The sequence below is a fragment of the Carassius auratus genome, chromosome 18, assembly GCF_003368295.1.
Source record: "Carassius auratus strain Wakin chromosome 18, ASM336829v1, whole genome shotgun sequence".
Classification (NCBI taxonomy): domain Eukaryota; kingdom Metazoa; phylum Chordata; class Actinopteri; order Cypriniformes; family Cyprinidae; genus Carassius; species Carassius auratus.
Genome location: NC_039260.1, coordinates 3,431,819 through 3,575,339, shown reverse-complemented (window position 1 = coordinate 3,575,339; position 143,521 = coordinate 3,431,819). Strand labels below are relative to the sequence as shown.

Sequence of the window (143,521 nt, the reverse complement as noted above, 5' to 3'; positions counted from 1 at the left end):
ATTTCACTCTCACCAGTCAAACTTTATGCTAAAATAAACCCTGGGGCCAATTTCAGATCTGTATAGACATCGGACATAGGAACAATGCCTTTGCACCTTAGAATTAATTTACTATTATAACTAGTTATGCAATATCAAAAAACACTTACAAAATTATTTGGAAATACACAACAGTGTATTAATTTATGCAGTTAATTAAAAACACTGAATTTAAGCATATGTTTTCATTGCATTCATTGCATTATTATTATCAAGTAAGCAAAAACTTAAAATAATGGTCCTAAAAATAGGCTTTATTTTCTTTATTCAAGATATAATTTCTTTTAGGTTGAAATATCTAGTTGTTTCTTAATGCATAAGCATGTAGTTTATTTTAAGGTATACTCAATCCTGCATAATAATAGGAACTCTATTTGGATTCACAAGGGTATTGCTTGAGTATAAGCTTTTTTTTGTGGAAAAAAGCTGCATGAGTCAACCAATCTACTCCTATTCAGAAATACTAAGCTCTCCCTGCTTCAACTTGGGAAAATCCATGATGCAGGGGGAACCGATCATCCCTTGTGACAACCTCAGTTGCATCTGTCGCAAATATATCGCTGGGGCCACCACTGCAGCATTGCAGGAAAGCAAAGAAATGCTTTTTGGCATCTGTTAACAAGTATTAAAATATGCTGCATTGCTTAAAAATAAAAAATAGCTCCCCCTTCAAAAAAGATAGACTTTTCTTGGTGTGGGAGGGTTTGGGCTTTTTCTAAACTGGGTCTCCAATTCTTAAGTTCCAAGGTCACCTTGGGAATCTCTTGACTGTGTTTATTCTGTTAGTATTAAACTCAAAACTGAGCTCATCCCTGATTATTCATGGCTCAACACATGAGACAATGATACATTCATGTGTTTGCCAGAAAAATGATATAGAGATATGCATGGTCGAATGTTCAGAATATACTATGCTACTCAGACTCATTTTGTAATATGCATTTTTGGCTTATTTTAAGCACCATTTTCATTATCTGATTAGACTGATTGAATTAAGGACTTTTACAAAAAATGGATTTTGGCATTACAATGGATTTAAATAAATGCAAAACAACCCCTTTTATTTTCCAAAAATGGTAACTGTGTCAACAACACATGTGAAATTACACACACAACTGTTCAAATGTTTTGGGTCAGTAATTTAGTTATTATTTAAAAAAAAAAATTATTTTATTCAGCAACAATGCATTACATTTATCAAAAGTGACAGTATGACGTATAGTGTAATAATGCAAAGTCTATTTGAAATAAATGACATTCTTTTAAATCAAAGAATCCTGAAAAAAAATTATCATGTTTTTCACAACAACAACAACAACAAAACTTTCTTGAGCAGCAAATCAGTATATTAGTATGATTTCTGAAGGATCATGTGACATCAGTGAATAAATGATATTAAAAAGTATATAAAAAATAGAAAACATTTATTGAAAATTGTAATCATATTTATTTTTACTGTATTTTTGATTAAATAAATGCAGACTTGGTAAGCATAAGAGAGTTTCAAAAAGATTTAAACAATTTTGAATGGTAGTGTATAGATATAAGCAGATCATATGACAATTTACAGTTTAAAATGCTGCATAATGCATTGTTTCTTACATATTTAAGAACTAAAAATAGTAGGCAGTACAGTACTTAGTTGGCTAACATTTTAGCAATCGGAACATAACTATGCACACATCAACACAAACCTCTTTGTCATGTTCAATCTCCAAGCCTTCCTCCTGAAGTCCTCTTTCAAATTCCTCCCTTATTTTATCCTGCAGTTTGTTGGCGGGTTCCATTGCAAGCCCCGCCTCCAGGACTGCCTCCAAAATATCGCCCTTCGTACTCCTGCGTGAAGGGGTGGGGCTTTGAGATGGCACGTTGCCGTTAGAGACAACAGAGTGGCGGTGTTGGGACTGACGTCTCTTGCAGTGATAAACAAGAACGTAGTCCACTCTTCTGCGGCCGTCTGCAAAACACAGCCCTCCTCCTGGACCAGGACCCGGCTCCTCCTGAAAACACACACAAGCATTTTTCAGCTCAGTAACATCTAGACACATCTGCATGGCTGCACAGCGAAAGCTGTAATTACAGATTCCTGGAGCTCTCTCAAAGCTGCATAGCGTGTAGTTGGCACTTTCAGCAAAAAAATTTGGATCTGGGTCATCCACTGATTGGCTGGTGGTTCAAAGCTTTTAGATGTTTCCTGTCACACTCATGTTTGATTTGAATTCTGCTTTTGAGCAAGGTGCATAACTAGGACGGTCCCTGTGGTTTGCAAATTAATGCATAAAACTGTTATCTGACATTGCGTTTTTCATAATATTCTCTTCACACTACAAAATGATCCCGAAAAATTGTATAATTAGAAAATAGTTAGAAGATAATATATTTTACCCCAAATAAGAGCAAATGAAAATGCATATTTAGCAAAAAGACATTTACAGACTTGCACCCCATTTCCCATAAGCAAAAAAAAAAAAAAAAATTAACTATATTTGTTACGGTAAAGCAAAGAACAACAAGTTTATTATATGCATAAATATTTAATTTATGCAAATAAGATTTTTACAAATATTTTCTATTCTAAAAAAAAAAAATATATAACTAAAAGGTATTTTAAAAGTCTTTTTTCTTATATATGAGTTTTGAAGAAAAAATTAAATAATAAAAAAAAGTTTTAGGGGGAATATTTACCAGTGTCTGTCCTTGGGAGAATTTTTACTGTATGTTAAAGAACTTTATAATAAATATTTAACTGATGCCATTTAGTAGATCTGTTTATTAATTTTTTAAATGCCTTAATGCAAATTCTGATATCTTATTTCTTTAATTTGATTTAAAAAAAAAAAAAATGTGAAGGTTGCAACAAAGCTGTTGGGACCTTGGAAAGTTTTTTCCTCCACTGGAAAATGGATTCTCAGACTGTAACTGTCAAGTAGTGGTATAAATTTTTCAATGGTCGATGCCAATATAGAGATTTTTTTTCCACTGACTCCAACCCAAAATCTTTGTGTAACCAGCTTACAATTGCAAAATCACTGCATTTTCTTATGTCACCTTACTTGACCCCTGTGGGGTCTCTGAAGCTTTTCCAGTGGGTCCATTGAGAAGATGCACATAATTAATTATTCTATACATTATTTAATCTAATAACGTCAATTAATAATTTAACATAACATTCTGTAAAAATAATACCTGACTTTGATAATAAACAACATTTCATCTTTAAGCCTGCATTATACAACAGAAGTCACACACCGTATCCTCAGCAATGTCGTTGGCATCATGCCCGCCACTGGCCATGCCCTGCTGGCCCAGTTCAGAGATATCTCGGGCAAGACAGCGTAGTTTCTCGCTCTGTATTGAAGAGGACTCACTCTTCACAGCGGAAACACGCATGCGCTCAGGGGCCCCGTTCCAATTTTCTGTTAGATAGAGATATTGACAGGTTAATTTTGATGTCTAATACTATCTTACTGAAAGTCTTCTTTTATGGCATTTTTCTCTTATGTCAGTTTCTTTGTGTCTGCTTTGACAATATTGCATGCAAAACAATAATGCAAATTAATTGCTTGAAACTGAAATATAACTGTGAGAGAGAGAGAGAGAGAGAGAGAGAGAGAGAGAGAGAGAACGCATCCATTTAAAAGTAGAGACTTAAAAACCTTTCAGAACCAAGGACAGCGACATAATTGAAGGCTGTGTGTCAATGCAATGCTCAAAACCTGTAAAACTGACCCTGATCACACAAACAGCGGCACTTACACCTCAAGGCTTTCTAAAAATGTTCACACCTGACTAACGCGTCACTTAAATATGCCTCATGCCTTCAGGTAAACAAACACAGGGATTCATGACTCTTAGAGAAAGCTATAAGCGCATTTACACCACCTGACCAAAGCATGCCTCACACCACAGTCTATTTGTGCATTTATTTCCCAGTGCTTTCATATCAAATAATTGTATCGACAATGTCAAAAGAGAAAAAAGATTATAAAGTGTGTTTGATTGTCATGAGAAAACAACACATGTCGTCAGATTGCGCTTGAAATAGATCCAGCTTATTGCCCCAGCTAATTATACAAACCCCCTCCGACACACTGAGCCCTCTCATTGTTTTCCAAAGCAAAGGATGAATTCTAACACAATTAGTTACAACGTTAGCGAGTGTTAAAGAGTGGCAGCCCATCTGAAGGGGCAAATAATGGCGTGCGCCTCATTGCAATTAACGTCAACGACCAGTTTGGTGCCACTCAAATATTCAGTTTTAACCACATCAGACTAATGATATAAATGCATGAGTACATAAATGAGTACATGCATTTGCAACAGTTGAATATAAAACGATAACCAAACAAGCCAATTTATTTAAGTGCCAGTTGCACAGACATACAGCAAATGCATTTTCCCGTTGGCTCGCACTCAAACAACAGCATCAACAAACAACATCCACCAGAGTGCTAGGACTGGTACTCACCCGTGGCAGAGGGCGACCTGTTCAGTGCCATGTTCATGTTCCCGGTGATATGGTGGACAATCCGCTCGCGGCCCCGCGCAGCTTAACGCGCTCGTGCTGCTGCTGTTAATTCCGTGGAGCGCTCGAGACGCTCAAACTTCCAGCGCGCGTGCACCGAGAGAACAGTAGTGACACAACCTCACCCCCTCCCCCTCACACACACACACACACACACACACAGACACACAAGGTATCTCATACTATTCAAATACTGCATATTTGGGCATGCTACATATTTTAGTACTGCTTTTTGCATACTATATACTGAAGAACACGTGGTTGTCTTCATGCACCCTAATTGAATATGCATATACAAATATTATTTGAATGCTGTAGGGCAGGGATGTCAAACTCATTTTCACTGAGGGCCACTTCAACCTTACAGTCTCAAAGAGCCTTCATTACATTGCCTTTGTTAAAAACTTTTATTTAAAAACGATTTTTTGTTTCTGTTTGGCCTGCGATTTATACGCAAAAATGTACTTTGGCGTGCATATGATACGCAATCAATGCTTATAGTAGAAAAAAATAATGGTAGTACTCAACCCCACTCCCCCACCCATAAATAAATAAAATACGAACTAAACTACTAAAAAAAGTACTTTTTAATTTTCATAATTCACAATGAATGTATATTGTGTTACAATAAATACATACTTTAATAATTGTTTCCAATTCAGTTCACATATATTTGTATAGCACTTTTTATTGTACACTGTTGCAAAGCATCTTCACAGAAAATTAACATTACATTTAGCAGTGTACAGCACTTAAAAAAATTATATATATATTATATAAATTATTAAATTATAAAGATTATATAAAATTATATATATATATGGGGCCTTGAGTTTGACACGTGCTGTAGAGAAATACTGAATATAGCACATGAGTCGTATGGACTACTTTCATGGCGCGTATGATGCTTTATTGTCTCTTTTAGAGCTTGGCAGCCCCGGTCACCTTTTACATTCATTCTATTGGAAAGAGAGCCTTGAAAATGAATGCAGTCACATTGTGTTTTTGGAAGAAATTCCTATGGTGTTGAAAGACATGAGGGGGAGTAGATGATGACATAAAGTTAATTTTGGTGAACTATTGCTACATGCATTATATAATGAAACAATATTTAATAATTTCATTAAATGTAGCTAAATGTAATTATACATTTTTATAGTGAGTTCATTGTTTATTAAGATAAAGAGTTATGATATATTAAAGGCTGTTGACATTTAAACTGGGTCAGTCCCTATTTATCTTATTCTTTTTATGTCCAAACTAATTTGTAGCCTATTGTCTGCTTGGATAAAACTGGGGTGCTTTGTTTAAGAGCACAAAGACATTTCCTTTGAGTCATATCTTCACAGAACTGAACCTGCAGTTATGTGTTAGCAGCTCAGAGACCTAACCGTTAAACAATCACTACTTCAGCACACTCAGTTTTGTGTATTTTACATTGCTTAATCAGTCAGTTCATTTAAGAGAGAACAACAAATGGTCACAAGTGAAAAAAAATAAAGCAATCATTTAGCCAGCAATCTGATCACTAATAGTGTATTAAATCCCATCAGAGAATGCAAGGACTAGTCATGCACTTTCATAATTACCTTCAAAACACATCATAATAATGCAGTGGCTCACTGGGTTTAATGAACAGACTTTCCAGATGATTGTACAGTTATTATTAAGGTCATGGCAGCTGGAATTGAGATTAATCCTTTTCTGCACACGACAAATGATTCGTGTCATCATTTAGTTACAAACCCAAAGCGTTTTAATCAAATGTTATTTAAACCCTATGGGAAGTGATAATGTCATAGAACCACAGATGTGTGGAAGTATGCAGAAATGTCATAAATGAAGTGTTTGTTCTTGATATTACTTAATATTTCATGAGGCCGACAAGTATTTAATGTGTGACTCATGTGTGAATTGTACCCTTCAACACCCTTCACAACTAATTGACTAATCAGCATTCTCCGTGCACACGAACGCTCACACAAATGAGTTCAAGTGTCCAGAACACCACTGAGTGGCACAAGTTGAGTACTTGCTTTATTGTAGCTCAGTCTAAAAAACACCCATAAGCTACAATCACACATAATAGTTGTGCATAATCAAGAATATATATGTATAGACAGGTTGTTTGGTGGCAAAATGGCAAAGCAGTAATCATAAATGACTGTTTATGGTGTGTTTTATGCTTTATACCAGGGATCCTCTTTCCTGCAGAGTTTAGCTCTAACCCTAATCAAACACACCTGAGCATACAGTGTCTTCAGGATCATTCGAAAATCACAGGTGGATGAGTTTGGTCAAGGCAGGGCATTGGCCCTCCCTTACAAGATTTGAGGAACCCTGCTTTATATGTTGAAATAAAAACAGAAATGTATGATAAAGTGCTCAATTACCAGTGGTTAAATACTCCACTGAGCAACATACTGGCTGTAGATGCATATATAAAAGTGTATTGTATCAGTTTTTCACTTGTATGTTATTTTATCAGTTGTCTGCTTCAGTTGGTCGGACAAGCGTGTGACATGCAGTCGCAGCCGGTGATGGCGAGGACTTGGTGGTGTGTTTGTGTGCCGTTAGCGCAGCGCAGGGGAACATTCATGGGCACCGTGCCTGTAGCTGAGCAACACACACACTCACTCTCGACCTTGTGCTTGTCCAGTGAGTACATAGACTTGCTGCCACAGTGAGAGAAAAAGACAGATTCATAATATGTACATAGCTTCATGGTATTGCTGCAATAAAACACAAAAATGCATTGACTTACTTTGCAGAAAGTGACTTCTATCTTCTCTTCTGACTGGCAGTCATCCACTCTAATGTAATTCAGCAAACCCACAGTCCTTCTGCATTCTGGCTCAGTACCTAAACAGACATATGCACACATCATGTTCAGATCAGTGAACATGATTCTCAGATCAACAACAACATCTAAATATAACTAAATAATAAAAGAAACATTATTGTTATAATAGTCCACTGTAAAATAAAAAAAAACAGTATTTAAGAAAAAATTTATAGATTTTATTTTATATTACAACTAGAATTACAATACTAACATTTATGTCTTAATTTCTTCATTTTCAAATGTTCAAACCATCACATTTTATTTTGACGTAAAACAGTGGGGAGCCTCTGATTTGCTTCTTTTATGTTGATGAGCATTTCATCGCAAATCTAGGAAGTTAAAGTGGGTGCAGAAATGAAGTTTGTGTGTTACAGCATTTACAGTGAACCGAGCAGCTCTGAGATCATGAAAAACACTGGATCATGAGCTGCCCACCTGTTAATGAACACAGTGACATGCTTCACTCTTTAACACGTGCATATATTTATTTAATGAAGTGGCGGACTTGTGATTTGATAATCTCACTAATCCATACCACAATTTCGGTTTTATTACGATTTATTGTGCAGCCATGGGAGGGAGTTTATAAACTGAGCAGGATATATGAATGATGGTTTTGGTGGTTGTTCTTACACATCTCACAGCAAGTGTCTCCAATCTGGCTTATTTTACCCTGTGGATAAAAAATACATTGTTTCACATTCATTATTGTGCGGCAAAATAAATGTTCTTTATTACAAATAGAAAGTAAAGTCTGTGTGTGTGTGTGTGTGTGTGTGTACCCCATGTTCCAGACAGCGTTTGCGGTCAAACAAGCATCTCCAGCACCAGTTCTTCATCTTTATTCACACTGCATGTGTGTTTAGTGCAGCCATCTGTATGCATTGCATTTGCCTGAATAGACACATACTGTATGTACAGATTTATGACACTATCTGTCTGAAAATCAGTAGAACATATAGAGCATTTATAGGGGTCTCAAACTACTGGCTCACAATGAAAGGTAGTTTCATATGACTCCTCAAGAATAATTGATTTTTACATTTAGATTGCAGATCACTTCACTTTCTGATTTTGAGTTTTCTTCTGTAGTATTCTTCATTGATTGATTAGCAGTGGCCAATATAGACTCTACTGTTCTTACGTTTGGGGTTGATAAGATTTAAGATTTTTGAAAGCAATCTCTTTTGTCACAAAGGCTACCTTTGTTTGATCAAACATGCAGTAAAAACAGTTATATTATGAAATATTATTACAATTTAAATTTCTTTTTGAATATATTTCAAAATATATTTTACCTGTGATGCAAAGCTGAATTTTCAGCTTCATTACTCCCAATGTCACATTAAACTTCAGTAATCATACTAATAAACTAATTTGTTTTTTTTTATTTAATTATTTTTTTAAATTAAAAATAGAAAGTTCCATATAACAGTGATTATTTGAAATATAAATATTTTTACAGTCACTATTGATCAATAAAATGGGTGGTCCATGCTCATTAAAAGTTATTTTAAATGGTAGTGTATATACTTCATGGGTGCATTTGCAATTTTTGAAACGGTTCTTCTAAGCAAAGCTGCATGCTAAACATATGGCTTTTTTATTTTCTTGTCCATTAACTGTGTTTACTGGCAGGTAGAGGTAGTTAGTGGTGAGCGAGGGGGGATTCAAACCTGTGTCTTCCACAATGACTATTCTGGCTATTTTGACATTGACTCATGACTGTGTCTGCACATATTTATTACTTTCAGAGTGACCAGCTGTCCATCAGATCGTCAGATGCTACATGCAGTTACTACACAACGTCCACGGCAAGCATTAGGTATCGGCTCCAGTGCGTACAGGTGCTGGTCATATAATTAGAAAATCATCAAAAAGTTGATTTATTTCACTAATTCCATTCAAAAAGTGAAACTCTTATTCATTCATTACACACAGATTGATATATTTAAAGTGTTTATTTCTTTTAATTTTGATGATTTTAACTGACAACTAAGGAAAATTAGAATATAACTTAAGACCAATACCAATACAAAGAAAGGATTTTTAGAAATCTTGGCCAACTGAAAAGTATGAACATGTAAAGCACTCAATACTTAGTTTGGGCTCCTTTTGCCTGAATTACTGCAGTAATGCGGCGTGACATGGAGTCGATCAGTCTGTGGCACTGCTCAGGTGTTATGAGAGCCCAGGTTGCTCTGATAGTGGCCTTCAGCTGTTCTGCATTCTTGGGTCTGACATATCACATCTTCCTCTTCACAATACCTCATAGATTTTGTATGGGGTTAAGGTTAGACGAGTTTGCTGGCCAATTAATAACAGGGATACCATGGTCCTTAAACCATGTACTGGAAGCTTTGGCACTGTGTGCAGGTGCCAAGTCCTGTTGGAAAATGAAATCTGCATCTGCATAAAGTTGTTCAATAGCAGGAAGCATGAAGTGCTCTAAAACTTCCTGGTATATGGCTGCGTTTTTGAATGGGTTTTGTTTCACAATCCTCTCCAGGGTGCTGTTATCCTATTGCTTGTATACTTTTTTCCACCTCATCTTTCCCTTCCCACACCTCTCTATTAATGTGCTTGGACACAGAGCTCTGTGAACGGCCATCCTCTTTTGCAATGACCTTTTGTGTCTTGCCCTCCATGAGCAAGGTGTCAATGGCACCAGGTGTCTTCAATATTGAACCTTTTCAAAATATTCTAATTTTCTGAGATACTGAATTTGGTTTTTTCTTTAGTTGTCAGTTATAATCATCAAAATTAAAAGAAATACACATTTGAATTATATCAGTGTGTGTGTAATGAATGAATATAATATACAAGTTTCACCTTTTTAATGGAATTAGTGAGATAAATCAACTTTTTGATGATATTCTAATTATATAACCACAACTGTATCGCTACAAAACAAAGCACACATGTGACTTTACTCATACATATAGAGCTGACAGTCCTTTAAGAAACTGTTTCCATAGAAATGAAGATTATGTCATCATTTATTTCTCCTCATGTCATATTTAATGACTGTCTTTCTCTTCTTATTTTCTTATTCAAAAGGCGTTTGAGGAGCGTTTGGCTTTAAGGACATCAAAACCTGACACATGTAAGTGCAGCATATCCAACACAAAAATGTGAATGAAATTGAAGAGCTGCTTTTTTAAAAGTAATGCTCCTTTTATCGCATTTTCATTGCATGCAAAAACAGCTTGGACGTTTTCAGACATGGGCAAGACATCTGCATTTGTGCTCTGTGGATGACAGAAAGTCACATGGGTTTTAAACGACATGAGGGTAAGTAAATGATGAGAGAATCGTAATTTTTTTGGGTGAACTACCCCTTTAATAATCCTCAGAGTGAGGGTTTTACTTCTGAGAAGGGGGAGCAGCTCATCTTCCTGCAAGAGAGCCGATAACTCCTCTTATCTCTCACACACTCACAGAGTGTGCACACATCCAGCATCACTCGCTCTCCAGCCTACACACACACACACACAGAAAGACCCCTAAAGTCAATCTGTTATGCACCAAGACATCTGCACACGGCACATCAGTATTCTGTATGTTAACTGTACGTCTTTACCGCAATAACAGTTTGATTCAGCATGCAGACATCCACTGGAACTGAAGAAAAAAAGCATTAATGTCTAAGGAAAGATGACAGAGAGCAGCGCTGTACGAGCAATGTGTGTACAGGCTCCAAAATTAACACTTTAGACACCGAATAGGATTTGACGAGTATTATTAAAAATCATCAGCTTCAGTCCGAATTCTTTTTTTTATTATTATTAATGGACATTTTTAACAAGACTTCAAGGAAAATTGTATAATTTTTTAAAATAAAATATCAAACTGCAATAGCTTATATAACAGCTCTATTTTTATATCACTGTATTGTTATTAACGTTGACGTGTTATGTTTTTGTTTTTAAATTTGTACTATAAGTTTGCCTTTGCTGCTTTATGAATTAAATGAATAAATAAATATTACGAGCCATATTAAATGATTCTTATGAATTGTTTAAATAAAACTTAATTTAAATTCAAAAAAGTAAATTCTGGCTTTGGTTTATCGGTATTAAACAATTATACATATTTGTATTGTATATCTAATTGTTGGCATCTAAATTAAGATTTAGATGATCATGCAACTCTCACCTAAAGGAATAACGATTATGCAAAGATTTTACTCTTCAGATGAGTTGTGAATGTGAATTCCTAATATTTAGCTTTTTTGCCACAAATATGCAAAGAACATTGCATTGTCATATTTGAATAAATATAAAAAATTTAAGCCTTTATCAATGTGGAATCATAGATAAATGTCCCGGGCTTACTATGCATGATTCATCACTGCCTGTTATTGTAAGTGAAAAAAATATGCGCCTTTCATCATATTGTAATAGCTTTTCTTCAGTTTTAAATTGTTTCCTGTTGTTTATATGACTAAGGGGAGGGAAATTAGATTTTATTTTTACATTTTCTGAACAAAGTACTGTTGTTAGTAGCTGGCTGGGTATTTGGTTGCTACGATGTTCTTGGTGGTTAATTACTGACACAATCAAAAGAGTTTATCATATTTTGGTCACTATATGGGAATCAATTTATAAAATAACCTCCTTTTTTTGTGAATCTATAAAGAAATAATAGCTCCCCATCCAACATCATCCTGCATAATTTGAGGTATAATAAGAGACATTATATATGGAGACGGTCCACTAGTATAGAAAATAATGGGAGAAATTATAACACTTTCTATGTTGCATTGTAATGAAAAGAGCCAGTCTGAAAGCAGACTGAAAAATATAGTATTTTTGTGTGATTACAAAGCAGCATGATATGATTGTTCCCAGATTTTGTTCCTGATTGGAAATATGTTAAGCATAACATTTTTGTTCTTTTCCATTCTGGTTGTTTAGAGCTAAACATGCATGATTGGAAATAAACAATATCTTGTTTGTTAATGTCAAATCAAAATGACTTCTCTCTGGTGATGCATGTTGGATTTCTCCAATCATTCAGTCCACTTAAACTGTCTCGTTCGTACATATTTATCCCATTTTTGTGCAACATCCACATCTCAAAATCCATTGAACAACCGATGGATAGAACCAAGTCTCTTGTTTTCGAATCCATTTCACTTGGATGTATGACACAATATGAAAGAAAAGATCTGTCTTTACTTCCATTTCATTGCAAATTTGAATGAACCCACATTAAATGTTTTTTTTTGTCCATACGTAAGTGCAGACAAATGTAATACCTGAATCCAAGGAATTCAAATCCCTTATGAAAGTATGCATAATAATATGCATGCTTTATAAAAAATCAGTCATAATATCATAGCCTGAAACTGATGAAATCAGATTAATATTCATAAAGTATGTCACAATACAGAAGTTAAATGCATTGTAAAATCAACTACATATCATCTTTTAAAGTGACTTATGATCTTAAAAAAATATTCAGAGTTCATAAAAATGAATCAAATTTAAAACAGTTCACAAATTAATACACACCCCTGCATCTTGAATTTAAAAGAAAAATGCTGATATGCCAAAAAGGCCTTATATGATCTAATTTAAGGATGCAGAGTTAAAAAATATTAATAAAAACATTTGGAAACACTTCACTTACAGCGTTTATGTATAATGCATTATAAAAGGGTTATTGAATTATAACTATTCATAATGTGCATTTTTAAGGCATTATATTTTGTCATAAATAATAATAATAAAAACATTTTAAAAGCATAGTGTAACAATAAATTGGTAAGTGTTATAATGTATCAACTGTGGTTAGAATTATTCATATTGTACAATGCATTATAATGTGCATTACAAGGCATAATTAATGCATTAAAACGACTTTTTAAATGCTTTATACATAAAGGCTTTTAATAAAGTGTTTTAATTATAGTTTTTTTTTTTACTGAAATAAGAATGAATGTTTTAATATATATGTATACAGTATATGTATCATGATTGATGTACATATCAAAATAACAAAAGCAGTTAATAGTCAAAAATAAGAAAATATACAAATAGGCGGTGATGATTTTCAAACAGAAAGGACGCACCACAGGACAGATCTGGTTGCAGAGAGGGTCCACACACTGAACAATATGCAGGCCGGTCTCTCAGTCTACTTGCTCCGTGCAGGTGTAGCTTTAACACTTCTCTTCCCACCTGCTCCCCACCTGGTAGACCACAGCGTCCACCAGACACACCTGCTCATATAAATAGTCGATTACATGCTGATTGCAGAGTACACTCATCAGGACATGAAGCTGCAAGGGCAAGTGAATAACACATGCGCAGCGAGAGAACAAAAGCGTGCCAACCTTATCGGGCGTGTAGGTGACCTCTATGCAGCCGCAATCATTGGCGGTGGTCTCCGTGATGTAACCCGGGGGGCAGGTGCGAGTGATGTTTTGACAGTCACACACACATTCACATGAATCACAGCACTCCGTCAGTGTGACCGACAGCTACTTGTATGCAGGGCAGGATGGTGATGTTGTCACAGGGCACTGATCCTTTTTACAAACTGAGAGAGGGCAGTAAATAGATTGATGTGATTGAAAACCATCTTTGTGAAATTAACAAGTGTGTGTGTGTGTGTGTGTGTGGCGGACAATCTCTTGGGTTTGTGAGGACAACACTGAGCCTGTGATTGCAGTGAGGGGGATCTGACCGCTTACAGTTCAGGTCACACACAGTAGATTAACAACATTATAATTTGGTAGAGCCAACAGGTGTATCATATCTGTAAGTATGGGTGGTAAAAGCATCACGTATCAAAGGCTCAAATATTTTCTTTTCACGTGGATGGAATTGTGGAATCCGGTCATAAAAGTTTAATGTACAGTTGAATTCACATTTAAAGCAGAAAAAGACTGCTATTTCTACACATTCAGAGATGAAGATACAACTGGGGAAAAGACGTGGCGGAGGTGTGTGTATTTATTTTAAAAGATTTGTAATTTAAGTACTGAACTTATTGCAGTTTCGGTACACCCTTTCTATCTTCCTCATGAATTCCCTCAGTTCTTTTTTGTAGTAGTATAGATTCATCCCCGTGCCAAGAATGATACAGTATGGCATTTGAAAATGTTCTGGATAAACTTGATAATATATCCAAATATATTGCATTTTATATTATGTGGTTTTGATCATTGTATCATGGACAAATATTTAAAGGGATACTCCAACCCAAAATGAAAAGTTTGTCATTAATCACTCAACCCTATGTCGTTCCAAACCTGTAAAAGCTTAGTTCGTCTTCGGAACACAATTTAAGATATTTTGGATGAAAACCGGGAGGCACGTGACTGTCAAGTAAGTTCCACTGTCAAAGTCCAGAAAAGTATGAAAGACGTCGTCCATCTGCCATCAGTGTTTCAACCGTAACGTTATGAAGCGATGAGAATACTGTTTGTAAGGCAAGAAAACAAAAATGACGACTTTATTCAGCAATTCCTCGTCAACAGTCTTCTCTGTGTCTCTCCATGTCACTCAAACTGCCTATGCTTTTCTGAATCCAGAATTTGTATAACCATAAAAAAAGAGATGTATGAAATAAGTATTTTCAAAATAACAGCTGTCAAATCGATTAATCACGATAAATATACATACATACATGTATATATTTTTGAAATTTATTTAATATACATTCATATTTAATATCGCAATTAATGAGTAGAATATACATTATGGATACATTAAATGTATAAATGCACATTATTTCTGTATTCTCTGTGTTAGATGTGTACAGCACTCAGATCCCGTCTTCTCCCGAAGAACCTCACATTGTCCACACTCTGGGGCTGTAGCACAGCAACTGTTGCCATGACAACACACACTGAGAAACCACTTCAAGAAATGGGGCTGTTAATTGTGTAGTGCATGAGAGTGATAGTGAGAGACACATTGTGTCTTTACCTTTAGCATTGATGCAAGGCAACACTGTGCAGTTAATGCGCTGCTGATCCAGAGACACACACACCAGAATCATGAGACTGCCAGAGGCTTATTGGTTTTATAAAGTGGTGGCAATAGCAATATCAGAAATATGTGGTGTTTAATAAATGGTAAAATCAATATACTTAGTGGGTTTTCTCATGGTGGTCCAGACACTGGGTGCAGGTCTCTTTGCTTACACACTTATCTCCCATTAACACGAATCTTTCAGGGCAGAAACAGCCCTCTGTGGGGGTGTTCAAGCATGCTGATCCATTGCCCTTCATTAAACCATCACCCATCATGTCACCAGGACAGAACTGCCTCCCTGTCCGCACTGCTCCAAACATCTGCTTCGACACGCATCGTATTCCACTGAGTTTAAGCATGACATGGCTACACACAGAAAATACAATGGGAAATTCAAGTATTCTGTATTCAAGTAGAACACAAATTATTAGTGACATGAATATACTGTAAGAAATAATGTGGGGGGAGAGATTTGATTTCATCCAGAATAAATGTTTGGATATTATGTCATGTGACGGTTAAAGCTGGTTAAAATTGCAGGAAGGAAAATTGGAGAAATGGAGGTGGAGAAAGTTCTTACATTTTCATGATACCTTTAATAATGTACACTGATGAATTGAACACCATGGGATCAATTTTGATCACTAAATACTCACCTTCATGTTGTTTCAAACCGTTTTTTTTCCTCCATGAAACACAAAATTTATTTTTTATTTGAAAGGATTATTTTATATGAAAATGTTTAATTCATTGCTTATTCGTTTTTATATTTTAATTTATTTATATATAAAATAACAATTTTATCGCAAAATTCTGTGGCATATCTTTAGAAGACTACTTTGTATTGTCATTTTCAGAGGTCACTGTGAACCTCTGTTGGATGCCAAGATCTGTGTAAATATGTATCTTCTTGTGGTTGTAATAGCAAGGTTTTGAACAACATGAGGGTGATTAAATAATGCCATCATTTTCATTTTTGGGGCAACTATTCCATAATACCTCTGTATGCTGTATGATGTATGCTTCTTTCTTTCAAGCTTGAGACTTTCATTACAGCACACAGATCTGTAATAACTCCTGTTTGTTCTGCTGATCAAAGTATCACCATCTCACTGAACTGAGACACACAGGGTCCTCGCGGCTTCACTTCATGACTCATTAATCACAGAAGACACCAGTCCTCCAGTCACACACTCCCTGCTGGATGCAGTAACAAGGTCACACACAGCATTAGGCTGGCAGGCCGCGGTCCGGCAGATCTGCACATAGTCCTGCAGGGGGACCAGCGCGTGACAGCGGCTGAACGCCTCAGAGTTCAACACATCGCCCTTCATCACCCCCACGGAACTTGACTGAACCTCCTGATGCTGGACACACTCATCCAGAGCCCGTTCCTTCAGATACACGTCAGGGTCTGTGGTCACACGGCCGTCAGAAAACACCAGACCTGTCTGATCAGCAGAGATTGGCAAGTTATGTACATCACACACATACTGTATACTATGGCTGGTTGGGAAAAATGGTATGGGAGGTTAGGAAAGTGTAAAAAATGGCTCCATTTCGATTCAGGATGACACCCCCACAGGATGCTGAACTGGACTTTAAATTAGAATGACAGAAAAAGTGTATCTGCAATACAAAGAAACGTTTGTTTCGTGTTTAGATAAATTGTTAGATAATTAATTAAAATTTTACATTTGAAGAAATTAACATTTAAATATTAAAATAAATATAAATATCTACTATGTGTATATATTTTCAATACATTATATATAATACAATATACATATATATATATATATTCAATTATTAAATTCAAATATAATTTATTAACTTATTAAGAAAAAAATATTTAACGATTGAATTAAAGTTCTTATATGTGTGTGTGTGTGTGTGTGTGTATAAAAATGAATACATACATGCACAGTCAGTCATCAAATTCAAATATAATTTTATAATTCTGAAGAAACATACATTTTAACTATTGAAATAAATATAAATTTCTATAGGTGACATTAGATGGATTATTTCTAGGCCTATATCACAAAATGTTAATATCATTTCATGGAAATACCCCATATGATTACGAATAAATATACAATTTGTATTAACAAATGTTAAAACATTTATTTCATATGAAAAATTCCATTCATATATATATATATATATCTGTGTGTGTTTGTGTGTGAATATGAAGATTTCATTTATATGGTAATTTCTCTTTCTCTTTGTATATATATATATATATAGTTTCAGAATAATACTTTCCTACAGTCGCAAGCTAAAAGGAAGTGTATTTACCACATAAGCCAGTGGTGTTGGGTTTCATGGCGATGTCCATATTGAGCATTAATTGATTGCTGAGGGGAGTGAAGGTGAGTGTGAATCCATGCTGCTCTGATCTCAGCAGGTGCAGTATTGCACCAATCTGTGTGACAGTCACTCCCTCACTCCTGAATGGGACAGCGGTAATTACACCACCCACAGTCACCTGCAACACAGACAACATGCTGACCCTCTCTGCTAACTTAGTGAACTTTGCAATGGATGCACTTTGCATGTCATCCTGTAGCACCACACTCATCCTGCCCTCCCTCAGCTCCAGACTCTTCATTCAGATCTGATTGTTCATGCTTTGACAGGCAGCTGTATGCAATACTAGCTCCGCCCCGCCTGAGTGAAGCAGCAAATAGGAGTAAGCGGCTCTCAGCTTCAAAGCCGCAACCGAAAATGACACAACATGACTAGTGAAGCTGCCCATACAACTACCTTGTAGGAATAAAAGTATGCATATTAAGGCTAGAAGTTTATGCATTTTCATAATTCTCTAAATTGTTGTCACTTGGCTTCAGTGCATGATTAATTAAGTTTCTTTATGCCAAGATTGAGTAAAAATGACTATTTTCGGCAGTCTGATCACATAATGAGTCAATAAAACAACTGTTTAAAACCACAGGTGCTATTTCTTTACACAGCAAAGGTGTGGTGCGATGTATTGTGTCATATATTGGTGTCTAATGTGAGATTCATAACAGGATTGGTTGTTGTATAGTGAGGGATGTGTGTTTGTACAGGGGCAGGTCCAGGTACAGCTGTAGATGTGATTGTAGTGGAGGGCTGGGAGGCTATTTTTGCAGACGAGAGGCTCCATCTTCTCACAGTTGATGTGGTGGCTCTGCGCCATTACTGTTCCTGATGGGTTGCACAGCACTGAGTGACAACCATCTGGTAATGTCTCCCCAGACTGATGGAAAGAAAAAATAGAATAGATACTTACAAACCAGAACATCAGGAGCCTTCGTTAGTCAGCAGTAGATACTACACGATTAATCCAAATAAAAACAATATAACAATAGCTAAGTGCAAATATAATTTCAGAAAGACTGCAATTTATTCACATGTAGTATACTGTATGTGTTGCGTGTTTCAGAGTGAAGTGCAGCACTGTGTTCTTTTATACACACAACCATAACAACACATGATCAAGTGTTTTCAGTGGCTCAGAAGTGCCTCGGTTCAAAGTAAAACCATCTGGATCTCTCTCCCTGCATCCGCTCTATCGTTGAGTCTTTTGTAACATGAATTTGAAAACACAGCACACGACAACTATCTTCTTAAACTCGTGAAGAAAAGTCCTTATAAACTGACACTGCAGTTTTTTATCCAAATAAAAGCTTGATGGCTTAACATTTGAAAATGAAGAAATTAAGACATCCATAAATATTATTATTGTAATATTAGAGTTTTACTATTAAAAAATTATTATTATTACATTCTTTTTCTTAAATGCTTTTTTTATTTTACAATGAAACATTATAAAAGGATTTTGTTTAATATTTGATCTACGATAATAATAATCATTATAATAAAAATAATAATTTTACAATACGATGCAATTATTATTATTGTTATTACATAATCACAAAATTTGGGGCTAAATTGTGCAGCTCTACAAACCTGGAACATTATAATCTTCAATTTTACAATTTCAGAAAAAGCCCCAAACAGCCCTAAATCATGCAGCTAAAATGATATTTTATGCAAGTAAGTGAACGCAAACACTTCTGTCTACATGAGCTACTGTATGCATTTGTTGATTTCTGAAATGTTGTGTTAAAGGGGGCATTAGTATGAGCTGTTTTCAGTGGTCATTTTTCTCTTTAAGGACATCTGCAGCCAACAGACTGAAGAGACTCTTTAAAAGCAAACTGGTTCAAATGTTGACATTTATAGCTAAATGCCCAACATCAAACAGAGCTTTAATGGGATAAACGTTTAAATGTAACTCTATCGCCCCCTTGAGTTCAGAGGTTAGCTACTGCTATCATCACCCAAAAGTGCATGTGGAGTACAGCATGCATGCTGGTAAAGTCCAAGCATTCATCTTTGCAACATGCACAGAATATGTTACTAGCCGTAAATTAAGTGAGTTGTTAGTGAGCAGCTGTTGCTTTAAAGGTTTTTTTGGCAGATTAAGTTACTGGTCCAGAATCAGTCTGGTCATACTGGTTACCCACTCCAATACGAAACACTGACACTCCTGTCTAGAACAAACATGTGTTGCTTGTAAGTCATAATGTTATGTGAATAAAATCATAGGAGTAGGAGTTGAAATGCATAATACTGTGTAAATAATGTACATATAAAAAATAAAAAAATATTACATGAAAAATGCTGCAGTAGGAGTAGAGCAAAGAGTCAGCAGCTTTATAAATGCAAATGGATGTGGTGCATATTGTTATATCGTAGTGCAGGATTTACTAACAAAGAAATCCTTGGTCTATTGCTGTATCAACATCAACTGTCATTAGTAAGAGGACAATGGAGCTGTTATCTATTAAATTGAATTTATTCATAAGAAGGAACAAGACAGACATTCAGGAAATTGCCTCTTTTGTGCAATCTGAAGTAGCAACCGGTGGCTGACTGCACTTCACTTTGATGTTATGCTCCTCATGAATTTATGTAATCTAATAATGCTAGGACTTCATCTCATAATGCTACTACTTTATTCTTTTAAACTTTGCAATTTTTATTCTCATGAAAAGCCTGTTATTTTATTCAAAACACCATGATTTTATTCTCAAAATAGATAGTAAAATAGTATTTTTTTAATATTTACATTGGTTGCACTTTATTTTACAGTGTACGTACATGTATTTATAGTGTACTTACAGTGTATTTATCTAAGAAAGTTCTGGTAAAACAAGGTAACTACATGGAGTAGGGTTAGGTTTAGGGGTAGGTTCAGGGTTAGTACCTAGTTATTACATAGTTATTGTAATTACTATAATAAGTACATAATATGTACATGAGGAACAGGACTGTAAAATAAAGTGCTAACACATTTTTGTAGTGACATGCTGTTTATTACTCATCTCTGTTTCAGACCCATCTCTAAAATAATTTGTGATTGTGATTTATTATTTTATTAACATTGTTTTTAAATTTTTTTGCTAGATGGCTCTTGTGTTAGTAAGTCGTAGTGGCATCCTGTCGGTCACCACAGAAATGTAATAATTTTGACTTCCCCGTCCCTACCTTTGCAACTTAAAAATAAATTACATTTCATATATACAGTCAAATTATTTAAAATCTGGAATATCTTGCCCCAAAGACTTTGAAAGACTGTTTTTACAGTCTGTGGGAGTTTAAGTTAGAGTGGAAATCAACAATGTACCATATATGATTTTAATAAAGTTACATTTGTATTGAACCCTGAACATCACTTTAAAGTCCACTTAAAAGATTTAATTGATAAAGCTGTAAATAATTTCACAAACAGAAATATTTATCAAAACAGTAAAAATTTGTGAAACAGTAATGAAGCTCTTCTGATATGAATGTACCAGTCCTATTGTGTTTAAAGCTGCGGTATAGGGAACTTTTGACGCTCTAGAGGTTAATAAACAGAACTGCTTGCGTCTTGCGGAAGAACATCGTAGCCGGAACTACTTCTCTCTGTTTATGTCTATGAAGAATCACAAAGGTACTGGGTTACTCCGCCGCGGTACCCACGAAGAAATCTAAAATAGTCCGAATATAAACACTTATTATAGGTGCACCCTAGTGATTCAGGACAAGCCAAAAACACGGTTTGGAAAATGGATTCATGGTGTACTCGCTTATTATATAAATTTTTCTACATTTTGAACACAAACAAAGTTACGGACCACAGCTCTGATTGGTTGATTTCTTACCGGGAGCGGCTGACTTTCTGCAAATGGCAATATGACCACTGGGAGGAGCCAGAGGAGCTTGATTTTTTTCACAGATTATCTGTCTCTTATTCTACTGTCAGGACATAATGGCAGGTTTAACAAATATGTAAAAAATATATATTTTTACAAAAGTTACCTACTGCAGCTTTAAGTGTTTAATAAATTTTATTGTGTTTCCTAGTGTTGACTCTCACACTTACCATTCCAGGTGGACACATACAGCCAGACACACATGACTCACACACTCCATGTCCAGGTGCACTGCTCTGGGTGTGTGTTCACAGTGTGTGTGTGTGTGTTTTCACTGCTGTGTGTGTGCACTTTGGATGGGTTAAATGCAGAGCACGAATTCTGAGTATGTGTCACAATACTTGGCTGTATGTCATGTCATTTTCACTTTCAGATTCTGGCAGGTCTTGGCAGACTCTATCCCAGCATCCCTCATACTCTCACACTCAAACGCTGCAGCGGAGGAGGACAAGAAATAGAGCGCTGCCCTACAGATGAAACACACACTCAAAGAATTCATTATATGTTCTTGTCCGAGCCACTTGACAATATTCTGTCCACTTTTGTGTCTCTGATGTGTTTAAGTGCAATTGTGCTCCATTAGAAGCACAAAGACGTTCGTCAAAGAAGAGGTCATACAGAGTAGATCCAGTGGCTTTATTAGAAGTGCATTGCATGAATCCACTTTTGAATCCACTTACAAAAACATGAAAAAATATGAACACAATAAGACAGGTCAGTTCAGGTGCTTGACCAAACATCAGGCTACCAAACGCTTATGTGCATCTCTATGAAAAATAACTGTGATATTTTTTTCCTGCTAACCAGATGGAGTGATGGTCACCAATCATGTCGCTGGGCTAAAAAGATCTCTCCATTATGGTGGCATGAGCAATGTTCGGGGGGCACACACTCACCCGCGTCACTGAGGAAGAGTCCTCTGGGACAAAAACAACCTTCCTCACAGAAGCCACTGCAATCACCTTCAGGCAGCGACAGAAAGCGTCTGATTACACACACTCCCACATACCTCAGGTCAGTTCTGCACAAACACACACACAAACACACACGTTTGGTCTCCTGTCCTAATGGTATCAAGTAAAGATCTTGTTCCATGAAGATGTTTTGTAAATTTCCTACCATAAATATATCAACACTTAGTTTTTGAGTAGTAATATGCATTGCTAAAAACTTCATTTGGACAACTTCAAAGGAGATTTTCTCAGTATTTCTTTTTTCTGCACCTGCAGATTCCAGATTTCCAAATAGTTGTATCTCAACCAAATATTATCCTATCCTAACAAACCATATATCAATGGAAAGCTTATTTTTGTATAAATCTCAATTTCAAATTAAACTAAAAAATAACTAAAAAATGTTAAAATATATATTTAAATTAATGAAATGTTAATTTAAATAAAATAAAATAAAAATCTTACCACATTGAACATATTTATTTCTTGTTGTAAACTTACTTAATTTGGATATATTTTTTAGAAAACAAGACATAACATCTTCTATTCTCAAGTAAATGTGTCAGTTTCAGAATGACAATACATTTGTAGTGATAAATAAGGTGAAAAACAAAAAAACTTTTTTATGACATGTAAACAGACAGAATGAGATATACCACAGTATCCATGTCCCCTCCAGTTGACTAGCACTCCCTTAACTGGGAACAGGCCTTGTCCCAATAACAATAGGACACATTACCTGATGGTCTGTGTTGCCATCTGGTGTTCAGTGCATATAGAAATCATGACATCATACTTTCAAGCAATCAAATTCCTAAAAGTGCTTTTATTGTCTATAAATATGCATCTTTATTGGACTGTAACTGCCATTAATTAGTGTTTTGAATGCAACATTTTTAAACATTGACATGTGGTGTCCCTGATTTGTAATATTTGTTAATGTACATGTATCTGTATCTGTGTGTGAGTGTGTATTCCTCTCTTTGGGTTTAAAATGCAGGAATCTGGGGGTTGCAATAGAACATGGTCACAGTCTGCGTTCATCTTCCATGCGTTCCCGAATCCTTCGACGCATGTCTTCAGCTGCCCGCCCACTGTTAAGATGTCGTCTCCTTGGTTACTATTATAATTATCACACAGACCACACGTTTTCCCAGCATAGGCTGGGTTTAGCTGCAAACCCACACACACACACACATATGCTCACATATCAGGTTTGCAGCACGGGAGTATTTGATACATGTCCCAGATTCGGCACACACAGACTCTATATTATGTACATGGGAAGTATTTCTGGATTATTTTCATCACGTAAAGCTCCCAGCATTGTCAGACACACAACATCTGATCCAGACTGCTGGAAATTCCAGCTAAAACCAGCTTAAGGTGACAGATTGTTGTACAGGGTTTCTGGATGGTCAAAACTTATCGTTAGCTGAATCAAACTGGTTTAGGTGATTAAAAAGCTTAAAAAATAGGTTTAGGAAGCTTAAAAAATGACAAGAAAACACCATAAAACTGATATCATATTTATTACAAAAGTGGTCCATTACATTTACATTAAATTTACATTTAGCAGCAATTATTATCCAAAGCGAATTACAGTGCATTCAGGTTATACAATTATTATTCTTTTTTTACCTGTATGTGTGTTCCCTGGGAATTGGACCCACAGCAGTTAACGCAATGCTCTGCTACTGAGCTGCAGGAACATATTATCTAATGGTATTCTAATGTAAATATATGGCAATATACTATATTATTATTATTACTATTATATAAAACAATACAAATTTAGGTTTTTCCTCAGACACGGCAATCAAATGACTTCAGAAGATTTGAAATACAGTGCACAAGTAATATGCACTGCACTACTTTTGAACATTTATGGTGCTTTTATTTTTCAAATTACTCAGGAGTTTGACAGCCTCAGTCAATATTCCTTTTTATTCTGTGGTATAGAGGAGTCAGAATTTATTTTTCTATTTCATGGAAAAAATTAAGTCTCACAGGTTTGGAATGATATGAGAGTAAATAAATGATAACCACTTTTATTTTGGTAGTGTATATGTATATATATCTTTTTTTTTTACTATTATAGTATTTATTAACATTTTGAATCATGCTTTCAATTTTAATATTTTCATTTCTTTTGTTTAATTTTAGGATTCATTTTGTTAGTTTTGTACATTTTTAATTTAGCTGTAATTTTTATTTTATTTAAATTTTAGTACAAGTCATTTTTGTTCTTGAATTTTTTTATTTCAGCATATTATTTTCAGAATTACCATTTTTTTAATATATTTTTTACTAGTTTAAGTATCTATTTTTAGTTTTTGATAACAATTTTTATTTATTAGGAAAACTTTTCCATTAACCTGATTAGAGCTGGTTGAGCTTGACCATGTTAAGCTGGTATATCCTGGTATCCTGCTACCCTGCTGAAAAGACTAGCATAACTAATAGTGTTTTATATGCTGGTGAGCTGGTGTAGCAAACCAGGCTGCTTAACTACTTTGACTAGCAATGGCAACACTAACCAGTATAAACCAGCCATGATAATGTCTGATAATGTCATAATAATTATAGTCTAAGCTGGTATTTTCAACAGGGTATAGTGATCATTTATATAAAAAAACCTAAAGAAATGCTATATGAATTGTTATCATGATTTTGAATTCCTAAAATAAAAAATCAAATAGGGAAAATACACTGTAAAAATATATACTGCTGTTCAAAAGTTCTGATGTTTTTTAGAAAAGTCTCTTCTGCTCATCTTCCTATTTAGAATAAAGGGCTTTTTTTAATATTTTTTTTTTTTTTTTTTTTTTTACTTTTATTCATCAAAAAAATCCTGAAAAAAGTAAGTTTCCAACATTGATAATAAATCAGCATATTATAATTATTTCTGAAGGATCATGTGACACTGAAGACCGGAGTATTGATGCTGAAAATTCAGCTTTGCATCGCAGGAATAAATTACATTTTAAAATTATATTAAAATAGAAATTTTATTTAAAATTGCAATAATATTTCATAATATTACTGTTGTTTCTGTATTTTGGATCAAATAAATGTAGACTTGTTGTACAGAAGAGAGTTCTTTAAAAAACATAAAAAATCCTTGATCCCAAACTTTTGAATGGCAGTGTGCAATGTGTGTTCTTTGTAATTATTAATGATATTTACTAGCAATTTCTGAGTGAATTTTTTTACATTTTAGACATTTTTTTCCTTCAGTCTAGAATCTTCTTTTTAGTTTTTTTTTGACATTCCAGTTTCCAAAAAAAAAAAAAAAAATCAGTTTATCATGCACATTGGAATTCACCTTTAGTTAGCAATCCATAAGCATATATTTTGAATAGGATATTTGCCATTTGCTCCTTGTGACGGCATCTCATCAACAGAGAGGTGAAGCTCGAAGAATTCTCCAAGAAACAAAGTCACTCCTTTCCTCTTTCCATGAGAGAAATCACCAAGACACCGTAAACATGTACACAAAAGCAGGCATTTAATCATCTTGACAGTGTACAAACTCTGCCATAGCTTGTTTAATTCATGAAAACCTGTGTTTTTGTGTGTGACTGGCCTTTACCCAGTATGGAGAAGCTTCTGTGTTGGCTGTCTCCCGCCAGCATGTAGCTGCAGTCTCCAGGGAACTCATAAATCACACTGTCAAATGTGTGTATGTGTGACCAGACCCCTCCACTGACACCAAACCTACAGAGAAAAGAGTTAAAGAGAGTCAAGCACTTGCACACTTGTTTATAATCAAAGCAACAACTAATATTTAAAAGTTAGGGGTCGGTAATCAACCAAGTCTGCATTTATTTGATCAAAAATATCATTACAAAATAATAATAATATTGAAAAATATAATTAAAGCTTTAAATAATTGTTTAAGATTTTAATATGTATGTAATTAGTATGTAATTAAATTAATGTAATTTATTATTGTGATGGTAAAGCTGAATTTTCAGTGTTAAATAATCCTTTCAAAATCATTCTAATATGCTGTTTTGCTGCTCAAAAATAACATATATTATGTTGAAAGATTACTATCTTTGTTAAAGCCTTGATATCTTTTTTTTTCAGGATTTAATTGTGAATAAAAATAATTTGGTAACACTTTATTTAAAGCCTATATGCATAATGCGTTAAAAAAATGTTAATTCACCTTATAATGCATTGTACTCATTTCAATTCATTCACTGTCAATTCAGTGTTACACTATGCATTTTAAATTTGGTAATAATTATTTCTGACAAGATATAATGTATTACAGCGCACATTATGAATTATTATAATGCATTGTCCCATATAATAACCCTTTATAATGTATTATTATGCATGCCTAAACATCAAAACATAAACCTTAAACAACCAAACAGATGTCCACGTCTAATACAAGGATTTGAAATAATCACAGAAACAAATGCATATTGTAATGCATATTCAGGACAGCTTGCTGGTAGTGTAACACCTATTACCTTTGACCTCTGACCTCTGCCCAGCTGCAGGCTCCCAGCAACAGGTTCTCTGAAGCACTTTGCTGTGCAAGGTCTTTACTGTCCAGTGTCTCACAATCCTGAAGACATGACTGGAACCCAGTCCTAGAAGAAAATAAACACTTTATAAGAACAAGAGAGGGAGAGATGGTGTGATTCCTGTTTTTAAACTCAGAGAGGACAATAGGAGGAAGTCTGGGCATTGGAGGAACCGAAGGATTAGTCTGGAAGTGAAGACAGATAAGACAAACCAACAGAGGACTTTAGAGCCAAGCTAAACAGCATACACATGCACACAAACTGCAGCATATGCAGTGAGTTCACAGCCTCTGTGATGTAACCTGTCTGTAAAACTGAAAGATTAACTGTTGGAAAAACCTTACTGCAGCTGTGTATTCAGAGCATGTTCACATGAACTCCATTCATTATTAATATGGGTTTTGACATGCTATCATTCTTTGTTGATCCCGAACTTACTGGCAAAACCATGTCCTACATCAAATCCTTGCTTCAGGACCCAAACTGTACAGTACATTTGACATTAAGTGGCGACCCTTCACAGCACTGAAAAGTAACTTAAACTAATGCCCAACAATTATGCTAATATAGTAACATAAAATAGACTGAATAGAAAAATTTACATATGAACATTTACTCACACTTAGGTCATCCAAGATGTAGATGAGTATATTTCTTCATCGGAACATATTTGGAGAAATTTAACATTACATCAGTTGCTCATGGGTGGATCCTCTGCAGTGAATGGGTGCCGTCTGAATGAGAGTCCAAACAGCTGATAAAAGCATCACAATAATCCACAAGTAATCAGTGTGGTTCCAGTCTATACATGAATGCTTTGTAAAGTAAGAAGCTGCATGTATAAATCCATCAAGACATTTAACCTTTAACTGTTGTTTTTGGCTTAAATACCCAAAGTAGTCCATAATAACGCTGTCCATCCCCTGAAGAAAGGATGGCCCAAAAGTCCATCCCCTTTTGTCCTCTTGCATCAAAATCCACCAACAAATTTGTTTAGAACTGTTCTGGACTGTTTGCAAATAGTCCTTAATTTGTGCATACTTCTCACCTGATTCAGAAAATACTTAATATTATTCTTTTTTACAGAAAGGTGTATTATGGATTATTTGGCAGAATACAGTCGAGTTGAGAGATGCTCGGTATATAAAGTTAATAGCCCTATAGGGAGAGAGAGAGAGAGAGAGAGAGAGAGAGAGAGAGATATGTTATTGAGCTTGCACTCTCCTTCACAACCATACTTAATAAGCAGTGTAAATGAGGACATACTGTAGACTTGTCTTGATGTAAAGTTAATTATAAACACTACTAACCCAGCCCTACAGCCCTATATTTATGTATGTATTCTGGCACATTCCAGAACTCCATTCATCAGATATAAAACGTGTGTGGATGTTTATGACTGTTTATTTTGGATTATGAAATCATGTGAGTGGGAACTGTGAGTCAATGAGAGCTGCTTTGGTGCTTCACTTGGTTTTCATATTTTTAGTATGTAAAATTATGATTTTGGTTCAATTAAATATGAAGAAAAGTAGAAGATAAGGAACGTGAGATTAAATAATGCATCATAAGAAATTAAGAAATGGACAAAATCACACAACGATCTATTTGGAGTGTTTCATTAATACTAAATTATATTTCATTTCAATGAGAGATAAGTATTCAGTCAATCTTCATTTATGGTACAAAAAGCGGGCAGGTGCCATTAACACCCGCATATCTAAAGATGATAAAGTTCACTTATGCAACATTTAAAAATGCATGACAAGAAACCACTGGGCTCTGGTCTGACTGAGGTGACGTCATTCCACCATGACGTCATTATGATATATCATATATGCCCAGAGAATAAAGACTGAGTGCCGAATGGATCTTTCCATAAAATAAATGGTTAAAAAATGAGTCCTCGAAATTCCCTAACAAGCGTATCTAAATAAAGCAGCGATTTTTATTAATCCTCCAAAAAATAGCAACAATTCGACTTTTGGCACGTTTAATTTTGTCTCACCGAGCAAATGATTGCTGAGTTGGTCTTTGGCAGGAGGAATGAGTTTGTGTCTGTCGGGAGTTTTTCATGTGCGCGCGCTACACACTCACTCACACGCGCGCGTAAAGTCAGACACAGCCGCACGCGCAAGCCGCCAGCGAGACACCGGGACACAGACGGATCTTTCACTTTCATTGAGTATTGTGTGAGGACAGACTGCTGCGATGGCGGCGTTGACCGGAGGAGAGATGTGCGTCAAGTATCTGATGTTCGTCTTCAATTTCATCTTCTGGGTGAGTGAGAAATGATTGATGTGTGGAGAGGTTGGCTCGCTCGCGGGACGTTGTTTTATAATTAACGTTACTCGCGATTTTCCTCAAAAGATACATTGATAAATGCGTGTGTATAGCGTCCCGTTTAAATTCTTAATTAGTTTAGATTGTAATTAATGACGTTGGGACGTCTGTGTGCAGCAATGCAACGGGATTGCAACCATTTGGTTGACCTAATTTGAAGGTTTTTAGCTCGCATTTCAGGACCCTGGTCGTGTAGTTAAAATACTGTGTGTGTGTGTGTGTGTGATGGGACAAGCACTGAATTTTGATAGTGTTTCCTCTGACTCCCCTCTGTTCGTGTTTGTGTGTCAGCTGTTCCCTCTCACGGCTGGACAGGCGCGTTCTGCTGATGTCCGTCCGATTCGTGAACAAATCGTTCTTTTGAACCGGTTAAATGAGTCATTCGAACTGATTCGCAAAGTGTTCAGTCTCGAACTCGAATTAGCATAGTACGCTTGTAGACAGTTTATAGTATGTATAAATTGTACGTAGTATGCTAATATGTGTAGTGCGCATCAGTCGGGTTGCAGAAGAAAATGTGTATATAGAAATTGATTTTTAACTGTATACTTATAAAACTTTAAAATACCTACTATGAGCTTTTGAGGTTTATGCATTTTTACATCCGAAGCAAGCATTTTGTTACCACCAGGGAAGGATGACGAATACAAAAAAAAAAAAAACGCTTATTAAAATTTTGGACTTCTAGGATGCTAAGATGCACAGTATGTTGAATAATGTATCCCACAATGCAATGCACCTGACTTTTTATTATATTTTCTGTCATTATGAACATTTAAGGTAATATCAGTCTCTTTCTGAAAACTGCGTCTTCCCTCAATATTTGTTTTAACACTTTCAGACATTTTTACACAAAACTGCATTAAAATTAAAAATAATTATATTTGTGATTAATGCACCTTTAGTGTCACAAAATGGTATTTCAAATCTTTATATGCATACTTATATGCATATTACCACTACTATATAGCATGCAAAAGCAGTTTGCATTATGAATTTTCACTTAACATGTTATATTTCAGTAAGCAACAACAGACAATCAAGCTTGCACAGTATGTTTTGGGCGTAAATCCATTTGGGTCTGCTCTGTTTTTTTGTTTTTTTGTTTTTTTTTGGCAACACAGATTGCACCATACTTACAACGTTCATTCGGATGTTCAGTATCATGCCAGAGGTCAGCTTATGTGTAATCGATAAGAATGGAACATTTTTGTACCCTCATCTCAAAATTAAATTGCACCAGCGGGAAAATGTCTGCAAAGTGTGGCCTTTTACTCATGGTCTAGAGCTCTGCAAACAGATCAATGATTGATCTTTCCATAGTGTTTACACATTATGGGAGAGCCGGCCTACAAATAGCTTATTTTTGTCATCTATCCACATTAAACTCGAAGAAAATATCACCTTAAACAGTGCATTGAAATAAAAGACTAAAAGTGAAATTTTGAACCTGCTCACTGAAATGAACCAATTCACTAAATGAATCTCTTATTCTTCAACGCAGTGAACATGACCCAAAGCCGTATGGTGTGTGTGTGTCCAGCCCGAGGGTTTATGTGAGTACGCGTCCTAGATTGTCTTTAATCTGCAAGTGTATTTATAGAGCATGATAATCTCATGGACAAACTCACTGTAAACTGCATTTGTTGTGGGTTTTGATGGGGAATAATGAAATTATGAAATTGTGTGGTGTGTCCACATGTTGGATCTGGTCTCATTCATTTGCAATCTGTAAATATTAATTAATATCCGCATTACTTAACACCTCCTCTGAGCTCACACACACACACACACACACACACATACACACAGAGAGAGTGTATTAACATTAACATTACTGTCAAATATAAAACACATGTTTGTGACGTGGTAACTACTGGTAATGATGGTATTGAGGAAGAGACTTTTCAAAAAATATAGAATTTTTTTTTGGTGGGGGTTAAATTTGATTAAAAATAAATAAAGTGAAGTGACATTCAGCCAAGTATGGTGACCCATACTCAGAATTTGTGCTCTGCATTTAACCTATCCGAAATGCACACACACAGAGCAGTGAACACACACACACTGTGAACACACACCCGGAGCAGTGGGCAGCCATTTATGCTGCGGCGCCCGGGGAGCAGGTGGGGGTTCGATGCCTTGCTCAAGGGCACCTAAGTCGTGGTATTGAAGGTGGAGAGAGAACTGTACATGCACTTCCCCCACCTACAATTCCTGCCGGCCCGGGACTCGAAAAATTATATGTTATATAATGTTAGTATGTGTTGTACTAAATTTAGATTATGCTAAGTTTAATAAAAATAATTTTGTTCAGAAGATTATTTCCATTACATTTATAGTCACGAAAACTTGATTTTAGTTCTGTATTACTGATTTAGTGTAATATGGTAATGGGAATTCAAAAGAAAATCTGAGTCATTATCATGAAAATGTTGCAGTGAAAATAATGCTTCATTTTTGTAAAGCAAAATATCCATTTGTTTTTGTGATGAAATATGACCCAGCTAGAGCGTTAATGTCACCTGCAGACTTACACAACATGCTGCCTCCCACACACCTGTGAGCTCCTCCCACTGACTCACACAGACTATTGTGCAACACACAGACACTTTTCAGTTTTACTTTCCTTATACAAACAAAGTGAGGAAGCGCGTTTGTGAGCAGACTTTGTAGAAACTGATTTATTTAGCTGAGAGTGCTGGTGAACGCATACGGTTTCCCTGAACGAGTGACTTGGACAACAGCAAAATGGGTGTTGATGGATGTCCAAAATGCATTAAAAATGCCATGTTTATCTTGAACTTTATCTTCTGGGTAGGTGCAATTTCATATTTGTGTGTGATTGTGTGAAAGTATTAGTGTTGTGTTTTTATGTGTGGAATGTGGTGGAAGGGCGAAGTGGGGTTGTTTTAATGGTGTTTGTTTAGCTAAGCATTGGCATGGAGATTTGGAACAGATTTCTCAACCTTGAGTTTTTGAAACAAAAGATCTGGGTCAGAGAGAAAGAATCAAAGAGCAGGACATGAAACCGTTGCGCTCAGCTTAGTGAGCAGGACTTGACAGAACAATAAGTCACATGATATAATGATGAGCTTGTTGTTTTTAAATCATAGGCTGTAAGATGATTGACCGGTGTGATGCATCTGTTTGTTTGTGTTTTTGTGCATAACTTTGAAACAAAATCTCATGGTGTTTTTCTTGAACGCAATAAGATTGCTTGACATTATTAATCTGAAGTCATTTTGGGTCAAACCAACAGATGTTGAATCTGATCAAATGTGCTGAACATACTGTACCGTAATATTTTTAGTGTTAAAAAGGAAGCAAGCAGGATTTTTCCATGTGACAGAGTTTATTTTATCCCAGGATGGAGGAAGTAAAATCAGGCGTGCGTTTTTTTCCAAAACCACAGATAAACATGCATACACACTGACTGTTTTTAGCATCACATGTCTAACAGATTGACCGAACTTGTGCCAGTTTTATTTGGATTCTGTCATGTAATATTGCTTGCTGGTTGCAGAGAAAATGAGTATAAGCCTCCGAGCCTATTGAGTTTTAATAATCATTATTGCATAATTCATGCACCTTTTGTGTTGTGTTGTCTTTGTTTGAAGAAACACTGCTTAACACTGCCAGTGCACACCTGATCGTATAAAAATAAGCATGCATTCTGACTGAAATATTGTTTCAAGTTACCTATAAATCATATATATTTAATTATAATATGTTTCATTTGTACTTGTCTTTTATAGATAATAATGTATAATTTATTTATATTTCTTTTGCAAGCCACCTATCAATTCTATTATGTTTTATAATAATAATGTTTTACTATTTTTGTATTTTTTGTTTCCAGTTCATTAATTATATACATTGTTTGTTTTTGTAATGTGTTTTATATGTAATAATTTTATTTGTTTTTATAATAATAATAATAATAAATTGCCTTACTTTAACTTAAAGAACAGGACATATACTTTTCTAAATAAAATTATATATATATATATAATAAAATAATCCCATTAAATTAAGATACTTAACTGATGTATTTTTATTTTCTTTAATTTTAATGTATTGTAGTTTAGTCTCTAATACACTTATATAATGAATAGCTGCTAATGAAGGGTGTGGGACTGTGTGATCAGGCTTGTCAGGATGTAATTGTTCTGTGGCAGTAATTATCTACATAACATGTATGCCTTATATAACCCATTAATGGTAAAAAAAAAGCATAAGCAAAGCTGGCAGCAAGCAGGTCAAGTGAATGGGAATGTAAACGGATGGCTTTTAGACCTCTTTAAATCAAGCCAGTAACCTCTGCTGAGATCATTATAGCTCTTTCTATTTAATGTTAAATGTTTCCTTCTGATCTCTGTGTATTTTAGTCTGTTTGTAAGTATTTCAGGGTGATTTATTCACAATCTCTTGTTGTTCTACCACAGATTGCAGGGACAGGCGTCTTGGCTGTTGGACTCTGGCTGAGGTTTGATCCCAAGACTAAAAGCTTGTTTGAAGGAGAGAACTCACCTTACGTCTTCTACACAGGTCAGTCATAAAAACATGCTTTTTGTGCCGCCTCATGTGATGATCAGCCAGTTAAAGTGAGGCTTGTGTTGTAGGAGTGTACATCCTCATTGCAGTCGGCGCGCTGATGATGGTTGTTGGATTTTTTGGATGTTGTGGTGCCATCCAGGAGTCCCCTTGCATGCTGGGATTGGTAATCCCCCTCATTATATACTCAATTATCACTACTTTGTAGTATTAAGATGTTATCAGCCGTGGTGTTTGACTGTCGTTGTTGTTTTCCCACAGTTCTTCTTCTTCCTGTTGGTGATCTTTGCGGTCGAGGTGGCTGCTGGAATTTGGGGCTTTTCCAACCAGACAAAAGTGGGCGTCCCAAATTCTCAGTGCACATGCAAACACACCGATGATGCTCCTAATTCAAGCTACTATGATTGTGTCCATAGGTTACTGACGATATAACGACTTTCTACAAGGAAACATACAAAAACTACCAACAAACCAAACAACCAGCTCTGAAGGAAACACTCCGCCTCATCCAGCATGGAGTAAGATCTTGTTTCTCTCTTTCGCTCTGTGAACACCAACTGCTAGTTGTTCCTCTGAAGCGCTCGTCTAACAGCCTGGGAGATTGTAAACATCTTCAGAACAAGTTTGCTTGCTGTTTTTATGTGCTCTATGCATCAGATGCTTTCTCAAACACTAATTATTCCTAGCTCATTGACTCCGATGCCTTGCTAATTTGTGATGACATCTGTTCCTCATCTTCAGCTTAACTGCTGTGGACCACCAGCAAACTCTAAGGATGATCTTGAAGGGACCTGCCCAGGAAAAGGACCGCTTGATTTTCTCATTGCAAAGGTGCTTAAGTGCTGCATTTTGGTAGTTTTTATATTTAATAAGTAGATGCCACTGATTACTGAGCTTTGTAATACATTATCGGACAATATCCATATAGTGACTATGAAGGCTATGATAAAATAACAAATACATGTTAGCATAAAAATACAGATTCAAAAATGCTAAATGTGAGAACTATGGAAATAAATGTAAATATAAATACATTTAAATAGAAATTAAATATTAGAAAAAAATGTATAAATTATGAAACTGATTTCATATTTATGCAGTCCTTATTTAATATTAATACAGTCCTTTATATAGTCCTTAACTTTGACTTAAATGTTATTTGAGAAATGATTTAATGCATGTTATTTTAGTATTTTTCTATATGCTATTAATATTTATTAATATTTCAAATTCTTTCATTTTTATGTTTAGTAATGTGTTTTTGTGTTTTTGACAATTTTTTTATAATTCTTGAATATTCTAATTATTAAAAAAATATACATTTAGCTTTATATATATATATTTTTTTTTTTTTTATTGTATTTTTTTTCTTTTTTTTTCAGTTTTATTTTATGTCAAAATGAAAATGATTTTTCAAAGTTTTTGTTTTCGTTAACAATAACAACCTGAATTTCCCAAGGCACATCGTAACTCCTTAAAATTGTAATTCAGTTTCATATCCATGTTTTTAATAGAATACACAAATACTTTGGTCAAATATCAGTCAATGACTGTGTAGCATTACAGTTGACCGTGATGGACGAGATTCTTGTGGGCAGCAGGTCTGATTACAGCCGGTTTAGCTCCGATGTTTCTAACCTTTCTGTACGCCTCAGTGAAACATGCTGTTGTCAAGCAAGAGGTCATCGTGGCATAGTAACTGTTTACAAAATTGAGAAAAGAGTTAAAAAGTGTTGAAGTGAAATGATGGTGCATTTTCAAAAGGTGTTCTAAAGATCCAGCAGGGTTTAAGTAAACTAATGAACAAAGTCTTTACACAGCCCTGTTATATCAGACATATGAATTATGTCTAAATCTTGTTTAATGTGTTCAGAGCTGCCCTGATGCCATTGAGGAAGTCTTTAGCTCCAAACTTCATATTATTGGAGGCGTTGGAATCGGCATTGGAGTGATCATGGTAAACTTTATTTAATATAAATGTGTACATGTATGTCATTTTTATACAATTATATGCATATATAAAATGTTATATATAAATTATAAACATTTTATTTATATTGGTGTTCGTTCGTATTGTTTTTTGTACTGTAAGTCCGCTTGTTCTGCATTTTGACCTTTTAGTAGATTTTGAACATTTTATAATTGTAAATTCTAAATTTAATATTTCATGAATTTAAAAACTCATTACCATTCAGAAGTTTTGGTTCAGTAGTTTTTTTGTTGTTGTTTTTGTTTTTAGAAATTAATACTTCTATTCAGCAAGGATGCATTAAGTTGCATTAAGTGAAAGTTTTATACAGTATTTTTACAGTATTACTTCCTAAAGAATTTCTATAAGAATAAATAATTTAACCAAATTTTTCTATTTCAAATAAATGCTTATCTTCTGAACTTTCTAAATTATTTCTAAAAATAATTTAACCAAATATTTCTATTTCAAATAAATGCTTATCTTCTGAACTTTCTAAATTATTTCTAAAAATAATTTAACCAAATATTTCTATTTCAAATAAATGCTGATCTTCTGAACTTTCTATTCACGAAAGACTAAAAAAAATGCAATGCTTATACAAAAATATTAAAAAGCGTTTTCAGCATTGATGATAAAAAGAAATGTTTCTTGAGCAAATCAGCGTAATAGAATGATTTCTGAAGGTTTATACGACACTGAAGACTGGAGTAATATTCAGCTTTGCATTACAGGAATAAATCACATTTTAAAATTCATTCAAACAGAAAACTGTTCTTTTAAGAACATTACTGTTTTTCCACATCAAATAAATGCAGCCTTGGTGAGAATTCTTTCAAAAATATAGAACATCTTATCAACTTTAAACTTTCCAATGCTAGATTCTACTAATGGTGCAGAAATTACAAACTGCAGATTTAAATAGTAAAAAGTATATATCTCTTTGCACCTTGATTGAAATGCTTTTTTGAAGACATGAATTGTCACATGCACGTGTATGTGTGCGACTGACGTGTCACTGAAGAACTGTGTTCTCCGTGTGCGCAGATCTTCGGCATGATCTTCAGCATGATGCTGTGCTGTGCCATCCGGAAAACCTGGGAGATTGTGTGAGGGTCCGGTTGCCTGGGAAACTGCCAGTATATTTGTGTTGCATGATGTCTGTCCCAAAGCACTGTCTTGAACATGACCTCATCAGCTAAAAGCCAGTTAGCTCACTGCGTCAGGCACTCGATCTCTTCACGTCTCTGACTGACTGGAATTCACTCTTTTTCTTAGTGCAGCTGTATCACTGCTCACCAGTAATGAGAGAAAAGGCTTGGTTTAGCATTCCAAGCCCATTTGAAAAGGCCTTTATAAGTCTTACTTTTTATATTTTTTTATCGTTCATAATAGATTTTAAGGATTAACCATTTGTTCGCTTTATTGTACTCGCTGTACTGCGTGATATGAATTGTTCTTGAACTTTTCTAATGTTTTGTTTCTGACTTGTAAATGGGGTCGGGTGATTTAGCCACATACGGCTCAAATAAAAGCCAAATTATTCATGCATTTTGTGGTGGAATGTTTTTTGCTGTGTCCAGGATGAAGTGTGTTTGCATGGATTTGTTTTAATAGCCTTCATAAAAGGCCGATAAGAGTTATTGTGAAAGGGCTTAATGTCCAAAACATCATCAGTTTCCCATAATCACAGCGTGGCTCCATTATGTGACCGTTTACAACCTCTCAGTTCCCTTAATCTTGTTGTATCATTTTCTCTTTCCGTTCTTCTTCCTGTTTACTTTACTTGGTCTCATTTAGGACAAGATATGGCAACTGGAACAAAATCTGTACACTGGAAGTATTTGTCCCTTGCCTTAGGTTTTATGTGAGCTCTGTTTCTCAAACACAACACTGACACATTGTGAAAAAATGTTTATCTGCTTTAGAAGTGACAGTATGACTCACTAACAAACCCAAACAGATCCAGCAGCAAAGAGAACAGAGTTTGAAATCATATTAAAGCACACATCCATCAAAGCATTTCCTTTACTGTGATTTTATTAAAATCTCTCTCTCTCAAAAAAAAAAAAAAATGTTTTCGTTGTGAGGGGTTATGCTTCCAAAACATATGGCTTAACCTTCTTCCTGGTGTATATATAATCATAAACCAAGTGGATGTTGTTGTATAAGATGTTATCTAGTGTTGTTGAGTATCAGTTAGACACTATTATAGTTAGTCCTTTAATAGACCTTTTACATTTTTTATAATATTTGTATTTTCTAAATATGTCAGTAATTTTTATTTATTTATTTTAGTCCATCAAGTTCATCTAAATCAAATATTGCTTTGGCAATAAGATTAAATATGTTTATATATGATTTTATTTCTTTAAATTTATCTTTCTTAATGTTTATTGAACTTTTATAATATTAAAATTATAAAGATACAGGAGAATAGAAACAAACATATAACATATATTTCATTTTATTTTAGTAGTTTTTTTATTGCTTTGGTTTTAGTTAGTAAAACCCTTCTATGGGCCTTGAAATACTTAAAAATACAAAATAATAAATAAAAAAAAGCTTTCTTTATAGGGAAATAATTGTCAGTTGGTTTGATACTTTGTTATATTATTACTATTAATTAATACTTAAAATCATTTACATAAATTGTCTATCAGTTTCAATCTCTATCTTAACAAATTACAGCAAAAAAAGAAAATATAATTAATTATTATGATAATAACTTTATTATTGCGATTGTCACATTTGTGATTTTGCTTATTTCCCCCTCAAATATTTTGATACACTTGATATAACATGAACTTTGTTGCCCCCTGGTGGTCATTATGATTAATTATTTTGAACAAGAAGCAACTAAACAAACAAACTTTATAACTCAACAACTAATGTATTTCAGATGTTTATCAATTAGAGACCGAGAAAGAACTCTTGAGTTCCTGATGAGTCTTAATAGAAATACAGACTGGCTGACGTCTGAAGTGAACGAGCTCCATTACACTTCTAAAAGGTTTGATCAGTTTAATGTAGCTGTAGGCTATACTAAAACACAGAGAGAGGAAGTGTGTTACAGTCTGTAAGCATCTCATCGTCCTCTTCAGTACAATACTGAGCAGATGCTGGAGCTGTTTGACTTCACTTTTGTTTGGATGCAAATTAAGACAGTGTGTGCATCAGGACAAATCAGATGGTACAGGTGGGCTTCTATTTTCATCTTATTTCCAAAGATTTTACTCAAGAAATGTTGGTTTCTCTTTACATTAAGGTGTCATTTGTTAACAGTAGTAAATGTATTAACTAACATGAACGAACAATGAACAATACATTTATTACACTATTTATTAATATTCGTTAATGTTTATAAAAATACAGTTGTTCATCGTTTGTTCAGGTTAGTTCACAGTGCATTACTTATGTTAACAAACACAACTTATGATTTTAATAATGCATTAGTAAATGCAGAAATTAACTAAGATGAATAAATGCTGTAGAAGTATTGTTCATACTAACATGTTAGCTAAAGTAGTTAACTAATGTTAACTGATGAATCTTATTGACTGAGTGGTAATGAAATGTCATATGCTTAAAAGTATTTAAATCTCTAAAAAAATATATCAATATATTAAATCTTGTCTCAATATTTTAAATGCATGTTTTTAATTGAGGCTTGTGCATAAAATTCATACAATTCAATACATTACTCTTCAATATACAGTATATGATTGACTTTTTTAAATGATTTAATATGTAATTCACTGGTGTGCATTTTAACATTATTTAATATACAAATATATAAATAGATATCTCAAAGCAATTAAATGCAGGTATATTTTTATATTAACTATTAAATGACTTGACCAATAAAAAAAAGTTATTAAATGCAGAGAAATGTATAAATAAATAAAAGTATGGATACATTACTTAGTACATTTTGCCAATGTTACTTATAATTTATTGAATGATTCATTTTCTTTTATTAACTAATGTATAATATATACATATTAAAATAAATATTTTTATTTAAAAAAATATATGTTTTTGTTAAAATGTATTACATTTTATTGTAATATTGTTTAATACATTTATAGGGGTTACAATTGAGTTTTTTCGATGCATTTCTCTGTACATTATAATACATTTCTTCAGTTCTATGTTTATTATCCTGCATTAGAACAGTCATTAAAGCATGCGTGACTTTCACCACAGCAGCTCCGTGTGCAAACACACCAACTAGAGGATGCAACACTCCTGTCACACATGGAGTAGAAGCAGATAGAAACTATCCATCCTGTTTCTCAAGTGTGGGGGGTTTTGATCAGCTCGTGAGGGATGAGAACCGGGATTCATGGCATCCCTTGAGACCCCACATGACCTGCATTTTTGCACTAACCGTAGGATTGACCGCCGCCTGACCACTGACTACTGCTTTACCTACCAGTGTCTTTCAGGTGGGACCCTGATCACCGGAGCTAGATGATTTCACACCATCACTAATGGTTTCTGCTCTTTTCAAATGCTCTGATCTGTGGCTATATTAAGGCTTTGAATAAGGTCAGCAATGAATAGATTTGTTCTCAGCATCATATCCCAGTGGCAAGAGGTAACCGCTTGATTTTTTATTGCACTTTCCTTTGTTGGACTGTTTTAACTTGCATAGGATTTATATGTAATTTAATTTTTGTGGAAATCCTTCTCTGGCTGACCTGATTTTACAGCTGTGCTCTCCTTTGCAGAGCTGCATGTGCCTTTGAGGAAAAGGGGAAAGCAAAGGACAGTACGCTTGAATTTCTGTAGTGTACATGAGTACAAGCTCAAATCTGGTGCAAATGGCTGAAAACCCTGAAGACCCCCTTGTATTGTTGGAGATCCTGGAGGTGTTAGGTGCATGCCGTGGAAGCGTAACGTATGCAGATATTTGTGTCTATCTGAGTGGACACTTCAGCCTGCAGCCGCTTTTAGATTTACGGAGTCTCTTATACTCCACCGCCTGTAGAGACCCCTGTTTCCCTGCCACCCTTTTCCGAGAGCGACTTCACCCACCCTGCAGCAACCGGCTTTCGGCGGCCGCTGATGTCGTCTCCCTGTTCAACCTGCTCATGCACACCCGGATGGCTCCTACATACACTCAGAACCTTCAGTCTTTGACGCCCTGTCAGGTCTGTGGGAAGGGATTTGTGCGTTACGACTGGCCGGCCGTCTTACCCGTCACAGGAGGAGGCACCGCCTCTGAGGACTGTAAATATGAGAACCTGCCTTGTGAAGCATTCAGTCATAACACAGAGGCTTCACATGCTCAGATCACCTCTGCGTTGGTCGCTCATCCCCACTCACACATGCACAACCGGGACAGCATGCAGAAATCACATTCTGGGGAGATTTCCATTGACGTGGATGATCAGGAGACTGGCAAGCCACCGGCGACCAATCAGGAAACCCGCGTCGCTCATTCAAGCTCCCAGAAGAGGAGTGCCTTTAAAAAGGGGCTCCACAAAATTCCACTCATATCCGTGGAAAGTGACGGCCAATGGACCCAGGGCCAAAGCCCAGATGGACCAAGATCAGATAGTGAGGACTTGATATACGCTTCCCAAAAGAACCCCTATCCAGACGCCACAGCATACTCAAACGACTACTACAACCCAGCATCGCATGCGCAAGACTATTCGTACACTCATTTGAAGGTACCTGAACTGGATGCACACGTGGCCGACACTCAATCCTACGATGATGCCGCAAACCCCTACGACCCTCAGACTCAGTGGCGTCAGGCGAAGCACGAGAGTTTGGACGAGCTCCAGACGTCCACCTACTTCGGCCCTTCGATCTCCAGCCAAAAGCACCAAACCCCTGCTCTTCAAATCAAAAGTCACAGCTTGGACATCGACAGCAGGACGGCGGACGAAAGCCTTGAGCAGGAAACGACGAGGTTGCAGAAACCCAGATCAGAGCGGTCTGTCTTAGAGAAGTCTGGATTACGAAAGCCAGGATCTGTTAAACTTAGCTTCGACGGATCAAGCTTTGACGTTCCAGGTTTTGATCCTCGCATCGTCAATTCGGTGCGGGATACCTTCAAGCGGCTGAGCGGCATGAGTTTAGACGCATGGTACGATTGGTCACCGAGCATTGATGGCATGGTTAGCATAGGCACCCAAACGGAGCCTGCAGATCGGCGCGCTTTACGAAGCCTCATGCTTGCCGATAAACTCTCCATCGACAACCCTGACATTGGCGAGGATGACATCAGCGCCATATTCCGTTTCCTAGACGACATTAGCATGTGTGGCTCCATGGCAGTGCTGCCAGGGGAAGGAGGCGGGGCCCAAGAAGGGGGCGGAGCCGGGCTTCCAGAGAGGCGTGAACGTTTGGGAAAGTTAAGGAGGTTGTTTCACTCCTTGGAGGCACCAGAGGAGGGCGTTAGATGGGGCGTGGGGCGCCTGCTCCAACGAGTCACGGAGCTGGAGCAGCAGCTAGAGCCGATCGCAGAGCTACGTGAGCAGCTGGGCCTCGTGCTCTCCACGCTGAACCGTCTGGAAGAGCGGGAGCAGGTTGCATGCCCACACATACATCAAATGCACATACAGCCACAGCTCACACCAAGGCCTAGCCTGCAGCAACAGCAGGGCTCCCCGAGGACCAATTTAGTGGCAGAGGGCGTCAACGAGGCAGCAGCGAAACGCAGACGGCTGTTTGTGCGCAGGACATCCAGGAGCCACACAGAGAGCAGCGGATCAGAAGCCCCCAGAGAGTGGAGCATCAGCTTCAGCAAGGAGCCACACATACAGTCTGTTAAGGTAACAGGATAATATATATATATATATATATATATATATATATATATATGAATGATTCATGGCATCCATCATTTTGTACACCTAGGAAGGGTTTTGATGCAATAAAATAATAATATTGCATTAATGTAGTATTCAGAATTAGAACATACATGCATTTTTACTAGTAGTCTCATTTGGACCTTATGTATATGTGCAGATAAAATAAACCTTGTCTGGCTTCTCAGTCGGATCATTTAGGTGGAGTACATAAAAGAGAGGGCTCTGTTGTGCAGGAAGTGATGGGCTTTCACCTTATGCCACCTGAGACCCACAATGCACCACGCCGCACATCTGTCCATAGCATTACCCAGCATGTGACTGAACGCCCCAAAGTGACCTGGAGCCAATCAGACTTAACACCGCTGGATCTTCAGGTGACACCTCCAAATGTAATGTTTTCATTTGTGTTATGTTTTCTTTTTAGTGAAAACATTTTCACTTCATGAATCTATATTTTTCTACAGTGTATTCTTGCTGGGGACAAACTGAACTAAACTAGAAAAAATATATATATATTGAATGGCAATATAGTTTTCTAAAGCGCTTAGGTTTTGATGAGGTTTCTATAACATGTTTTATAAATCTGTGTAAAAGGAACAGTTCACCTGATCAAGAGCCTAATAAAAACATTATAAAATCCACAAAAGTAATCCACATGACATTTAGTAATCAAATCATTCAAGACATTATTACATTCAAATAGAGTCCTCTATCCATAATAAAGCTGAATCAGGAGAGAAATATGCACAGATTAAGCACCAATTACAAGAGTAAACCATTCTAAAAATTATATGTTGGTGGATTTTGGCGTAAAAGGACAATATGGTATGTTATTCTTTTTTTGGGGGGGGAGGGGGGGGGGTTGATTAGAAGCAACAGTTGACTTTAAAAGATGTTATCAGATGGACTGGAGTGGTGTGGATTATTACGATGTTTTTATCAGCTGTTTGGACTCTCATTCTGACGGCACCCATTCAATGCAGAGGATCCATTAGTGAACAAGTGATGTAATGCTACATTTCTCCAAATCTGTTCTGATGAAGAAACATACTCTAATCTTGGATTGGCTGAAGGTGTACATTTTCAGCCAATTTTCATGTTTGGGTGAACTATTTCTTTAATCTGGAATAATAATGGTTATTTTTAAAATGTTCATTATTGTTTTTACGTAAACATCATTGGGCTCTTTGGCAACCTAATCATTAAATCAATCTTAACAGAACATGAAAGAAAACAGATGATGAAACTGTGCAAAGTGTATATTAATGCAGATAAACCGGCACTTACAGTACTCAACTATTTTTTATATACATTTTGCAGGCCCCTGAGTCTTCGGAGTTCTGGACGGATGAAATTTACACACCAGCTTCCGACACGCTCCTGCGGCGTTCGCATTCGTACATCCGTTGTAACAGGAACCAAGCGTACCGCATCGCTGCCCTCAGCATCACTGCCACCATCATCCTCATCCTCATCATCGTCATTCCAGTCAGCACCGTGTAATGTACATACAGTCACATGACACGCCTGAGGCTACATTGAATGGTACAGTATGTGTTTATTAGATAAGGTTATCTAGATTTTAATGAACGCATGAATTCTTCATAAACTTAATTCAAGAAGCATGGCAGACTGTCCCAGTGTAAAACCTATGCAAAATAGACTGCATTTCCTGAAACCTGGGTCTTTTTGGAGTTTCCCTACCTTTAGTGTTGTTTGAATTTAAGCAGGTTTTCAGTTAAACGCTTATTCTGCACTTCATGGCTCGCGGACGTTCCGGTATGCCCTCTTTGTTGACGGACATTGGGGAGTTCCCATTAGTCTAATGTAATTCTGCTGAAACCTGAGACGGCAGCCACTTGCTCACACAGCGGCACATGCTTTCCACATTCTTGCATTCCATTTAAATGTTTGGAAAATCCATTATTAGTTGCAAATTTACATGCAACTGCCCTTTAGATCTGCTAAATGTCCCCGTACGTGTTTTCGTTTGATCCATATTCTTTACTACTAACCTGAATTTGTGGTGAACTCGATCACTACCAAAATAGTGCTCCAAAACATAACATCCTGCCTCACAAAAGCTTAAAAGAAAAGGAAAACAAGCCTCCAGAGATCCAGAATGGATGCATGATGGTGGATCAATACCGGCACACATTTTCAATTTGCTGAACAAAAGCACACTAAAGTTTTAATGGGCTGTGATGGGACTGAGTGAGGGAGGGAGGGGAGAGGCCGAGAGGAAGGAGCGTTTGTCCTCTTTTATTGAGCCTGGAGCTCACTGAGTCCTACTTCTGTCTGCTGCAGCTGATTAATGAGTGATTTGCTCAGGTAAAAGGGTTTCCCATTGGAACTGATGGGATTTTATCATGCAGTTTGATCTGAGATCGCTATTGTAATTCATCTTGCGCTACACACTAGAGAGGGAATGATACCTCAATCAATCACTTTTCTAAATGATCAGATTTGGTATCACAGGCCAGTAAGCAATCACCTACAAAAACAAGCAAAGTGCAGACAGCCGCTCAGACCAACTTAGCAAATGCATAATAAGCCTTGACAATGCTTTCAACAGCTGAAAACTGTAATGTGATGACAATTGAATGAGATGTCCTATTTTAAGGAGGCTATGTGGGAAAAGTTTTGACTTTTGACATGATTTTGATTGATATCTTTGTGTTCTTCTTGTAGAAATAGTCTGCATTTCTCTTCAGAATCATTCTTGTTTTTCATTCCATGACTGTATGAACTTATGCATTTCTGGATTGGGATTTTTCCTTTTTCAGGGCACCTTTGTCTTTTCATAAAGCTGGTTTTGGTTATTCAATGGTACTGTGTCTTGTGTGTCATTTTTTCCACCAGTTAAACAAGCAGGAAGTTGCATAGGAAGCAGGTGGATCATGACAGTGGTTGGAGTGAGAGGTTTTCTTTAATAATATCTTAAATGCTTTTGCATACTGCTTGTTGCTTTTCCCAATGCAGTTTTAATATTTCAGAGCTCTCATAAACGTGTATTATCTATTTATGATCCGTCAGTTCCGTTATTGATGTGAAAGCACTTAACTGCACTTACACACATATCTCTCAAGCTCACATGAGGCTTCCTTCTAATGTACTTGATCTAAAATCTCCACTGCCCTTTTCTCTCTGCATACATACAGGATTGCGAAAGTGATTTGGCTTTATATTTGATAATGCTGCAAAATTCATTATAGAGATTGTGAAACTTGAAACAAAATTAAACTTTGAGGAGTGAGGTAATTTAATTAGAAAATGATATATGATATGAATATGAAGAGAATTATTGAATGATGATTGTTGAATGATGAGATCATTTCTCATTTAATTAATGCTAATTTGTGTGTGTTTGACTGATGTCAAGGTGTTTATTTAATCAAGACATTTCTATAATTTCAGCCTATTATGTCTATACATTTCCAGTTGTTTTTATTGAAGATAAGTGCCTCAATGCCATATACCTTGGGAACAACAGTGAACACTGAGATTGTTTTATAAGCCAGTCAACTCTTAGTAACCTTAATAAATTACAATTCGTAAATTAATATGAAGACAAAATTGGTTGATGTATTACTGCAGGACGCCAGTATTGTATTTTTAAATGGAGATTAAATGTTACATTAAAAATGGGAGGTATTACTAAAAATATGTATTTAAAATAATTAATTTGTAGTTAAAATGATTAAAAGTATTATTTTAATTTACTGAATTTAAAATATAATTACAACAAATTAAAGGGTTCAAATCAACTTAATATATAGCCTAATTAAATGTTAATTTAAAATTCATTTAGAGTTTTAAGACTTTTTTTTCAGGAAAATAAAAAGTTAATTTTAAAATGATTGTGAAAAATCTAACTGGCGGCAAAAAGACGAACTTGTTACCTTGGACACGTAACACAAGCAAGCTCGGTAGCACACCAGTGTTGTTACGTATCCATAGTAACACGTCTTGCCTGTAGGCTGCAGTAGTCGCGTTTAGTTTCCTTTTGCGTTATACATTATATTTTTCCCAATTATCTGTCTGCCTGGTTTTACGGCGGCTGTTAAATGGCTCATGTGCGGACCTATAATCCACGCGTTCGTGTGGGCAACTGGAAAGAAGACGTAACTTTAGAAGAGGTTTGTTGTTTTAGCACATCTCATGTTTGTTGCTGTGAAGTCCAGACAGAGAAGCAAGAGAACAAGTGAGTAATGAACACTGTATCTGCAGGAAACTCTCCAGAACTTCATCCTACAAAAAGACAGAGGAGAACTCACTGTTCAGAAAGAAGGAGATCTGAGACAAAACATCCTGAAACCAGTAAGTCCAGAAAGCTTATATATATATATATATATATATATATATATATATGTGTGTGTGTGTGTGTGTGTGTGTGTGTGTAGGTTTTTTTTTGTAATTTTTATTTTATTCACATTAAATTCTGGATATTTTTATGAAAATTAGCATATTTTTGTACATTTGTTTGAAAAAAAAATGAAAAGACAAAGACAATTTCTGCATATTTATACTTTAAACATGATGATCCATCAGGACCTAGGTCACTGAGTTTCTCTGATGCCATCTGGAGGGGGAAATATGACATAAAATAGCAATTTATGTTACAGCCAATAGAGGGGCCTACAGTATCCTATGGAGATTCTTGAATTAGCCAAACAAGTGAAATCTTTAAAAGGGTCATATGCTGCGATTTCAAGTATTCCTTTCTCTTCGGAGTGTCACAAGCTGTTTGTGAATAGATAAGATCTCTAAAGTCTCAAACCGAAAGAGATATTCTTAATAAAAGTTAAGACTCGTCCACGCCTTCCTAAAACGCCCTATTTAAACACACCGCACATGTCTATGTCACTGCGTGGGAAGATTTGTATAAAGCCGCCCAAATGTTCACGCAAAGAAAGAAGTGTAACTTTTATTCTTTCTGTAGTATTGTTGCCGCTCCTGTCATGTTGTGGAGGCGCTGTGTGTTTCGTTGTAAAAGCGAATCTACTTTGTTTGTCCTTCCAAAACAGGACACAACTAGAAATCAGTGGTCACATTTTATTTACGACACTGTTCCAGAACAGTTCAACCCAAATATTCAGAAGTGTACAGAGAACAAGTACTGTTTTATGGGAGAGTAGCCTACAATGCCGTTGTTCTGAGAAATAATGCTGACTCACAGCCTGTAAGTACGTTTTCATATTTAAAGTATATGCTGTTGGTGATTCATACTTTTTCAAAGTTTTGAGCAGTGTAGGGCAGTGATAGTTGTTTGTTGTTACTCAGATCATAAATGCAGACATGGTTTTATGTTTATGGCGCGCGAAGCAACGTACGCATAAAAAGACAGTATAAGTCATTATAATAAGTAATTATGTCCCCAGTGGATGAAACAAATGTCTCGTTTGTAATGGGTTTTATCTCATTGTGCCGCGAGAGGGCATCACAGTATTTTAAGGGGCGTAACATTTCCCTCACACACTTTAGGTATTCGGCCAATCATAATGCATTGGATAGCTGACCAATCAGAGCACACCTCGCTTTTCAGAACGATGTGCTTTGTAAAAAGCGTTTCAGAAAGGCGGGGCATAGAGGAGGAACAATAATGTACAGTATGTGGAAAATAATGTGTACAAACCGCATAAACACAATTCATTACAACAAATACACAAAAGAATGTTCTTTTCTAGCAACATCATATGACCCCTTTAAAACGACACCAACATGAGGCTTCATTAAGCTTTTATCATTATGCTTTCAGATACATAAAAATAATAATTAATTGATACTGAATGTAATCCAGACATATGTTATAAATATAATTTAAAAATACATTTAAAAAATCTCCCAAAAATAAAAATGACAGTCATTTCCCAAGGGAAACATTATACATGCAATTATGTGTTTCAGTGGGAGTGTGTGTGCCTGTGTGTGTGGGTATGTGAGGTTTTGTGCATTGGGGACATTCTGCAGTGTCAGCCTTTCGTTTGTGTATGAATCTTTTCTGGATTGTTTCAGATTTTGTGTAGTAAAAAAATCAAATAAATAAAAATAAAAAATGCTTTTTTTTTCTCTCCATTCTATGACCGGGTCAAAATGACCTGTGAGGGACACTTTTATTACTTCTTATATAACACCCACTTAAACTGCTCAAATTCACTAAATTTGTTTGTAGTGTATTCTCATATCATAAGCCTCATTCCATAATGATTAATGATCGATTTAAAAAATAAGGTTTTGGCATGTGGGATTTGGGAATGCATGTTGATCAACATCCCCCCAATAATCTTTGTTTTATTTACAACTTATGTGGTGCTGTGTTGCTCAAAAATGTTTTTGAGTTTTCTGCATGTGAGACTGATTCAGTTTTTTTGTTTAGGTGAGTCTATCAGTGTCGCAGGATGGCTTTTTGCACTTCGGAGACACGGTCATGCTGGTGAACTCTGGAGGTGGAGAGCACGTGCAGCGTGGCTCCTGTGTCCTGAGCATCATTGCCGACAGCAGTAATATCACATCACAGTCTGACACAAATTCAGTCCCCCACCTTCTCGGGCCCCTCCAAGTAGGCGGAGCCCACAGCATGACCCCTTGTGTTAGAAACGCCTTTATCATTACAAGGTATTGCACATGCACTTTCAAACTCGCTCAATTGCACACACACAGTGGCTGATCTGTTTTATCATCTGTGGTCTGTGATTCAGTGTTGATGGGACCTCAGATGAAGAGGTGCTCAGATACGATCAAAGCTTTGCCCTGAGAACGACCGCAGGCTTTGCTGGAGAGGTAAACCAGCATACGGCATGTATACAGTTTTATGTAATTACTGAGTTCCCATGTCTCAGCATGCAGTCTGTTGGATTCCTCCTAGCTATTCCTCGCCAGTGATCACAGAACATTTCTGAAGTGTGCTAAGAAGTCTCGACTACAGGAGCTGAGCCTAGTAGAGGAGTTTGATTTCCTGTGCTGGTGGAAGGTGATTTACTTTGACCCCCAAGAAAGGCTTGAAAATGAAGGATACCCTGTTCAGGTTCACACTTTCATCTAAATCTTTTTCAGGTGTACTTGTTGTTATTACTTAACTTAATAATGTGGAGTGGGTGATTTGTTTTGGCAGGTTAACAGCAAGGTTTTGATTTCCCACTGTAAGACCAATCAATGTCTGGCTGCTCTAGGCAATCACATCCTATGGTAATATATTTAATATTTTAAGAGTAAGTGAATCATTTAAAGTGAGCTGGGAACAGCTACCTGTAAATATTACAAACACCAGTTAATCAGTTCCTAATGAATAACATATATATACATATATACATAACATATATATATATATATATATATATATATATATATATATATATATATATATATATATATATGGACATTTTGTATTATATATTTTTATTATATATTATATTATTTTTCTATTATTGATGTAATATGTCTATATTTTTATTTATAATTTTAGGTATTCTGTATTTTTATTTTATTTTAAATCTAATTTTAGAACTTTACATATATTAATATATATTTAAAAAATCATATTTTATAATGTTTAATATTTTATATAGCAAAATACCTGCTTGAGCTAAAGAAGAGGTCTGCGTAGTTTATTGTTTAATTCTGTGTAGAATAATTGCTAGTGCTTATTCTTTTTTTTGTGTGTGTGTGTGTGTTTAGGACTCCTTTTGGTAAAGAGTATGAACTCTCTGCTCACACCTTCTTGGATTCTCATAAAGCTGAGCGGGACAATAACCACTGGCTATTTTTCATGGCTCATCCAGCCAATCAGAATCAGAGCCTGATGCCCCCGCAACAAGACTCAGACATAACAGATGAGCAGAGAGAAAACCAAGAGGACATGCAAGTAAAAGAGTGCAGTTAAAAAATGATAAAAGATGATAAAAGGAAATAAAAATCACACCAATAAATTTTTTTTGCAAATACAATATTTTATTTCTTAAAAAAATTCACTGTTATAGATCTGTTGAGTTGTCTTGTACGAAAAGTTAAGATAATTCCATAAAGCTCCCAAAAGGAGGCAGCGTCCCCTCTGTCCTCACTTCTGCCTCCTTCGGTTGACTAAAAGATTCAGAAACCTGCTCAGCTCAGCATTAGTGTTTATACACACATTCACAGTCTGTTTACAATGTTTCAATCTGCATCAAATGCTTTTACAAATTGCTCAATTCAGATGTTGTTGTTTTTTATTTTTATTTCTTTGCTTTGTTTTCTTATTAATTTTATTTTTCTTCTTGTTTCTTGGTTTCTTTCTTTGTCCTTTGCTACGGCCTCCTTTTCCCCCATCGGTCACCTATACAGAGAACAAGAAATCATGTGCATTCTGTCATAACCATACACAGATATCTGAGCTTCTTTCCCATATATACACTACCGTTCAAAAGCTTGGGATCAGCGAGATGAGTGAAATGAATACTTTTGCTCAGCAAGGATGCAGTAAATTGATCACTGATAGGTAAAGACATTTTTTCCACCAGGAATAAATAACATTCATACATTTCTGTATTAAAATAGAATAGTTATTTCAAATTGTAATAATATTTCACAAAATTACGTTTTTATCTTATATTTTTGATCAAACAAATAAATAATTCAGAAACATAAAAAAAGCCTTTTTTTTCAGACCCCAAGCTTTTTAAACGGTAATGTACATCTGCAATAAATATTCATTGTAATTGCATGTTAATTGTGAGTTATAGAGTTGTTCCTCTATAATCATGCTGCCAACATAATTGCAAAGTGATTTCGACGTGTTTGCACAAAAATCAGCATTTCACTGTAAGGCCAGTGAATCACAACTGGGATATTGCTTAATCTGAAGGAATCGAGAGACAGAGCAGAGGAGCTAAGGTTTTTAATAGGACACAGACATGGTACAAACAATCAGCACATAACATATGTAACCAACGACATGATTATTCATACACATCAACACATAAATAAAGAATAAATAAGGGTTTGAAAAATGGGACAGGAGATATAAATAAAGGGAGGTTTAAATTTCTAGTTTACGTTTTTCCACTCGCTCCACTCGCTCCACTGAGAGAGGAGCAGCAGGTCTCTGCAGCGGCCCCTTAGTTTTGTGATGGAACCCCGGACTTTGAACTTTGACCCCTCTTCCCATTCTTTAGTCTTCAGCTGAGAAGATAAAGAAGCAGGAAACAAGAGAATTAATTACAGCAGCTTTCTTAAAAGGGACAGTTCATCCTAAAATAAAAACGATGACTTTCAGCGAGTAATGACTTGAATTTCAGTCTGTTCTCCACACAAACCCAGCGGACTCATTTTTTATTTTTTATTTTACGTCTAGGGTTTTTTCTTTGGAATTTCTTCGGAGCATGTTCCCCATTTAAAGTCAATATTATGATAAACTTCCCCATGGAAGAAATAAATTCATACAGGTTTGGCATGTGGTTTTCATTCCTTTTTTGGTGAACCGTTTGTGTGTGCAAAGAGCATGTCATACCTTCCCGTCGTGTCGTATCTCATACTCGATCTGATGCTTCAGAGGAAAGAAACTGTGGGGCTGCGGCCAGGTGGAGGGAGGCTCCACCTCTAATTCTACGATTTGATTGTCACTCCCCTCATTTTTTATAGTGCAGATTGAAATGTTTGGATTCGCTGGCTTAACTAGGATAAACAGAGAAAACATGTTCAATCAGTGATGATATGCTTTAGACCAGTGGTTTTCAACTCGGGGGGCCGGGGCCCACTAGAGGTCCCTTAGCAAATGACTTATATACAGTCTGATCCAAGTGTAGATTTGAGCTTTGTTTTGGTCAATCAATAGAGCCAAGTGATTACCCAAAAATGAGAATTCGGTCATAATTTACTCACTGACAAGTTGTTCCAAACCTGTATGAGTTTCATTCTTCTGAGAAAAAGGTATTTTCAACAATGTTGGTAGCCAAATAGTTACTGGTAGCCAGTGACTTCCACTGTGTGTTTGTTTTTTTCAGTGGTTCAATGGTTACTGTTTCACAACCTCAACGGCAACCAACATTCTTCCAGATATCATCTTTTGTGGTCAACAGATGAAAGAAACTCATATGGGGTTTAGAACAACTTGAGGATGAGTAAATGACATAATTCCCTTTAACCCATATACTCACTGATGTCTCGTAGGTAGAAACTTTGTTCAGTTTTCATATAGCAGCACGTGGAAGCCGCCTCCCCTATAATCAGCATCCGCTCGGACTCCTCAGAGTATGAATTAGTGGAATGTTGGAGAAAAAATACCCCATCCACGGGCTGTGACACCCAGTCACCATTATCCCTAAATGGATACAATAAGCATGCGTGGTTGAGTCTACGATAAAATATAATGTATCTGGCCTTAATGTAATCTATAGGCGTGTATATATTTCTGATACCTTGTATTGCGAAGTCTGAAAGCAAATTCATCTGTAAAATCATTTATGGTCCAGGCGCATTTGATTTTTTCAGTGCAGGAAAACGTCTCAGCTGTGCAGTTGATATTAAAAGCTGAAAAGGAAGAAAGAAATTCACTGAAAAGCTGAGCCTGGCACTGAACTGACAAAGCTTGAATTCTCTGACCGAAAGTAACTGCCTTCCTCTTTGCGGCCTAGACAGCCAGTGACTCAACAGGTAGCTTTTTCATGAAGTCACTTTTTAAGGAAACTAGTTTCAAATTGTTGATATCATCACATCTGTGCAATAACAAATAAAGGTTCTGAAACACAATATTCTACACACTGACAGAAGTATTTGTAAGGATGCTGCCTTTGATGACAACAACAAAAGATCTTCAAGATAAAAGTTCTTTACTGACATCAGTGGTTCCATGAAGAACCTTTAACATCCATGGAACCTTTCCATTCCACAAAGGGTTCTTTATAATGGAAAAGAGTTAGATTATTAAATATGTTCTTTACTAGACACTTAAAGGATCTGTGAACAACCAAAAATTGTTCCTCTAAGCCATCGCTGTGATGTTTAAGAGTGTGGAAAACATTTTCTCCTTGTTTGATAAGCTTTGTTATGTATGATTAAATGGTTAGTTGTGTTGGCTGTTTGTTACTGTGAGGACACCATTAGTGAGAATCACGCATGTAACGAATGTGAGTTTGCAGTTAAAGAAGTGACTTTTGTAAAATTAGATGAAGGATTTCATTTGCTTATTTGTACACATTTTATTTGGCTATCCCTTCTTAACTCTGTATACACAGCCTCTCATTCAGCTATTAGTAAAATACTGTGGTTTTGTGGTTTAAAACATTGTGGACAGTGTTTTAATGTGTGATGTATTAATGTAATATCGGATGGCTAACTCAGGCCATGGTTAATGAATATCAGGATGCCACATTTTTGTAAGATTAACACCCTTTTTTGGATTTTAGGAGGATGGTCCCATAATACACTCTTAAAAATAAAGATCCTTGTTCTTCATAAAGATATGTGGTTTAGTGAAGGACATTCAAAGATTAGACTTAGATTCCATGAAGAACTTATTAAAACCAATCCCAAATGGTTCTTTCAGGAAATGTTCACTGAAAGGATCTTCGGTGAACTAAACATTTTATGGCATCACTGCAAATAAATGAAAAAAAAACGAGTTAACGAAAAATGGTTCTTTTACAAACTGTTCACCGAATCTTTGGGGAACCAAAAATTGTTTGTCTATGGCATTTCTTTGAACCCCTCCATCCCCCTCACCCCTTTATTTGTAAGAATGTATGGCAAACATTAATCAATTATTATTGCTAACCATGAAAAGCGATTGCTTGATAGGAACGTTATAGATGATGTTCGGCAGATGTTCCCACCTGTAGTTTCTTTAGACTTGTCGAGCAGGAGATAGGTGTAGTCTTCAAGACCCGAATCGCTCCAGCAGGTGTAATTCCCTGTCAGGTCTTCCTGCAGGTCAATCACGGTCAAATTCCGTCCACTGAGGATTTCAAATTCTGATTGCGATATGTTCTCTATGGTATTTGCGTCCTCTCGTCTCCATGTGATTTCGTCTTTATCTGTTCTACAGGTCAGGGTAATGGATGCGTGTCTCTCAGCAATTTCAACTGCATAAAGAGAAACAATTCAGAACGGGTGCCAGAATGTGTCTGTGTGTGTGTGTTTGTGGAAACTAAATGTATGTGAAATGGAAGTAAAACCAGTCAACTACTGTATTTTGTGAACATCTTCAATATAATTTATAAAATAAATAAATAATTATATTATATTATATGTTTAGTAAATACTTTTCTTGGTAAAAACCCAGTAGCTGGGGACTCCCCACTATGATATAAAAACTGTGTGTGTGTGTGTGTACTCATGCTTAAATAATGATGTGGTCAGTAGGCTACACTCACATTTCTCAGGGAAAAAGTTCAGTGCAGACATCTTCATTATGCACAAACAGAAGAGAAGTGTGAACCTTATCAAGCAAACCATCTGGAGAAAGAAACACAAAAATTGCAATGTAAATGATTTATTAGTCACTTTCTCTGAGCAAATGTAAAAAAAAATGATTATAAGCAGCTTAATACATTAATAAAGAAATGTATGTATCGTTGAACATCAATAATGTAGCACTGAACATTAATAATTATTGTAGCGTGAATATAATGTTATACTGAAAATGTATCTATATTAATTGTAAAAAAATACCAGTCATAATATGCAATAATTATTAATTGCCAGTATTAAAAGTAGGGCATTTACAGATGGCCATGGACCAAATATGAAAAAATAAAACATGTTCAGTAGATGTTCAGTATTTGTATTAACATAGCAATTTAAAGGAATGTATAAAGGCAGGATAGGCATTATCTACGTTTTATTTTCATTTGTATCTTTTTTAACTTAGTTAGTTATTGCAGTTCATTTAAATAGTTTAAATTGAGAGATATATATATCATCTGTTCTTAAAATGAAAATTTATTAAAATTAAAGATGGGATTGAAGTTAACGGAGTTGGTTGTGTAGATGTTTTAGATCGTAATGCATGTCTTACCTTCGCTGCTGTTCCGTCAAATTCAGCGCAGAAATATCTGAAGTGTGATTGCGCGCGGCTTGCGTCCTCTCATGGGGTCTGTGTGCGCGCTTTTATACCCCACATTCCCACCACAGGGTAACACGCAAAAGTCTGCAGAATAATTCTCAGAACGAGTTCCCCTAGCGCTCAAAATAAACACGTGTTAAAAGTACGCTGAATTACTAAGAGAGTGGCTCTCGGTCATCACTCTTAGACCAGTTTCACAAGTTAGAATGGCGCGATTTTAACAGTAGTATATTATAGTTTAGAACAGTATAGTATAGTAGGCTCTTTGGATAAATGAACGATTGTTTCTACTAAAGAAAGTAAATAGTAAATAAAGATTATTTGAGAGCAGGTGTCTTAGACGCAGTAGTTAAAGCCCAAACTGGATGTATGTAAATACCATTTCAGTTCTACATCAATATTTCACATTTAATTGAATGTGTTATTTGCTGTATCCGCTGTCATTAACTGTGAAATTTATTAGCAATTTCAGAGCAGTCTGATGATCACATGCCCCTTTAGTATAATATCTATAGGTTAACAAAACAAAGTGAATCATAAAGTCCTTAAAATGAGGGGAAAAATGACATCTATAACCTTATAATATTTACTATGCTGGTAATATTATATATTAAGTATATATTGCAGTGTCAAAATGAATTTTTTTTCATTAAGAAGCAATATTTTTAACTTATTCTGTCACGATAAAGAAAATCTATTTAATAATTATTTTTTTTATCATTATGTTATATGTCAATGTTAATATGTTATGCAAGCTGTCAAATTAAATCCCTTTTTGATCATTCAGTTATCTTTTATCTTCAAAGCATTTACAGTATCTTCAAAACAACTTTATATTTGTTATATATTCAATAACACTTGCCTTTGAGATATTTATTTTAATAAATTGCAGATTTTAAGGAGAACGCAACACTATCAGCTTTATTAGATTATAAACATTGTGTGAGTGGACAGGTTTTAGCCGCTCCTTGTTAATTGGTGTATTTTTTACATTCTTTTTCTAATAAGAAACTGAAAAATAACATGTGTGGGATGCATTTCAGAGCTTGAACTATCTAATTATTGCTGTTTTCGATTAAAACTGGAACAAGAGAGAAGATTTAATCGGTTTAGATGAAGAAACTGTGTTTGCCTTTTTTTTTTTCTTGCAAGAATTTTGTTTTCCTGTCATCGATCGAAATCAGTCAAGCAGGACATGACCAGACTTTTAACCGCAAGTGCAAATATAAAGACTATTAGTGAGAGAAATAGGGAAGTGAGAGTCACAAACATTAAAGAAAGCTGTAAAGTTCAGCAAGTTTCTGTAAGCACCAGATACAGTGCTAACACTTTTGTCTTATAGATAACAGTTAGTTTGCGCTTTGCCTGCAATTCTGTTAAAATGCACATAATTCGGAACAGTCTCTTTTTTGCTCAGTCTGTCTGAATTGTACATATATAAAAATTGGGTCAGAATTTCCTCTAAAATAAATGTGTGACAGAAACCAAATTTGATGTAGATGTAGTTAAAGGAGATAAGACACCTGATAAATATCTGTGGTCGAGGCAGTGTAAATGTGTAGTACAGCAGTTCCTCTGTTCATGCTTTGCTTTGCAAATGAATTGAACACTGCACTTTTGTGTTGCACGCAGGGGGAAACTGTGTCTGATGTAGGCGGCTGGCAGTTTTGGGTATTTCAGGAGACAAAATGTGGATGTTTTATTGCATTGTGTGCATGTTTGTGAACCTGTGCATGTTAAACTGATTCCTTCTAGGCATGTGTAAAAGTTTTCTTTTTTAAAAGGGAAAAGGGCTGACATCATTCTGGCAGCCCCCTTATCTCAGAGACGCAACACCTAGATATCAGTCATTAGGTGTTATCAAAATTCACTCGCCAAGCCGTGAATTTTCCTCAAGAGCACGTAATGATGGAGATTAAGAATTTCTTTGCCATTACACCCTTTCTTCTGACTCACACATTTCACTTATTCATAAAATTAGAAAGTCACATTGAAACTCAATTTGGGGCAATTCTGTCCAGGCAAGTGTTATCAGTCCAAAGGTGCAAAGTTGCTTTTTTGATCTTATGAGGAACTCGGCTGTGATTCTCCCCTTTGTATATGTGCCCACGTCCTGAAAGCACCAAAGGGCACGTAGGTACTTCTTCTATGAAAAATGCTATTTGACTAATTAATGCTAAACTTGATGTTTCTGTTTCACTTAGAATAGGACAATGCCGAGTAGGACATATTCTGAAAAGTCAAATACCCTGCTAATTTCTAGAAAGCCAGAATTGGCCTGTCCCTTGTCTAAATATCATGAACATGAAAGTACCGAATAAGGCCAGTCACTTCTCGTTGTGCTCTTTCATTTGGGTCAAAAATAAGCATGCTGTACATTCCTGTTCACACATTTACCTCTGTAACCTCTCGACACTTCCTCTGACGAAATTGGGGTTATAGTTTAAAAGTTAAAATCATCTTTTTTTGACAAACTCTGTTTATGTATGTGAAATCATAATAAATTCTATCTATCTATCTATCTATCTATCTATCTATCTATCTATCTATCTATCTATCTATCTATCTATATATATATATATATATCTTTCTATCTGTCTATCTATCTATCTATCTATCTATCTATCTATCTATCTATATATATATATCTTTCTATCTGTCTATCTATCTATCTATCTATCTATCTATCTATCTATCTATCTATCTATCTATCTATCTATCTATCTATCTATATATATATATATCTTTCTATCTGTCTATCTATCTATCTATCTATCTATCTATCTATCTATCTATCTATCTATCTATATATATATATATATATATATATATATATATATATATATATATATCTTTATGTCTATCTATCTATCTATCTATCTATCTATCTATCTATCTATCTATCTATCTATCTATCTATCTATATATATCTTTCTATCTGTCTATCTATCTATCTATCTATCTATCTATCTATCTATCTATCTATCTATCTATCTATCTATCTATCTATCTATCTATCTATCTATCTATCTATCTATCTATAATTCTTTTTTTCATTCTGTGTATCTATTGTTTTATCTGGTGTTCTTTATACATGTAATTTTATCTATAGTTCTTTCTTTCTGTCTATATATATTTTTTTAACTTTAAAATTACATAATATAGCAACTGTTTCCTAACTTTTTTTTAAATTGCATAGACCTAGACAATAAAATGTTTGGGCTGATACCCGAAAATGTTTTTACTGTAATTTTTACTGAAATTGACATGTATATATTTATTATAAGGATTATAAAAACGAACTTATAAATATACAACTTTTTATGTTTTGTACAGCATTTTATTGGCAAAATATGCATTTAATATGCATCTCAATAAAGTGGAAAAGTTCATTTATCTCAGTTATTCAACTCAAATTGTGAAACTTGTGTATTAAATAAATTCAGTGCACACGGACTGAAATAGTTTAAGTCTTTGGTTCTTTAAATTATGATGATTTTGGCTCACATTTAACAAAAACCCACCAATTCACTCTTGAATTAAATCTCAACAAATGAGAATACTTCATAAGACCAATAAAAAACAAATTAGTGAATTGTTGGCCTTCTGGAAAGTATGTTCATTTACTGTACTGTACATGTACTCAATACTTGGTAAGGGCTCCTTTTGCTTTAATTACTGCCTCAATTCAGCGTGGCATGGAGGTGATCAGTTTGTGGCACTGCTGAGGTGGTCTGGAAGTCCAGGATTCTTTGACAGTGGCCTTCAGCTCATCTGCATTGTCTGGTCTCTTGTTTCTCATTTTCCTCTTGACAATAGCTCATAGATTATCTCTGGGGTTCAGGTCTGGTGAGTTTTCTGGCCAGTCAAACACACCAACACCATGGTCATTTAACCAACTTTTGGTGCTTTTGGCAGTGTGGGCAGGTGCCAAATCCTGCTGGAAAATGAAATCAGCATTTACAAAAAGCTGGTCAGCCTCAGGAGTGGCTTAACAAGAGGAATACGGTAACTGTGGCCAAGTTTGCTGACACTTCTGTGTGTGGTGGCTCTTGATGTTTTGACCCCAGCCTCAGTCCATTACTTGTGAAGTTCTCTCAAATTCTTTAACTGATTTTGCTTGACGATCCTCATAAGGCTGTGGTTCTCTCAGTTGGTTGTGCATCTTTTTCTTCCAAACTTTTTCCTTCCACTCAACTTTCTGTTAAAGGGGTCGTATTATGGTCTTTTACAATGTCTTGGTTTTGTTTTGAGGGTGTACTAGAACAGGCTCTCATTCTAGGTTGTTCGAAAAACCCATTATTTTTCACATATTTTACATTATTACAACACCCCTCTCCCCAGTTTGGCATGAATGACTCAAATAGTTCCTGTATCAAATAAAAGTCCACCCACAGAAATACGAAATGTGTTGTGATTGGTTAGCTTGGCTAGTTGTTTGCTGCCATTGACAGCGCTCGGCGCGTGGTCAGGAGATGTCATGTCCAGTACCATAGTCGACTGCTGCGAGCTTGAGTTGTAAATATTGTATCAAAATCAAATCAATTTGAGTGCGATTTGAACCAGGATGATTGTAAACACTCTATGTTCGTCTGCTTGGGAAAGCTAGCGTGTCTCCAGCATAGTGATAACACTCATTGCAATCTCTAGTGCTGCTCAACCAGGTTTTGTCCCATTCGTCAATATTTGTGATATCACAAATCCCGGAAAATATGCGTTGTAGTTCAAACGAGTTGGTTGTTGTAGTTTTTAAAAAAGTTATTTCTGTTAAATAAAATATTTCCTTTTGAATTAAACTTTGAACTTTATAACTTTGCAGATCATTTTAATCCTCAAACAGCAACATTACAGACTTACTAAAATTGAAAAAAAGAAAAATGATTGGATACAGCACTCTGTGAACAGCCAGCTTCTTTGGCAATAAATGTTTGTGGCTTACCCTCTTTGTGAAGGATGTCATTGATTGTCTTCTGGATGACTGTCAGATCAGCAGTCTTCTCCATGATTGTGTAGCCTAGTGAACCAAACTGAAAGACCATTTTGAAGGCTCAGGAAACCTTTGCAGGCGTTTTGAGTTGATTGACTGATTGGCATGTGACTATATTTTAATTTGTTGTGATCGTTAATTGATGAGATTTTGTTAAATGTGAGCAAAAATCATCACAATTAAAAGAACCAAAGCTACTTCAGTCTGTGCACTGAATTTATTTAATACACAAGTTTCACAATTTGAGTTGAATTACTGAAATGAATGAACTTTTCCATGACATTCTAATTTATTGAGATGCACCTGTACATAAGGTGAAGTTTCCATGCTCCATATTACACTTTTTTACAATAATCTTAATAAAAGAACATTCATGTCTCTTTTTTTAACTAGACACATAACTCACAACCAATGATCAAAATGCATTTTTCAAAACACTTTTTCCAGATGCTTTGATACAACACACAGGGTTCCCACACTTCTTGAAAGTACTTGAATTTCAGACATATGGATTCAAGGCCTGGAAAGTACTTGAAAACTAACATAGGTCCTTGAAAGTGCTTGAATTACATTTGAAATCAGTTTTGTTTGTGCTGCTATTTTCTAAATTGTCCAATATGTGCTTCTGTCAAAAACAGAACTAAACACGGGAGGTTATCTGTTTGATCTCTGACGTCGTGCGCAGCACCGCAAAGTTGATTCTGTGCTTGCTTGATCTAATATTTTGTTTTGTTTTTTTAAATGTTGTCAATTTAAGTAGCAAATCAGAATAGCAAAAAAAAAATCAATGCATATATTTTGAGACAAAGGTCTTATTTATGATTTTCTGTTTTGTTTATGATAATTAAAGCAACGGTTTTTAAATAACGAAAGAATATGTAAATGTATGGTATTTAGGGTGAAAAGCGACCCTGCTGTAGTGACTAAAGGCGCCATGATTAACATGATAATTAATAGACCGCTGACTTTTCCATTTGTTGACATGACATGGTTAGATTCAGTTGCTAAATGCCATATTATGTTGGGTGTCCTTGGAGATAATCACCATGTTTAGAATGAAACCATCATATTTAAAAACATGATATTAACCCTTGTGCATTGTTCAAATTCACTACCCTTTTGTTATGTTCGGGATGAAAACATCCACTCAATTGAACTGTAAAAATGTAATATTTTATATATATATATATATATATATATATATATATATTATATATATATTTTTTTTTTGCATAAATCTATTAATCAACCTCAGTCTTGATCAAAACTACCCATTTTTATTTATTTTTTTAAATCCAAGATTTTAACTCTTTAATTGCCAAGTTCTTAAATGATGTCACTGATTTTTTTTTTGGGGGGGGGGATTATTTTCACTATAAAATTAATCGTGGCTGGATTTTTACAAAAAAAACTTTTTATAACAGTCTTGCGCATGTCAAAGATTGGCTTTGATGCATTAATAGTTTTTGTGCAGCATTAGATTTTACATTTTTCTCCCTCATTTGTTGTTGGTGGCTGTTTTTGCCCCATTGACTTCCATTATAATGACATTTTTTGATTGCAAAGCCATGACACCATATAATCATGCATTCTTGACTGTTTGTGGTTTTCCCTTTTGGGAAGAGGTAACATTTGTTATTTTTACAGTTGATCACTAGGTGGGACCATTAACCCTTTAGATAGGCCTGTGCAAAAAAGGCTTAGTTTCTTGCTGGTATATGGAGTTATATGGAGTATAACACCATATTATATTGTGTCTGTATGTGTGTGTGTGTGTGTGTGAGAGAGAGAGAGAGAGAGAGAGAGAGAGAGAGAGAGAGAGAGAAAGACCTTTGCGCACTTACCTTGATGTATTTGAGAAAATCAAAATCTACACCTCAGCTCTCAGAACTACATGGAGTAAACAAAAGTGTATTTACCTGCTGCCTTCTGATGGTGGTGATAAGTATAGACTAAACAAAGTACGTGGATTTAAACACTTGCATGCCATCCTGCTGGTCATTTAATGGTGAGAAGAGCAGCAAGCAACATGAGAAAGGGCTTGACTTGTACTGAAGTTTTAGAAATGACTATGCAGTTTGACCCCTCCAGCAAGCTGCAGCTTATTTGAAGTTGGTGTTTTACAGGATTTTAAGATTTTAAACTGGCTTTACTATCAAAAAAAGAAGAGCATTTCACACATAGGCCATCGGTACTGTTTACCATCAAAAGGCAGCAGGTGCATAAACACACTTCTTTTTTTATTGTTTGCTCCATGTAGTTCTGAGAGCGTGAGGTGCATATTTGGATTTTTTTCAAATACATCAAGGTAAGTGCACAAAGGTCTTTCTCTCTCTCTCTCTCTCTCTCTCTCTGTCTCTGGTCCCACTTTATATTAGGTGGCCTTAACTACTATGTACTTACATAAAAAAATAAGTACAATGTACTTATTGTGTTCATATTGTATTGTAAAACACTTTTGCTGCTATTGAGGTTGGATAGGGGTAAGGTTAGGGAGAGGGTTGGAGGTATGGGTAAGTTTAAGGGTGGGTTAAGGTGTAAAGTATGGGTCAACGGTGTAATTATAAATGTAATTACAGAAATTAGATACAGATGTAATTACATGTAGTTTTTTTTTAAATATATAAGTACACTGTAAAAACATGTATGTACACAATAATTACATTGTACTAAATTATTAATTAAAATGTAAGTACATCGTAGTTAAGGCCACTTAATATAAAGTGGGTCCCTGTCTCTCTCACTCTCTCACACACACACACACACACGTGCACACACCCACGTGCACACACACACACACACACACACACACTATAATTTGCTATTATACTCCATATAACTCCATATGCAAGCCAGAAACTGAGCCTTTTTTTTCACAGGCCTATCTAAAGGGTTAATGGTCCCACCTAGTGATAAACTGTAAAAAAAATAACAAATGTTACCTCTTCCCAACAGGGAAAACCACCAAAAATCAGAATCTCACACACACACAAACACTATAATTTACTGTTATACTCCATATAACTCCATATACAAGCCAGAAACTAAGCCTTTTTTTCACAGGCCTATCTAAAGGGTTAATGGTCCCACCTAGTGATCAACTGTAAAAAAAAAAAAAAAAAAAAATGCTACCTCTTCCCAACAGGGAAAACCACCAACAATCGAGAATGCATGATTAAATGGTGTCATGGCTCTGCAATCAAAAAATGTCATTATAATGGAAGTCAATGGGGCAAAAACAGCCACCAACAACAAATGAGGGAGAAAAATTTTCAATCTAATGCTACACAAAAACTAACACTGCATCAAAGCCAATCTTGTTACTAATCTTTGACATGCCCAAGACTGTGATAAAAGGTAAAATAATATCCAGTCTTTTTTTTTTTTTTAAATCAGTGACATCATTTATGATCTTGGTAACTAAAGAGTTCAAATCTTGGATTTTTTTATTTTTTTTTTTTTTTTTACATTTTGTAGTTTTAATCAGGACTGAGGTTGATTAATAGATTTATGCAAAAGAAAACGTCCCCAACAACGCATAAGGGTTAATAATGTTTACGCGCCGCACGCTTCACATGGATGATTATGTATCTATAGCGTGTGGTCGCATAAAAGTTAGTGAAGGGAGATGTAAAAGACTGGACATTGCGTTGGTTTCATATGGATTACTATTTTACTTAATATTTGTTGTCGATAAGACTTGCTAAGTTTAAAAGTAGACAAGCGAAGATTTCTATAGAAATATCTCTCATATCTCTTTGTGGAGTATTTGTTGAGTTTCAGTTCATTTTCAAGACGCATTTCTAAATGAAGATCACGCAGACCAAGGCTGCAGACAGCGCGCTCTGTTTGTTTTCTTTATTTTATAAATGCACAAAGTTTTCTCATTATGTGTGCATACAAATAAAAGTAGATCCTTTACAGATCCGATTGCTGTATTGCTCTTACCTGTATGATCAAAACTGAAAGTGCAATTTAAGTTATTTTCGGCGATATGCCACAAAACGCCTATATGCATAGACTAAACAAAAAAACTTTTTTTTATTTGTCAAAATGCAGAAAAATAGGTGAAATGGTAAGCACAGTAAGGACTTTCATGATGTTATGTGCTGGGAGTGTGAATTTCAAAGGTGCTTGATTTAATAAAACGGTGCTTTAAAAAGTCCTTGAAAGTCCTTGAATCTGGTGTTCATGAAAGTGTGGGAACCCTGAACACACATAAACGTAAGATCTATTGTTCATTGAACTAAAATCACCAGTTCAAAATGACAACATAATATAAAAGTATTACAATTTCAAAATGCAACTCACACATTACATCTGAATTGAGTGTCTACTCATTCATTACAACTATCAATTTATACAACTGCTCAAAATGCAACATAACGATTACTCTTGAAGCATAGTTTTTATGGAAAATAATGAACAATATAAAATTTTTAGATTATAAAAAATGAAGCAGCTGAGGACTGAGTATTTTCAGGTATGATCAGTTTCAAGATGCCTGTTTGTTGGGAGAAAAAATATCTCAATCCCAAAATGTGTTTTTCCTACAATTAATGTCTTTTTAGGGGGCGATAGAGCTGGAAGCTGACGAAAACCATTCATATTTTTGGATGAGGCAGGCTTTAACCTGGCCATGACATGGAGCCCAGTGGTTGAGGGGGGCCTGAGTACCCCCCACTGATTGTGATTTCGTGGAGCCTCATACCAAAATCAGTGCAATGGGGCCAGAATTCCTAGCGACGGCACTGAGAGCAATCATGGTTGCAGGCCCATCCACAGTTTATCACCGTATCTACCCCCATACTTCCCTTTCCTTACCTGTTACCCGACTGAAATTTTTTTAAAGAAGGTTTACAACAGACACCATCACAAACATGTCACTCTTCTCCAGGCCATAGATGATATGTGCAAAGACATCACAGGAGGAGACAATGTCAGGCCTGTATTTGCCATGCCAGACGTTTTATCCAAGATGTTTATCTTATCAAAAAATGCATTACGATGTGAATGAGAACTTGTGGCCAAATCCACAGGACAGGGTTGATAAAAACATAGGAGTGCAGTGAAGAACACTTCAGTTGATATTTTACTGTATGCCAATGTAGCATTTTATTTTCTTATCTTTTTTTATTATTTTTTTTTTTTTTTACCCTGTTGTGAGTTCATTATTTCATCAATCATTTTCAAATTTTGTTTAATGATTCCAGTGTCTGTACTTTTCTCTTTAGTCTATTACAAAGATGCATGAATGTGGAAAACCATAATGAAAGCTGCATCATGTGTTTATATTTAATGATTGTACTGAAAGCTACACAGTGAAACTATGGGTATCTGTGTGTGGGTGATCTAAAGTAATGTTACTATGATATTTCATAATAAATTATTTTTTTTAAAACCAATGCTTCTGCAAATGCAAGGCTTGTTTAAAGATATGAACGCAAAATGCACACTTTTGAACACTGGACAGCCTGTGTTACAAATAATGTTTTGAGTTTTGTGTCTAGAGTTTTGGAGAATTGCATCAAGGTTCTGAAATTGGTGTCAAAATGATTGTAAAAAATAAAAAAACATAAAAAAAAAACACCTGGTATCTTCAGGAACTACACCCTGATTGAAAAATGTCATCAGGTTGAAAGTGGAGAAAACATTTTTTCTCTCTGTAATCTTTTATTTGGGTCACAAATACACATGCTGTACATTCCTGTTCACGCATTAACCTCAGTAACCTCTCGGCACTTTCTCTCACAACATTGGGGTTATAGTTCAAAAATAAATAAATACATAAATTACAAAATCAAGTAAGGATATTATTACCCGAAGATGTCTTTTCAGAGAATATTATTTTGACCACCCTTTTTATCAAACTGAATGTCAAAATGAACTCAATACAAGATTTACGGTGGGAGACACTTCAATGAGAAAAATTATACTTACTCTACATATCAAAAACATAATTTAAACAGAAAAGTACAGTAGTAAATGGAAATGTAGGCTAATTCTGTAAAACGATAGGCTATATATTTCCCCCTTTTAAATCAATGTGTAAATATTTGGGATGATATTGCCAAAAAATAGGTTTTACTGTAAGATGTATGATTTTGACATAATGGAAAAACTATTTCATGTTTTATACAACTTTTTTATTATTATTATTTTTTTTTATGTGCCTAAATTTAAAGTAAAGTTCCCAGGCTCGAGCTAAAGATACTTTATTAAGGAAGTCCTGTTTGAAAAATGTCTTCAATAAGAAAGCGAAGAAAACGTATCTGATCATTTGCTGTTGCGTGCACAATATGTATTTGTTACGGAGCCCCGCACGTGACATTCAGGAAAAAATATTAGCCTAGGCTAAATCGTGTGCTCGATTTACTAATTCGTTCCCTCACTGTACTAAACCGTGCACATTATTACTATTGCGTTCACTCGATTGATACATTTTGCGCACGATGTAAGTCGCTTTGGATATAAGCGTCTGCTAAATGCATACATTTAATTTAATTTAATCGTGTGCACGTTTTAGTACATTACGGGAACGAATTAGTAAATCGTGCACACAATTTATTTATTTGTTCTTGCATGTCATGATCGGAGCTCCGTACTGTTTTCACAAAAGAACAGTTAGTTTCTCCTCTGTGTTCATGTGATGTGTGCAGCAAACAAAGTTGCCTCGAAACCGGAAATGTGACGTCACGCAATGGCGGCCTCCATGTGGCTGTAGAATCAACGTGATTCTGTTCATGTTTTCTTGTCTGTAACGTAAATAAAAATCCCAAAATCTGTTTAAAAATTGGCGGAAACCACAATAAGGTAAGATGCACCCTATATTTAAAATATTCTGTAAAGAAACCTACAAGAGTTGAACTCCTGTCCTAATAGCGATGGAGGTATGAGAGTTATTAGGTGAGGAAACATATATGTTTCGTCCTGCATGCAGTTTTAACAAGCTGCATGTTTTAAGTAAATATTCCCATAGCTTTGGGAATTTTATTAACGTTATATAAAATATATCGGAAACTTTTAGAAATGTGTCATTTGTTAATGATATTGTGTTAGCCAGATGTATAAAAATGTAAACATTAAAAATGTATCAATTCAAAACATTTAGTATCACGTTGAAATATACCGTTCTCATGTATTCAAATTCTAAAGTCTGTGAACCTGTGCTTTGTGTTTGTTTTCTATAATGTTCCGTTGTCTTATATTGGATGTGTTGTATGCATTATGACTGTGTGAATGCTGGAGTCTCCTGAAGTGTTGTTATATCACAGATCCTCAGAGTGAACCTGCTTTAGCTGAGAACCATCTTCATATCTCACATGGCTTCATTTAAACCCACCAAAGTTCAGTTCCTTCCTAAACTAGGAGAGAAAGTAACAGAGGAAACACTCTACTGGAAGAATTACAAGGTTTGAGACGTTGTTGAGCCATTTTATAATGTATATGACCAAAGGAAAATAATATATAGGTTTTTGTTATTCAGTATTCAGTATTTATATACACTGACAGTCTGTGTTTTTTGTCTTTAGTCTCCTGTACAAATTAAAGAATTTGGTGCTGTAACAAAGATCGACTTCTCTCCTCTCCCACCTCACAATTATGCCGTCACAGCCTCCACAAGAGTAAGACCATTTGTCTTTCATTTTCTTTTGTATTAACATGTTCATGTATTCAAAGTGACATATAGAGCTTTTCTTTTTCTCTGAGTGGTTGTATCATTGTATCAGTTCTGTATATAGGTCTATTATTATAATAATATATACATTTCTATCTATCTGTCTATCTATATATACACACACACACACACACAATTTATGTATCTGTTATACAGCCTTAATGCAGATTTTAATTAAAAAGTATTCAGTAAACAGAACAAAAAAGTTGAGAAATATAAAAAATAAATTGTTCTCATGTGTAAAATATTATAATAATGTTATTTGTATAAATATTGTTTATTGTATGAATATATTAAATAGTATGTATACACAGTGTGTTATATATACATGTATTTTATTTGAATTATTATGAATAGTAATAATAATAAATAAAAAATGTAAAAAAAAAATCATTCATAGAGTAAATATGTAAAATACTTGTATACAATAATGAGAACCTTTGATGATTTTAGGAGAAAATGTGCTTAATTGTCCTGTGCATTATAAAAAATTATGCAATGTGTAAAAACAACAATAACAACAACAGAGAGACAGATCTGAACTTGTTTTTGTGAGACTCTCCCCTTAGAATTAAACCCATGTCAGAACTGTTGCTAGCATGATTCTACTCTCATGTGTGCAGTATGTTGATATTATAATGTTCTGCATCAGATCCACATATACGGACCCCACTCTCAAGAGCCCATACGGAGCTTCACACGTTTTCGGGATACAGCATATGGAGGGAGCTTCAGAGGCGACGGGAAGCTTTTAGTGGCGGGAAGTGAAGAGGGACTCATCCGGCTGTTTGACATCAGCGGCCGAGTGGCTCTCAGACAGTTCGCAGGACACTCCAAGTATGACCGGGCATGAAATAAATGCAAAAAAATAATGAGTTCAATCACTTGAATCCTTCAGATGACATTTTTCTCCCCTGTAAAACATCTCTGTCTGTTCTGCTGTCTCCTATGTGCAGGGCGGTTCATGTGACCTCGTTCCTGTCTGATGGCTTTCGTGTGGTGTCGGGGTCTGATGACCTGTCGTGCCGTGTGTGGGACGTTCCCAGTGCTGTTGAGCTCAGCTCGTTAACCGAACACACAGACTATATCAGAGCTCTCGCCCCCAGCAGACTCAACCCAGATCTGTTTGTCACAGGTAACCTGACGCTTTAATTCTCCTCTGCACCTCACAGATGATCACTGGATTCTGGCTTCACCAGATCAGTACATCTAGTATTGACAGAAAAAATGAATGTGCACGTAAATCTACATCAATCTGAATGCTTTTGTTTCATATTAGCAACAAGGCGGAGAGGTTAAACTACATTTGTGGAACTGCAGGATTTGTCTGTTTGTTGGGCCAGTGGAGTGTTTGAAAATAAATTTCCACAATAAATTATTTTCATAAATTATCTTAGGTGATACAGAAATCACATTCCGATTTTAATTGTCGTTCTTCTCATGTTTTAATATTATTTCCATAAATACCCTGCTATATTTAATGTTTAAATGTATTAAACATTTTATAGAAAGATGAATATGATTTGTTTTTATTAATAGCTAATAAAATAGTAAGATTAGTAAGATTTCTTAAAAAGAAATAAATGTTTTTTTTTTCAGCAAGGATGCATTAAATTGACAACAAGTGTCAGTAAAGAAATTTAAAATGAATTTCTATAAATGTAATTTTGAACTTTGTAATCATAAAGGTCCCTGAAGAAGAAAATTGAGCAGCTTCCACAAAAATATTAAACTGTTTTCAGCATTTATTATAATAATAATAATAATTATTATTAGTATTAATATTTATTGAGCAGTGAATCAGCAAATGAGAATGATTTCTAAAGAATCATGTGACACTGAAGACTGGAATTTGCATCACATTAATAATTTCATAATATTACAGTTTTTACTGTATTTTTGATCAAATAAATGCAGCCTTGGTGAGCAAAAGAGACTTTCAGAAACACAAAAATCTTACCCACCCCAAATGAAGTGGTAGTGTGTAATATTTCTTAGGATTGTAACGTTAATGTTTTGAGGAATAGTTGATGTTTGTATGATTGTGGTCTCTGTTGCAGGTTCGTATGATCACACAGTGAAAGTGTTTGACATGCGGTCAGGGAGCAGTGTGATGACCATGCAACACGGCCATCCCGTGGAGTGTGTGCTGCTGTACCCATCAGAAGCCCTGCTGGTGTCCACAGGTGAACAACACTCCTCATTTAACCAATCAGGGCTTGGGGGTTGATTAGTAATGCTGTTCTCTTTTATCTCAGCTTGAATGTGGCTCTTCCAAAAAATGGTTGAAATAAGTTGGTGTGTGTGTTACAGGAGGGCGCTATGTTAAAGTTTGGGACCTGTTGAAAGGCGGACAGGAGCTCGTTTCTCTTAAAAATCATCACAAGACTGTTACGTGTGCATGTCTGAGTTCTGTAGGCAACAAACTGCTCACAGGATCACTGGACAGGTGTGTCTGCATGTGCCAATCATTGTAAAGAAATGCTGTATGTGCTCATTCGTGCATTTTCATGAGCCTGTGGGTTTATTTGTTTTGGTTGCTTTTCGTTTTAGGCACATCAAAGTGTATAACTCCTCTTATAAGGTTGTACATAATTTCGACTGTGATGCATCCATCCTTAGTATGGCTATTGCGGTATGTTTAGCTCATTCACACAAAGAAATCTATAAATATATATATAAATAATAATAATAAAAAAGTATATATATATATAAACTTGATAAATGTAATTTTTCATTTGCACTTGAATTAGAGGGTTGTTTATTGTGGTTCTCCTTTAGCCTGATGATGAAGCGCTTGCTGTGGGGATGACCAATGGTGTGTTGAGTGTCAGACACAGGAAACACCAAAAAGACAAAGAGACGTTAACCAGTCGAAGGAGACGGGGCCCGTCATACCGGGTCTTTGTCAAGGGAAAGAACTTTATGCCCAGAGAGGTGATTATTTTATTTCATTTTACCACAGTGATTGAATAAATGAATTTTAATTACATTTATTTGCTAGCATTTCACAAGAACCTTGTGCCAAAAAATTTGATTTTTATTTGATGCTATTATTATTTAATTTCAATTTAATTTAATTGACTTTTTCTTAATTTTTTTTTATTTGCAAACATTTCACAAGAACTTTGTGCTGAAACATTTTTTTTTTACTTTTTTTTTAATTTAATTTTGTATTTCCTGAATTAATGAATCTGTTCATTTTTATTCAATTTTAATAACAGTTTTTAATTTGCTAACTTTGTTCCCAAAAATGATTTTAATTGTATTATATTTCATGAATCAATAATTTAAAAATTCTTATTTACTAACTTTTCAACTAAAATTGCTCTCTCGTATAGCTATTCTACAGCTATATTCATATGTAAGCTATATAAATTTACTTTTAAGTCATGTTTACTTAAAGGCATGTATTTTCATATTAGACTGTTTGAATGAACTTTTCTTCAGTTGTGTCTTTTGATGTCTCTTTTAGGATGATTTCTTGGTCAGTAAACCAGTGAAGCAATACCTACGGAAATATGACAAACAGCTGAAAAGCTTTGAGGTGTCCAAAGCATTGGACACAGCTCTGCAGGTGAACACACACCCGTGTGTATATAATGCAATTTGATTTGTGATATGACTGTACAGATGAAGATATCATTAAATGTTTATGGATGTTTGACAGACATGGACACGCACTAGTAAACCAGATGTGACTGTAGCGGTTATTATAGAGCTCAACCGCAGAGGAACTCTGAAAAATGCTCTCGCAGGACGAAATGAAGAGAGCTTAACCAAGATCCTCAACTTCCTTCTCAAGTGAGTAACTCTCTCACATCTTATTCTGACACGCACATAGTCTTATGACTTCAGACTATCGTACAAAACATGATGGCTCATGTATAGTTGGAGGGGGAAGTTTATGAACTCTTCAGATAATTAAAAAAAAATGATTCTAGGAGAATTAAAATTCATTAACGTAGGAAAGATTACAAAATTTTCTAAGAATACGAAATATTCCAATTTGCTTTGGTTTCTCAAACTTTTTATGGGTGACTGGGTTATATTTCACTTAAAAATTGAAATGAAAAAAAAAAAACAATGTGCAATTTTGAAGGCAAAAAAAAATCACAAAGGCATTTTTAATGTGAATTTAAGTTTTTTTTTTTTTTTTTGTCATTGTTCTCACTGATGATGATTACTGTTATACTTTTAATTTTTTAGATATACATCATGGCAGTAGTTACTATATTTACATTTTCAATATTTTTTTCACATTTCAGTAATAAGGATTTACTGTAAATGTTTAATTGTCATAAAACTCTAAATGAAATTTAATGGTAGAAAGAAATAGAAAAATACAGAAAAAAAAGAAATATAAATTTTTTTTTTAATTTTATTTTTCTCTCACTGCAATTGCAAATTTGCTAATTAATAAGCACACACATATACATAATTATAAGTAGAATTGTAATTTAATATTTTTTGTGTTTTAATATAAAGACAAAATAAAGTGTGTGTGTGTGTGTGTATTTGCATATTATTCAAAGTTTGTGTGGGATTTCAGCACTGTTAACATTCTGTGAAATGCATTCCATTAAATTCTTGTGACAAAACCATAATTTCTTGAAATGAACAAAACGCAGGGAAATTCTTAGGCAGGTTCTCAGGGTGTCTTGCGGTTGAGAGTTTGGGTCACACATCACAAAAGTGACCCAGAACAGGAGGCCAAAATTGTAAGCGTAAACTAAAAGTCACCAGATTTTCTTTTAATTTAATACCACAGGATTTATTTCTTGTTATAATGGCTTGCTATGAGGGTGTTTTTGTGTATTGTGTTTCAGGCACATCTTTGACCCACGCTTCTCACGGCCTCTGCTCTTGGTCGGGGATATTGTGCTGGGTGAGTTTCATATTGTATCATGTGCACGTGAGCAAATGAAAATGAAGAAGTGAACTGCTGCTTGCAAAATAGTATTGTTTTTCCTCTGTTTTTCAAACATGGGAAATGTGTGTGTGTTTAGATCTGTATCAGCAGGTTTTTCACAAGTCACCTGTTGTCGAGCGGCTGCTGCAGCGTCTTATGGACGTGTTGGGTCGGGAAGCAGAACTTCAGCAGGAGCTTCTGCAGGTCTTGGGAATCCTGGACACACTTTTCGCATCGCTGACCCCCAGAAAAGAGGTCGCAGCCCTTGCTGCCCCACCAGTAGCGTAGGAGTCACAGCTACAAGCCGCATGAAACTCATTACAAAACTCTCGTGACTCAAACGAAACTGGATGCTGGACTTTGGCAGAGGCTTGGTGAAAAATGAAAGGGAAAACGGAAGGAAACAAACACGAGAGGCAGCTCTGGGAAAGATGTTGCCCAATCCCACTAAATAATCACCATGTCAGTGTTTCTTCTGTTTCTGCTGATGTTTGCAGAATTTGAAACTGCGTTTTGTATATCCTTGTCATAAAATCTTCGGATCTGCGCGTTTTCGTTTGTTCTTTCTTTCTTTCTTTCTGTCATAATCAAATGCCTTAGTAATGAAATACATTTACGATACATTTACAGTTGCTGCTTTTTGTCTTTCGTGTGATTGTGTTAGCCAATCAGAAAATGTGCCAATTTGTATGTCACTTATTGTGTGTATGCATACCTGTCTTTTGGAGAAAGAGTTTTGGGAAAAGGCTGAAGAGACAGTCATTCAGCGGCTGACAGAAGTTGGAACAATATGACTTGTATATTATAACTTAAAATCTATTACAACAAATAATCAAGAACTAGATGCAACCACATCGATTAAATATTATAAATAATAATTTGACAATTATTTAAAAATCCATACCTCTCAAGCACTAATCTGACTATTGCTGACCTCCAGCGTAGCCATAATTTTACGGTTGTATAATTTTTTTTTTTTTTTTTATGGAATATAATCTTTTAGCAATAGAAGGACAATTCAGTATCCTGATGGAATTTTTATAGCAGGAATTAGTCAATTTGGTCTAATGTGGCATGCAAAAGTTTAAAACGGTGCTGGAAAATACTAGTATTACTTTACTGCCAATAATTTGACTTTTGATGCATGAGGGCCAATTTCAAATTTCTATCACTATTATTTTTTATTTAATGCTGCGTTATATTTTTCAAATAATTTTTGGGGCCATTTTTTATTTATTATTTTTTTTTTTTTACTTATTTATCAATAGTAAAATATGTTAAAGCAAGACAAAATAAAAAACAAATCATGAAATTTGGCTTATATTAATATTATTTGTTACTATTTAGAAAAATGTAATTTTCTATATATCGCAAGCTTTCAGGCACTCCTCTTTTATGTTTCTTAAAATACATGCCAGGGAACTTGGAGCGATTAATACAAAAAATAAATATATATATTAATTATACATTTGTATAGATAAAATGTACTTTTAATCAAACTTTAATTATTATACAAAATCTGCAGAAAGAGGAGCCTTGAGGACGTGGCAGTTCTAAACCAATGACATAATCACGTTTGGATTGAAGTGGACCAATCGCCAAGCGGTTCAGTCCACGTCTGCACAGGCGGCCCTGAGTGTAATCCTCAATCTGATTGGTCCGTTAAACGAGACTTGAGTGTTATCTCCAATCTGATTGGTCAATTGAGAGGGCGATCCAAAGGAAGCGTATCCCAATTCTCAAACTAGACATCCGGAGTTACTGAGATCAGCCGGGCGGTGTGAAACACTACAGAATTCACCAGGTAAAGTTGCAAATTTGCATTAAAACATGAAACAGTTTATACATATGTGCTGTGATATACAGTATTGTGCCTCGCTTTTTCATTTATGTCGTTTGATAGTTGCGGGTATTTGCATGAGTTAGGCATAATGTTAGGAATTTAAATGATGTTTGCATGTCCAAATATTGGGGAAATCCATTCAATTTTACAATGAAATAATTTATAAAAATACATAACATAAGTTATCTGGTAACAATTTATTACACTAGTATCAGGGTAGTTTTGAGTGTTTGTGTGGGAGTGAGTGAGAGAGTGAGTGTGTGTGTGTGTGTGTGTGTGTGTGTGTTATGTTTATGCATAGCTATCTAATATATATATATATATATATGTGTGTGTGTGTGTGTGTGTGTGTGTGTGTGTGTGTGTGTACACGTATCCTTAGCTATCTAGGATACGTGTGTGTGTGTGTGTGTGTGTGTGTGTGTGTGTGTGTGTGAAGAGTTTGCTTGCAAATCTAATCATTTTTATAAATCATGTTTTGTATTGTTATCATGTTTTTGTGTTAGCTGTATTTTTTTATTTTATTATTATTTAATCAAAACCACCCAACTGCAGTTTGATTGATATTAATTTGAATGCAGGGTAAATTAAAACATATTTTTTGAACATTTTTAAAAACAGATCTATTTTTTGCATATATATACTCTTTGTATTTGACCCTGTTTTTAAAAAAAAAAAGTGTACGAGAAGATGGACCTCCTGCCGCTGTTGTTGTTGGTCGTCCTCTGCGTTCTTCAGTCCTCCAGTAAACCCATGGAGAAGAAGGAGCGCGTCCATCACGACGCCCCCCTCAGCAACAAGGAGCACGAAGATGAGGAGAACTTTGATTACGACCACGAGGCTTTTCTCGGGCAAGAGGAGGCGAAGACCTTTGACCAGCTCACGCCAGAGGAGAGCAAAGAGAGACTAGGGTAAAAACACACGCAGCACACTTCATTGAGCTCTTCACTCGAGGAACTTCTCCAGCTCATTCACTCTCTCTTTATATCTACAGTATGATTGTAGAAAAGATTGACGAGGATCACGACGGCTTTGTGACCGCTGATGAGATGAAACGGTGGATCAAACACGCTCAGAAGCGATGGATCTATGACGATGTGGACCGGCAGTGGCAGGCTCACGATCTCAACTCAGACACATATGTCTCCTGGGAGGAATACCAGAACGCTACCTACGGATACATCCTTGGTGTGTATAATGGGGTTATTGAATTTGATTAATCATGTTTCAGAGGTTAAACCTAATTGAAATGCACGTAAATCTAATTTGGTGAACTGACCAGCTAAAGTCTAATTTTAAAAGTATTGAAATCATGTCAGTGTGCAACGACTCAGTAGTCAATATCTGTCCTCAAAACAACAGATTAATTCAGGGGAAATTAATGGCTAGAAATCTAGACTGATGTGATGTGTATGTGTGTTTAGATGAAGCAGATCCCGATGACGGTTTTAACTACAGACAGATGATGGCTAGAGATGAGCGCCGTTTCAAGATGGCTGACCAAGATGGTGACATGAGGGCCAATAAGGAAGAGTTTACGGCGTTTCTTCATCCCGAGGAGTTTGACCACATGAAGGATATTATAGTGCTGGTACGTCTGGACAATCAGAATACTAAAGATTTCTTCCATATACCTTTTCTGTTATGTTTTGTCATTGTTTACTCACCCTCATGATTCTATCTATCTGTCTGTATCTACAATGTGCGTGTGTGATTTGGTTTTCAGGAGACCATGGAGGACATTGATAAAAATGGAGATGGTTTAATCGACCTTAATGAATATATTGGTAAGTGATGTGGTTTCCTTTTCAAGTGTGTTTGTGTGTATTTAAGAGCGATCGAAATCAGTTGTTTCCTGTTAATTGTATTGATCTTGTCTCACTTTTGCCCTGTTTGTCAGGTGATATGTACAGTCAGAACGGAGATGCCAATGAACCAGAATGGGTGAAAACCGAAAGAGAGCAGTTTACAGAGTTCAGGGATAAAAACAAAGATGGCCATATGAATATGGACGAGACCCGTGACTGGATCTTGCCCTCTGATTACGATCATGCAGAGGCTGAGGCCAAACATCTGCTGTATGAATCTGACGCAGATAAGGTAAATGCATTGTCATTCTCAGTAAAGGGACATTCTGCATAAGTCATTGCATCCTTAACTTATTTAACAATTTTATGTGAAAGTTTTCTATACCCCCAAATCCCTAAAACTGAAATTGAAAGCAAGTAAATTTCTGTCAACAAAAATTTAAGATGGTTGCATAAAAGCTGTAATTAAATTAATAGTTCAGCCAAAACGGAGCATTCTGGCATATTTGACTCACCCTTGTGTAATGCAAAGTTTATTTAACATTTTTGCATTTTGCAGATGCTTTTATCTAAAGTGACTTACATTGCATTTATGGTATATATTTTGATCAGTTAATGCATTCCCTGGCAATCAAACCTATGACCCTTTAAAAACTTGTTTGAGCTACAAACATTTAAATTGTATATCTTAAATGAGCAGGTTGCCATAATTCTATATAGTTAATTTTGGTTTTATTATCTTCCTTCCCCTTTGCAATTCATACGTGAAAAAAAACCTGCCATAATAATTCTATTGGTTATCCATCAGATTCGTAACGCTTATTGATGGGGTGATTAAAGCAAAAATAAACAAATTATAACAATGAAGCACTAGCTGCTGACAATAATAAATGATGATATGATTGGTCTGTTTGTAGGATTATAATTTTTTTTAATCTTAGCAGCTGCTTCAGTAACTCCTTTTACTTTCACGACAGGACGGACGCCTCACAAAGCAGGAAATTGTGGATAAGTATGACTTATTTGTCGGGAGCCAGGCAACAGATTTTGGAGAAGCACTGGTCAGGCACGATGAGTTTTAATTTTGCAAACTTTGCACCTGAAAAATGCAAAACGAACAATAATTTATTTTATGGTTTCAAGCATAACACATTGTGAATCATTACTGTGTTTACAAAACATTTCTGGTCCTCCACAGCATCTCGATCAAATGCTTTTTTTTTTTTTTTTTTTTTTTTTTTTTTTTTTTTTTGTTGACCTTTTCCGTGAACACTTTTTTTTCTTAGATTAACTCAGCACCGTTGGATTCTGACGTGATTTCAAATGCACTGATGAAGTGGTATTCAGGTCAGCTAGTGAAGCTTGTCAAAGTTTGTCTGATGGTCTATATTGCACTAAAATGCGGCCATATAATGCAGCATAATGGCATGTGTGTAACCCGACACTGCATTGAGCAATAACCCCCACTAGCGTTTTACATGGCACAATATATAAACACTTTTTTTTTTATGGTATATAAAAATAATACCCTAATGTAAACTACTTTTCTAAGTAATATAAAAGTTCTTTCAACCACTACATGTATGTGTTTATCTCCATTTAGCCAGAGGATGTATGATGTTTGACATGACGCTAAATAGTAGACCGTATTGAGTATGTTGCATAATTTCATGGTTTTTCTTTGTCTTAAAATACATCCAACCAAAATGTTCTGGAGTGGTTCCTGTTTTTGTCAATCTATGGACAGATAAAAGCTTTGTTTAAAATTGATCAATCAACTGATTGGGTGCTCCTTTATGAACAAAATCCCCTGCATGAAGGGCTATTGAACATCCTTCCACCCACTGCAACCTGTCATTAAGAGCTTTATGAAGTGTTAGTACTCTCATTATTAGACTGTAAGCTGTTCTTTCCTCAAGTGCCTTCTTCTGTCTCCTTCAATCTTCAGACTGCTTTGACATTAATATTCCAGACTTTATTTTCGGTTTTCTTACCTTTCTTCCCATGACTGAAAATGACCACCTCTCATTAGTATTAAATTTGTGTGTATATATATATATATGTATGTGTGTGTGTTTATAATTGAATGTGAACTGTGTTTAGTATGCTGTGGTGTGGTAAATACTGTCTCATAGCTGAGAGTGTTTTCTCAATAAAATTGATGAAAATTAGCCACATTTTCAATTGGGTTTTCAAGTGAATTTCTTGTTTTTGTGCAGATTCTAATCCGATCCACAAGGGGGTGATCTGGTGACTTCTACTTTTTTAGGCACCTGTTTTTCCATTTCTTTGATATGATTCAATATTGTCGTAATGAATGAGTCCCACTTAAGTTTAAGTCAAACTGTTACACCACAAGCAGTCTATTGTTTGCCATCACCAGTACAATTTATTTGAGTTTGCAATGCTCAGTGCAATTTTTTCCAATACAAAGAAAGCATGTCCATGTGCAAAGATGTTCTTTATATGTAGAAAGGACACAGAATGTCTGAAAACCATCGGTGCAGGGCTTGAATCTTGTATTACTCACCCATCCGTTCATTGTCTCGCTGAAGCCAAATCTGTTTTTTTCCCATTTTACAAAAGCTCATTTGATGCTCAAGCTCAATTCAAACATTGAGTTGATTCAGTGTCACTCTTAGCTTTCGTCATTCTCCCGTAATCATCTCCCATCATTAGTTTCATCCGTGTCTGTGTAGTAGAAACATTCTATCTGTGTGTCGTGAGGATCATGAAGATAGTTCAGATGTTGACTGCTTGCATCTAGATTAGATATAGACTCCTCTTCTGGGCTACTGTCATCTAAATTTGTTGCAATGTCCTCGTTAACATAATATAAGTTTGAGCTTGGGGTGTTGTCCGTCTCAACTCCCAGACGTTCCTCTGACCCATTGTATTGACCTGGATCAAGTGTTAATGTGCTTAGATGTGTTTGTAAGTTAATTACATCATGAATGTTTTGTACAGAACTTTCAGCTACTGAAACCTGTGGATCTAAATTAAGATCATCCGATTTTCTGGTACCATCTGTTTTAAAGCTTTCTGAATAATTAATGACAGGTTTATCAGCCTCTGAAACCAAGCTTTTGGGGTCAATGATATATGTCTCTATTTGAAAAATAGACAACTCTGCTTGTGTAGTGTTTTGTGTTACTGTTCGATCTGTTTCTGGACTTTCAGTTGAGTGTCTTTGTAGATCAGACTTGAATCTGTGCTTTCCAGCTATTTTTTGGTCCCTTATTTCCAGTGGTTTTGCATGAAATTTGTCTTCTGTATTATGTGTTTCACAATCTCTGTTCACTCTTTTAAGATGCATATGGAGTTTTTCTGAATCGCTGCATATGTCATCACAGTATGAAGTGATTATTTGTGATTGGATCTGAAATTCTTCTTCTGGAAGATCTGAATCATCACTTTCTAATTCACAATCCATTTCTTCTAAATCAGGACAGATCTCCACCTCTGTTGTGAACGTAGTCTCTGTATTTTCTTCGCTCTCCTCATCCCATTCCCGAACCACAACGTAGTCGTGAAATGACACCGTTTTATTGTTAAACCTGTTCACGGGCCTCCCGTTGGGCCGCAGTGCCAGATAATTGCGTCTTGGTTCCCGTAACGATTTGTTGATGGGAACTGATGGTAAGTCCACTGATGTTGATGGAGGTGGTTCCTCTATTTTGGTGTAGATGCCCTGTTTGCCATAGAAAGGTGAGGCGGAGTGGTCGTACTCACTGAAAACCTCGTTGTGATATGAGAATGTTTCCTCCACTAAAGTCATTGGTTGGCTCTGGTTCATCTGTCAGAGAAAAACAGCTGGATTTACAGTTGGTTCCCTGAAAACATTTCTATTGTTTAAAAGCACAAATACAGAAGGGTTGCTATGGGAAATTTGAGTAATTGTCCTTATGAAAATACAATGGGGTTCACAAAGGTGGAATGGAATAACATTAACTCACCATCCGAAACCATCTCAGACACTAGACATGAAAAATCAAGAAATGCAAAATTATAATTTCAGAGACTAGTATTTTAAGCGTTCAAATATTGAAATTTTCTTTTTGGTGATGCAAAGCATCTTTTCTCTAGTATTATCTTTATTTTAAGCACATATGCTGTCTCTAACATGTTTGTTGTGTTGGTTGCATGAATATAAAATTTTGCTCATAAGATTACATGCCCCTTGCAAAATATGCAAAATATTAATAATTTTAACCAAATAAGAGGGATTATGAAAATTGCATGTTATTTTTATTCAGTACTGTCCTGAATAAGATATTTCACATAATTTCACACATAATGCACAAGACAAAATAACTGAATTCGCAAAAAATTACCCCATTCAAAAGTTTACATACCCTTGAATCTGTGTTGTTTCCTGGATGATCCATCTCTGATTTTTTGTGTTTTGATAGTTTGATAGAGTCCCTCATTGGTCCTGAGCACATTATTTGGTTTTCCAGCAACTAAAGGGTTCTAATATAGACATCCACACTGAGGACAACTGAGGGACTCATGCACAGCTGTTACAAAAGGTGGAAACATTTACTGATGCTCAAGAAGGCAACACAGTGCATAATATTATACAAAATAAGTACAATTTACCCTGATCATCCAATTCAAAAAGATAACACCCCCCAGCCCCAGCTTTTAATGTATTGAGTTCCCATCTTGAGCATCAGTAAATGTTTTAACCTTATAAGTAGTTATGTATGAGTCCCCCAATTGTCCTCCATGTGAAAAAATGGATGTCTAAATCATAGTCACTGCTCAAAAGTGTTCAAATTTGCCAAAAATGTTGGAAAACCAAAGAATGTGCAGGAGCTGGAGGATTTTTCTGAAGAACAGCAGGAAGTTGAACTAGCTGTCAGGAACAGCTATCACAACACAGCAGTGGATCATCCAGGAAATGACACACAGTATTAAGATTTGTAAACTTTTGAATGGGGTCATTTTTTATGAATTCGGTTATTACTTTGTCTTGTTTATAATATTAAACATCTGTTATGTGAAATAGCTTATTCGGGATACTATTAAACAATAACATGCAATTTTCATGATCCCTCTTATTTTGTTAAAATGATTAACATTTTGTATATTCTGCAAGGGACGTGTAAATCTATGAGCTCAATTGTATCTTGTCTTACCACATTAGGATGTCTGTTGTCAGCCACACTGGTCCGGATGACAGGATCCCGCTTCTCTCTGATCATCCGTATGCACCGCACCAGTGTAAATAAGGTCATGGCCAGCAGGATCAGACACACCCCTGCCACGCCCTCTGCCCTGCCCACTGTCTCACCGCTATACACATGCCCCGCCCCCAAAGGACCCTGTGGAACTTATACAATACATTTGTGTATTATTTATTACGTGTTTAGCCATGTATTGTTATTATACACTACCAGTCAAAAGTTAAAAAAAATCTTTAAATGTTGCTGAAATATTTAAACGTTGCTTAAAATACAGTAATAACAGTAATGTTGTGAAATATTATTACAATTTAAAATAACAATCTCCTATTTGAATATATTTTAAAACTGGATTAATTCCTGTTCCATGCAAAACTGAATTCTTAGCGGCCTCTACTTCAGTCTTTGTTGTTGCATATTATCCTTCAGAAAACTTTTTGACTGGTAGTTTATGTAGTGGAAAGCTTCGCACAAACATTGCTCACGTCTAGTTGTTGCACTCATTAAAAGATACATATTTTATGTTTTTGTATATTCCTAATTAAGATCTAATCCAGAGAGTTTCTAGTACCTGGTTGACCTTTCTGAAGAACTTCTACATGCAATGCAGCTTTAACAGTGTCTCCTGATTCCAGATCAGTGGCTAGAACCTGCAACACAGTCATCAATTTTTAAGAACAGTACTGGAATATTTTTCAGATTCTGCCTATAAAAAATGTACAAATAAATACAAAGAGAAAGTAATTAACACATTGAATTGAATGTAAAATATTGAAGTTGAAAGACTGAAGTAGTATTTTTTTAAATCATGAAGTGTTTTAGTCTTATGTAATACCTCTAGAAAATATTTGTGGCCGGGGTGTAGCAGGCTGGTTTTAGCGATGAGCAGTCCTTCTTGTGTAATGTAAAAGAGCTGAGAGCTGTTGTGTTGGGAGTTTAGAGAATACTGCTGTCTGGGATTGAAGCCCTTAAACCCACAAACAGAAACATAACTCCATATTTCATGCAATGATTGTTAAACCAGTGTCTCTGTGATGTTGACACTGGGGTGTCACTGTTATGTGGTTTTGTAATGTTGTGATCTTGTTGAGTCACGTACCTCAGTGAAATCTTGATCCGTGGCCTCCAGGATAAGTAATTTATTGCCGTATGTCATGACGAGTGAGGCAGGATTTGCTCTCTCGCTGACAAAGCCATGGTATGTTGAACGACTAAACTGTGGCGGAAACCTGTTTTCTGCCAGGACCCTCACCAGAACTGTGGCCACTGCATATTTCAGAGGGTCATCCGTCTGAGCTGCCTGAGCAGAAACATCACAATAATTTCAAAAAGAAAAATTAATAAAAAAAAAATTCCCTCTTTTTTTTTTTTTTTTTTTTAGAAAAGTTATTATTTTTATATATTAAAATATTATTTATATATTACATTTGTTGTAATATTAAATGTAAAAAATTATTATCTCAGACACACCATAACACGTAGTCTCAGTGTCGGGATCAGCAGTCTGTTCTCCACACGTCTGGTTAACCTCACCTCTCCAGAATTACTGTCAATGACGAATCTGCCATTATCTGCCCCTGTATCACAGCAGACACACATATATAACCAATATCAGTTTCTTGTTCCAGGAGTTTGGTGAGGTTCAGTGGCAGAGGAAGGAGAAGCACCTGACAGGATGGTGTACTTTACTGGTGTTCTGAGACCCTCATCACCATCCACAGCTTGAATCGGACCCGGAAAGAAATCCAAGACAATGTCCTGAGTGACAAATAAATGGATGATAAGAAGGAATCAGATACGTGTACATACCATGGGCCAGTAACTACGTTTTATTTTTTTCTGCAAGGATGTATTAAATCTATCAAAAATTACAGTAAAGACTTTTATGCATATGCAAACGATTTCCACAACCCTAATTCCAGAAAATTTTGAATGTTTTGTGAAATGCCATAAAATTAAGAAAACGTTATCTGCTCGTTCTCTATAACCTTTATTTAATTACAAATAAAAAATTCCAGTGTTTTCACTGAACTTAATTTTATTTTGTAAATATAAACAAATTGTTATTTATTTATTGTTTTGTCTCCAAATAAATTACGTCAGAGGCCATTTAAAACTGAGTCACATCAACTTTCCTTTTAATTACAATGTTTCATTGTTTGGGAATAGAGGACACTTGCTAAAGTTTTGCAAGCTACATTTTTGTCCAATCTCGCTTAATAAAAGACTTCAGATGCTCAGCAGTCTGTGATTGTCATTGTCTGATTCTCCTTTTCTTGACTGTTCATACATTTTCAATAGGAGTAAGATCTGGACTGCAGCAGGCCAGTCCAGCACATTATATCTAAGTTAGGTTATATTTAACACCACAGCATGATGGTTCTTCTACAATGCCATCTAAGGGCTCAAAGGGGCCATGCACATTCAACTGAGGTTTTCTGCCTACTCTGGATTCCCTGAATCTTTTCACAATATTAGGTGTGGTATTTGGTGAAAGACCTAAATTATTTGCAATTTTGCATTGCAAAATGTAATTTTTGATTTGTTGGACACTTCTTTCATGAAATTTGGTTGCAAAGACTGAAATGCTCCTTTTATACCCAAACATGATACCCTGACCTATTACCAATTCACCTGTTTACTTTGATCTGTTGGAGAACATTTTAACGTGGAAATTCTATGACTTTTTCACTTTTATTTTACCTTACGTGTGGCAGCCATCAAAATCAAAATTAGTTCATATTTACAAAATACACTTAAAGTGCATTCAGTGAGGACTTTGGATAACTTTTATTTGTACTTTTAACAATTAAATAAAAGTTCAAGAGAATGAACAAATCACAGATTCTTGATTTTATTGCGTTTTACAAAAAGTCCCAACTTGGGATTGGGGTTGTATTTCAAATAAAAGCTATTCTTCTGAATTCTCTATTCATCAAAAACCCTGGAGGAAAAAGTATGTTTCCACAAAAATAAAAGTTTTCAACATTGATGATACAGTAATAAGAAATGTTTTTTTGAGCAGCGTATTGAAATGTTTTCTGAAGGATCATTTGACACTACATTAATATGTCTTTATATATTCACAGGAGTTACCTGCTCGTTCTCTGTGATGTTGGCAGTGTACAGAGGATTGGCGCATATTCGGTTGCTGTGATTGGCTGAGAGAAGAGTGCAAGGCTGAAACTGTGGGTACTGGTCGTCCCCATCTATCACATTGATGATTATTGTTGCCGTTGTGTTGTAATGCTCATTTGTGTTCGTCTCCTAAAGCCACATCAATATCTGAGTAAATAACAGCTCAGTTTTTTCTCACATTTTTATCATCAGTGTTTTCTGTATGTGTTACCACTGCATAAAGAGTCAGTCGGAGCTGAGTTTTGATCTCATAGTCCAATGGCTTGTTGAGAACCACTTTGCCACTGTTGGGTAAGTCCACTCGAAAATACCTGGCATCAGGCTGGAAATACACAAACACAAGTCCACAGATGATCAAGCCCCTGTATCATAATAAAAGGTTAAAGGGATAGTTGACGATAGCCACTGACTTCCATAGTATTTTTTTCGCTACCGTCAACTGTTTGGTTACTAACATTCTTCAAACTATCTTCTTTTGTGTTTAACAGAAGAAAGAAAGTAATACAGGTTTGGAACAACTTAAGGATGAGTAAATGTTGACAGAATTTGGTCTTTAAGTCAAACGAGGCTGCAGTAGGGCTAGCAGAAGGTTTCTACTGTGGATCTGATGAAATGTTTTGTTCACCTACTGATGTTTCATCGATGACGTATGTGAGTGTGTCTCCATCAGCATCTGTGGCCTGGACTGTAAACACTACAGAGTTCACCGCTGTCAACTAAACAAACACATCCAAGATGGGAGAAAATCTGAGAGATGGAGAAAATATATGCTTATATACGCAATATGCTGCTCAAAAACTTGGGAATCAGTAAGACTTGAAAGTTTGTTTTTGAAAGTCTCTTATGCTCACCAGAGATGCATTTATTTGATCAAAAAACAGTAATATTACAGAAATATTGTGAAATATTATTACAATTTCAAATAACAGGTTTATGTTTTAAAATGTAATTTATTCCTGTGATGCAAAGCTGAATTTTCAGCATTATTACTCTTTCAGAAATCATTCTAATGTGATGATTTGCTGCTCAAGAAACATTTCTTATTAATATTAAAAATATTGAAAACAGTTGCTGTTTCATATTCAAAAGAATAGCATTTATATCTTTATATGTCTTTACTGTCACTTAAAAAAAAAGTGAAAAAAAAGTAAAAAAAAAAAAAATTTAATTGATGTTGAATAAAAATATTATTTTATATATATATATATATATAGAGAGAGAGAGAGAGAGAGAGAGAGAGAGAGAATTCACATTGACCCCAAACTTTTGAACAATAGTGAATGTTAATACACAACAAACAAAGAGAATGTATGTTGTGTTTTGTTTTACCTCGCTGAGCTGCAGGGGTTGAACTGATCTTTGTAGGAACTCGGGTTTGTTGTCATTCTCATTCAGAACCTCTACCAAGATCCTGTGTTCAGCCTGACAGCAACATTATTTTTATTTGACAAGTGAAAATTGGACTGATAAATCCAGTTTTCTAAACGGATAATGCTGTACGTCACAGATTATTCAACTTACCTGTAGGGCTTTATGTTCGTAACACCTTACAGATGCTGTTAAAACTGAGCCGTGTATCTGTAATATCATTATAGGCAAATCATATTAATAGTTTAAACAAAATCATGTCAGAAGATGATAATATGAAGATTTTTTGGTTACACTTTATTTTAAGGTCCTTGTTACAGTGTAATTATACATTTAAGGACTGAATAATATTAATTAACTACATGCACTCTATATATAGGTAGGGTTAGGATAATGGTTTAGTTTAGGGTTATTTTAATGTAATAATGCATAATTTATTGTTATTATACAATAGTAAGTACATGTACATGAAACAAAGACACCTTAAAGTAAAGTGTTTCTGATTTTTGTTTTATGTTACCTCTCTATCAATAATCCTAGTTGATGTTGAGTTCAGTCTTATGGTTCTTCCCTCCAGATAAAACCAATCAGCATCTTTTCCAGAAAGTTTTAAGTGCAAATGATTGGATGATGATGGCTGTGCATTGAAGCTGAGGTTGGCAATAAAAGTTCCCATCAGGCTGTTCTCTTTCACTTTGGCAAACACGTCATGCCCATCGTCACAATTGCTGGCTGTCAAAAATAGACACATTGTTTAATTAAATAACATTTATCTTGTACTTCTACTTGCAGTCTGCTGTAATGTTAAATGTTGGTTGGTTAATGGTAAATAAATTTGCAAATTTATCTGATGATGTTTTAATTTGTCAATTATTAGATCATGTCTGATGCATTACAAGGATCTTGTTGTTCAGCAAAGGTCGGACAGATTAGCCCGACTGGATTGTTGCCTGAATACTGCTTTGTTCTTAATTTTCAGTGGTGCACGGATTGGAATTTCTTAATTCTGTAATTCCCTGCTCAAACAGAAGAAAATTCTTTCAGAACTGTATTCGCCTGTTGTGCTCGGTACGTAGCTGTGGGAGGTCAATTGAAGTTGTATGGACGCATGCATGTCAAATGTGTGTATATGTGAGTGTGTGTTTGTTTTCTGTGTGTGGTCTGTCTCTGTGTTTGTGTTTATACCAATTACAGAATGCCGGCTGACCGCAGAGTATAGCTGGCAGAATATAAGAATCTTCCAAAGTGGCTGTTCACTGAAGATCAACCTCAAAACCATCTCTCACTGACAGGATAAAAAACAGGTATGTTAAAAACAACATATTGCATTACTGTACTGTATTGTGAATTGGCTGATTTAGCTCAAGAGTAGGAACTGGCTTAAATAGACCTAAATGCATCCTGGAAATATACTATTCCATTTATGTTTAGAAGATCCAGAGTGACATGACCTTTAAATGTTTTTTAGCAAACCGCTCTGCTCCTTTAAGACCCATAAATCTTGTAAGGAAGTTCTCAGGAGACAGATAAGCCTTCTTATGTGCAAACACCCAAACACACACTCTTAGTTACACAGAGCTAATATAGCTAACTAAAACTGTGCTTATTTAGTTTTAAATAAAAATACATGTTAACTGAAACAAAATATAGAACAAATCTCCAAAAAATGTCGGAATGTCAAAATGTCCTTATTTTTTTTTAGTTAAATGTGATGTACTAAAATAATTAAATTGAAATAAAAATAAATAAGAAATATGTAGACATGTAGACGAAATAACAAAAATAATCATCAAAAGTACTAAAACTTTAACTAAAATTGAAATTGCAAATTTGAACTCAAAATATTAATAAAAAATATAATAGTATCTCAAATATACAAAGATAGTACTGTGCACCACATGCACTTTTCATTACTTTTTAATGTTGAATTATTGTTAGAATTGTATTTATAAAATATTAAACATTTGCTAATATTTCACATTATCTGGAGTATTCATTTAGCTCTATCAAACTAAATCAATACAAATCGTCTTATATCCTTATTTTTCAACATTTGGCTGATAACTGGAATATTCTGGATCCCACATGACTTGTTTTAAGTAACAGAAGAGGATTAAAACTGGATTAAAGACTGAAAGAATCTGAAAAATAAGCACATAATTCTATAAAACTTTTATGTTTCCACCATTGTGTCAATGTGAAGACAAACACTCGTGCTAAGATGTGTGAACATGAACACAGATCTTTATAAAGTTATGTTTGCCACCAGTTATACAAGACTATTACACAAGTCATTTGGAGCATTTCACTCTCTCTTACACCGAAGTTAAGACAAGCCAAAAATAGATTTCAGGACCATTTGAGCTCACAAATCCTGGTCATGCTTTATTCTCTAATCATTTTGATTATGCTACTATTGCATTTGAGACAAAGACAAGAAAGCATGTCATCCTACCTGTCCCATCTAACTGTTCTTCAGGTCCAGGTGTCCAGATTTTCTCTCCAAAGCTACATTATTACCATCCACAGAATGCTTTATTTTGGATGTGACAGTGTAAAAGAGAGTTCGAGTACAGAGTATGTGTGTGACTTATATGTGAGAGTCCACCGCATGTCAGTGTTTGGATGAGTTGCGAGCGGTGGATTAGTCTGAGGTTTAGTGTTCAGACTCACTGGCTCAGAGCCAGGTTAAGAGGTCAAAACAAATGCCTCTGCTGGGTCTAACCATCATCCCAGGTCTAACCAATAGCATCACTTCACTCCTGGCCAATCAGATAACTGTATTCTAAGATGGCCAGTAGTAACCTTTAAGGAAAACTGTGTCATCACCAATATGTATATACTGTAATGCATAATCAAACAAATACAGTGATTTACAAATGCAAAATCTGGGATTCAAAATCTGGAAATTAACAGAAATGTTTGACTATAATTGATTGAAGTTACTATTGTAAATATATTTAAAACTGCACAATTTCTACCAAGCCAACCCAAGCCAAATTCATCATAATTTTTGTTTTAACTTTCAATAAATTGGTTTTACATGACAAAATGTTAAATAAATTTGAAAATGTTTTTTTCTGTAGTGGTTTCAGACTTTGAAGCAGATAGATCTGAAGACATTTTTTTTAATGTTTCTGAACCGTAAGAGAAATGAAAACCTAGATAAAAGGAAATTGTCTAAAATTACTGAAAATTGGTTTAATTTATTTAGCCTATATTTCCTAAGACCCATAAAGCCCAATGAAATGCATATTCAAAATATGGGTAATACCTGTAAAAAATAATAATAATAATAATAAAAGAGGAACATTTCTATCATATTAATCCCAAACCATTAGGACATTTTTTTTAAGGGACTTATGTTAGAGTGTGTACTGTATGCAACACAAATGTTTTCAGTATGCTGATGGTAAAGTGTAACAGCCTGTGTCTTGTGTTAATCTGACCTATTTTTGTATACACTCATCCTAGTGTATACCTTATGCTATAATAAACCCTGACAGAGAAGCACTTACACACACACACACACACACACACACACATAACACACACACACACACACACACAAACACTAATAGAGTTGACTTGGAACTAAGGCAGGTAGAGATTAGAAGGCTGAAATAGTTTCCTCCTTTTAACCAATAAGACATCAGAAACAAAGGTCATCTGAGTCTTTCACACCAATGATCTACTTTATGACACTGAATCATACTTACATACACAAACACTAATATAAATGATTTTTCCCTCTGAATAGAGGGTGGGAAAGTAAAAAAAAAAAAGGTAAAAAATCCAAGATGAGTTTGTTTCTTCATCTGAACAGATTTGGAGAAAACATTACTTGCTCAATAATGGATGCTCTGCAGTGAATGGGTGCCATCAGAACTAGAGTCATCATAATAACATCATAATATTCCACAAGTAATCCACAGTCCATCAGTTAACATCTTGGGAGATGAGATTTTAAGTCCTGAAGAAACTATTTCTTTTAAGTGACCGATCAACTCATATGGCCTACAATCAAGATTTCACGGCATAGAAAGATTGTTCAGGTATATAACACTTCAGGGTTATATTTGTTTGTTTGTTTTTGGCTCCTTTGCCAGTGAATACCATTTTTTGTATACTATGGTACTATGATAAATACCAAACTACTAGAAAATACTGTAAGGGTAGATTATTATTAATTTAGTTAAAATGTATATTACTTCACATATATTTGCATTTTTAATACCTGTATGATATCATATATTATCATAATTCATATTTAATCGTTTTGGAATGCACAAAGTCTGTTGAGCATTCCATAATGTTTGTAGCCTTCAGACAACGGTTGTGTTCTTCACTAAAAGTTTCTGAAAACCGGAACTGAAATTCGAACGTTTTTTTCAATTGGCTGCAGAGAAGGAGGATCAGAGAAACACCGATCACAGGAGAGAGCTGCAGTCTCCTCCGACTGTCACATTTACAGCGTTTGTTTCACTCGCGGAGGACGGAAAATTACGAAACTTTGCCTTGTTTTGTTTGCAATCGACAGGAAAGCCACGAGCCCTCCAGCCAAACGAAAACGCATCCAGATGTTTCATGTCTGAGGGTCGCTGTCATACGAGACCAGACCAGAGGATCCATCCAGCTCTTCATCCGAGATCTCCCTTCATGTATTGATTTTTTATTTTATTTTAATGTATTTATAATCAGTTTCTTCTTCAAGTTTTCTCTGAAGATTTGAGGCAGGACTAAATTAGTCTGTCTGGTGAGAATGAAGCTGAAGGCTTTAGCTGGAGGTCTTTTCCTGAGTTTGCTTGTCCTCTGGAATGTTTGTGACTGTGTTAAGACTCATCAGGACGCGACCGAGACCGGTGAGTGCAGCTGTCAATCAAACACATGATACATTGATCGATATATTGTTTCTTTGATGTGTGCCGCCGCTACATTCTATCACTGCTGCGCTGATTTAGACATGCCAAAAGAAACACACACTAAAGTATTTATTAATATTTATTTATTCTTAATTTTTCGAGACTATATGGAATATTTACACTTTATTAAAATCACTAACTTGTCACACTAGGTGTACTCCCAATAGGCGTTCTGAACCGTACCCGAGCGTTTGACCCCGCAAAGCCCGGTTCGTTTGACTAGTGTGAGCGCTCAGGGCCGCGCTCGGGCGCGGTTCGTTTAGCCGGCCCTGGGGTCTCATTTATAAAACTCTCCGTAGATTTCATCCTAAAAGTGTACTTAGACACAAAAGATAGATTTTTTTGCCAGAGCCTGCGCAGAAATCCTTTTATAAATCCCAGTCAGGGGAAGTGCGTAAGTGCATCTCCACCTCTGGAGCTTACAACTCCTTGTTTTACTATGCATAAACTTATCTGCACACCATTCCCATGCATTTTCACATGCACGTGACATTTAACACAGAGACATTATGGAAATATGAGATGGGGAATGCCATTTGTCGCATACACATTAATTTTTAATGCTAAATATTATCCAGTATCTTATGTTTTATAATAAATAAATGAAAACATTCATAAAAACAAGTTGTTCTGAGATATATTTTAGAATAGAGCTGATCTCATTCTTTTACACTGGCCAGATAGTTTTTCGACTGTTTTAAACAATTCAAATCAAATTAAATGTATGCAGTTTTGCTGATGAACATCAGTTTAGCTATTTTTATTGGAAACAGATAGGTCCATATTTATTGCAGTGTAAACACTATTGTCTGGCTCGGCAAGTCACAGACAAAGTATTTTAAAAAGGAAACGTGCAAATCTTACCTTTTTCTAGTTATACCCTTCATATAGAGTGGTATTTTTCATAATGTTGTGGAGATGCCTTCACACGACATCAACACCTCTGTGTAGCTGCGGCTGTACAGTAAGCTATTATCATTGGACCTATTCAAACCGGACAATGGACCGTTGGACCATTGAATCCAGCAGTGTCCCCCATAATATCAAATTAAAGGGTTAGTTCACCCAGATAGCAAATTTATGTAATTAATAACTTACCCTCATGTTGTTTCAAACCCGTAAAACCTCCATTTATCTTTGGAACACAGTTTAAGATATTTTAGATTTAGTCAGAGAGCTCTCAGACCTTCCATTGAAGCTTTTTGTACTGTATATTCTTCTCCCAGTTCACCAGCCACTTATAACTTGTATTTCAGGAGAAATTTATGAATTCACATGCTGTAAATCCGACTGACAGGACTCTCTGAACTGCAGCGCAAACAAACATGGTGGTGCCCACCTCACATTACAAGATAATTTAGAAAGATTTTTAAATGAGAAAACACACTCATTTCCAGGTGCATCTCAACAAATTAGAATGTTGTGGAAAAGTTCATTTATTTCAGTAATTCAACTCAAATTGTGAAACTTGTGTATTAAATAAATTCAATGAAGACAGACTGAAGTAGATTAAGTCTTTGGTTCTTTTAATTATGATGATTTTGGCTCACATTTAACAAAACTCCACCAATTCACTCTCAACAAATTAGAATACTTTATAAGACCAATAAAAAATAAAAAAAAACATTTTTAGTGAATTTTTGGGCTTCTGGAAAGTGGAAAGTATTTTCATTTATTGTACATGTACTCAATACTTGGTAGGGGCTCCTTTTGCTTTAATTACTGTCTCAATTCGGCGTGGCATGGAGGTGATCAGTTTGTGTCAGGTGCCAAATCCTGCTGGAAAATGAAATCAGCATCTTCAAAAAGATGGACAGGAAAAATTCAAAATTTCTTGGTAAATGGATGCAGTTACTTTGGTCAAAAAACACAATGGACCAACACCAGCAGATGACATTGCACCCCAAATCATCACAGACTGTGGAAACGTAACACTAGACTTCAAGCAACTTGGGCTATGAGCTTCTCCACCTTTCCTCCAGAATCCAAATAAAATACAAAACTTGCTCTCATCTGAAAAAAGGACTTTAGACTAATGGCAAAAATCCATTTCTTCTTCTCCTTGGCCCAGGTAAGATGCCTCTGACGTTGTCTGTGATTCAGGAGTGGCTTAACAAGAGGAATGCAGCAACTGTGGCCAAGTTTCTTGACACGTCTGTGTGTGGTGGCTCTTGATGCCTTGACCCCAGCCTCAGTCCATTCCTTGTGAAGTTCTCTAAAATTCTTGAATCCATTTTGCTTGACCAATCTTTATAAGGCTGCGGTTCCCTCGATTGATTTTGCATCTTTTTCTTCCACACTTTTTAGTTCCACTCAACTTTGTTAACATGCTTGAAGGGATGGGTGATAAATCGCATGTGATTATCACACAAATTTCGTCAGTAAAGCCAGTTCCCTGATTAGCGGTAAATCGCCATCACCTGCTTTCAAATGGAGCGACATTTAATAAACAGAGCTGTAGATCACTGACAAGCTACGCAATATCCACTCATTATCGAAGGCGATTCGTTTGCGATAATGAACGCGATATTGCGTTCACAAAATATTGGGTATTGTGAAGAGGAAGATGTGATATGCCAGACCCAAGAATTCAGAAGAGCTGAAGGCCACTTTCAGAGCAACCTGGGCTCTCATAACACCTGAGCAGTGCCACAGACTGATCGACTCCATGTCGAGCCTATGTATCACACTCATTTCACATCTTGGTTTAGATAGAATAAAACGTCAGGTCAAACAATATCATGTATTTTTTTTTTTTTTTTTAATCTAGCTTTATTCGCATTGGCCCATGGAAAACTCTATGAACACACTTGACTTGACTTGGCCAAAAAATGTAATCCCTTCTTCAGCTGTGAGTCCCTTATCAAACACTTTACCAATTCAGCTACTATCTTCTTCACCTCCTGCTCATCTCTTTGGCCCGCATCACTCACTGCAGAGCAAGCCTGTTCTTGATAAATCTGCTGTGAGAACTTGGGAAATCCCGATGAGGAAGAAGTTGAAGTGATGTAGGCTACTGAAGTGAAATTCTTCATTGCTCCATCTATAGCGCATTGTGATTGGATGTTTACACTGTAAATACAGGAGACAAACCAATGGGCTACAGGCTGCTCGCTGTCCCTGCATGATGGTCCTCGGCAAAAACAAACAAACAAAAATACATTCTGTTTGCCCCTTAAGTGCGTCAGCCCACTGGGAAAATGCCCAGTATGCCTGATTACCAATCCATTTAAATTTAATTTGATTAATATATAAAAATGCACAAATTCATAATTAATTAATCATAATTATGATTACAAACTAATCCCCACCATATAATGAAAACCAAATTGCATATTAATAACAAATTTTTTTTTTTTTTTTTTTTTGCAATTCCTCATTTATAATTACCATTATCGCAAACTAACTTTACCCCTCAATAAACATATTTTGAATTAGAATGATACATAAATATTTTACATTTTTCTAATTATTTACAGACCAACCCTACCCCTAATCTTTTGCATCAAAAATGTGCTCAGTTTTCGCCATATTTTGACTTCAAGCATGTTCCCAAAGAGAGATTTTGATTGTGATTTTAGATTCAGACAGACAGTGCTGTACTCAAACCATAGCTAAGTTAAAGCATGCACAAACACACTGAGCACACAAGCACTTCTCTCTCTGTTGTCTATGTCTCTGTTTGCCTCTATTTATCTGACAGTTTTTGATTTGCCCAGTGCCGGGTACATTTCTTCTTGCCAGCTATTTTTTTATTTTCAAAGGACCCTTTTAACTTCCACATAACCTTTGTTTCCTATCTTTCTTTCTGTCTCTGTCTAGTCTTTTAAGTTCCTGTCTCTTCTCAATTCTGCTTTCATACAGAAATACCTGAGATATAGATTAAGAGTGTGTGTCTGTGCATGTGTAGAGCAGTGTTGTCCTCAAGGAGCTTTAGAACAGTAAAGATCTGACTAGAGGTGGAAAGTATTGTAATTAATTACAAATACTTTCGTTACAGTACTTGAGTACATTTTTAAAAAATTGTCTACTTCCTTGAATATAATTAAATTGTGAAAAATAAAATATTAAAAGAAAAATATTCAACAGACAAGTCTGACTCAGGTGCAAAACTAATTAAAACCGTGCGATGCTTTGACTGTCAATCACCGGCGTTGTCATTTTGAATCCGCATTATTAGCATTTCAGTATTTTAATAAATGTGAGCTATGCACTGATTTTAAATCATAATTTTGTCAGCTCCTAAAATGGGTCATACCATCGATATTACCGGAGCACACAGCAGTAGTAAATAGAAAAACTCGGTTGATAGATTTATTGCATGGATGGAGCAAGAACAATGTAAGTGTCTAAAATACATGCATTCAGTCGAATGGTAAAAATCGCCCTCTTTAACAGTGCAGTTAAACAATGTACGAAGCTAAAATAACCTCAATATTAACAACACATGCTTTGGATGTGTGCACATAGGTCAACAAACAAAATAGTCTATCTATGACCATACGATTTATTCATATCCAAAACGACATGACATATTTATTACAGTATAGAAACTATTCTGCCTTATTATGCGTTTGTATAAACCAATCCTAAAATTGTCATTAGGCAAACACAGGAAATAATTAACTACAAATGATGCTGAATAAATAATCTTTCCATTGATGTATGGTTTGTTAGGACAATATTTGGCCGAGATACAACTATTTGGAAATCTGGAATCTGAGGGTGCAAAAAAATCTAAATATTGAGAAAATCGCCTCTGAAGTTGTCCAGATGAATTTTTAGCAAAGCATATTACTAATCAAAAATAAAGTTTTGATATATTTTACATGATCTTTACTTAATTTCCTAATGGTTTTTGGCATAAAAGAAAAATCGATAATTTTGTCCTATACAATGGTTTTTTTGGCTATTGTTACAAATATACCCCAGCAACTGACTGGTCTTGTTCTCCAGTGTCACAAATACCACAGTACTGAATGATTACCAGGCACACAGCATGTGGCTTGTTAATGTCACTGATGTCATTCTACATGTGTCTTCTATTAGTAATCAACCTCTTGGAGGCTCTTAGCATCACTCACACTATCCCCGGGTTGACTAAGGTCAATGGTCGTGACCCAAAGACGGCAGCCTGGCGTTTCCGTTCCAGCAGGCCTCATCTCAAACTACCCCAGACATTTTTGGACTACCTCTTCAACACCTCACAGGGCGTCCTGGGTTTGCACCTGGTGGGCAGTCAGCGCAGAGGCTCGGAGGCTACCCTCATCTCCTTTACCTCCTCTACCTTCCTGAAGAATGGCGATCGTCCCCTGCTGGAGCTCGTCTCCAACACTAAAGCAGACTGGCTTCAGCTGGAGTTCAGGTCAGCGGACGGCCTGCGGCCTGCGGTGCTAAAGGTGCCCGGCGGGAGTCCCTTTACGGGCAGAGGTTGGGTGAGGATGGCTCTGAGTGTGGAGCCCAGGCAGATTGTGCTGTATGTGGACTGCCAGGATGCCGTGGTGCTCAAACTGAAAGAAGGGGGACGAATCCTGACTCTGGACTTCCCACATGATCTGCAGGTTACCTTCTCCAGCACTGTAGGAAAAAAGTCCAGCAAGTTCATGGTGAGTTTACTGACACAAACAAATATGCACCTACATGCTAGTGTATCTGGACACCTATAAATCAGCCATTTTTTACTTCTAATCAACTGATCCCAATGGGATTTTTAGTAAATGTCGAAAATTAGTTCTCCTCAAGTTCACACGGGTGTTCTGAATAACTACTGGTAAAGTTTTTCAAAATAACTAAACTATAACAATTTGGCGTAGGAATTACTCTTTTGGGTCATTCTGTGTCAAATCAACCATTTTTTTTTTTAAATTTGATAATATTTTTTCTGAAGAAAGATAAACATAATGTATAAAATGTAATGGATGAATGTTTAGGCAATCCACTGGTTTGCTGAAGGGGGTAAAAATGACTTTAGATTAATTTTATTTTACACAGATCGTTTGGCCTGCTAGTAAAATCGGTTTACTTTAGATGTCTTTGTTGCATTATGTGCCAATGGTGACAGAAATGGCAAAAAAACAGGGGTTTTTTTTCTCTCCAAAGTTTGCATGACTGTAACTCAAGACGTTATAGATATTGGGTCTTTCTTTACAAACTTTCCTTTTGGCGTCTTCATTTTTAAGGCCATATGTAGTTCAGTTCCAGAGATATTGGAATTTCAATATGGCTCCAGGAATAAAACGTTAATTTGCACAAATATTCAGTGGCCAAAGACCAATTGTAGGTCACTTTGAGGAAAGTCTGAAGAACAAATAATGTTGAAACTAGAAATGTCTCGTTTCCTTGTGTCAAAGACTCAAAGCAACTGCATTGAACAGACCTGTCTGAGTACCATAAATATTCTTATTCCAAAGTTTGTGTGCCTATAACTTAAGAAGATATTAAAGATATTTCAAAATTATTTTATATTATAATTAACTTTTCTTCTGAAATCTTCATTTTCAAAGCCCCTATATTATTCAGTCCCAAAGATATGGGGCTCTCAATGAGACTTGGTGATACTTATTTTATTTAAACAATAATGTCTTAAGAATAAATCATGTTAAAATTTGAATTGTATCTTATTTTCCTCTATCAAATAATATGCTTTTGTAGCTTGAGTGCTAGAAATGCACTGAAATGGTCAAATTGAGGCACATTGCCTTGCTCTCTGTAGTCTCTTCATAAGATTTTATATTTGAATCCATTTCAGGGAAATTTGGAAGAGTTTTTTTATTCATTTTAAAAGCTTCTAAAGCTACCAAGAGTTCAGATATGCAGTATTGTATCATGTTTGAAACAAAGTGAACAGCTATGTGGAAATGGTGGGAAATATCCATTTTGGGACCAGATGGAGTATTTACAGCATCTGTTGAATAAGAAAAAAACTGTTTTTCAAAATATCTTTGTTTTGTTTTGTTTTCAACAGAAGAAAAGAATCTCATACAGGTTTAGAATAACACAATGGTCAGTTAATTGACACAACTGTAATTTTTGAGTGCACTGTGCCTTTAAAGCATTCTACAGAGGTGAATGTTCTGGTGTTGTCGTTGCTCATCTGTTTTACGACGTTACTGTCATGACTTTGCAATGGGTTGGGATGGTTACAGAGCTCATTGTGTTAATGGCCACAGAACTGACTGTATGTGTTTTCTCATTGTTTCAGGGGGCTTGGCAGACGGCTGAACTCTCCACCAGGGCATATGAGAGGCGTCCATGGTTCTGTGACAATGTAACAGGCATGAAAACAATAAAAACATTTTAACAGCTGAACTACACATGCACATGAAAAACACACACACAGAGCTGACAATATAGGCCATACAGCTTCTTCTGTTGTAAAGTTAGGATTTCAGGTTTATAAATAGTTTAATCTGTTATGTTTTCTTTTTTGGCTATAGGTTAATGTCAGCTAGTGCATTTTTTGGGTGTAGTATTATTTCATGTATTTATGATTGCTTTCTGGGAATCTTATTACCTTTTTTGGCCCCCAATACTCATGTTGAATTTATGCTTCAGCATTATAGATCAAATACTGATGTATTCATCTTAAAATTTTCCAAAATATAAAAAAAAAACATGTTTTTTTTTTTTTTTTTAATGTGGTTTTGGCCTGGCACAATGCATTCATCTTTTATAACCTGTGTGTTTCCATGCATTTGTGTGTTTGTGGTCATTACAGACTCCCTTCCAGACACAGTCATTCGCACCAGTCCCACCGCAAACTATAACCTGGATATGATGCTAGATCAGGGAGACCGTGGAGATGGTATAGTATCAGCTACAAGATACCCTATTGAATCAAACGAACGTCTTGGCCAACTGGAGAACAGCCTGCATAACATTATGACGATGCTGGACATGCTGAGAAGACAGGTACATTGGAAACGTATCACCAGTAGGCTTGCTGTTGTGTCTGCACTTGGACTAGAAATGTTTTTTTTGGATGTGTGCCATGACCATACCAGGGTTTGCATAAGGGAAATGTACAATGATAGTCATGTGGTATACAGTATTGTATTACCATGTGAATGTCATGGTAAATTAATATGGTAATTATTTACCATAACAGTATACATGTAAAAGTGCTGTTGTTTGCATTTACTAAGACTAAAATTATTAATTTATATAAAAGCTGAAATAAAATAATATCCAATAATACCCAATCACACTCCATGGTAATAGTCAACAAGTTAACAAGTGACTATTGTTGGTCAGCCGAAGTATAACAGCAATGGAAAGCTTAATTCCACTAGCGACTGGTATTAAAACTCCTTCCCGTTTCTCTTATGGGAGGTGCAGGATCATTTTTACATTAATCCCCAGGATCCTACTGGGGTAAGTGCTATATTTCCTTCAAGAAATATACAAAACACTTACCCCTTTTCAGGAGGTCCTTCTGAATCCCCGGCACATCTTTCCCACTCAATCTCGTGCCTTTTATTCCTGGGTCGCTAGGAGAATCCCATCAGCCCCCAACTGTAAGAATAAATGTATATTCTAGCCTTCATGATTGAAAATATAAGTTCTGTTTCTTGTTGGGCTAGAGAGCAGAGGAGAACAGGTACCTGGGACCAAAGAATGAGACACACAAAGAGTGCAGTTCAACTTTATTATGTGTGGTGCTGCATATATATAGCATTTGCAAAAGTGAAAGACAAAACCGTCTGGAAAATACAAGCTGAATAAGCATAACCTCATTTGGAAATAATCAGATAAACATGTTGTATGAGTAATGTTTTAGTCTAGCACATTAAGATCAGACAGGCACACATTCTCGCTAGAGACGGGGTGTTCAGGGGGGTCAAAAAGAATCTCACAAAAATATAATCTATAAATGTAAAAAACCTATTAAAAAAGGACAACAATATCATATATAATATATAAAATATATTATTGTTAACTTAAACTAAAACTATTTTAAGAATATAAACAAATGAAATAAAGCTAAAATAAAATAAAAAAATGTAAATAAAAAATAAAATACAATTCAATACAAATGCCAAAATCACATGAAAAATAAAAGCTGATTCAATATATATTTTGTAATGCTTTTTTAAGGATGTCATTCTGGATAAGTATACAAACAAGTGATTTCATCACACGTTTTAACAACTCTCTGTATGTATGTAGAACACGGCCCTGCAGGCGAGAGTTGACTACCTGGAAACGTGTGAGTGTTCGAAACGGAAGTGTGTGTACGAGGGACGAGAGATGGATGAGGGGTCCCGCTGGTCTCCTGACAGAAGCACCGTCTGTTACTGCACTCAAGGGAATGTTCAGTGCGACCGCTTCAATGGTGAGTAATCTAACATCCATTACATCAGCATTAGGAATCAAAACACACAAAAATGAATTACACCAAACTTACTCATTAACCATCTACGCTTTAATCAGCAAGCCAATCATCAAACCATAGATCAGGGGAATCTACATGCAAATGAAAATAATGAACCGCATTACACAAATGTATTTATTCTTCATAGAGGCTGGTTTTTCCTACAGTCTTAATATGTCTGCATCCATCTGTATTGATGGAGTGATGTCAAGTGGTTCAAATTTGATTTGCCATGGTGCACCTCTCGGTATGAAAGCATAAAATAAACATATTTTATTTTGCTTTTATGGTCTGTTTGTTGTAGGATAGTTTGATGTGTTCAGTGAAATGAGTCGTATTTGGCACAGAAAGGTGTGATGATTTAATGTGTGCATGTGTGTACTTGTCACATATGCTATGTGCAAATGCCTCGTCACGGTCAAACAGACCTGTAAATGCAATAAAAGGTTATTTATTCCCCCTCTCTCGCTTTCTTTATTTCTTTTCTGTTCTTGCTCTCTGTCTGTTCGGATGTGAATGTTTAGACCGAGTGGATTACAGATTCGGGACAGAAAACAATCCAACAGCTGTTTATATCAGTCTTATTCTACATGCCTCTCTTACTTTTCTCCATCTTATTTACTGAAATTGTGATCTTACTTATTGTTACACATATTTCTAAAAACACTGTGAATTTATGAATTCATTTATTTATTTCACAGCAGTTCACAATGAAAATAATTTATATATGAATAGAATATTACATTTTCTTTTTTACATTTGTCTTTGTTTGAAAGAATCCTTAGTTCTGTTTATATACAGTTAAAAATGATATTTTTTATATTTTATTGTTTATATGAATATGGTACAATATGATCCTGTTTAAATAAATATTTAAGTTTGGTTAAAAGTAATCAAAAAGTAGTCTCCTGTTTCCTGAGTTGTTTATTAAAGTATTCCGTGTTTGAATTGCACTCTGATTTTTCAGTCCTATTTCTGATACACACACATACGGTATATATATGTATATATATATATATATATATATATATAGAGAGAGAGAGAGAGAGAGAGAGAGAGAGAGAGAGAAAGAGAGAGAGAGAGAGAGAGAGAGAGAGAAGAGAGAGACAGAGAGTGAGACAGAGAGAGATAGAGAGCTAGATATATATGTATATATATACACACACATATATATGTGTGTGTGTGCTCTTGTTTCTGTGACACATCAGGACACAACTCTGTATAATGACATGGGTATGACACAGGTATTACAAGGAGAGGGTGACTTATGAGGACATAACCCATGTCCCCATTTTTCAAAACACTTATAAATCATACAGAATGAGTTTTTTTGAGAAAGTAAAAATGCACAAAGTTTCCTGTGAGGGTTAGGGCTAGGTGTAGGGTTGGTGTAGGGCCATAGAATATACAGTTTGTACAGTATAAAAAGCATTACGCCTATGGGATGTCCCCACTTTTCACAAAAACACCCACACGTGTGTGTGTGTGTGTGTGTGTGTGTGTGTGTGTGTGTGTGTGTGTGTGTGTGTGTGTGTGTGTGTGTGTGTGTATAAATACATGCATATATTGAAAGAAGCATGAATTTCAGAATCCCACTGTGAACTCATTGACCCCACTGACCCCACGTTACGTGAGAATGCATTGAATCACTCCTAACAACTCATTTTCAGACATCAGATATCTAGTACAGACTGGAGTCACTCATGAATACTCTCAAGACATCTTTATAGTTCATACTGTAGATAAGATTGCATCTGATGTGGGTCGGAAATACACTTGCAGACACACATACACACACACACACACACACACACACGCTTTTAACTGCTGTGGTTCATCTGAAATTCTCATCTCAGATTGTGTCCATAGGGGTTTTGTTTCAGTGCAATACAACTTGTGTATGTCTGATTGCAGAATGCAGCTTTCATGGCAATATCTATAGCAATGGTGATGTCTTCAGCACAGATGACTGCAACCGCTGTACATGTGATGTAAGAAATCTAAAAGATTTGTGCTTTGATCTTCACTTGTGTCCTTTTCTCCTGCTGGCATGTCTTGTGCAACTGTGACATAGTTTTGTGTGTGTGTGTGTGTGTTTATTTTCTAGCATGGCAGAGTAGAGTGTAATGTAAATCCATGTCCATCACAGTCCTGTCAGCAACCACCTCCTCCTCCTCAGACGACATGCTGCCCTGTCTGCCAGACAAGTACCCACAATCCATCTCTACACACACATACCTACACTGTGCTTTGATATATATACCATTGAATGAGAAGAGGCATCATGCCCTTTCAAACTGGGCATGATTTTTGAGCCTAGTGTATTTTGCATGCAGCTTCCAAATGACAAAAAATATCCAAATAAAAGTTATTTAATAACGTCAATGTTCTTTGCTTTTGAAAACAATGAAAGTGTTCTAAATAGTATGTTACAATGTTTCTATTAAATTCACATTATATAAAAAGTCAGTCTAATAAAAAATATTTTATGGCATGACACCCATATCTGGTATAAGTAAAAATATGGTTTTATGCTTAGCTAATAGATTACACTATTAGGCTTCTTTGCCCATCCCTAATTATCAACTAACATAATATATATATATAAAGATGCAAAATACATTAACTTACACATATTTGAGAATCAAGATATTTCATGTCACAGTTAACAAGTTTGTGAATATTTTGAATGAAAAGGGAAAAATAAATAAAACATAAGCCTATATCAGTTATACTTGTATACACGTATATACATATTATATATAATATATTACATATATAGCTGTTGTGTGTCATGAAAAGTTTTCAAAAATCAGTGCATGTGAATGAGTGAACCTTTCATATAATAAAGTATTTACAGCAAATGCTACTCCAAAGTACTTACCTGTGCATTATAAAAGGTGTATTTGTTTTTATCTTCCCTGTAAATCTTTAGGATGTGAATATGAGGGTGAAATCTATGAGAACGGGAAGCAGTTTGTGTCAAGATCAAACCCTTGCCTCAAGTGCAGCTGTTCTGTGAGTCTACTGTGTGTGTGTGTGTGTGTGTGTGTGTGTGTGTGTGTGTGTTCGTGTGTGTGTGTGTGTGTGTGTGTTTGTGTGTGTGTGTGTGTTTTCGTGTGTGTTCTCTTTGTGGGAATGAAATTTAAATCAAATTAAATCAAATAGGAACTGTACCACAAAACCTTTAAAAACCAATCAACGAAAAAGATAATAAAAGGGCTAAGTAATCGTATAATATTTCAGACTATTTGAATTAGTCTATAAGAAATATAGTAAGCATATATTTATTGATGCTGCCAGTTTAAACCAAAGCATACAGATTTTGAAATACTTTGTTACATTTTTAATTGAGTGCAAAGGTTAAATGAGGTCAAATAGACATGGCAAAATACATTTCGGTGATTAATATATATTTTGCAGATGTTCTGGGACAAATAATGTACATTTACATTAAGTGTTTATGAAATAATTATGTTAATTAATTTATTTGTAATGATAATTGCTGTATTTGAATTGACTTTCCTAAAATATAAGCAACTTTTTTTTTTTTTTTTTTAGCTGCACTGTAAAAAATAAGTGTAATTTTAACTGTAAAATTTTGTAAAAACGCTACGGAAAAAAACTGATAATAGGTTAACAGTAAGTTCCCGTACTATATACAGGGAAAAACTGTAAAAGATCTAACAAAGCATTTAATGTAAATTTACAGTAAAATTCTGTTAATTATACAGCTTTTAGAAGTAAAAAAAAGAACAAATCAATGTATAATTTACAGTCTAAAACTGTAAACTGATATTCCCAGAATTCCCTGCGTGACACTCCACGTTTGAAAGTATTTTGTTTAAATAATCATGTTTTTAAATAGTTCTTGTTATCAGTTATGTACATTTGAGCTTTATGTTACATCTTCTGTTGCTTAATGAAAGTTTTTTGCATTATTTAAGTATCACGTGTGTTACCATGATGGTGTTTTGTGTTTCCATAAATGTGCACCTTATATATGTTAATATATACTTCTGCTTGTGGTGAAGCTACTTGTGATGAGCTTTGATACTTCATGTGGCTTTCTCTTATACAGTACCATCTTTATTATTATGGTGGTTGTCAGTATTTTCAAGGTACAAAACAGATTTAATTGTGTGTGTTGTTGAGCTTTTGTAAAAACAACAAGAAATTTTTACAGTGTGGTTGTTAAGGCAGCAGTTCTTATTTTCATGTAGTTTAACTAAAACTAACAAAATAAGTATAATATTTATATATTATGTTATATTATTAAATATAATATAATATAATATAATATAATATAATATAATATAATATAATATAATATAATATAATATAATATAATATATACCAATAATAACAAAATATTAAACCTTTAACTAAAGCTAAAGTGAAAATCTAACAATAAAACCTCATTCAAAATATTAACAAAAACTATATTAGTTTATCAGTGATACTAAAATAAGACTGGCATGCTCTTTACTGTCCAAATAAATGACTAAACTACTCAAATAAAGTGAATAAGAGCTGAATTTTAAACATGTCTGGCAATTGCTCTACCTTTACTAAACAAGCTTTACCATGTTAACCTGATTGCACGTATTCATTTACAGAATGGTCAGGTGACATGTGACCCCAACCAGTGTCCGCCCCCTCCATGTCCAACCCCAGATAGGATATCTGAAGACTGCACCTCCAGTACAGTCACAAGCATATTTGAGCTCTTTCAATTGAGCTCTTTCACTTATTTGTGACTCGGTTCAGACAGTAATTTGTGTGTATTGTATTGTGTCCTTTGTAGCATGTGATGTGCAGCAGTGTCCTCAGACGTGTCAGGATGGTGTGAAGCTGTCGTCTGGCTCCTGCTGCACAGATTGTTCCCGCTGTAACTTTGAGGGGCAGGTTATTCTAGACGGTGTCTCTGTTCAACCCATCCATGACCCCTGCAAACGCTGTGTGTGCAATGTAAGGCTAAGATGCAAGTGTGCTTCTCTGTTGGGATGAGTCGATGCAAGGTTGCAGTTAAACATTGTATTTTTAGAATATTGTAACTATTATTTACAGAAAATGTACATTTTATATTACAACAGCACTGGTATGAGATAATTAGTACTTATTATTTAGTAGTCAGTTGACTAAACATTTGAACTGAGAATAAAAAAAATTGTGCTTAAAGTACAGTACGTATTGCTTTAATACTCCTTAGAAAAAGTAAGCTTTACATATATTGTACATGTATATTATATCATAATTCTATTATATAGCAAGTGTTATTTTAGTATTTGTTAATATTTCGAATTAGATTTATTTTGCGTTTTAAATTTTGATTCAATAATTTGTTTGTTTTAGTCATTTTTTGTTGTAATTACTATTATATTCTTATGTGTACACACACATGTACATTCATACATGTATAGATAAACATATTAATAGTTCTATTATTGTATATTATTTATTATTGTATATTATGTACACACACACGTACATTAATACATACATGCATACATATTATAAACATTAATAGTTATATTATTGTATATTATTTATTATTGTATATTACGTACACACACACGTACATTAATACATACATGCATACATATTATAAACATATTAAGTTATATTATTGTATATTATTTATTATTGTATATTATGTACACACACACACACATTAATACATACATGTATACATATTATAAACATATTAATAGTTATATTATTGTATATTATTTCTTATTGTATATTATTTGTTTTATATATACATACATAAAAATAAATGACTTCTAAACTGTCACCGAAATGGCAGTTTTATTTTATTTTATTTTATTTTATTTTAATTGTAAATTGCGTTGAATAAAAGCGCCAAATAAAAAAAATAAAAAAATCTCAAATTGATTTGGAAGAAACGGTTTTCTAAAATAATTACATTCTAGAAAAAGAAAAGTTTTTTTTTTTTTTTTTCAGAATGGAAATATTAACTGCGTTCAGAACCCACCCTGCCCACCGACTCCCTGTAATAACCCAGTCACAAGACCAGGAGAATGCTGTGCACGGTATTATCACTTCATCACATGTTTGCTCTTTGCTAGAAGAGTAAACAAGACCTTATTTGACCTTCATTAATCAGTTGTGTGTGTCTGTGTTCAGATGTGAGGAGTGCACTCATGATGGTGATGTATACGCAGACGGTCAAACCTTTGTGTCCAGACAGGATCCATGCTCAAGATGTCAGTGCTCGGTGAGTGTTTTCTGAAGTGTTTACTTTATATGTATGATCATGTGAATGTATTTGTTTGTGTTTTTATGGGTATACCTTATGATGCAGGGTGGACAAGTGTCGTGTGAGTCTGCGATATCTTCATGTCCGTCTGCGAGTTGCACACACCCAACAAAACCACATGACCAGTGCTGTCCGACTTGTAACAGTAAATAAGCATCTTTCTTTTAAGACAGATCTTTCTTTCTCTAGCATGCAACATTTTGTCCTGGATTTAAGACACAAATATTGTTGTGTTTTTACTGTGTTGCAGCTTGTGAATTTGAAGGAAGGGTTTATGTAAATGGAGAAGAGTTCAGGCCTCCTGGTGGAGGTCCATGTATCCAGTGTTTATGCCAGGTGAAACACACACTTAGAGTGAAAAGAGCTACTGTCAAAGCAAAGATAAACAATGAAAATTGTTTTTTGATTTTTTTCAATTAAATTAAAGATAAATTGGTTCAATTGATAAAAATGTTTAAATATTTGTTTTATTTTGCATAAAATAAAATGGTGACTTGAAATTGAATAGCATTAATGGCTAAAATCTTAAGTAAATTAAAAGAATATTTGTAAAAAAAAATAACATAAAAATTAAAAAGCTGGGAGGAAATTTTTTTATGAAGTCTTGACACATAAAAGCTGGTCATGCTAGGTTTGACGTCACTTAAGTCATTGATTCTTGCGTAACATTCTATTGTTTTTGTTTGTTTTTTTTGTTAGAATGGTAATGTGAGATGTCATCAGGAAAAATGCCCACACTTGAGCTGTGCAGTTCCCACTCCTGCCCGTCCTAACACCTGCTGTCCCACGTGCAGAGGTACGACATTCTGCAGTACATACTGTAACACACTCTCTCATACAGTGCCATTCAGATGTTTGGGGTCAATATATTTGATATAAACTATGATTCATATTATTTAGATTTATTAGAATATATATTCATATAAACGCTATATATATAATTTATATTATTTAATACAACATATTTGTTATTTTTAATAATATATCATTATTGTTCATTCTTTTGTCAATGGTAATTGTGTGGTGAAAAATCTGATATCATGACAGCACCTAAAGACATAAAAAATAATGACAGACTCCAATCTTTTGTACAGTAGTGTATGTGTGTTCATTGCATTCTGTGTCCATGTGTGTGCGGCAGGTTGTACGTGGAATTCTTTTCAATATGAAGAAGGAGCCACATGGACTGTTGCTGACCAAACATGTTCTTGTCGGGATGGACAGGTGACCTGTATTGAAAATCTCAAAGTGACCCCTGCACCCTGCCCAGATCACAGAGGTAAGAGAAAGAAAAGAAACATAAAAACACACAGGAATTGTTCAATACCCAAATGAGTTGTGTCTGTGTCTACATTCTGTACATTGGCAGTTACCTTGTAAGGATAATATATATATTCATAATTTAATGCCAGTTGACATCGCACTTATAAATCTATAAAATTCTGTAAAATTATATAATTTCAGACTCATTCTGTGATAAGAACTTTTGGTCAAAGAAGAGAATTAAAACCTTCTTTCTCTCTCTCTCTCTCTCTCTCTTTATAAATATATAAATGTACATGTTTATTATTTACACAAAAACAGTATATAATTTACATTATTTATTTTAATATTGTTTTTCAAGTTTTCTGTAGATATCACAATGTTTTGTTATTGTTCATTCTTTTGGCCAAAATTGTGTGGTGAAAAATCTGATATCATGACAGCACCTAAAGACATAAAAAATAATGACAGACTCCAATCTTTTGTACAGTAGTGTATGTGTGTTCATTGCATTCTGTGTCCATGTGTGTGCGGCAGGTTGTACGTGGAATTCTTTTCAATATGAAGAAGGAGCCACATGGACTGTTGCTGACCAAACATGTACTTGTCGGGATGGACAGGTGACCTGTATTGAAAATCTCAAAGTGACCCCTGCACCCTGCCCAGATCACAGAGGTAAGAGAAAGAAAAGAAACATAAAAATACACATGTAAGACAGCATCCAAAGCCAAATCCTGACCGATTTGAATCACTCTGAGAGAAACACTTTCAGAGATGGATGTTAGACTCTAATTAGAGTTCTCTTTTGGGTTTGTTGAAGACCAGTCGTGTCACTGCATTGTGGATAATTTGTAGAGGTTTAATGGTGCTTGATGGAAGTCCAGCCAGAAGAGCACTGCAGTAGTCCAGCCTAGAAATGACAAGGTCCTGGACAAGAGGTTGTGCAGCATGCTCTGTTTCTGATGTTGTGCAATGCAAACCTGCAAGATCAAGCAGTCTTTGCAATGTGGTCTTTGAAGGTCAGCTGGTCATCAAAGATTACACACGTCTGACCGAAGTTGATTGATCTCATGGACAGGAGCTTGTGTTTGCAGCCGTGCAAACTCGATATTAGTCATGTTCGAGGCAAAGACAAGGTGGTGGCTGATGCCATATTCAGGATGGGATTCATTAGGGGAATTCACTTCAAAGCAAAAACAACATCAAGTGGGGAGGAAAATAATCAGGTAAAATAAAACGAAACAAAGGGGGGCACAACTGGATCCGCTGTACGGTCCACAGGTGTAACGGAATCTGCTCGTAAGATGACAGAAACACTAAACAAAACCCTTTAAGGGCAGATGAATCATTACAAAAGGGAAAAAATAACCAATTAAAGGGATAGTTCACCCAAATAGCAAAATTATGTTATTAAAGGGATAGTTCCCTCTCAGATTAAATTTTGGTATGTTTTAGCTTACCTCAAGGACATCCAAGATGTAGGTTTCTCTGTTTCCTCAGTATTTCCCATTTTGATATTTTTAGGTCCAACCGTTCTTGTCTGTGTCTCACATAATAGATGTCTATGGTCACCACCTCAAAGAGCATGCACAGAGGAGTCAAAATTAAACAATTCCCCATCGTAAGTACACATTGATGACCTAAGACACGAAACGAGCGGTTTGTGTAAGAAAACGAACAGTATTTATATCGTTTTTACCTCTTGTACACAACCACATCCAACTGATCTGAGGGCACGAGTGCTTTTTGATGTGACGTGAGCGCGCGCTCAGGCTTAGTCTGCGCAAGCGCGGAAAGTGCCGGAAGCGCTCTCTCTCGCATGTACATCACTCATTGTTTACACTTACTGCCTATGGTTTACACAGATTTCAGAAGTATTACCTTTCACTGTGAAGATCTAAACATATTTAGACGTACAGGATATTGCAATGGAAGAGGATTTCAATATATCCATAGACAACGTTGAATTTTTTTCACAACCATATTAACTTGAACCAGAATACTCAGGAGCGATCCGCTGCAGCAGCATGCCTTCAAGCCTCAGAGAGACAGAGATCTCTTCAAAATTGGCGGTGTTTTAGTAGCAAGTGTTGTGAGATGCCAAAAAGAGGTGGAGAGCATATGTTGTCATGAATGGAACAACAAGACGACAACGAGGGCATTGACAGTATCGCATCACACACCTGCCTGACTGAAGATCCTGAGTTTTCTCCACTGTTGAGACCCAGCGTTTTGCACGTTGTGTTTAGTATGCCACGTATAAACTGGAGGCGACGTCCAATGCCAGAGGGACCCAATGGCACACTGTCAATAGAGTGAGTAATGTGTTGTATTTTTATTATAATCGCAGTGATTATAGGGTGCATTATAAACAAATTAATTGATTACAATTACTGCATTATATTTTATACAGTGCAGATTGGTGGCGTAGCGTGTGGAAAACAATGAGTGACCAAAAAAAACAAAAACAATGAGTGATGTGCACGCGCGAGAGAGCACATCCGGGGCTTTCCGCGCTTGTACATACTAAAGCCAGAGCGTGCGCACATCACATCGGAAAGCACTCGTGCACTCAGATCAGTTGGACGGGGTTGTGTACAAGAGGTAAAAACAAATCAATGTGTACTTACAATGGGGAATTCGCTGTGCATGCTCTTTGAGGTGGTGACCATAGACAATCCATTATGTGAGTCACAGACAAGAACGGTTGGACCTAAAAAATATCAAAATGGAAAATACTGAGGAAAAAAAGAAACCTACATCTTGGATGTCCTTGAGGTAAGCTAAAACATATCAAAATTTAATCTGAGAGTGAGCTATCCCTTTAATAACTCACCCTCATGTCGTTCCAAACCCGTAAGACCTCCGTTTATCTCTGGAACACAGTTTAAGATATTTTAGATTTAGTCCGAGAGCTCTCAGTCCCTCCGTTGAAGCTGTGTGAACGGTATACTTTCCATGTCCAGAAAGGTAAGAAAAACATTATCAAAGTAGTCCATGTGACATCAGAGGGTCAGTCAAGTTTTTTGAAGCATCGAAAATATATTTTGGTCCAAAAATAGCAAAAAAAAAAAACAGCAAAAATTGTCTTCTCTTCCATTTCTGTTGTAAGAGAGTTCAAAACAAAGAAGTTTGTGATATCCAGTTCGTGAGCGAATCATTCGATGTAACCAGATCTTTTTGAACCAATACGCATTAATCCACAAATTACTTAAGCTGTTAACTTTTTTAATGTGGCTGACACTCCCTCCGAGTTCAAACAAACCAATATCCCGGAGTAATTCATTTACTCAAACAGTACACTGACTGAACTGCTGTGAAGAGAGAACTGAAGATGAACACCGAGCCGAGCCATATAACTAATGAACGATTGACTCGTTCACGAGTCAAGAACCGGTTGCATCAGTTTTCAGATCACCAGTACTTTTTTCGGACAGTTCGATTCAATAAACCGGTTGAAGAAAACTGTTCACTGGTTCTTTTGAGCTCGACGTAATGGTGCATTTGCGATGATTGCCCTGGATCCAAGCCTTCGGTTTACCCGCACTCATAACATTAGCACAGAATCATTTCAGAATCAATCACCAAAAGAATCAGTTCGCTTCAGACGCTCTGTGTGTCGGTCTGCTTCACGCGGAATCACACATGCACAGCATCATCAGCTCCTCGGTTCTCGAATCAGACGCGTCTGACAGAAACGGTTCTTGACTCGAGAATGAGTCAGTCTATTGTTCGTTATCTGGCTCGGTGTTGCAAATAAATTAATAGATATGACCATGGAAAATATGTATTGCAAAATCATTGCTTTTAGCGCTGTTTCATTTGTTTTCCAATTCCTAATTTTTGTTTGCAAAAAGCAAGTTTATTTTCCTCAATACTTCAATTTCCGTTTGCAAAACTTAATTTTCTTCTGCAAAACTTAAATTTTTGGGCGTATATATACGGCGTTAAATTGACTCCATAGATGGACTGCAACCGGCCCCAGGTGAACGCTGGAATCCGTTAACTTGGGTGCGTAAAAAAATACGAAACGCATACGCACTTCAGACAGATTATATGTGATACAGGCATAAGGTTGTTTGCACCTTGTGCAATGTGGAATTGGTTTACACCTTTCTCAAGCAGTTTGTGATGCATTTTGGAAACAGGAGATGAGCCCCTGGTCTAATGCACCACTTGTCTTGAGAAACCCGTTCTCAAAGACTTAACTGTCACAGTGTCTGGGTTGTGTTCCCCGGGTGTCCACTAGATGTCCTCTTTTCCCATGGTGTCTGTCACTTCATTAATCACATTCCTCACGTCCCTGCTTATTTATTGCACCCAGCTGTCACTAATTACCAATCATCCCACTCTGTCAGTTTCCCATTAGCGTTTTCTCTCCTTGTGTATTTAACCCGGTCTGTCTTAGTATGTGTCACGGAGTCGTTGTTTATTCATGTCCGTCAGTTCGTGCCCTTGCCTTGTCTTCTTGTTTTGTTTATGTTTCGGATGGATGTTTCCTATTGACCCCTGCCTGGACTGTTTATGCTTTTTGGATTACCCCTTTAATAAAGACTTACCTGCAATTGGTTCTCTCTCCGTGGTTTCCTGTATCACCGATCGTGACAGAACGACTCCGTCACAGCAAAAACCAGCGGGATGTCTTTTTCCCATCCCCCAGCCAGGATGGCAGAGCGGAGAGCAAGGTATCTCCGGTTGACCGCTCTCCGCCAAGAAGGCAATGAGGTGGGTGCCCTGGCACAGGTGTTCTGGTCCCTGGCCGAGGGCATGGGGTACAATGATGCGGCTTTGAAGGACTATTTCAATTGCGGGCTGGGTGATCCAGTGTCTCAGGAGGAGATGGCACATTTAGAGACACTGGAATTCTGGGAGTTTGTATACTACTTGCAGCATCGGCTTCTGTGGGATGCCAGCCACTCCTGTCTCTTCCGGTGGGGTGGTCGTCAGCCGCCAGCCCAGTGTCACGAGACAAGATGGCCGCCATCTCAGAGCCACAGCCCAGGATGGACAGTTGACCCTCCAGAGTCGGGTCAGGTTCCAGTTGACCCTCCAGAGTCAAGTCAGGTTCCAGTGAACTCTCCAGAGTCGAGTCAGGTTCCAGTGAACTCTCCAGAATCGAGTCAGGTTCCAGTGAACTCTCCAGAGTCGATTCAGGTTCCAGTGAACTCTTCAGAGTCAAGTCATGTTCCTGTTGACCCCCCAGAGTTGAGTCAGGTTCCAGTGAACTCTCCAGAGTCGAGTCAGGTGTTCGTGGACCCTTCAGAGCAGGGCTAGTCACCGATGACCCTCCAGAGTCAGGGCTAGTCACCGATGACCCTCTCCAGATTCAGGGCTAGTCACCGATGACCCTCCAGAGTCAGGGCTAGTCACCGATGACCTTCCAGAGTCAGGGCTAGTCACCGCTGACCTTCCAGAGTCAGGGCTAGTCAGTGCTGACCTTCCAGAGTCAGGGCTAGTCACCGCTGACCTTCCAGACTCAGGGCTAGTCACCGATGACCTTCCAGAGTCAGGGCTAGTCACTGGTGATCTTCAAGGACAGAGTCAAGTCACTGGTGATCTTCAAGGACAGAGTCAAGTCACTGGTGATCTTCAAGGATTGAGTCAAGTCACCACTGATCTTCATGAACAAAGGCAAGTCACCATTAATCTTCATGAGCAAATACAAGTCACCAATGATCTTCATGTACAAATGCAAGTCACCAATAATCTTCATGAGCAGTGTCAAGTAAGCACCGATCTTCTGGAATCCAGTATGAACACCATGGGATTACCAGAGTTCGTCCTCCAGGTGGTGGTCTTCTGTTCCGCCCTGGGGGGCATCCGTCCCGATCACACGGTTGTGGTGGTCTTCTGCTCCACCCTGGGGAGCGTCCTCCCTGACCACACGGTTGTAGTGGTCTTCTGCTCCGCCCTGTCCACACGGTTGTGGTGGTCTTCTGCTTCGCCCTGGGGGGCTCTCATCCTGACCACACGGCTGTGGGGTTCTTCTGCTCCACCCTGGGGGGTTTCCGCCCTGACCACACGGTTTTGGTGGCATTCCGCTCCGCCCTGGAGGACTCTGGCTTCGACCCCAAGGAAATGGTGGTCTTCTGCTCCACCCAGGGGGGCGGCTTCCGCCCTGATCACACGGTTGTGGTGGTCTTCTGTTCCGCCCTGGTGGGCGCCACGTGATGTCCTTTTTGGACTTATGTTTTGTGTTTCTTGTTTTTCTGTTATGTTTTCTGTCTGTTCCCCTCTGAGAGCCTGGCCCTCCATCCCTCCCCCTGAACCTCCTCCGGTCCTCCTCCCTCCTGGTCTCTCTGTTCCTTGTCTACACTTCTGGTATCTGTTCCCCATGATTTTGTTTTTCTGGCCCTCCGTCCCTCCCCCTGGGCCTCCACCTGTCCGCCTCCCTCCTGGTCTCTGTATTGTGTCTTGTCGTGGAGCGTCTTCGAGCCGCTCCGTAGAGGGGGGATATTGTCACAGTGTCTGGGTTGTGTTCTCTGGGTGTCCACTAGATGTCCTCTTTTCCCACAGTGTCTGTCACTTCATTAATCACATTCCTCACGTCCCTCCTTAATTATTGCACCCAGCTGTCACTAATTACCAAACATCACACTCTGTCAGTTTCCCATTAGCTTTTTCTCTCCTTGTGTATTTAACCCGGTCTGTCTTAGTATGTGTCACAGAGTCGTTGTTTATTTCTATCCGTCAGTTCGTGCCCTTGCCTTGTCTTCTTGTTTTGTTTATGTTTCGGGTGGATGTTTCCTATTGACCCCTGCCTGGACTGTTTATGCTTTTCGGATTACCCCTTAAATAAACAGTTACCTGCAATTGGTTCTCTCTCCGTGGTTTCCTGTATCACCGATCGTGACATTAACGTTACTTTTAGTCATTATTTTATTTGGGTAGCACACATATTCTGAATGCCTTCGGCAGAATTCAAATGAGCCAAATTCCAAGATTACAGTGAGATTAATCTAGATAAAAAAAAAAAATCTATGCCCACCTCTAATATATATATATACATGTTTATTATTTACACAAAAACAATACATAATTTGCATTATTTATTTTAATATTGTTTTTCAAGTTTCTGTAGATATCAAAATATATTGTTGTTGTTCATTCTTTTGGCCGTAATTGTGTGGTGAAAAATCTGATATTGTGACATCCCTAAAGAGATTTTAAAAAATGACAATCTTTTGTACAGTGTATATGTGTTCATTGCATTCTGTGTCCATGTGTGTGCGGCAGGTTGTACGTGGAATTCTTTTCAATATGAAGAAGGAGCCACATGGACTGTTGCTGACCAAACATGTACTTGTCGGGATGGACAGGTGACCTGTATTGAAAATCTCAAAGTGACCCCTGCACCCTGCCCAGATCACAGAGGTTAGAGAAAGAAAAGAAACATAAAAACACACATGTAAGACAGCATCCAAAGCCAAATCCTGACCGATTTGAATCACTCTGAGAGAAACACTTTCAGAGATGGATGTTAGACTCTAATTAGAGTTCTCTTTTGGGTTTGTTGAAGACCAGTCGTGTCACTGCATTGTGGATAATTTGTAGAGGTTTGATGGTGCTTGATGGAAGTCCAGCCAGAAGAGCACTGCAGTAGTCCAGCCTAGAAATGACAAGGTCCTGGACAAGAGGTTGTGCAGCATGCTCTGTTTCTGATGTTGTGCAATGCAAACCTGCAAGATCAAGCAGTCTTTGCAATGTGGTCTTTGAAGGTCAGCTGATCATCAAAGATTACACACGTCTGACCGAAGTTGATTGATCTCATGGACAGGAGCTTGTGTTTGCAGCCGTGCAAACTCGACATTAGTCATGTTCGAGGCAAAGACAAGGTGGTGGCTGATGCCATATTCTGGATGGGATTCATTAGGGGAATTTACTTCAAAGCAAAAACAACATCAAGTGAGGAGGAAAATAATCAGGTAAAATAAAACGAAACAAAGGGGGGCACAACTGGATCCTCTGTACGGTCCACAGGTGTAACGGGATCTGCTCATAAGATAACAGAAACACGAAACAAAACCCTTGCAGGGCAGATTAATCATTATGAAAGGGTAAAAATAACCAGTTAAAGTACACTTGTAACACCTTCATCCCCTACCATCACCTCAGAAAAATATTCCATAGACAAATCCTACCTTTCTTTTTCAGTATACCTTCCTCTTCACCTACCCTAAATCCTGGACATGGCATCAGCCACCACCCTGTCTTTTCCTCGAACATGTCTAACGTCAAGGTTGCACAGCTAACAACACAAGTGTTTTGACGGATTTACAGTATCTGGTTTATCTGGGTTCTTCCAGCCATCTCTGGTATGTTTCATAAGGATAATATACAGTACAGACCAAAAGTTTGGACACACCTTCTCATTCAAAGAGTTTTCTTTATTTTCATGACTATAAAAATTGTAGATTCACACTGAAGGCATCAAAACTATGAATTAACACATGGGGAATTATATATGGAATTATATACATAACAAAAAAGTGTGAAACAACTGATAATATGTCATAATGTAGGTTCTTCAAAGTAGCCACCTTTTGCTTTGATTACTGCTTTGCACACTCTTGGCATTCTCTTGATGAGCTTCAAGAGGTAGTCATCTGAAATGGTCTTCCAACAGTCTTGAAGGAGTTCCCCGAGAGATGCTGAGCACTTGTTGGCCCTTTTGCCTTCTGTCTGCGGTCTAGCTCACCCCTAAACCATCTGGATTGGGTTCAGGTCCGGTGACTGTGGAGGCCAGGTCATCTGGCGCAGCACCCCATCACTCTCCTTTTTGGTCAAATAGACCTTGATGCCTTCAGTGTGACTCTACAATTTTAATAGTCATTGAAAACTCTTTGAATTAGAAGGTGTGTCCAAACTTTTGGTCTGTACTGTATATATTCATAATTTAATGCCAGTTGATATAGCCCTTATCAATCTATAAAATTCTGTAAAAAGATATAATTTCAGATTCTGTGATAAGAACATCTGTTCAAAGAAGAAAAATAAAACCTTCTATCTCTCTCTCTCTCTCTCTCTCTCTCTCTATATATATATATATATATATATATATATATATATATACATATTTATTATTTACACAAAAACAATATATAATTTACATTATTTATTTTAATATTGTTTTTCAAGTTTTCTGTAGATATCACAATATTTTGTTATTGTTCATTCTTTTGGCCATAATTGTGTGGTGAAAAATCTGATATCATGACAGCACCTAAAGACATAAAAAATAATGACAGACTCCAATCTTTTGTACAGTAGTGTATGTGTGTTCATTGCATTCTGTGTCCATGTGTGTGCGGCAGGATGTACGTGGAATTCTTTTCAATATGAAGAAGGAGCCACATGGACTGTTGCTGACCAAACATGTTCTTGTCGGGATGGACAGGTGACCTGTATTGAAAATCTCAAAGTGACCCCCGCACCCTGCCCAGATCACAGAGGTAAGAGAAAGAAAAGAAACATAAAAACACACAGGAACTGTTCCAAACCCAAATGAGTTGTCTCTGTGTCTACATTCTGTACATTGGCAGTTACCTTGTAAAACAGCATACAAAGCCAAATCCTGACTGGTTTGAATCACTCTGAGAGAAACACTTTCAGAGATGGATGTTAGACTCTAATTAGAGTTAGAAGAACAAAATTATTACCCCTATTCTCAGAACTGACAAAAATTGGTATAAAAAAGGTTTCACATACTGCCTATTGTTTCAAAACATCTGGAAGTTTCTATAATGCTTATAATTACAGTCTAGATAGTCACCTCACTAGGTTTTGAAGAACTGCAGACTATTCAGGCTGAGAGAATGAAACAGTTGATGCTTAGACTAACACCAGACACAGTTCAGTCTAGTAACTTGATTAGTTCTTGATACTTGTATGAAGGTGATGATTGCTGTGGTGACTCCTGTGGGCAGTGCCAGTACAAGCAGCACTCGTATACAAACGGCCAAACGTTCAAGGACCCGGGGGATCCGGGCTAGTTTACTCTTGTCATTTTCTTCCTTTTCAAGACTGTGAATATGATGATAACCACATCATAACTCATGGATACTGTTACGGACGGTCATATAATAACACAAAAGGAGTTGGTTCACATTTGCATTTAGTCATTTTGCAGATGCAGTGAAGGAAAATAGACAGGTGCTGAGCCTGTGACATGTTCTAGATTCAACCATCAGTGTCTTGATGCAAGCCGCAACCGGTAGCCAGTGCAAGGAGATTAAGAGAGGGGTAGCATGGGCTCTTTTGGGTTTGTTGAAGACCAGTCGTGTCACTGCATTGTGGATCATTTGTAGAGGTTTGATGGTGCTTGATGGAAGTCCAGCCAGAAGAGGACTGCAGTAGTCCAGCCTAGAAATGACAAGGTCCTGGACAAGAGGTTGTGCAGCATGCTCTGCTTGATCTTGCAGGTTTGCATTGCACAAAATCAGAAACAGTCTTTGCAATGTGGTCTTTGAAGGTCAGCTGGTCATCAAAGATTACACACGTCTGACCGAAGTTGATTGATCTCATGGACAGGAGCTTGTGTTTGCAGCCGTGCAAACTCGACATTAGTCATGTTCGAGGCAAAGACAAGGTGGTGGCTGATGCCATATTCAGGATGGGATTCATTAGGGGAATTCACTTCAAAGCAAAAACAACATCAAGTGGGGAGGAAAATAGTTGGGTAAAATCAAACGAAACAAAGGGGGGCACAACTGGATCCACTGTACGGTCCACAGGTGTAACGGGATCTGCTCATAAGATGACAGAAACACTAAACAAAACCCTTTAAGGGCAGATGAATCATTACAAAAGGGAAAAAATAACCAGTTAAAGTACACTTGTAACACCTTCATCCCCTACCATCACCTTAGAAAAATATTCCATAGACAAATCCTACCTTTCTTTTTCAGTATACCTTCCTCTTCACCTACCCTAAATCCTGGACATGGCATCAGCCACCACCCTGTCTTTTCCTCGAACATGTCTAACGTCAAGGTTGCACAGCTAACAACACAAGTGTTTTGACGGATTTACAGTATCTGGTTTATCTGGGTTCTTCGAGCCATCTCTGGTATGTTTCATAAGGATAATATACAGTACAGACCAAAAGTTTGGACACACCTTCTCATTCAAAGAGTTTTCTTTATTTTCATGACTATAAAAATTGTAGATTCACACTGAAGGCATCAAAACTATGAATTAACACATGGGGAATTATATATGGATTTATATTCATAGCAAAAAAGTGTGAAACAACTGATAATATGTCATAATGTAGGTTCTTCAAAGTAGCCACCTTTTGCTTTGATTACTGCTTTGCACACTCTTGGCATTCTCTTGATGAGCTTCAAGAGGTAGTCATCTGAAATGGTCTTCCAACAGTCTTGAAGGAGTTCCCCGAGAGATGCTGAGCACTTGTTGGCCCTTTTGCCTTCTGTCTGCGGTCCAGCTCACCCCTAAACCATCTGGATTGGGTTCAGGTCCGGTGACTGTGGAGGCCAGGTCATCTGGCGCAGCACCCCATCACTCTCCTTCTTGGTCAAATAGCCCTTGATCCCTTCAGTGTGACTCTACAATTTTAATAGTCATTGAAAACTCTTTGAATGAGAAGGTGTGTCCAAACTTTTGGTCTGTACTGTAACCTATATATTCATAATTTAATGCCAGTTGACATAGCCCTTATCAATCTATAAAATTCTGTTCCCAACCCAACTTTGAGAATAGAATAACGGCAATATTTTTTTATCGACCGATAAGAGTCTCACGTTAACGCAGCACGTTAACGCCGATATAAATGTACATATTTATTATATACACAAAAACAATATATAATTTACATTATTTATTTTACTATAGTTTTTCAAGTTTTCTGTAGATATCAATGTTTTGTTATTGTTCATTCTTTTGGCCATAATTGTGTGGTGAAAAATCTGATATCATGACAGCACCTAAAGACATAAAAAATAATGACAGACTCCAATCTTTTGTACAGTAGTGTATGTGTGTTCATTGCATTCTGTGTCCATGTGTGTGCGGCAGGTTGTACGTGGAATTCTTTTCAATATGAAGAAGGAGCCACATGGACTGTTGCTGACCAAACATGTTCTTGTCGGGATGGACAGGTGACCTGTATTGAAAATCTCAAAGTGACCCCCGCACCCTGCCCAGATCACAGAGGTAAGAGAAAGAAAAGAAACATAAAAACACACAGGAACTGTTCCAAACCCAAATGAGTTGTCTCTGTGTCTACATTCTGTACATTGGCAGTTACCTTGTAAAACAGCATACAAAGCCAAATCCTGACTGGTTTGAATCACTCTGAGAGAAACACTTTCAGAGATGGATGTTAGACTCTAATTAGAGTTAGAAGAACAAAATTATTACCCCTATTCTCAGAACTGACAAAAATAGGTATAAAAAAGGTTTCACATACTGCCTATTGTTTCAAAACATCTGGAAGTTTCTATAATGCTTATAATTACAGTCTAGATAGTCACCTCACTAGGTTTTGAAGAACTGCAGACTATTCAGGCTGAGAGAATGAAACAGTTGATGCTTAGACTAACACCAGACACAGTTCAGTCTAGTAACTTGATTAGTTCTTGATACTTGTATGAAGGTGATGATTGCTGTGGTGACTCCTGTGGGCAGTGCCAGTACAAGCAGCACTCGTATACAAACGGCCAAACGTTCAAGGACCCGGGGGATCCGGGCTAGTTTACTCTTGTCATTTTCTTCCTTTTCAAGACTGTGAATATGATGATAACCACATCATAACTCATGGATACTGTTACGGACGGTCATATAATAACACAAAAGGAGTTGGTTCACATTTGCATTTAGTCATTTTGCAGATGCAGTGAAGGAAAATAGACAGGTGCTGAGCCTGTGACATGTTCTAGATTCAACCATCAGTGTCTTGATGCAAGCCGCAACGGGTAGCCAGTGCAAGGAGATTAAGAGAGGGGTAGCATGGGCTCTTTTGGGTTTGTTGAAGACCAGTCGTGTCACTGCATTGTGGATCATTTGTAGAGGTTTGATGGTGCTTGATGGAAGTCCAGCCAGAAGAGGACTGCAGTAGTCCAGCCTAGAAATGACAAGGTCCTGGACAAGAGGTTGTGCAGCATGCTCTGCTTGATCTTGCAGGTTTGCATTGCACAACATCAGAAACAGTCTTTGCAATGTGGTCTTTGAAGGTCAGCTGGTCATCAAAGATTACACACGTCTGACCGACAAACTCGACATTAGTCATGTTCGAGGCAAAGACAAGGTGGTGGCTGATGCCATATTCAGGATGGGATTCATTAGGGGAATTCACTTCAAAGCAAAAACAACATCAAGTGGGGAGGAAAATAGTTGGGTAAAATCAAACGAAACAAAGGGGGGCACAACTGGATCCACTGTACGGTCCACAGGTGTAACGGGATCTGCTCATAAGATGACAGAGACACAGAAACACAAAACAAAACCCTTGCAGGGCAGATGAATCATTACAAAAGGGAAAAAATAACCAGTTAAAGTACACATGTAACACCTTCATCCCCTACCATCACCTTAGAAAAATATTCCATAGACAAATCCTACCTTTCTTTTTCAGTATACCTTCCTCTTCACCTACCCTAAATCCTGGACATGGCATCAGCCACCACCCTGTCTTTTCCTCGAACATGTCTAACGTCAAGGTTGCACAGCTAACAACACAAGTGTTTTGACGGATTTACAGTATCTGGTTTATCTGGGTTCTTCGAGCCATCTCTGGTATGTTTCATAAGGATAATATACAGTACAGACCAAAAGTTTGGACACACCTTCTCATTCAAAGAGTTTTCTTTATTTTCATGACTATAAAAATTGTAGATTCACACTGAAGGCATCAAAACTATGAATTAACACATGGGGAATTATATATGGAATTATATACATAACAAAAAAGTGTGAAACAACTGATAATATGTCATAATGTAGGTTCTTCAAAGTAGCCACCTTTTGCTTTGATTACTGCTTTGCACACTCTTGGCATTCTCTTGATGAGCTTCAAGAGGTAGTCATCTGAAATGATCTTCCAACAGTCTTGAAGGAGTTCCCCGAGAGATGCTGAGCACTTGTTGGCCCTTTTGCCTTCTGTCTGCGGTCTAGCTCACCCCTAAACCATATTGATTGGGTTCAGGTCCGGTGACTGTGGAGGCCAGGTCATCTGGCGCAGCACCCCATCACTCTCCTTCTTGGTCAAATAGCCCTTGATGCCTTCAGTGTGACTCTACAATTTTAATAGTCATTGAAAACTCTTTGAATTAGAAGGTGTGTCCAAACTTTTGGTCTGTACTGTATATATTCATAATTTAATGCCAGTTGATATAGCCCTTATCAATCTATAAAATTCTGTTCCCAACCCAACTTTGAGAATAGAATAACGGCAATATTTTTTTATCGACCGATAAGAGTCTCACGTTAACGCAGCACGTTAACGCCGATATAAATGTACATATTTATTATATACACAAAAACAATATATAATTTACATTATTTATTTTAATATTGTTTTTCAAGTTTTCTGTAGATATCAATATTTTGTTATTGTTCATTCTTTTGGCCAAAATTGTGTGGTGAAAAATCTGATATCATGACAGCACCTAAAGACATAAAAAATAATGACAGACTCCAATCTTTTGTACAGTAGTGTATGTGTGTTCATTGCATTCTGTGTCCATGTGTGTGCGGCAGGATGTACGTGGAATTCTTTTCAATATGAAGAAGGAGCCACATGGACTGTTGCTGACCAAACATGTTCTTGTCGGGATGGACAGGTGACCTGTGTTGAAAATCTCAAAGTGACCCCCGCACCCTGCCCAGATCACAGAGGTAAGAGAAAGAAAAGAAACATAAAAACACACAGGAACTGTTCCAAACCCAAATGAGTTGTCTCTGTGTCTACATTCTGTACATTGGCAGTTACCTTGTAAAACAGCATACAAAGCCAAATCCTGACTGGTTTGAATCACTCTGAGAGAAACACTTTCAGAGATGGATGTTAGACTCTAATTAGAGTTACTGTTAGAGTTGCAGTATTGAGAATTGCTAAGCTAATGAGTCGGTGTTGTAAGTATCACAAAAATGTATAGTAGTGAAAGTGATGTGACATTCAGCCAAGTATGGTGACCCATTCTCAGAATTCGTACTCTGTATTTAACCCATCCAAAGTGCACACACACAGCAGCGAACACACACACACTGTGAACACACACCCGGAGCAGTGGACAGCCATTTATTCAATGATGATTGTATGAAGGTGACGATTGCTGTGGTGACTCCTGTGGGCAGTGCCAGTACAAGCAGTACTTGTATACAAACGGCCAAAGGTTCCAGGACCCGGAGGATCCCTGTGTGACATGCACCTGTCAGGTAACGCAATTGGAAATCCTAGATTTGACATTTTATGAATGTGAAATACCAGACTTGAATGGTGTTCAGTGGTTTGTATGAATAAGTATGAGCAACTACTGTATTTAAACCTTTCAGTGTTTATTAAATGTTTAACGTTTTGGGAAAAAAAAGTTATGTTCTTTACATTTCTTGTTAAAAGTCTGTTACACTTTCAAAGGCTGCATTTATTTAATCAGAAATACAGTAAAACAGTAATAGTAGGAACTATTATTGCAGTTCAAAATAACTGTCTGAATTTTAATATATTTTACAATGTAATTTATTCCTGTGATAAAGTGTTGATTGTATTAATTTCTGATTTTATGACAGTAACAACAATGCATTAACAAAGTTCTATTGTTGTAACACCATGTTTTCCCCCAGTGTCAACAATAAGAAGAATTATGTTTTCCCCAAAAAGAAAAGAAAATATAAAATAACATAAAATAAAATACTATACAATATAAAAGAAAGAAAATACTATATTGTAATACCAATACCATATAAATACCAAAATATTTATATATATATATATTGAGGATTGCTAAGCTAATTGCTAATCATACGCATATGCTATGGTATACTCTTTATCAAAATATAATAGTACAGTACATTTATATTACAAATAGATAACATTACTGCACCATAATACAGCATTTGTTAGTCAAAACAAAACTAAACTCTAACTTAACCCCTTTCAGCAATGTAATAATTAAATAAAAGCTGGTTTTATGCTAGTAGCTAGAGAGCAACAACAAAAATGTGCCATTACATGTGTTTTTCAGAACGGCTTTGTGCACTGCGAGACGAAGCAGTGTCCCCAACAGTGTGCTCATCCGGTGAGCATGAGGGACTGCTGTCCGGTGTGTGACGGATGTCTGTTTGAAGGGCAGAGGTACAGAGACTCGCAGACGTTCTACGCCCCCTCAGACCCCTGCAGGGGATGTGTGTGTCAGAGCAGCTCTGTTACATGCAGCCCAATCACCTGTCCCCAGGTTTCCTGCCAAAACCCCATCACCCCGCCGGGACAGTGCTGCCCTCAGTGCAGAGGTCAGTGTGTGGGTCTACACGTGAGGTCTGTAGCAAACAGCAGACAATATGTTCTACCATGTTGTACTTGCAACTTATTAAGGAATCCAATAAATATAAACTAATCTGTATCTATGAAATATAGAAAAAGTAAGTACATTTTATTTAAATAGCACATTTAAACCCAGCATAGCTGACCAAAGTGCTGAACAGAGTATAAAAATAATAATAATAAATAAAAATAAAATAAGAATAATAAATATGTTAATCTCTAAATTCTATTTCAATTAAAAATAGAATTTAAGAAATAAATAATACACAAATGTTTATATGTACTTTTTTACACTAGCAAAAATAATAAAAAGTGTCATTTGTAATATCATGTTTTTTTTTTCACTGTCAGAATAAAATAAAATAAAATGTACAATATGACATAAAAAACTTAAACACTGTTGTGAATGAGGATCCCTATTAGGGTTTTACACTAGCAACATACATTAACAAAAAAAGTGCAGTTGTAAAACCATGGTTTTTCACATTAACAATTAAATTCAATTAACAAATAATACTACTAATAATAATAAAAATAAAATAAAATGCTTCTACACTGTTATAAAGGAGGGTGCCAGATTTTTGATTATGATTTAACAGTCGCAACAATACATTAACAAAAAAAGTGGCATTGTAATCCATGTTTGTTTGTTTTTTTTTTTGTTTTTTTTTTTTTGGACATGTACCATGGTACTGTCATAAATTGTCTCTCGAGTACTATGCAAATATCATAATAAATATCATAATACATGAATATGGTAATTAAACTGTAACATGGTATGGTATCAAAATACCTAACTTCAAGCTCTGTTGAGATCAGCTGAGCTCCGAAGCTCTAGAAAAGACATCTGTGCTCTTGCAAAGATGTGGGTTTGTGTTCCTGTGAGTGTGTCTGTATGAGATCTGGTTTTCACATGCTGTCTCTTTGGCCTCACAGGATGTTTTCAGCGAGGTCAGGAGTATTTAGAAGGAGATAGCTTGACCCTCCCCAATGAGCCCTGCATCAAATGCACCTGTGTGGTACGACACACAACACACAAAACCAGCCGTTTCATGCTGCTGAGAGCTCACTCATTACAAGTGTGTGTGTGTGTGTGTGTGTGTTTCAGGACGGTGAGGTGAACTGTGTGGGTCCAGACTGTCCTAAACTGACCTGCATGCATCAGGTCACAGACCCCGGCTCCTGCTGTCCCCGCTGCAGAGGTACAGACACATCCATTAAAGAGGCCATATAGCATTTTATTTTTTCCCTATTTTATTTTTTAGTTTCATTTCAGTTAACAGAATGATTTTTATTTGCAGTCATATGTAATGTGCTCAAGGCTGTGACATCAAATCCTGTAGGATTTTAGTTTTTGAACGAGTACTTTATTAAAAAGAAAAAATAATTAATATTTGATATTATTTTTTATTAAAACATTAATTAAAATTTTACTACATTTATTAATAAATATACATTTAATAAAGTCTAATAATTATTTATGCATTTTTAATAAACATTTTAATGATCTTATATATATTATCTATATATTATCTTAAATATACACACACATATATATATATATATATAAATATATATATATATATATATATATATATATATATATATATATATATATATATATATATATATATATATATATATATCATTTTTTTAATTTATTTTTTTATATAAACTTACATTTTATGTATAGATCACACTTTGACTAAAATAAGTGCTACTAATGTGAGTTGTCCCTCTATCTCTCTCTGTTTTTCAGGCTGTATTTATGATGGCGTTGAGCATCTTGAAGGCAGTACCTGGTTTGCATCCAGAAGTCCCTGCATGTCCTGCATGTGTGTGAATGGAGTGACCACCTGCTCAGAGGTCCACTGTCTGTCCACCTGTCTAAACCAGATCAGCGTGCCGGGCGAATGCTGCCCAGTGTGTGCAGGTACAACTACAATCCCTACAATCCATTTTGTGCATGCATAGTTTTGCTTTGGAGGTCTTGAGTTTGAAATTGTGTCTTCTGTCAGACTGTGTGTATGAAGGCCGTGTGTACGGCCCTGGAGACAGTTTCCACCCCTCTGATGACCCCTGTCAGATCTGCACCTGTGAGGTATGGCTCAGCACAACATGATGTGTGCATGCATTGGTTTTCTCGCCTTACAGGTGTGTGTGTGTGTGTGTGTGTGTTGTAGGTGATGCCAGATGGGAAACAGCACTTACGCTGTTACAGGAAGCAGTGCCCAAGTCTGGTGGACTGTCCTAAACACAACATCCTTTACAGTGGCTCTGACTCCTGCTGTCCTGTCTGTGCACGTTAGTATGAGCAAAGTGTCAGCAGATGCTTTACATTGCTGTGCTAGTTTTATCACTCCTTAGTCTCTTTATTCTCACATATGAAATGAATTGATAGCAAAAACTAATAAAAAATGAACAAAAGCGTATTTATTATAAATAGTTTGTTCACAACACAGTAATGTTAATTTATACAACTTGAAATGTTAATAATGTACTAGTATATGTAGAAATTAACATTAATGATGCATAATGTATTAACTAATGTTACAAAGTGAACCTTGCTGAAATGAATTTAAATTACTTATGTAACTGCAATAAAGCTAAATATATATAAATATATAAATAAATATAAATATAAATAATTGATAAAATTTATATTCAGTTGAAAGTAAATATGAAATACTAAAATAAATTTAATAAATAAGACTGAAACTAAAATAAAAATAAAGCTAAATATAAATATTAATAAACATAATAAATAAGAAATATAAAAACACAATAAAAACAAATAAATATGACAAAACTGAAATTAAAATAAAACTGAAAATAGCAAAATAATAGCAAGTCAAGTCAATTTTATTTCTAGAGCACATTTAAAACAACAGAAGTTGACCAAAGTGCTGTACATCCCACATCATAAATCAACAACAACCAAAATAAAATGACATCAAAAAGACAAAAACACACAGCTCTCAAACTGAACTAAAAACCAAGGAAAATAAATGTGTTTTAAGATAAGCAGTTAGTGTTGAGGCCAGCCTCACAGACAATGGTAAATTATTCCATAGTTTAGGGGCCTCAACTGAGAAAGCCCGATCTCCCCTATGTTTCAACCTTACTCTAGGAACAGCCAAGAGCATACAATCTGCCGACCTACGAGACCTAGATGGAACATTTTGTTGTATAAGGTCAGAAAGGTAAGATGGGAATAGACCATTTAGGGATTTGTAGGCAAACACTAAAATTTTAAAATCAATCCTAAACCGTACTGGAGGCCAGTATGGAGAAATGTGGTCATGCTTACGTACCCCTTTTAGTAGTCTAGCTGCAGCATTCTGTACCAACTGCAAGTGTGAAAGAGATGCCTGGCTGACTCCAGCATAGATGGCATTACAGTAATCCAATCGAGAGGAGATAAAAACAAGTCTTTAAATGACAAGAGCCTTAACTGAAAAAAACTGACTTTAACCACAGAATTTATCTGCTTTTCAAGTTTAAAATCACCGTCCATGATTACTCCCAGATTTTTAACGGAAGATTTAACAAACGGAATTAAGAAACCCAATTCTGTATTGGGGGCCACATGGGTACTACTTGGGCCAAATATATTATACAATTTCAGTTTTACTCTCATTAAAATGTAAAAAGTTCATGGCCATCCAGGCTTTAATGTCTGCGAGGCAGTCCAACAATAATTTTACAGAGCTGTTATCATTTTACACAGATAAAGTTGTGTGTCATATGCATAACAGTGAAACGAAATGCCATGCTTTCTCAGGATAGACCCCAGAGGAAGGATGTACAAAGTAAATAGCATCGGGCCAAGAATAGACCCCTGAGGGACTCCACAAGGAAAAGGTGCCATTTGGGACACAAAGTCTCCAAGGCAAACAAAAACTTCCTATCGGACAGATATGACCTGAACCACTCTAGAGCAATACCTTTGATACCAACACAGTGGTCCAACCTAGAGATCAAAATATTATGATCAATAGTATCAAATGCAGCTGTAAGCTCTAACAGCATTAGAATAGCAGAATCTCCTGAGTCTGTAATCAAAAAGAGGTCGTTAAAAACTTTAAAGAGTGTAGTTTCGGTACTATGAAGGGCTATTTTAAAGTATTAATGAATACTGTAATAGTATATAAATAATAGTAAAATAACAGTTTGTTGTATTAGTTTTTATTTATTTATTTATTTCTATTACTTCTATTATCAGAAATAACTTTTTGTATAGTTGATTTTATTTTTTTATTTCATTTGCGTTGACAAAAATACATTTTGGTGAATTTCGGTCAAATTGATTCACTGTCCTGTCCATGTTCATTTCTAATTTTCTAATTGAATCAAATTTTTTTAACTTTGATGAACTTTAACTCATCTTCAAAACAGTGACACATATTGAACAAACCATACTTTATTTTGTGTCAAATTAAATATGGCATATCTTCTAAAAGAAGATCTTTTTAAGATCACTTGATTAATTCAATGGATTTTTTAAGTTGTATTTATCTGAAAAGTATAAGTAAATGCAAAACTGATGCAAGATGGTTAAATAATCACATAAATTGCATAAACATTTAGTTACTTAAAACAATATATATATTATAATGTATTTTATACCAAAATAAGCAACCAACGGCATTATTAATCCGACATGACTGTACTAATTTTAAATCCTAGTTGAGTTTCTCCAGATAATTTGATTTTAAAATGAATTTTATAGGATGATTGTTTTATTCTTGTGGTTTGTGTTTCAGAGCCCCTCAGTAACTGCACAGCTACGCTGATCGGTAATGAAGTTTTGGCCACTGATGATCCATGTTTTACCTGTCAGTGCAAGGTATAGAAACACACACACACACACACTACTGTTTTAAAAAGCCATGTGCATTGAAATGATGTTTGAATAATTTGTTTGTGTAGGATTTGACGTGGACGTGTATCCATCGGGGCTGTCCTCCTCTCAGCTGCCCTCCGGCCGAACAGCACACACCGCCGGATTCCTGCTGTCCCATCTGTGATGGTAAAGAGTCTCTCTATCAGAAACACTGCAACGCTGTATATGTGTGCTCATCAGTGTATGTGTGTGTCTCAGATTGTGTATTAGAGGGCAACCAATATCGCGTGTCAAACGGCCAGAGATGGACGGACAGGGACAACGAGTGTGTCACCTGCATCTGCAATGTGAGGAACACTAACATTTAACTTTCAGGAAACCATTTCAAGAGAAACTTGAACACAAAACCACATTTTGCTTTTTTGTGTGTTGTTTGGTGCTTTAATGTAAGCTTACTCTCACATCAAACAAAAAAAAAATCTGTTCCATATGGACCAACTAATAAAATACAAAATTAGAAGTTAAATTCATATTTTTACTTGAAGGGAAATTTTTGATGGATCTCAAAACAAACTGTTCAAATTATGTCCATTTTATTAGGAAATGGTTGTTTGGGTAACAAATTTAATCACATTAATAGCTCTGTAAAATGTAATGTTAATGTAGTATTTGGCACATTTTGAAGTAATGTACTGAAACCATGCACCAGAAACTGGAATTAAAGATAATTTAAATCTAAATAGAAATATATAAAAATTAAACAAAATAAAAAAATATATTTAACAGTTATTTTTAACAGTTGAGTTATATATATCTGAAATTGTTATTTTGATGCTTTTTAACATTAAACAACTCTTACATCAAACACACCAAACTCTGATGTCAAACAGACTTGCATTTGCAGCAGTATTAAGCACACTTTAAAGCACTTAAATATCTAACATTGCAATAAAAATCAAATCAAATTGTTTGTCAGTTTTATTAGGCAATTGTTTTGATGCTTTTAGTGACACAATTAGCCCTTTAAAAAAACATAATGGAGTATTAAGCTCATTTTAAAGTAGTGTGTATGTGTGTGTGTGTGTGTTTTAGCAAGGGCATATCGAGTGTGAACTGCAGGAGTGTCCTCCTCTCGAATGTCCGAATGGATGGATCAAAGTGAAGAGTCCTGGGAAGTGCTGTCCTGAGTGCACAGGCATCATAACTGTGGCTTACTCCAAAGACGCTCATGCAAAGTGTGTGTACGATGGTCAGTGGTACAACCACAATGACCACTGGCAGGTGGACGAGTGTACGTCCTGCACCTGTGTGTACGGAGACGTGCACTGCCAGACCCAGAGATGCCCAACGCTCACGTGTGCCTCGGTAGGATGACAATACACCTTTGAGGATATTAAAGTGAGGACTTCACATAGCTGAAAAAACCTACTGAAACTCATAAGGTTTTACTGTATTAGTGAGGATATTTTTGAATAGTGAGGACATTTTGGGACTCTCAGATGTAACTGAGCTGAATGTATGGTACATTTGTGTGTTTGTAGGATGAAACGCCGGCTCTGGTTCCGGGAATGTGTTGTCCTCACTGTATTCCTCGACCAGCCACATGCATTGTGTTTGGAGACCCTCATTACCGAACGTTTGATGGAAAGATGGTGAACTTCCAGGGGAAGTGCACATATGTTCTGGCTCAGGACTGTTTGGGCGGAGACTTCAGGTGCTCAGTATATTGTCTCAATCATATCTAGACTACCGTTTAAATGTTTGGGCTCAGTGAGATTTTTCAAATGAAATTAATGCTTTTGTTCCACCAAGGATGGATTAAATTGATCAGAAGTGACAGTACAGACATTAATGTTACAAAACATATCAGAACTTTTTGTACTGAAAAAAAAAATTTGATTACATTAAGATATGTTTCTTGAGCAGCAAATCAGCATATTAGGTTTCTGAAGGATCACGTGACACTGAAGACTGGAGTAATGATGCTGAAAATTCAGCTTTGATCACAGAAATTTTACATTTTAGTACTGTTTTTACTGTACTTTTTAATCAAATGAGTGTGAACATGAGACAGATCCCAAATGTTTGAACGGTAGTGGGTTTTGTGCATTAGAAGAATAATTCACCCAAAAAAGCAAATTAGCAACATTATTTTAAAAATAGATATAAAAAGTGTAGTCCATATGTACAGTACATAGTCTGAACAGACACTTGTGTTTGTGTTCCAGTGTTCATGTGTCTAATGAGGACCGGGGACGTAAGGGAGTGTCTTGGACTAAAGAAGTGACCGTGTTTATTGGAGATATTGTGGTACAGCTGTTCCAGGACTGGATTGTCAAGGTAATATGTTTTACAATGTTGTTTAAACTTTTTCATTGCTTACCATGAATATGGTATTTTGTAGAATTTAAATGATTTCATAGTTTATCTGAAAGCTCACTATTTTATTTTTTGCCTATAATAGTGTCAGCAATAATTTAACAACACATGCACATGTTTACATTACATGGACACTGGTTAATGGACACATGACATACAGGTACATTTATTTTTATTTTTTCCATGCCTCAGGTTGATTATCAGCAAGTCTCTCTGCCGTTTCTTAAAGAGCCGTATGTTTACCTGGAACGCAAGACCAACACCATCCTCCTGAACACCAATGTTGGGCTGAAGGTACAGCCTCTGGGCGGTCAGTCTCCTATAGGACGTGGGATTTATTTGTAATGTTTTATATTAATTTTCTCTTTGTGATGTAAGGTGTTGTGGAATGGTCGTTCTCATCTGGAAGTCAGTGTTCCTGGCACCTACAAGAAGCACATGTGTGGTTTATGCGGCAACTTCAATAACTACCCTCATGACGACATGATACTACGCAATAAACAAATCACCAACTCTGAAGCAGTGTTTGGAAACGACTGGAAGGTTAAGATCCTAAAACATCTTCATGCTGTGCTTGCTTATTGATATGTGGTATTGTAGCTGACAGCAAAAGTAGAATAATAAGATTTTCCAATTTATACACCAAAGCACAAAATATCGGCTCTGATGCATCATTTTTACTGTAGTAGTATATCATGTGTTTCACATGAATGTTAAATTATATATACTTTGATCTCCTTGCAGGTGGGCAGTGAAAATCCAAGTGTTCAGTGTCCTGATGCGATAAACATTCTCCCGTGTCAAGAAGCAGGATACTCGGCCCGTAAGACTGCGAACGCTCGCTGCGCAGTGCTGAAGTCGCCCGTTTTTGAGCGCTGTCACAAGCTGGTGCCACCCGAGATGTTCTTTGCTTCGTGTGTGTATGATCTGTGTGCCTGCGGCTCCAATATAGACGAGTGTTTGTGTGATGTGTTGGAGGCTTACGCATCTGAGTGCCGTGAGGCTGGAGTTATCCTGCAGTGGAGGTCGCCGACACTCTGTGGTGAGTGACAAATACACATACAGTACAGTGTGTGCACTTTCTTTTGTGCCGTCATTTTATAATTGATGAACTTTGCTGTGTTGACAGTGTCATTAAACTGATCTGGATCAACACTGAACTGACTTGAACGGAATAATAATACTATTGTTTTCTGTAGAGCTGCTTTATAGCTGAATTCAATTTCCTTCGCAATTGATGAATATTGCAACACTGACACTGTTACTGAATCAATATTGAACTAAATTGAGCTTAATAATGACATTTGTCTTCTGTAATGTATACTCAATATATAGAAATGTTTCTTGAGCGTCAAATCAGTATATTAGAATGATTTCTGAAGGATCATGTGACACTGAAGACTGCAGTCATGATGCTAAAAATTCAGATTAATGAATTACATTTTCAAAATTTTCAAATAGAAAATGTAACAATATTATTGTGTTTTTAAAATTTTGGATAAAATGCAGCTTTGGTGAGGAGAAAACACTACTACACTGGTGGTGTAGACTGTCACATATTTTTCAATAGTTATAAAAAGCAACAATTCTTTACGTATTGATATATTGTAATACACTGCTCAAAAAATTAAAGGAACCCTTTGAAAACACATCAGATCTCAATGTGGAAAAATATCATGCTGGATATTTATGCTGATATGGACTGGATAATGTGTTGGGAACGAAAGGATGCCTCATCGTTTGATGCAAATTAAAATGATCTTTTTGAGAGTTTAATTGACTTGATGCTATACTGGTGCATCTCAGTAAAATTAGAATGTTGTGGAAAAGTTTGTTTATTTCAGTAATTCAATTAAAATTGTGAAACTTGTGTATTAAATAAATTCAGTGCACACAGACTGAAGTAGTTTAAGTCTTTGGTTCTTTTAATTGTGATGATTTTTGCTCACATTTAACAAAAACTCTTCAATCTCAACAAATTAGGATATGGTGACATGCCAATCAGCTAATCAACTCAACACACCTGCAAAGGTTTCCTAAACCTTCAAAATGGTCTCTCAGTTTGGTTCACTAGGCTGCACAATCATGGGGAAGACTGCTCTTCTGACAGTTGTCCAGAAGACAATCAATGACATCCTTCATAAGGAGGGTAAACCACAAACATTCATTGCCAAAGAAGCTGGCTGTTCACAGAGTGCTGTATCCAAGCATGTTAACAGAAAGTTGAGGCTGGGGTCAAGGCATCAAGAGCCACCACACACAGAGGTGTCCAGGAATTTGGATACAGTTGTCGTATTCCTCTTCTTAAGCCACTCCTGAGGCATCTTACCTGAACTAAGGAGAAAAAGAACTGAACTGTTGCCCATTGGTCCAAAGTCCTCTTTTCAGATGAGCAAGTTTTGTATTTTATTTGAAAACCAAGGTTCTAGAGTCTGGAGAAAGGGTGGAGAAGCTCATAGCCCAAGTTGCTTGCAGTCCGGTGTTACGTTTCCACAGTCTGTGATGATTTGGGGTGCAATGTCATCTGCTTGTGTTGGTCCTTTGTGTTTAAAAAAAAAAAAAACCCTGCACCCCTTTACCAAGAAATGTTGGCGCGCTTCATGCTTCCTTCTGCCGACCAGCTTTTTGAAGATGCTGATTTCATTTTCCAGCAGGATTTGGCATCTGTTCACACTGCCAAAAGCACCAAAAGTTGGTTAAATGACCATGGTGTTGGTGTGTTTGACTGGCCAGCAAACTCACCAGACCTGAACCCCAGAGAGAATCTATGGGCTATTGTCAAGAGGAAAATGAGAAACAAGAGACCAGACAATGCAGATTAGCTGAAGGCCACTGTCAAAGAAACCTGGACTTCCAGACCACCTCAGCAGTGTCACAAACTGATCACCTCCATGTCATGCCAAATTGAGGCAGTAATTAAAGCAAAAGTAGTCACTAAGTATTGAGTACATGTACAGTAAATGAACTTACTTTCCAGAAGGCCAACAATTCGCAAAAAAAAAAACTTTTTATTGGTCTTATGAAGTATTCTCATTTGTTGAGAGTGAATTGATGGGTTTTTGTTAAATGTGAGCCAATATCATCACAATTAAAACAATCAAGACTTAAACTACTTCAGCCTGTGTGCACTGAAGTTATTAAATACAATTCAATTTGAGTTGAATTACTGAAATAAATTAACTTTTCCATGACATTCTAATTTATTGAGATGCACCTGTACTCTGATTACAAATAGTTTCTTTAATTATTTTGATATTATTAACACAGTATATTAAAATGTAGGGACCTTTACATGTCGTTATGAATTTATGTTTGTATAAGGGAAAATTAAAGTCATTTAATATTTTTTGTGCTTTAGTTTAACTCCATCCTTTCCCTCCTCCATCCCTACAGCTGTGGGCTGTCCTCTTGACCGCGGATATGTGTTTGATGAATGCGGGCCACCGTGTCCTAAGACATGTTTTAACAAAGACGTGCCGCTTGGCGTGATCGAGTCTCACTGCTTCAAACCCTGTGTGCCGGGATGCCAGTGTCCCGCTGGCCTGGTGGAACACAACGCTCACTGCATCGCCCCCGAGAAATGCCCGAAAATTATCCATGGCAATCTCTGAGAGCCACAAACTCTACCAAGCATCACGTGGAGTCACATCAGCTTAAAACTGAGATCTGATGAAAAGCAACAAGCTCTTTAAGTCAACATGAAATTAGAATTTGCTTTATTTCATTTAATTCATATTCCTGGTCTCACACTATAAGATTTATTCTGAATTTGTAGCCTAAAATCTAACTGTTGATGCTTGAACTTGAAGCCCATTTAAGTTTTACTTTATATCTCAAACCACATAAACACTCTTCTACTGTGTACTGCATTTAGTTGTTTTGTTGAACTGTTTTATTGGTGCTACTGTGTGTAAGTGTCTCTGACTGATTATAGGACACTGTGTTAACCTGAGTTTCATGGAGCTAATTTTTACATTTAAATTTTTTTATCCGCTGATAGGAGGATGTTTTGAGCCAGATGGACAAAGTTTACCTGCTTTTTCCTGAAAGAACAAGATAGGGCTTTTTTGCACTGGTATTGTGGTTTTAAATATTTTGTTACTCTCTTAAAATACAATATGTTATGAATACACTTCATTTGCAACACTGACAATGAATCTAAATAAAAAAAGAAACACAAGCTAAATCTAACAGTGCCTTCACAGGATTATTTTGAGTTATGATTGTTATATTCATCAGATGCATTGACATTCTCAGGTTCTGTAAATGGTCTAAACATTGTGTCCTCATTTACTGTCAAAGTATATTAGTTACACATAATCCCACTGTTACCCAGCCTCTGTTAGTTCCTTTTTTGCATTTAAAATGTTTTTTCTAAAATGGTTAATTCCTTTTTAGAGAAAAACAGTCAAAAATAAAAAAAAGAGCAACAATTTTGTATATTTCTATCAGTCATTTTCATATTTGTTTTACACTATTTAATCTGAAATGTTGGGGGATGTAAAAAAACAAAACAAAAAAAGTAGTACATAATTTTTTTTTTTTGACAATTTTGCTTTATAAACGCACATCCAAATATTTTTTTCACATCTCAATCTCAAATGTAATTTAAATTGACAGTAAATATGACATGGTTAAATAATTGAAACAACTGTATTGTTTATAGCCTTAAAATATTTGGTTACTATAAAAAAAAAACTAAATATGGTCACTAAATGGTGAAATTTAACCCAAAAAATAATTAAATAAAGGTCTATTATAAGTAGCTATCTATCTTGTATTCAGCCAGACTTTTTTAGTGTTTAAGTATCATCACTAAATGATTTTTCTGAGGAAGAGTGTGGTCAGCGCTGAGCTTCAGTAATCTGACTCATTCATGAAGATTCAGAACAGGTGAGACACTCTCTCTTTTCATATTTAATTTCTATAAGGTAAAACTGTCTGTTATATTTGAATTTAATAATGAAGTAAGGCTTTTCTATATTGATTGTTTGTGCAATATATATATATATATATATATTTTTTTTTTTTTTTTTTGAAGGCATTTGGGACAATGAAATCAAGCTTACATGAAGTGCTTTGTCTTTTTTAGGATGGAAGATTGTTTTCATTTGGTCTGTGAGGCGATGGGTGTACATGAGGATGATGAGGTCGGCGTGGACCGGGTCTTCCTCTTCATCACCGCCAGCCTGGACGAGACAAAGAGAGCCACTGCACAGGTGCTGTCTCAGAATCTCATGAATGAGAAGAGTGAGACAGAAAAGAAGCAGAAAGAGACATGTTTTATATGAAGTGGTCAGACTGGAGGCATGCCATGTTCAGCCAGAGGAGTTCTGCATGTTCTCCTCGTGATGGAGAAACAACGTGAGAACAGAGAACTAATTTGGTCTCCTCATAAACCAGCTTTATGAACAGTAATCTACACTGTAAACCCTAATGTTGACTTTACTTAAACAATCAAGTAATGTTGACTAAACATTACTTAAAATTTTGCATTTTGGCCCTGTCACTTAAAAATATGAGTTAATTTAACTAATTTACCTTCAAAATGCATAAACTTAAGATTTCAAGTGTTGTGAACTCAAAATCATGAGTAATCCTTTGAAAAAAAAAATATCACTCTGTTCTTCCTTTAATGTGATTGGCCATGGAAGGAATTCTGCCTAGCAACAAGAAAACAAAAGCACTGATTGGTGGATTACAAAATTCGTCCTTTTGGTCTGTTTGGTCAATTGGTTGCTGACACCACATGTCAAGAGGACGTTTTTTCTTCATGCTCTATGTTCGGTGAGTAAAATTATGTAGATATAAAGTTATTTTGTGTGATTTCTACTAGTGAAATATGTTAATTTAAATCCTTGTGGTACTTGATTTTGAGATGGTATGATTATTTAAAATGACAACTTAAGTATTTGACGAAGTGGCCAATTTGATCGTTTTCCTTTGAGAGCAAGAACATGGCAGCTAACGTTACTGCTTAGCTTGTTAGACCATGTGGGTTAGTTCTTCCCGGGCAAACTTTGTCAGTGTCGTTATTAATTAACAATATCTTCAGTATAATGTTCTCTATTTATGAAGTATGTATTGTAGGTTCATTTTGTGTTATAAGAACATTGCAGAGACGAATTAGGCTAACGTTAGTGATGTTTCACAGATGGTGAAATTACCATCTTCACACTGGTCACCAGTAATTAGCTACAAAGTGATTTACTTATTTAACAGCCATATCTATCTGATTGTCACTTTTTAGAGCCAGAGACCTTTATTTGCATGTTTAGGTTTATTTTGGATAACATTGTAAGATTACCATCTTAATTATAATATGATTTTTTTTGTTTTTTTTACTTTGTTAAACTTAATATTTTCAATTTTTTTTTGTAACAGATGACATGAGATAAGGAGATGTGGAAATGTAAGTATTGCATTTTTAGCTCCACAAAAAAAGAAAAAAATTACTTAAAAATAATTAAAATAATGTGGTTCTACAACAATTAAAGCATGAGTAAAAAAAAATACTTTTTTTGTGGTATATTACTTTAACATGATAAAGCAGCATTATTTCGTATCCTCTTCATTATTTCTTAATAATTTCTTGGCCTGTAAAGCATTTCTGTGTAAAAGCTTATGTGATTATGTGACCTAGCCTTGTTTCCCCCCAGGTTTGCATGGAGTTCATCAGAATTACGGACAAAAATCTAAATTCTATGAAAACCTGGACAGACACAGTTCACGGTTTATGGACCTTTTTAAAACCAGAAGGTCGACTCCTGGTCAGCACTTGAAGTTTTTACTGCAAATAGAGGTCAGTAATTATTTGTCTTATTTAACATAACTTAAATGTACTGTATAGTTCACCCAAAAATGGAAATTGTCACCATTTACTCACCTGCAAGTTGTTCTAAACCTGTATAAATTTCTTTATTCTGCTGAACACAATGATATTTTAAAATAGTTTGTAACCAAACGATTTTGGGGCACCATTGACTTCCTTAGTATTTCTTTTTAGTATGTACATGTCAGTGGTGCCCCAAAGCTGCTTGGCTGTAAACATTGTTCAATATATCTTTTTTTGTGTTCAGCTGAGCAAAGAAATGTATACAGGTTTGGAACAACTTTAGGGTGAGTAAATGATAACAGAATTTTCTATTATCCTTTTATCTACCCCTTTTAAAAGTATTTCATTTTGTCAACATGTAATTTATTTTATTTAATCTGTTTACTATTTAAAGTAATCTGTTATTTATGAATTTCATGTTTACATCTAAAGTCAGTCAAGCCAACTGAGGTCTGAACCCTTGTTCTTTGAGGATTGCCTGTCATGCTGGGAGATGCAGACTCCTCTCGCATCATTCGTCACATCACTTGCGTTTTTTCCGTAAGTCGAATATGGTCCACTGGAAGCTGGATATTTTACTTTAAAAAGTTTTAAATATGAATATTTTTCTTAAATCCATTTAGTCAATTCAGAAGGCCTTTAACAAACTAATATTGAAAGGCCTGAGTTTAAGTACATTTTTATTTTTGGTTGAAGTATTCCTTTAATATACAAATGTAGCCAACTTTTTTTGTACAAGTCTTCGAAATAATAAATGTAATTTATAATTCATACTTTAAAAAGTGTAAATTTTTAAAGTATGAAATTCCAAATTCTTTGCAGGAAGCATCTACATTTACATAAATTCTAATGTATACATGTCAATATAATGTTGGATTAGAGTTAGCGATTTGTTTTGTTTTTTAACAAACTTGATTTGATGATAAACCTTGAATTGATGATAAACCTTTGGTTCCTGATCACAATACTATATTTATACCTGTTTTTTCACTAGGTGTCTGATCATCACAACACACTATCCTTGATGTGCCAGTGGGGATCTTATTCGAGGACACTGATCTTCAGCCCCCTAACTCCTTGCATTTGACTTCTTCCTATGGAACAATTCTTGATGGCCAAGTGGTGTTGGAAAAATATAGGACCTCCCACAGGGCATCTGTCTTCTCTTTGGTTTGATTTATGCACTAGACCTGAATTACCCAAAATCACTCGCCAACACGTTTGATTTCATCCAGCGTATACTAATGACAATGGGATAGAATGCTCTCAAGCCTAGAGATCAGTCTCTAGCAAACCAGCTTTTTGCTTAAGAAATGTCTCTGTGATACTTTAATACCACCCTTTGTATTGGGATTTTTCCACCAATCGACTGTTTATCCATTTATCCATTTACTCCATTTATCCATTTATGAAGAATAAAAAGTATGTTTAAATATTTGCATACACAGAGTTCTACAATTGATGGGCAGTATTTAATTTGGGATATTGTTACCATTGTTACACCTCTGTAGTGTGGTTGTGACCTGGTAATATTTTAATTACAGTATAGTTTGTAATGTAATATTGTGACATTTGGGCCAAAGACATGTTCAGTATGCATTATTTTAGTTTGCCGTGTTTGCAACTGTAGTAAGACTGTAGTTATGTTTAGCCTACATGTTCAGAATATTAACAATTGTGAGGCATAAAAAGTGTAAGTGCAAAGAGTCGTACAATTGATGTAAGTTCACTAGTTAATGTTGAACATTTTTACAGTTGTTACCAACTTTACAGTGTGGTTGTGATCCAGTAATATTTCCACTACAGTTTGTACTGTAATACTGTGAAACGTTGGTGAAAGATACTGTTGAAGATGTTTTATTTTAGTTTGCCATGTTTGCTCAAAGCTTAAAAATTGTGATCCTTTATTGATGTATATATGTGCATGGAGTTGTACTACTACACTAGTTAATTTTGTTTCCCCCTTTACATTGTGGCTGTGACCCATTTCCATTACGGTATAGTGTTTATTGTATTTTCATTAATATTGTGACATTTTGTCAATAAAAGGTCAAAGATTAAATATGCTGTTAATTGTTTTACTTCAGTGTGCAGTCAAAAATAATAACATAATTTTCAGTTAAATTTCCATGTTGAGTTAACTTAAATATATAAGTACACTTGAAATTAATACCAAGTTAAGTGAACATAAACGTTTAAGTACATTAAATAAGCACCAAGTTTGGTGAACTTAGCGATTTAAGTTCAGTCTACAAAACCGCCAAGTTAAATGAACTTAAATATGTACGTTTTGGGAGACTCCATTACTCAATTAAATTGAGGCAACGAGTTTACTCAATAAATTTAGTTCAGTCAACTTATTAGGGTTTTCAGTGTAAATACGTAGGTTCATGTGTGATTCTCTAGTAATATACTGCATAAAAATTTACCTAGGTTGAATTATTTGCCTCATATGCTTATGTTATGTACAGTTTTATTATAGATTGATTATTTTGTTTATTTCCCATCAGGCTGTGCTGCAGTTTTTGGTTCTGTGTCAGGAGCAAGAAAATAAACAATTGGTGGAGATCTCATAGGCTTTCCCTGAGTGACCTCGAGGGAAACATTCAGAAAAAAAACAGTTAAAAACATTAACTACATAAAAAGCACACACTCACCACTACAATAGTGATCGTTCACCTAAAAACAATAATCATTTCATTTACTCATCCCCATGTTGTTCCAAATTAGTACAATTTGGACTGAATAGTAACTTAACAATAGAAGCACATCAGCGGTAAAATGTGCCTCTGGTTTTCATTAAAGTGTGCATACGTGTCTATCTTTCAGATGTGGTTCATGGAAACGTGGTGGATCAGAGCCTGCAGCAGATTAAAGTCTCTCTACAGGAAACACATGGTTCTTATCCCGGACCACTCGCCCCAGGGTGTTCTGGGATAGATGTCTCATGGGGGGAGTGTGCCACTCATTTGCTGACACAAGCACAAGATGATGAGGCCTGGATCATTTTAAACTCTCTGCCAGATTTTTTCTATACATCATGTACTGTGCAGTAATCAGTTTGCAAGTTTTCATTTCGAACAGAACCATACTGTAGCAGTTCTGAAAGATTAACTGTGCCTTTGTCAAGTTTGAACAAAGCTAAGAATAGATCATGCAAATACAAAAATAGAGTTAAAGGGGTGGTTTACTTTTTTTTTAATATACAGATTTAATTCTGATTAAAGTTTTAATACAGCACAGCAACCGTACACGCGTCCATATGTAATGCTTCTCATTGCTATGTGAAAATAAGTGTATAAATGAAACAGTTTATTTAGTCTAGTTGTTGAAGAGAATTTGATATATTTAAACTTATATATTTTGAAAATACTGTATTCTAGTCCCTTCTGGCATATTTTAATTCAGACAGGGTTGACATGTTTAGTTTTGGAAAAGCAAGTAAGCAAACTCAGATGAAGAAAATTTGTCAATTTAAAAGTCACCGACTTTTTCACCTCAGCCTTTGAAATTCCAAGATGAAAAAATATAAAATCTGTTGTCCTGATGTCATAAGGGGATGGCCTTTGCTTAAAGGGTCGGATTCCCAAATAGGACAGGGTGGACAACATTTGAAGCACATGGACATATTCTACTTTTTTATTAAACAAAAATATAGTTTTTATTATTAAATGATCAATACTTCAAACTGAGTAATCTCTTATTTAGCAAAATATTAATACCATTCTTTTATTACATTTTATGATTTGACAATATTTTACTATCACTAAAATTTATGAGAAGTGCATGGGACATATAAAAATAACACGCATCCTCTTACACACAAAAAAATCTAGAAAAAGTATCTAAAGAACCAAGTAATAGTTGGTTATGAATATAAAAACCTAATAAAACGAACCCTTTCTTTGTCATTTTTATGTCATGTAATCATGGTGGCAAATGTGTTATTTATATACAGGATGCCAAAAGGCTTCTTGACCAAATTGTGACTTCGTATCTCATGTCTACTTTTTAAGTAGAAGCTCCAGCAGATGAGGAGAGAACACTCCTGTATTCTCCAGACCAGACGAAGGGTTAACATATACATACTAATGCTAGACTAGTTCAGTCTGACAGTCAGCAATCAATATGCAAGCATTTCACCCTAAAATTAAAATGGTCATCATTTACATCATTATGGTGCTTGAAACCTATGGAAACCCATTTTTGCCATATAAAAAAAGCAAGCTTTAAGTCAAAATTATGATAAGAGTTGAAGTTGACAAATCATCATTTCATAATTATGTTGAAAATTAAGTCAAATGTCATAATAT

At 35.9% G+C, this 143,521-nt stretch overlaps 12 protein-coding genes and 1 long non-coding RNA gene across 16 annotated transcripts in view; 8 read left to right on the top strand and 5 right to left on the bottom strand.

Moving 5' to 3' along the window:
- Positions 1–4,673, bottom strand: part of LOC113118157 (anoctamin-1) — a 24,506-nt gene extending 19,833 nt beyond the window's left edge. Inside the window, 3 exon segments of the mRNA XM_074559969.1 lie at positions 1,734–2,039; positions 3,289–3,455; positions 4,508–4,673. Coding sequence (XP_074416070.1) covers positions 1,734–2,039; positions 3,289–3,455; positions 4,508–4,544 — 510 coding nt within the window. The 5' untranslated portion in view covers positions 4,545–4,673.
- Positions 4,674–6,950: 2,277 nt separating this feature from the next.
- Positions 6,951–27,601, bottom strand: LOC113117997 (von Willebrand factor). The gene is given in 24 exon segments (XM_074559964.1): positions 6,951–7,253; positions 7,329–7,426; positions 8,043–8,082; positions 8,192–8,222; positions 8,224–8,303; positions 9,158–9,259; positions 10,780–10,887; positions 10,993–11,033; positions 13,476–13,638; positions 13,753–13,979; positions 14,041–14,136; positions 15,175–15,237; positions 15,353–15,456; positions 15,515–15,693; positions 15,696–15,766; positions 16,540–16,605; positions 16,608–16,868; positions 17,699–18,169; positions 18,473–18,644; positions 19,882–19,944; positions 22,548–22,636; positions 26,200–26,324; positions 27,095–27,336; positions 27,590–27,601. Coding segments are annotated over 24 exon segments (3,096 nt in total). The 3' UTR covers positions 6,951–7,061.
- Positions 27,602–29,227: 1,626 nt separating this feature from the next.
- On the top strand, positions 29,228–37,571 carry cd9a (CD9 molecule a). Of its 2 annotated transcripts, none has more exons than XM_026287106.1 (8): positions 29,228–29,431; positions 33,943–34,045; positions 34,120–34,217; positions 34,313–34,387; positions 34,468–34,569; positions 34,793–34,882; positions 35,925–36,008; positions 37,068–37,571. In XM_026287106.1, the coding sequence occupies exons 1-8, from the start codon at positions 29,363–29,365 to the stop codon at positions 37,131–37,133; spliced, it is 687 nt and encodes a 228-aa protein (XP_026142891.1). In that variant the 5' UTR covers positions 29,228–29,362; the 3' UTR covers positions 37,134–37,571. The 2 variants fall into 2 exon arrangements, with proteins under 2 accessions (XP_026142891.1, XP_026142892.1); XM_026287107.1 differs by lacking the exon at positions 29,228–29,431 and adding an exon at positions 32,119–32,311.
- A 3,192-nt stretch (positions 37,572–40,763) lies between these two features.
- minar1l (membrane integral NOTCH2 associated receptor 1-like) lies at positions 40,764–45,657 on the top strand. Its single transcript, XM_026287105.1, has 3 exons — positions 40,764–42,814; positions 43,039–43,227; positions 44,174–45,657. Exons 1-3 carry the CDS (start codon positions 40,823–40,825, stop codon positions 44,354–44,356), a joined length of 2,364 nt encoding a protein of 787 aa, XP_026142890.1. The 5' UTR covers positions 40,764–40,822; the 3' UTR covers positions 44,357–45,657.
- A 1,147-nt stretch (positions 45,658–46,804) lies between these two features.
- cfap161 (cilia and flagella associated protein 161) lies at positions 46,805–50,768 on the top strand. The gene is made up of 7 exons (XM_026287104.1): positions 46,805–46,992; positions 47,084–47,173; positions 49,230–49,468; positions 49,552–49,633; positions 49,719–49,877; positions 49,965–50,038; positions 50,528–50,768. The coding sequence occupies exons 1-7, from the start codon at positions 46,921–46,923 to the stop codon at positions 50,730–50,732; spliced, it is 921 nt and encodes a 306-aa protein (XP_026142889.1). The 5' UTR covers positions 46,805–46,920; the 3' UTR covers positions 50,733–50,768.
- A 10-nt stretch (positions 50,769–50,778) lies between these two features.
- Positions 50,779–55,960, bottom strand: il12b2 (interleukin 12B 2). Of its 2 annotated transcripts, XM_026287102.1 has the most exons (8): positions 55,839–55,960; positions 55,195–55,276; positions 54,655–54,903; positions 53,242–53,353; positions 52,981–53,144; positions 52,335–52,498; positions 51,881–52,006; positions 50,779–51,161 (listed from the first exon to the last, which is right to left on the bottom strand). In XM_026287102.1, the coding sequence occupies exons 2-8, from the start codon at positions 55,274–55,276 to the stop codon at positions 51,033–51,035; spliced, it is 1,026 nt and encodes a 341-aa protein (XP_026142887.1). In that variant the 5' UTR covers positions 55,839–55,960; the 3' UTR covers positions 50,779–51,032. The 2 variants fall into 2 exon arrangements, with proteins under 2 accessions (XP_026142887.1, XP_026142888.1); XM_026287103.1 differs by lacking the exon at positions 50,779–51,161 and having other exon boundaries at positions 51,872–52,006.
- An 11,566-nt stretch (positions 55,961–67,526) lies between these two features.
- On the top strand, positions 67,527–74,015 carry utp15 (UTP15 small subunit processome component). Its single transcript, XM_026287100.1, has 13 exons — positions 67,527–67,686; positions 68,148–68,285; positions 68,406–68,498; positions 69,204–69,388; positions 69,508–69,686; positions 70,612–70,737; positions 70,865–71,000; positions 71,105–71,186; positions 71,333–71,488; positions 72,027–72,128; positions 72,222–72,355; positions 73,381–73,439; positions 73,561–74,015. Exons 2-13 carry the CDS (start codon positions 68,196–68,198, stop codon positions 73,749–73,751), a joined length of 1,533 nt encoding a protein of 510 aa, XP_026142885.1. The 5' UTR covers positions 67,527–67,686; positions 68,148–68,195; the 3' UTR covers positions 73,752–74,015.
- A 1,156-nt stretch (positions 74,016–75,171) lies between these two features.
- calub (calumenin b) lies at positions 75,172–79,296 on the top strand. Of its 2 annotated transcripts, XM_026287099.1 has the most exons (7): positions 75,172–75,267; positions 75,986–76,217; positions 76,301–76,494; positions 76,731–76,897; positions 77,033–77,093; positions 77,207–77,406; positions 78,092–78,196. In XM_026287099.1, exons 2-7 carry the CDS (start codon positions 75,997–75,999, stop codon positions 78,194–78,196), a joined length of 948 nt encoding a protein of 315 aa, XP_026142884.1. In that variant the 5' UTR covers positions 75,172–75,267; positions 75,986–75,996. The 2 variants fall into 2 exon arrangements, with proteins under 2 accessions (XP_026142884.1, XP_026142883.1); XM_026287098.1 differs by lacking the exon at positions 75,172–75,267 and having other exon boundaries at positions 75,997–76,217; positions 78,092–79,296.
- Positions 78,398–82,968, bottom strand: LOC113117996 (uncharacterized). Its single transcript, XM_026286858.1, has 4 exons — positions 82,875–82,968; positions 82,259–82,452; positions 81,071–81,091; positions 78,398–80,910 (listed from the first exon to the last, which is right to left on the bottom strand). Exons 1-4 carry the CDS (start codon positions 82,966–82,968, stop codon positions 79,777–79,779), a joined length of 1,443 nt encoding a protein of 480 aa, XP_026142643.1. The 3' UTR covers positions 78,398–79,776.
- Positions 82,969–83,009: 41 nt separating this feature from the next.
- Positions 83,010–89,421, bottom strand: LOC113117995 (cadherin-related family member 5). The gene is made up of 12 exons (XM_026286857.1): positions 89,265–89,421; positions 87,995–88,094; positions 87,330–87,541; positions 86,963–87,019; positions 86,771–86,863; positions 86,071–86,157; positions 85,653–85,763; positions 85,400–85,570; positions 83,971–84,061; positions 83,774–83,880; positions 83,403–83,603; positions 83,010–83,270 (listed from the first exon to the last, which is right to left on the bottom strand). The coding sequence occupies exons 2-12, from the start codon at positions 88,086–88,088 to the stop codon at positions 83,010–83,012; spliced, it is 1,485 nt and encodes a 494-aa protein (XP_026142642.1). The 5' UTR covers positions 88,089–88,094; positions 89,265–89,421.
- Positions 89,422–91,214: 1,793 nt separating this feature from the next.
- LOC113117994 (kielin/chordin-like protein) lies at positions 91,215–118,173 on the top strand. Its single transcript, XM_026286856.1, has 19 exons — positions 91,215–91,671; positions 96,781–97,337; positions 98,933–99,005; positions 99,449–99,642; positions 100,900–101,065; positions 103,019–103,095; positions 103,212–103,311; positions 104,040–104,122; positions 105,724–105,808; positions 105,912–106,075; positions 107,072–107,160; positions 107,255–107,345; positions 107,433–107,532; positions 107,638–107,723; positions 108,087–108,183; positions 108,529–108,666; positions 109,188–109,325; positions 115,887–116,024; positions 117,965–118,173. Exons 1-19 carry the CDS (start codon positions 91,572–91,574, stop codon positions 118,156–118,158), a joined length of 2,670 nt encoding a protein of 889 aa, XP_026142641.1. The 5' UTR covers positions 91,215–91,571; the 3' UTR covers positions 118,159–118,173.
- Positions 118,174–123,913: 5,740 nt separating this feature from the next.
- On the top strand, positions 123,914–136,562 carry LOC113118150 (kielin/chordin-like protein). Its single transcript, XM_026287097.1, has 17 exons — positions 123,914–124,046; positions 124,853–125,117; positions 126,085–126,167; positions 126,257–126,350; positions 126,908–127,081; positions 127,167–127,249; positions 127,332–127,452; positions 129,915–129,997; positions 130,081–130,180; positions 130,253–130,341; positions 131,087–131,359; positions 131,536–131,708; positions 132,223–132,334; positions 132,566–132,667; positions 132,752–132,916; positions 133,118–133,415; positions 135,767–136,562. Exons 2-17 carry the CDS (start codon positions 124,913–124,915, stop codon positions 135,982–135,984), a joined length of 2,373 nt encoding a protein of 790 aa, XP_026142882.1. The 5' UTR covers positions 123,914–124,046; positions 124,853–124,912; the 3' UTR covers positions 135,985–136,562.
- A 1,557-nt stretch (positions 136,563–138,119) lies between these two features.
- On the top strand, positions 138,120–139,728 carry LOC113118769 (uncharacterized). The gene is made up of 4 exons (XR_003294369.1): positions 138,120–138,160; positions 138,758–138,785; positions 139,033–139,175; positions 139,641–139,728. It is a non-coding gene; the product is annotated as an uncharacterized LOC113118769 (long non-coding RNA).
- The last annotated feature ends 3,793 nt before the right edge of the window (positions 139,729–143,521 follow it).

Coding starts and splice junctions, on each gene's coding strand:
- LOC113118150 (XM_026287097.1), top strand. CDS start 124,913: ATGAGGGACTGCTGTCCGGTGTGTGACGGATGTCTGTTTGAAGGGCAG. Junction 127,453..129,914: donor CTGCTGTCCTGTCTGTGCAC/GTTAGTATGAGC, acceptor TTTGTGTTTCAG/AGCCCCTCAGTAACTGCACA. Junction 130,342..131,086: donor GTGTCACCTGCATCTGCAAT/GTGAGGAACACT, acceptor TGTGTGTTTTAG/CAAGGGCATATCGAGTGTGA.
- LOC113117995 (XM_026286857.1), bottom strand. CDS start 88,088: ATGGTTTTGAGGTTGATCTTCAGTGAACAGCCACTTTGGAAGATTCTT. Junction 87,020..87,329: donor CTAGGATTATTGATAGAGAG/GTAACATAAAAC, acceptor ATGATATTACAG/ATACACGGCTCAGTTTTAAC. Junction 86,158..86,770: donor AACCCCTGCAGCTCAGCGAG/GTAAAACAAAAC, acceptor GTGTTTGTTTAG/TTGACAGCGGTGAACTCTGT.
- calub (XM_026287098.1), top strand. CDS start 75,997: ATGGACCTCCTGCCGCTGTTGTTGTTGGTCGTCCTCTGCGTTCTTCAG. Junction 76,218..76,300: donor GAGAGCAAAGAGAGACTAGG/GTAAAAACACAC, acceptor TTATATCTACAG/TATGATTGTAGAAAAGATTG. Junction 77,407..78,091: donor ATGAATCTGACGCAGATAAG/GTAAATGCATTG, acceptor CTTTCACGACAG/GACGGACGCCTCACAAAGCA.
- LOC113117996 (XM_026286858.1), bottom strand. CDS start 82,968: ATGACTGTGTTGCAGGTTCTAGCCACTGATCTGGAATCAGGAGACACT. Junction 82,453..82,874: donor TCTTCAGAAAGGTCAACCAG/GTACTAGAAACT, acceptor GTATTGTATAAG/TTCCACAGGGTCCTTTGGGG. Junction 81,092..82,258: donor ACAACAGACATCCTAATGTG/GTAAGACAAGAT, acceptor TTTCATGTCTAG/TGTCTGAGATGGTTTCGGAT.
- LOC113117994 (XM_026286856.1), top strand. CDS start 91,572: ATGAAGCTGAAGGCTTTAGCTGGAGGTCTTTTCCTGAGTTTGCTTGTC. Junction 99,006..99,448: donor GTTCTGTGACAATGTAACAG/GCATGAAAACAA, acceptor TGGTCATTACAG/ACTCCCTTCCAGACACAGTC. Junction 107,161..107,254: donor CCAGGAGAATGCTGTGCACG/GTATTATCACTT, acceptor GTCTGTGTTCAG/ATGTGAGGAGTGCACTCATG.
- minar1l (XM_026287105.1), top strand. CDS start 40,823: ATGAGTACAAGCTCAAATCTGGTGCAAATGGCTGAAAACCCTGAAGAC. Junction 42,815..43,038: donor CACACATACAGTCTGTTAAG/GTAACAGGATAA, acceptor CTGGCTTCTCAG/TCGGATCATTTAGGTGGAGT. Junction 43,228..44,173: donor TAACACCGCTGGATCTTCAG/GTGACACCTCCA, acceptor TACATTTTGCAG/GCCCCTGAGTCTTCGGAGTT.
- cd9a (XM_026287106.1), top strand. CDS start 29,363: ATGGCGGCGTTGACCGGAGGAGAGATGTGCGTCAAGTATCTGATGTTC. Junction 34,218..34,312: donor CCCCTTGCATGCTGGGATTG/GTAATCCCCCTC, acceptor GTTTTCCCACAG/TTCTTCTTCTTCCTGTTGGT. Junction 34,883..35,924: donor TTGATTTTCTCATTGCAAAG/GTGCTTAAGTGC, acceptor TAATGTGTTCAG/AGCTGCCCTGATGCCATTGA.
- cfap161 (XM_026287104.1), top strand. CDS start 46,921: ATGGCTCATGTGCGGACCTATAATCCACGCGTTCGTGTGGGCAACTGG. Junction 46,993..47,083: donor AAGACGTAACTTTAGAAGAG/GTTTGTTGTTTT, acceptor CTGTATCTGCAG/GAAACTCTCCAGAACTTCAT. Junction 49,634..49,718: donor CCGCAGGCTTTGCTGGAGAG/GTAAACCAGCAT, acceptor GATTCCTCCTAG/CTATTCCTCGCCAGTGATCA.
- il12b2 (XM_026287102.1), bottom strand. CDS start 55,276: ATGGTTTGCTTGATAAGGTTCACACTTCTCTTCTGTTTGTGCATAATG. Junction 53,145..53,241: donor TTCAGACTTCGCAATACAAG/GTATCAGAAATA, acceptor GTATCCATTTAG/GGATAATGGTGACTGGGTGT. Junction 51,162..51,880: donor AGTGGAGCGAGTGGAAAAAC/GTAAACTAGAAA, acceptor TTCTCTGTATAG/GTGACCGATGGGGGAAAAGG.
- utp15 (XM_026287100.1), top strand. CDS start 68,196: ATGGCTTCATTTAAACCCACCAAAGTTCAGTTCCTTCCTAAACTAGGA. Junction 72,129..72,221: donor CATTGGACACAGCTCTGCAG/GTGAACACACAC, acceptor GATGTTTGACAG/ACATGGACACGCACTAGTAA. Junction 73,440..73,560: donor GGTCGGGGATATTGTGCTGG/GTGAGTTTCATA, acceptor GTGTGTGTTTAG/ATCTGTATCAGCAGGTTTTT.